Source organism: Aegilops tauschii, chromosome 1 (assembly GCF_002575655.3).
Source record: "Aegilops tauschii subsp. strangulata cultivar AL8/78 chromosome 1, Aet v6.0, whole genome shotgun sequence".
NCBI lineage: Eukaryota > Viridiplantae > Streptophyta > Magnoliopsida > Poales > Poaceae > Aegilops > Aegilops tauschii.
The window spans coordinates 1,801,054-1,945,232 of NC_053035.3; the positions used below are offsets into that span (position 1 = coordinate 1,801,054).

The 144,179-nt window shown below is 46.0% G+C and overlaps 4 protein-coding genes, 2 long non-coding RNA genes and 1 pseudogene across 6 annotated transcripts; 5 read left to right on the top strand and 2 right to left on the bottom strand.

The window, feature by feature from the left end:
* Positions 1 to 57,909: 57,909 nt before the first annotated feature.
* Positions 57,910 to 72,303, bottom strand: LOC109754231 (uncharacterized). Its single transcript, XM_073501831.1, has 12 exons — positions 71,347 to 72,303; positions 70,179 to 71,048; positions 69,565 to 69,978; positions 69,087 to 69,514; positions 66,604 to 66,710; positions 66,236 to 66,506; positions 65,829 to 66,042; positions 65,617 to 65,740; positions 65,129 to 65,311; positions 63,710 to 64,162; positions 62,609 to 63,615; positions 57,910 to 60,275 (listed from the first exon to the last, which is right to left on the bottom strand). The coding sequence occupies exons 1-12, from the start codon at positions 72,057 to 72,059 to the stop codon at positions 58,121 to 58,123; spliced, it is 6,939 nt and encodes a 2,312-aa protein (XP_073357932.1). The 5' UTR covers positions 72,060 to 72,303; the 3' UTR covers positions 57,910 to 58,120.
* A 6,492-nt stretch (positions 72,304 to 78,795) lies between these two features.
* Positions 78,796 to 85,812, top strand: LOC123493741 (uncharacterized). Its single transcript, XR_006662532.2, has 3 exons — positions 78,796 to 79,293; positions 82,778 to 84,618; positions 84,715 to 85,812. It is a non-coding gene; the product is annotated as an uncharacterized lncRNA (long non-coding RNA).
* LOC141025868 (uncharacterized) lies at positions 79,292 to 84,293 on the top strand. Its single transcript, XM_073501804.1, has one exon. It carries the CDS (start codon positions 80,193 to 80,195, stop codon positions 81,045 to 81,047), a length of 855 nt encoding a protein of 284 aa, XP_073357905.1. The 5' UTR covers positions 79,292 to 80,192; the 3' UTR covers positions 81,048 to 84,293.
* A 2,890-nt stretch (positions 85,813 to 88,702) lies between the features above and the next one.
* Positions 88,703 to 93,123, top strand: LOC109754238 (putative disease resistance protein RGA3). Its single transcript, XM_020313149.4, has 3 exons — positions 88,703 to 89,153; positions 89,245 to 90,171; positions 90,304 to 93,123. The coding sequence occupies exons 2-3, from the start codon at positions 89,263 to 89,265 to the stop codon at positions 92,734 to 92,736; spliced, it is 3,342 nt and encodes a 1,113-aa protein (XP_020168738.1). The 5' UTR covers positions 88,703 to 89,153; positions 89,245 to 89,262; the 3' UTR covers positions 92,737 to 93,123.
* Positions 93,124 to 95,405: 2,282 nt separating this feature from the next.
* LOC141039235 (uncharacterized) lies at positions 95,406 to 96,452 on the top strand. The gene is made up of 3 exons (XR_012200159.1): positions 95,406 to 95,648; positions 95,722 to 95,994; positions 96,070 to 96,452. It is a non-coding gene; the product is annotated as an uncharacterized lncRNA (long non-coding RNA).
* A 2,406-nt stretch (positions 96,453 to 98,858) lies between these two features.
* On the bottom strand, positions 98,859 to 106,593 carry LOC109754242 (disease resistance protein Pik-2-like; annotated as a pseudogene).
* A 10,134-nt stretch (positions 106,594 to 116,727) lies between these two features.
* LOC109754220 (uncharacterized) lies at positions 116,728 to 120,000 on the top strand. Its single transcript, XM_045228191.2, has 3 exons — positions 116,728 to 118,124; positions 118,365 to 119,356; positions 119,655 to 120,000. The coding sequence occupies exons 1-2, from the start codon at positions 117,735 to 117,737 to the stop codon at positions 119,322 to 119,324; spliced, it is 1,350 nt and encodes a 449-aa protein (XP_045084126.1). The 5' UTR covers positions 116,728 to 117,734; the 3' UTR covers positions 119,325 to 119,356; positions 119,655 to 120,000.
* The last annotated feature ends 24,179 nt before the right edge of the window (positions 120,001 to 144,179 follow it).

Below are 144,179 nucleotides of genomic sequence, written 5' to 3' on the forward strand. Positions count from 1 at the left end.
TGTACCAAACGCCACAACGTAACTGGGTGACTATAAAGGTGCACTACAGGTATCCCCGAAAGTATCTGTTGGGTTGACACGGATCAAGACTGGGATTTGTCACTCCGTATGACGGAGAGGTATCTCTTGGGCCCACTCGGTAATGCATCATCATAATGAGCTCAATGTGACCAAGTGCTTGGTCACGGGATCATGCATTATGGTACGAGTAAAGTGACTTGTCGGTAACGAGATTGAACGACATATTGGGATACCGACGATCGAATCTCGGGCAAGTAACGTACCGATTGACAAAGGGAATTGTATACGGGATTGATTGAATCCTCGACATCGTGGTTCATCCGATGAGATCATCGAGGAGCATGTGGGAGCCAACATGGATATCCAGATCCCGCTGTTGGTTATTGACCGGAGAGTCGTGTCGGTCATGTCTGCATGTCTCCCGAACCCGTAAGGTCTACACACTTAAGGTTCGCTGACGCTAGGGTTGTGTAGATACTGGTATGCAGTAACCCGAAAGTTGTTCGGAGGCCCGGATGAGATCCCAGACGTCACGAGGAGTTCCGAAATAGTCCGGAGGTAAAGAATTGTATATGGGAAGTCATCATATGGTCACCGGAATAATTCGGGGGTACTGGTATTGTACCGGGACCACCGAAGGGGTTCCGGGGGTCCACCGGGAGGGTCCACCTGCCCCGGAGGAACCTGTGAGTTGTATGTGGATAGGGACCAGCCCCTTAGTGGGCTGGGCGCCTTCCCCTAGCCCCCCCCCCCCCCGCAGAGGGCGGTACTACCGCAAGTGAGCGCGGTACTGCCGCTGCTACCAGCGGTACTACCGCCCCACTCACGGTACTGCCGCCTAAGGAACCTAAGCGGTACTACCTCTTAGTAGGCGGTACTACCGTTGGCGAGGGTGGAAACCCTAAGGGTAGTGGCGCCCCCCAGATGACTTGGGGGGCAAGCCCCCCTTGGCCGCCGCCCCCCCTGGGAGATCCATCTCCAGGGCCGGCGCCCCCCCTTGGGGATCCTATATAAAGGGGGGAGGGAGGGCAGCAGCACCTAAGCCCTGGCGCCTCCCTCTCCTCTCCCAACATCCCTCCTCCTCCGCTAGAGCTTGGCAAAGCCCTGCCGGAGTACAGCTGCTCCACCACCACCATGTCGTCGTGCTGCTGGAGCTATCTTCATCAACCTCTCCTTCCCCTTACTGGATCAAGAAGGAGGAGATGTCTCTCCAACCGTACGTGTGTTGAACGTGGAGGTGCCGTCCGTTCGGCACTTGGTCATTGGTGATTTGGATGACGACGAGTACGACTCCATCAACCCGTTCTCTTGAACGCTTCCGTGCGCGATCTACATCAAGGGTAGGTAGATGCTCTCTTATCCCTCTCGTTGCTAGAATACTCCTAGATAGATCTTGGTGATGCGTAGAAAATTTTAAAATTCTGCTACGTTCCCCAACAGAGTTATCATTGATGACCAGAGTAATATCCTAAGGAGGAAGAAGTTATTGATGGAGAGGAAGTGGATGATGTTGTAGTGAACAAGTCTGTTAAGGTGCAAACTCTGTCTTTCTTGGAGGGTTGGGGTTCTTTTATGCTATGTGTTTCCTTGTGCTCACATATTTCTCTGGTGATCTAATGCTTTTATCTGTGTTGTTTATATGAGGCACTGAAGGGATCTAGGACGAAGAGGCCTGGTGTTAAGAAGACAGTCAGCAAGAAGAAGAAGAGCTCAGAAACATCTGCTGCAATGCCTCCTGGAAGGGTGATGGCCCCAGCTCCAGGACAAAAAAAGAGGATCCTGGAACCTGATGAACCTGCCCCTGATAGAGTCACAAGGCAGAAAGCAAAGATGGCGACTGCAACATACCATCAGGAAAGTCTGCTGCGCATCGACTCCGAGATCTCGGTGCAAATGGGTGATGAGTTGCCGACGATGGATGAAGGAACCACTCTCAGCATGGATGGAAGTGGCACTGTCTGCCTAGATGAAGGAGGAACTATCTGCATTGATGAAGTAGGCACTGTCCACACAGACCTCAGCCCTGTTGCACCTTCTATTGACAGGAATGATGTCATCAATGAAGAAGAACAGCAACTTGTGCTTCAATCAGGCAAGTTGACGTTTGCAATGCTATCTTTTACTAGTGCATTTTCGAAATGGAATGATCATGTATGCTTTTGTCGATTCCTGCATTTGTCGATTTCTATTCTAATTTATGAGTTCAATTTCATTTTCAGATGCAATGTCTACCAAGACTAGACTTAGAAAGGGCAAAGGGCTAGAGAGAATCACCAAGTCGCTTGGTAGCAAGGTGCCTATCCAAATTGCCGAAGGGATGAAGCGTCCAGAGAAGCCTCTGCAGGCAGCAAAGCTTGCTTCTGAGTGTGGACTCATTGCAAGAAGCCATCTTCCGGTTCTTCCTCACTTCAAGTTATACAAAAAAATGCTAGTCTATTGGAGAACTACATTGGGAAAGTTGCTATAAGCTACTTGTTTCATAGTTAATGTGCTATCTATTTTCTGTTACACCTATGCATGATCACTAATATTGTTCCTACCTTGTTTGCTGTCTTGGTAGGCAAATTTTGAGATGAACATGGACTCGGAGACCATCAAGACCGCGTGCAAAGATATTCTGTAGAAAAATTCAAAGAACAGACGCCATCAGATCAAGAAGAAGTATTTTGATACCGTAGACGCAAACAAAGTCAGCATTAAGTCTCCGGTGCCAGATCTGACAGATGGTGAATGGCAAGCTCTGGTGGAGATGTGGTCTACCACAAGACACAAGGTTTGTCTCTGCTTTGTTTGATGCTTTATGTTCTGCACATGATATGCTAGTGCTAGATCATGCTGACAGTATGCTTTTTTGTAGGAAACCTGTGTGTCAAACAAGATGAATCGAGAAAAAGTCGTGTACAATCAGAGAACTAGTTCCAGGCACTACACAACACACATTTTTGCCATTGTGAGAACTTTTCTCTACAGACCTTACCGTTTGATCCTCGTTGAATAACTTTTCTGATTCTTCCTGAATAACATTTTGATTTTTGTTGAAAAACATTTCAGAAAGAAGAGCGTAAGGGTGAGGAGCTGTCTGCGATTGACTTGTTTAAGGCCACCCACAACAACAAAAAGCATGGGTTTTCGGAGCCAGTCAAGACTGCTATAGTAAGTCACTCCATGATTTGTTCAAACTTTTGTCTAGAAACCTCAGCCCTGTTTGATTCACAGCCAGCTTTGATGCTGTTTGATGCTTTGATGTTGTTTGATTTGGAGCCAGTCAAGAACACACGCTATGTTCCATGCTTTGATGTTGTTTGATAGTTCAACAAAGATGTCAGAACTTGCTGTAGCTATTTGTTGCATTTTTTATGATATGATGAATTTTGATCTGAATGTTAGTTTGATGATCGGCTCACTCGGGAAGCCATCTTATATAGAACCACCATTCTAGGCTTAATGAAGCGATCATATTGTTCCAATTGCATGTCTCCAGGTCACTAGTCATCATCTTCTTGTATAGATTTTGTGTGCTGGTTTGGTTACTTCAAATAATCCATTTGTGTGCTGGTTTGGTTTCTCTTGCTTGGTTTGGTTTGCAAAATGTGAAATAGATCTCCCACTAATGCCTATCATTTTCCTCCATATGCTAGCTTGAGATGGAAAAAATGAAGGACGCGCCGGTACCAGAAGGTGAAGAGCCAAAGTCTGCTGTTGAAATTGTCGAAGAAGTGCTCAAGACCGAAGTCAAGCAAAGCACATTCCTCAGGAATGTTGGGCTCCAGTCATCTAGGAACAACTCCGGCAAAGCAACTGCTGAAGTGGCTGCTCATGTTCGTGACCTTGAGCAGAAGCTGGAGAGGTCCGAGCTTCAAGCTGAAGTGATGCAAGAAGAATCGGCGGCAATCAAGATGAAGGCAGAAGAATCTGAAGCTGCACACGACAAGGAACTTGAGCTGCTGCGCAAGAAGTCTCAAGAGCAGGAAGAGAAGTTAGCCCACTTGATAGCTCTCTTTGGAGCTAAGGCAGTTTGAACCTGGGAGCATTTTGCATTGGACCTGGAAGCTAAGGTAGCTAAGGTAGTTTGAACCTGGGATGAGTAGTTTGGACTTGGTTTGGTTTGCAAAATGTGAACTGCTGCTGTTGGACCTGGGTTGAACTTGTGAACTACTGTTGTTGAACTTGTGAACTGTTGCTGTTGCATTTTGTTGCATTTTGCACTTGTGAACCTCGGAGCTGTTATGTGAACCTGGACCACTTATGGATCAATTGTGGATCACTTTGTATGCATTTGTGGATCACTTGTGAACTGCTGTTGGTTGCATTTTGTTTATTTTCTGTGAAGTTATGTGGATCACTTGTGCACCTGGGCCTTGCACTTGTGCACCTGGGCTGGCTCTAAAAAGGCCAAGGCCCAAACAAGAATTTGACTAAAAAGGCTTGGGCCTAAAAAAAGAGTTGACTGTAAAAAAAAAGTTGGTAAAAGGCCGCATCCAAGAAAATAAAAAGGCCAAGGCCCAAATTAGAACTAGACTAAAAAGGCTGTGGCCCAAAACAATAGTGGACTTTAAAAAAAATCATCAGAAAAAGGCTCCATTCCCAGAAAATAAAAGGCCAAATTATTGGGCCAGGCCCATGCAGATAAGCAAAATAAAGAGAAAAAAAATTAAATGGGCTGAATTACTGGGCTTGGCCCATGTAGACGGCTGAAATGGACCGGGTTGATTCTATTTTACGACCTTTTCATTTGGTCGTAATTCTGCCACGTCAGCTTGCCACGGTGGATCTGACGTGGTGTGGTCGGATTGCTAGTGACCAAAATAATTAGTCATTAAATCTACGACCTTTTGTTTGGTCATAAACGTCTACGACCATTCCAGAAGAAACGTCGCTAATGTCAGTTTACGACGGCCAGCTTTTGACCTTCTGTTTTTGGTCACAAAAAGGTCACAAATGGAAAACAATGACCATTCAGTGACCAATAGTGGTGGTCACAAGTTGACATATTTCTTGTAGTGAGGTAAATTCTCTCTATAGATATGATAAAGCTGAAATCCCGTCTACTAAATTTGCTAGCCAATGCTTAGATGAGTTTGATAATTTTATTGTTAAACAAGAAAACTTCAATGCTTATTTTGCTAGACAATTGAAACATAAAACTTATATGATTGGACACTTGAGTGATTATATGTCTATGGTTAAAGGTGAACTTAAACTTATTAGTAAACATGCTTCTATGGTTACCACTCAAGTAGAACAAGTGCTTAAAGCTCAAAATGATTTGCTCAATGAATTAAATCATAAGAAAAATGATAATGTTGTTAGAGTTATGACTAGAGGAGGTAAAATGACTCAGGAACCTTTGTATCCAGAGGGCCACCCTAAGAGAATTGAGCAAGATTCTCAGACAACTAATGTTGATGTACCTAGTCCTTCTAAGAAGAAGAAAAAGAAAAATGATAGGACTTTGCATGCTTCTAGTGAACGTGTTGATGACACACCTGAGAATCCCAATGATATTTCTATTTCTGATGCTGAAACACAATCTGGTGATGAACATGAACCTAGTGCTAATATTAATGATGATGTTCATGTTGATGCTCAACCTAGCAATAATGATGATGTAGAAATTGAACCTGCTGTTGATCTTGATAACCCACAATAAAAGAATCAACGTTATGATAAGAGAGACTTTGTTGCTAGGAAGCATGGTAAAGAAAGAGAACCATGGGTTCAGAAACCCATGCCTTTTCCTCCTAAACCATCCAAGAAAAAGGGTGATGAGGATTTTGAGCGCTTTTCTGAAATGATTTGACCTATCTTTTTGCGCATGCGTTTACTGATATGCTTAAAATGAATCCTTATGCTAAGTACATGAAAGATATTGTTACAAATAAAAGAAAGATACCGGAAGCTGAAATTTCCACCTTGCTTGCTAATTACACTTTTAAAGGTGGAATACCTAAGAAAGTAGGAGATCCAGGAGTACCAACTATACCATGCTCCATTAAAAGAAACTATGTTAAAACTGCTTTATGTGATCTTGGAGCCGGTGTTAGTGTTATGGCTCTCTCTTTATATCGTAGACTTGATTTGAATAAATTGACACCTACTGAAATATCTTTGCAAATGGCTGAGAAATCAACTGCTATACCTGTTGGTATTTGTGAGGATGTGCCTGTTGTAGTTGCAAACGTTACTATTTTAACGGACTTTGTTATTCTTGATATTCCCGAGGACGATAGTATGTCTATTATTCTTGGTAGACCCTTTTTGAATACTGCAGGGGCTGTTATTGATTGCAACAAAGGCAATGTCACTTTTCATGTTAATGGTAATGAGCATACGGTACACTTTCCGAGGAAACAACCTCAAGTCCAAAGTATCAATTCTATTGGAAAAATTTCAACAATTACTATTGGAGGTTTTGAATTTCCTTTTCCTACTGTCAAGAAGAAATATGATATTCTTATTATTGGGGATGTGCATATCCCTGTTGAGGTAACCTAGTGTTATTCGAAATTTCTCCGGTTTCGTGTTATTCGGAATGAGTTTGTTAACAAGACATGATCAACCTTGTTAGTGGATTCCTTTTGATGAGCATGAGATGGATGAAGCTAGAAAGCACAACCCTCTGTACCCTCTTTTTTACTTTCTGTTATTTAGAATAAATAAAGCAAAAATATTATTTTCTGTATGTTTTCTGAATTATCCTTGCAATAAAAAATACCCCAAAAATAAAAGTTCTCCAAATGCCCTGAAATTGAAATATGATTTTTTTTCTAGAATATTTAAGAACACACCAGGGGGAGCCAACTGAGGGAGTCCTGGACTAAGGGGTCCTCGGACGTCCGACCTGTTAGCCATGGGCCGAACTGATGGGTTGTGAAGATACGAAGACCAAAGACTGCACCCTTGTCCGGACAGGACTTTCTATGGCGTGGAGGGCAAGCTTGGCGATCAACTATGTAGATTCCTTTTTATGTAACCAACTCCATGTAACCCTAGATCTCTGCGGTGTCTATATAAACTGGAGGGTATAGTCCGGAGAGGCGGATACTCATTATCATAGTCATACAAGCTAGGCCTCTAGGGTTTAGCCATTACGATCTCGTGGTAGATCAACTCTTGTAAAACTTGTATTCATCAAGATCAATCAAGAAGGAGTAGGGTATTACCTCCATAGAGAGGGCCCGAACCTGGGTAAACATCGTGTCCCCCGCCTCCTGTTACCATCAACCTTAAACGCACAGTTCGGGACCCCCTACCCGAGATCCGCCGGTTTTGACACCGACATTGGTGCTTTCATTGAGAGTTCCATTGTGCCGTCCTCAAGAGGTTGATGGCTCCTTCAATCGTCCATAACGAAACAGTCTGGGGAGAGACTTTTCTCCCCGGACAGATCTTTGTATTCGGCGGCTTCGCACTGCGGGCCAACTCGCTTGGCCATCTGGAGCAGATCGAAAGCTACGCCCTTGGCCATCAGGTCAGATTTGGAAACTTGAACTACGTCGTGGACATCCGTGGAGACTTGACCTTCGACGGATTTGAGACCGCGGCAACCAGTCCCGATGAACATGGCTTAAACCCGTCATCGGACCACATCCAGGGTATAGCTCCCGTGGCCACTCTGGCCTTAGATCTGGAGCAAATTGCACCATCCGAGGACGGGAAGTTAAACCCCACCACGGAGGCTGCTGATTTCGCGGCGTTGGAGCCGCACACAAGTTTAACCTCATGTGATATCTACATCACCGGAACTCCGGACTCGTCTCCGGCTATAGGTTCTGAACCATGCGGGTCTGCGGATACCAAACTTGATCGGTTATCGATCCTCGAGTTCAGCGCCGCAGACATCTTCCGGCACTCGCCCAAGGGTGATGTGCTAAACTCATTACAAAACCTATCGTTGGCGGGTGACTCCCAGGAGAACTATGTCCGGTTCGAACTAGCGGCCGATGATGGGGAATTTTCTTCCCACCCGCCACCCACTTCATAGCCACTGTCGAGGATTCAACCGACATGCTTGACTACGGTTTCAAAGACTGTAATACGGGCACCGGACTGAATAACACTCCGGACGATGCCAAAAACAATGAAGACCCCGTCAAAGTAACCTCCGAATAGGAGGCACGGGAAGATGGGCAAGATAGCCCCGACGAACAGACCATACACGAAGACTCGGAGGACAGCAATTACCTTCCACTCTCCGAGGAGGAGGAGAGCCTCAACAACGAGGATTTCTTCGTGCCCGAGGAACCTCTTGAGCAGGAGCGCTTCAAACGCCAGCTAATAGCCAATGCAAGGAGCCTGAAAAAGAAATAGATGCAGCTTCAAGCAAATCAAGATCTGCTCAATGATAGATGGGCCGAAGTCCTGGCAGCCGAAGAATACAGCCATAGTGGCCATGCCAAAAGCTACCCGAAGGACTGATGGTTACCGCAGTATGACAACAAGACGCTGGAGCCCATACCATCATCACACAATGCGGCAGGTCGACCACAACTCCGTCCGGATAAAGCAGCAACTCCATCCGAACACCGGACTGCCCCACCTCGCTGTAAAAGCAAGAATAAAACAGTTCAGGGTGGTACATATGACCTCCAACAGGACTTGGACGGTAGAGCAGGACACGCAAGATCAATTAACGGATCGCGAGGCCATGCCTCGACCCGCGACAACGGCTACCTATTCGGGCGTAACAGACCTAGCCAAGCCCGGGCTGATAACCGCAAACGGACTCCATCGGGGGTACATCACAGTGTGGCCCAACATAGAGGCGCCGCACACCCTCTCTGCTTCACTAACGAACTAATGAAGCATGAATTTCCAGACGGGTTCAAACCCATGAATATCGAGTCATCCAATGGAACAACGGATCCCGCAGTGTGGATCGAGGATTTCCTCCTCCATATCCACATGGCCCGCGGAGATGACCTTCATGCCATCAAATACCTACCACTAAAGCTCAAAGGACCAGCTCGGCACTGGTTAAACAGTCTGCCGGAAAATTCTATTGGCAGCTGGGAAGATTTGGAAGATGCCTTTGGCGACAACTTCCAAGGGACATATGTCCGGCCACCGGATGCCGATGACTTAAGTCACATTGTCCAGCAGCCCGGAGAATCAGTTAGGAACCTCTGGACTAGGTTCTTAGTAAAAGAACCAAATCGTCGACTGTCCGGACGCGGAAGCCCTTGCGGCCTTCAAACATAGCGTCCGGGATGAATGGCTCGCACGCCACCTCTGTCAAGAAGGACCTAAATCCATGACAGCCCTTACCGCCCTAATGACCCGCTTTTGTGCGGGTGAAGACAGCGGGCTCGCTCGTAGAAGCAATAACGCCAGCGACCCGGGCACTTCCGAAATCCGAGACGGCAATGGCAAGCCACGACGAAGCAAACACAACAGTCGCAATAACAATGAAAAACCACGCGACATGGCGGTTAACGCCGGATTCAGCAATCCCAAACCCGGTCAACGGAGAAAGCTATTTAAGGCGAACCAAGACGGACCATCCACCATAGACAGGATATTGGATGGACCTTGCCAGATTCATGGCCACCCCGATAAACCAGCTAATCATACCAATAGAAGCTGTTGGGTCTTCAAGCAGGCCGGCAAGCTGAACGCCGAACACAAGGGGAGGAGGCCGCCTGACGATAGGGACGACGGAGAGGCTCACCTAACAAATACCAGGAGTCAGAAGCAATTTCTCCCCGAGGTTCGGCCACACCCGGAGCGGAAATAGCAGTTCGGCTTCCGCAGCCCACCGCATAGGCCCGCAATATTCATACCGCGCATACATCACTATGCACTCAAGATAGCATGGGCGTTGGCGGAAGCACAAAACGGACAAGCTTGCAAGCATTCCAGTAACATTTTTTATCTATTTTCTTTTTATTTCTTTCTTCATTATCTCTTAATAACATGTGACGAAAAGGACAGACATATTAAAACTGACTCCATAGGAGTTCGGATCCGTACACTCACCCAGGGGCTGCTTCCGTCAAGGATTCCCCTTCCCGAGGACAGGCGGCACAGATGTGCGACAGGAGGTCCAAAATAACTTTTTTTTGTAGACCACACTCTTTATTTCGAGCCTGTAATATGCCTTTTTCCTCTGCCTTTGACCCTGAGCATGTCAAATAGCCGGGGTTGTGGTCTTTATACATACAAATTAATCATTGGCATATCACTCAGCTCCCAGTAAACATTATCCGAACTAATCATTCGTATCCTTTCACCAATGAATACGGCCCCTACGGCTATTTCACAGATACACCTCGGCATAGCCTGCCAGGGGCTCGGTAGGGGAACAAATGAGTTGCCAGCAAAGTCCGAACAGCTTTACAGCGAACTTCGGCGTTGCGAGTTTGGCCTTATATGCATCAGCTCTGAATCATGTCTTGGGTCAATGGTTGGGTTGCCCGGCTCCTGTGCTTGCTACCTTACGTTCCGCTCTATCGACTAAGGTAGTAAAGGGAGAACTACTGCGATTGTGCTTCTGGCTCATCTGGTGAAGCACCTCAGTAGAGAAAGCCAAAAACCGACTGTCATGATGTTGCGCGAGCTAGTCAACCACTCGATGACTTATCGGAATCTATTGCGATTCCTCCGTATAACACGAAGGATCTCTTCTTCAGGTCGTATATGTAACGCACCATATTGGAATAAGCCATATACATACCAGGAGCTATATCGTAGCCCCACCTATAAAACTCCTATGGCTAAGTGAAAGTGTTAACGCCCTATAGTCCGATTGCCTAGTTCGCCGCATTATCACCTCCTTTACGGACCAAGACGTTGGATAAAGAGTGATTAAATGCTTTTCCGAACACCCCCGTACTTCCTACGAGGGGGCTGAAGCTGACGACTGGAAAGCTTCCAGATTATATCTAAACAGCCGCACAGGAGGAGCACAAGCTTGTAAGCAAAACAAAAAACTAGATAAATTATAAAATTGTCTTTTACAATTATCATACACCTCACTTGAACATTATGTATTTCGAGCATTGGCCCTCTATTAAGCGGGCGGCTTCTAGGACGTCTTCAAAATAATGCTCCGGCTCATAACTGTCCTTGCCCTTGGGTGGACTCTTCGCCTCTACATCGATGGCCTTCATCTTCCCCCAGAATGTCTTGACTCGGGCAAAGGCCATCCGTGCACCTTCAATGCACGCCGACCGCTTCACAGCGTCGATACGTGGCACGGCATCAACAAGACGCTGCACCAAGCCAAAGTAGCTCTTCGGAATAGGCTCAGTTGGCCACAACCAAATTACGATGTTCTTCATGGCGTCGCCGGATATCCTATGAAGCTCGGCCCATTGGGACATCTATTCATTCAGCAATAGAGGGCGCTTTGATGTGCCAAATTATGACCAGAAAAGCTTCTCCGTTGCACACCCCTCTTGCGCTTGGTAAAACTGCGCCGCATCGGAAGAACTCTTCGGCAAGTCTAGAAACTCGTCCGGAGAACTCCACACTTGGTTCAGCTCAGCATAGTCCGGATCGCTGAACTTAGTCTGAAGCAAAAAAAGCTTACCGGCCGCTATCTCCTTAGCCTGCCGGATCTCCTCATGGGCTGCCCTGGATTCAGACCGCGCTTCACTTGCCTCTCGTAAGGCCTTGTCAAGCCCAGCCGTCTTGGCTTCACTTTCCTTCTCAAGAAATTCACAGCGGCTGGCAGCATTTTTTAATTCAAGCGCCATTGCGGATATCTTCTCCTCATCTTGGCACCGAGCATCTTGTTCGGCTCTTAGCTCAGCCGATGCCTTTTCAGCAGCAGCATTACTACACCGGGCCTGCTCCTTGGCCCGGGCTAGCTCCACCCGAAGAACTTCAGCGGCAACAACACCATATGCATTCATACATATTTCATATACAATTTTTTCAGCGTCGGGCTTACATTATAAGCGTGTTGGTGTAAGGAATGCTCGAAATATATACCTTGCGAGTCGTCAAGACGCATGTTGATCAATGCAATACCATCCCCTGCAATATCCAGCTTTCGCTGCAGTTCAGCTACCTCCATAGTCTGGGTAGCTGCTAGGGGGGAAGTAGCATGTATTCAAATTACATCAGGATTAGTCCCTGAGCATATCTTTTTGATCCTCCGATCGCCTCCTTCGGGAGTGCAATACGAGTCTCAGGGGAAACTACCTATACAACAGGTGCATTCTGCCAATAAATTATAATTAGAAAAATTACATCACAAACCTCAAAACCTCTTAGCAGGCTCTTGAAAGCCTCGTTCAATCCGCTCTTCGCAGACAAAATCTTCTCGATCACTGTAACCATCAAGGCATGGTGTTCCTCTGAGATGGACGCTTGTCGTAGCATGTCCGTCAGCATTTCCGGCGCTCCCGGGTCTGCGGAAGTCGCCGCAGAAGTACGGCCTTCCTTTGAAGGAATCCGCTTAATCGCCTCTAGAGTCATCTCCGGCCGTAAACTGGATAGTTCAGGGCCGTCATTCTTTACCCCCGACCCCTGGGCGATAGAGGCACCACCTTCGGGTAACGTCTTCTTCGTTCCCCGCACTGCTTGTCGGTCGGGAGAAGCCCTTTGGGACGACACCTCAAAATCGTCCGCCCTGTTGGGCGAGAGGCCGGAGAAGGCGTGCCGCTCTCCATCATCTCCGGAAGAAGATCTCCCGAGGAAGAGGATGGTTGAGGAACACTGGGTGTCGAACTGCGAGGATGTACATATATTGGATGTTACTTCGGTAACAGGAAAGGAGTGGGGTCTGTTTAAAATGCCCTGCTTCACTTACGGTTCGGCCGGAGGCTTGTCCTTATTATAGAGCTGTACGGCGACATCGCTTGCCCGGCCTAAGCCGCCCGACGATGGAATTGTGCCTCTCTTGGGAGACTTCCCCTCCCGATCTTCAGCGGTGGACCTCTTCTTGCCATGGGAAGATGGGATGTTCGCTTCTTCCACACCTTTGCCCTTGGGCAAAGGAGTTTCGGTTTTCCTGAACACGGTGTCTGGTCTATTTCTGGGATGGAGGTCACCTCTAGTCTCCCTGTTCTCGCCCTCCTCTGCAGACACCTGATATGATGTCGGGGCAAGCATCCTCGTCAGCAGGGCGTTTGCTGAGTCTTCAGGAAGGGGGGCCGGACACCAGATTAGTTCCACCTTCTTTATCCAGTCCTGTAAAGGGATGGTTTGTTCAGTACCTTATTAAGGGATGCTTGAATAAAAGATGTAAGGTTGATAATGATAGTCCCACATACTTGTGGCACTGCCGCCTTGGTCACATCGGTGTCAAACGTATGAAGAAGCTCCATACAGATGGACTTTTGGAGTCTCTTGATTTCGAATCATTTGACACGTGCGAACCATGCCTCATGGGCAAAATGACCAAGACTCCATTCTCCGGGACAATGGAGCGAGCAACCAACTTATTGGAAATCATACATACTGATGTGTGTGGTCCAATGAGCGTTGAGGCTCGCGGTGGCTATCGTTATGTTCTCACTCTCACTGATGACTTAAGTAGATATGGGTATGTCTATTTGATGAAACACAAGTCTGAGACCTTTGAAAAGTTCAAGGAATTTCAGAGTGAGGTAGAGAATCAACGTGACCGAAAGATAAAATTCTTGCGATCAGATCGTGGAGGAGAATATTTAAGTCACGAATTTGGTACGCACTTAAGGAAATGTGGAATCGTTTCACAACTCACGCCGCCTGGAACACCTCAGCGAAACGGAGTGTCCGAATGTCGTAATCGCACTCTATTGGATATGGTGCGATCTATGATGTCACTCACTGATTTACCGCTATCATTTTGGGGATACGCTCTAGAAATAGCTACAAGATGACACCGTATGAATTATGGTTTGGGAAGAAACCTAAGCTGTCGTTTCTAAAAGTTTGGGGATGCGATGCTTATGTCAAGAAACTTCAACCTGAAAAGCTCGAACCCAAGTCAGAAAAATGCGTCTTCATAGGATACCCTAAGGAAACCGTTGGGTATACCTTCTACCTCAGATCCGAAGGCAAGATCTTTGTTGCCAAGAACGGGTCCTTTCTGGAGAAAGAGTTTCTCTCGAGAGAAGTAAGTGGGAGGAAAGTAGAACTTGATGAAGTACTGCCTCTTGAACCGGAAAGTAGCACAGCTCAGGAAATTGTTCCTGTGGTGCCTGCACCGACTAGAGAGGAAGTTAATGATGATGATCAAGGTACTTCGGATCAAGTTGCTACTGAACTTCGTCGGTCCACAAGGACACGTTCCGCACCAGATTGGTACGGTAATCCTGTCTTGGAAATCATGTTGTTAGACAACGGTGAACCTTCGAACTATGAAGAAGCAATGGCGGGCCCAGATTCCAACAAATGGCTTGAAGCCATGCAATCCGAGATAGAATCCATGTATGAAAACAAAGTATGGACTTTGACATACTTGCCCGATGATCGGCGAGCGATAGAGAATAAATGGATCTTTAAGAAGAAGACGGACGCGGATGGTAATGTTACCATCTATAAGGCTCGACTTGTCGCTAAGGGTTATCGACAAGTTCAAGGGGTTGACTACGATGAGACCTTCTCACCCGTAGCGAAGCTAAAGTCCGTCCGAATCATGTTAGCAATTGCCGCATACTATGATTATGAGATATGGCAAATGGACGTCAAAACGGCATTCCTTAACGGCTTTCTTAAGGAAGAATTGTATATGATGCAGCCGGAAGGTTTTGTCCATCCTAAGAATGCTAACAAAGTATGCAAGCTCCAGCGCTCCATCTATGGGCTGGTGCAAGCATCTCGGAGTTGGAACATTCGCTTTGATGAGATGATCAAAGCGTTTGGGTTCACACAGACTTATGGAGAAGCCTGTGTTTACAAGAAAGTGAGTGGGAGCTCTGTAGCATTTCTCATATTATATGTGGATGACATACTTTTGATGGGAAATGATATAGAACTTTTGGACAGTATTAAGGCCTACTTGAATAAGTGTTTTTCAATGAAGGACCTTAGAGAAGCTGCTTATATATTAGGCATCAAGATCTATAGAGATAGATCGAGACGCCTCATAGGTCTTTCGCAAAGCACATACCTTGATAAGATATTGAAGAAGTTCAAAATGGATCAGTCCAAGAAGGGGTTCTTGCCTGTATTGCAAGGTGTGAGATTGAGCACAGCTCAATGCCCGACCACGGCAAAAGATAAAGAAGAGATGAGTGTCATCCCCTATGCCTCAGCCATAGGGTCTATTATGTATGCCATGCTGTGTACCAGACCTGATGTAAACCTTGCCGTAAGTTTGGTAGGTAGGTACCAAAGTAATCCTGGCAAGGAACACTGGACAACACTCAAGAACATCCTGAAATACCTGAAAAGGACCAAGGATATGTTTCTCGTTTATGGAGGTGACGAAGAGCTCGTCGTAAAGGGTTACGTCGACGCTAGCTTCGACACAGATCTGGATGACTCTAAGTCACAAACCGGATACGTGTATATTTTGAATGGTGGGGCAGTTAGCTGGTGCAGTTGCAAACAAAGCGTCGTGGCGGGATCTACATGTGAAGCGGAGTACATGGCAGCCTCGGAGGCAGCGCGTGAAGCAATCTGGATGAAGGAGTTCATCACCGACCTAGGAGTCATACCCAATGCGTCGGGGCCGATCACTCTCTTCTGTGACAACACTGGAGCTATTGCCCTTGCCAAGGAGCCCAGGTTTCACAAGAAGACCAGGCACATCAAGCATCGCTTCAACTCCATTCGTGAAAATGTTCAAGATGGAGACATAGATATTTGTAAAGTACATACGGATCTGAATGTCGCAGATCCGTTGACTAAACCTCTTCCGCGAGCAAAACATGATCAACACCAGAACTCTATGGGTGTTCAATTCATCACAATGTAACTAGATTATTGACTCTAGTGCAAGTGGGAGACTGTTGGAAATATGCCCTAGAGGCAATAATAAAATGGTTATTATTATATTTCCTTGTTCATGATAATTGTCTATTGTTCATGCTATAATTGTGTTATCCGGAAATCGTAATACATGTGTGAATATATAGACCACAACATGTCCCTAGTGAGCCTCTAGTTGACTAGCTCGTTGATCAACAGATAGTCATGATTTCCTGACTATGGACATTGGATGTCATTGATAATGGGATCACATCATTAGGAGAATGATGTGATGGACGAGACCCAATCCTAAGCATAGTGCAAGATCGTGTAGTTCGTTTGCTAGAGCTTTTCCAATGTCAAGTATCATTTCCTTAGACCATGAGATCGTGTAACTCCCAGATGCCGTAGGAGTGCTTTGGGTGTACCAAACGCCACAACGTAACTGGGTGACTATAAAGGTGCACTACAGGTATCCCCGAAAGTATCTGTTGGGTTGACACGGATCAAGACTGGGATTTGTCACTCCGTATGACGGAGAGGTATCTCTTGGGCCCACTCGGTAATGCATCATCATAATGAGCTCAATGTGACCAAGTGCTTGGTCACGGGATCATGCATTACGGTACGAGTAAAGTGACTTGTCGGTAACGAGATTGAACGACATATTGGGATACCGACGATCGAATCTCGGGCAAGTAACGTACCGATTGACAAAGGGAATTGTATACGGGATTGATTGAATCCTCGACATCGTGGTTCATCCGATGATTTCATCGAGGAGCATGTGGGAGCCAACATGGATATCCAGATCCCGCAATTGGTTATTGACCGGAGAGTCGTGTCGGTCATGTCTGCATGTCTCCCGAACCCGTAAGGTCTACACACTTAAGGTTCGCTGACGCTAGGGTTGTGTAGATACTGGTATGCAGTAACCCGAAATTTGTTCGGAGGCCCGGATGAGATCCCAGATGTCACGAGGAGTTCCGAAATAGTCCGGAGGTAAAGAATTGTATATGGGAAGTCATCATATGGTCACCGGAATAATTCGGGGGTACCGGTATTGTACCGGGACCACCGAAGGGGTTCCGGGGGTCCACCGGGAGGGTCCACCTGCCCCGGAGGACCCTGTGAGTTGTATGTGGATAGGGACCAGCCCCTTAGTGGGCTGGGCGCCTTCCCCTAGCCCCCCCCCCCCCCCCCGCAGAGGGCGGTACTACCGCTGCTACCAACGGTACTACCGCCCCACTCACGGTACTGCCGCCTAATGAACCTAAGCGGTACTACCTCTTAGTAGGCGGTACTACCGTTGGCGAGGGTGGAAACCCTAAGGGTAGTGGCGCCCCCCAGATGACTTGGGGGGCAAGCCCCCCTTGGCCGCCGCCCCCCTGGGAGATCCATCTCCAGGGCCGGCGCCCCCCCTTGGGGATCCTATATAAAGGGGGGAGGGAGGGCAGCAGCACCTAAGCCCTGGCGCCTCCCTCTCCTCTCCCAACATCTCTCCTCCTCCGCTAGAGCTTGGCAAAGCCCTGCCGGAGTACAGCTGCTCCACCACCACCACGCCGTCGTGCTGCTGGAGCTATCTTCATCAACCTCTCCTTCCCCTTGCTGGATCAAGAAGGAGGAGACGTCTCTCCAACCGTACGTGTGTTGAACGTGGAGGTGCCGTCCATTCGGCACTTGGTCATTGGTGATTTGGATGACGACGAGTACGACTCCATCAACCCGTTCTCTTGAACGCTTCCGTGCGCGATCTACATCAAGGGTAGGTAGATGCTCTCTTATCCCTCTCGTTGCTAGAATACTCCTAGATAGATCTTGGTGATGCGTAGAAAATTTTAAAATTCTGCTACGTTCCCCAACAGAGTTATCATTGATGACCAGAGTAATATCCTAAGGAGGAAGAAGTTATTGATGGAGAGGAAGTGGATGATGTTGTAGTGAACAAGTCTGTTAAGGTGCAAACTCTGTCTTTCTTGGAGGGTTGGGGTTCTTTTATGCTATGTGTTTCCTTGTGCTCACATATTTCTCTGGTGATCTAATGCTTTTATCTGTGTTGTTTATATGAGGCACTGAAGGGATCTAGGACGAAGAGGCCTGGTGTTAAGAAGACAGTCAGCAAGAAGAAGAAGAGCTCAGAAACATCTGCTGCAATGCCTCCTGGAAGGGTGATGGCCCCAGCTCCAGGACAAAAAAAGAGGATCCTGGAACCTGATGAACCTGCCCCTGATAGAGTCACAAGGCAGAAAGCAAAGATGGCGACTGCAACATACCATCAGGAAAGTCTGCTGCGCATCGACTCCGAGACCTCGGTGCAAATGGGTGATGAGTTGCCGACCATGGATGAAGGAACCACTCTCAGCATGGATGGAAGTGGCACTGTCTGCCTAGATGAAGGAGGAACTATCTGCATTGATGAAGTAGGCACTGTCCACACAGACCTCAGCCCTGTTGCACCTTCTATTGACAGGAATGATGTCATCAATGAAGAAGAACAGCAACTTGTGCTTCAATCAGGCAAGTTGACGTTTGCAATGCTATCTTTTACTAGTGCATTTTCGAAATGGAATGATCATGTATGCTTTTGTCGATTCCTGCATTTGTCGATTTCTATTCTTATTTATGAGTTCAATTTCATTTTCAGATGCAATGTCTACCAAGACTAGACTTAGAAAGGGCAAAGGGCTAGAGAGAATCACCAAGTCGCTTGGTAGCAAGGTGCCTATCCAAATTGCCGAAGGGATGAAGCGTCCAGAGAAGCCTCTGCAGGCAGCAAAGCTTGCTTCTGAGTGTGGACTCATTGCAAGAAGCCATCTTCCGGTTCTTCCTCACTTCAAGTTATACAAAAAAATGCTAGTCTATTGGAGAACTACATTGGGAAAGTTGCTATAAGCTACTTGTTTCATAGTTAATGTGCTATCTATTTTCTGTTACACCTATGCATGATCACTAATATTGTTCCTACCTTGTTTGCTGTCTTGGTAGGCAAATTTTGAGATGAACATGGACTCGGAGACCATCAAGACCGCGTGCAAAGATATTCTGCAGAAAAATTCAAAGAACAGACGCCATCAGATCAAGAAGAAGTATTTTGATACCGTAGACGCAAACAAAGTCAGCATTAAGTCTCCGGTGCCAGATCTGACAGATGGTGAATGGCAAGCTCTGGTGGAGATGTGGTCTACCACAAGACACAAGGTTTGTCTCTGCTTTGTTTGATGCTTTATGTTCTGCACATGATATGCTAGTGCTAGATCATGCTGACAGTATGCTTTTTTGTAGGAAACCTGTGTGTCAAACAAGATGAATCGAGAAAAAGTCGTGTACAATCAGAGAACTAGTTCCAGGCACTACACAACACACATTTTTGCCATTGTGAGAACTTTTCTCTACAGACCTTACCGTTTGATCCTCGTTGAATAACATTTCTGATTCTTCCTGAATAACATTTTGATTTTTGTTGAAAAACATTTCAGAAAGAAGAGCGTAAGGGTGAGGAGCTGTCTGCGATTGACTTGTTTAAGGCCACCCACAACAACAAAAAGCATGGGTTTTCGGAGCCAGTCAAGACTGCTATAGTAAGTCACTCCATGATTTGTTCAAACTTTTGTCTAGAAACCTCAGCCCTGTTTGATTCACAGCCAGCTTTGATGCTGTTTGATGCTTTGATGTTGTTTGATTTGGAGCCAGTCAAGAACACACGCTATGTTCCATGCTTTGATGTTGTTTGATAGTTCAACAAAGATGTCAGAACTTGCTGTAGCTATTTGTTGCATTTTTTATGATATGATGAATTTTGATCTGAATGTTAGTTTGATGATCGGCTCACTCGGGAAGCCATCTTATATAGAACCACCATTCTAGGCTTAATGAAGCGATCATATTGTTCCAATTGCATGTCTCCAGGTCACTAGTCATCATCTTCTTGTATAGATTTTGTGTGCTGGTTTGGTTACTTCAAATAATCCATTTGTGTGCTGGTTTGGTTTCTCTTGCTTGGTTTGGTTTGCAAAATGTGAAATAGATCTCCCACTAATGCCTATCATTTTCCTCCATATGCTAGCTTGAGATGGAAAAAATGAAGGACGCGCCGGTACCAGAAGGTGAAGAGCCAAAGTCTGCTGTTGAAATTGTCGAAGAAGTGCTCAAGACCGAAGTCAAGCAAAGCACATTCCTCAGGAATGTTGGGCTCCAGTCATCTAGGAACAACTCCGGCAAAGCAACTGCTGAAGTGGCTGCTCATGTTCGTGACCTTGAGCAGAAGCTGGAGAGGTCCGAGCTTCAAGCTGAAGTGATGCAAGAAGAATTGGCGGCAATCAAGATGAAGGCAGAAGAATCTGAAGCTGCACACGACAAGGAACTTGAGCTGCTGCGCAAGAAGTCTCAAGAGCAGGAAGAGAAGTTAGCCCACTTGATAGCTCTCTTTGGAGCTAAGGCAGTTTGAACCTGGGAGCATTTTGCATTGGACCTGGAAGCTAAGGTAGCTAAGGTAGTTTGAACCTGGGATGAGTAGTTTGGACTTGGTTTGGTTTGCAAAATGTGAACTGCTGCTGTTGGACCTGGGTTGAACTTGTGAACTACTGTTGTTGAACTTGTGAACTGTTGCTGTTGCATTTTGTTGCATTTTGCACTTGTGAACCTCGGAGCTGTTATGTGAACCTGGACCACTTATGGATCAATTGTGGATCACTTTGTATGCATTTGTGGATCACTTGTGAACTGCTGTTGGTTGCATTTTGTTTATTTTCTGTGAAGTTATGTGGATCACTTGTGCACCTGGGCCTTGCACTTGTGCACCTGGGCTGGCTCTAAAAAGGCCAAGGCCCAAACAAGAATTTGACTAAAAAGGCTTGGGCCTAAAAAAAGAGTTGACTGTAAAAAAAAAGTTGGTAAAAGGCCGCATCCAAGAAAATAAAAAGGCCAAGGCCCAAATTAGAACTAGACTAAAAAGGCTGTGGCCCAAAACAATAGTGGACTTTAAAAAAAATCATCAGAAAAAGGCTCCATTCCCAGAAAATAAAAGGCCAAATTATTGGGCCAGGCCCATGCAGATAAGCAAAATAAAGAGAAAAAATATTAAATGGGCTGAATTAATGGGCTTGGCCCATGTAGACGGCTGAAATGGACCGGGTTGATTCTATTTTACGACCTTTTCATTTGGTCGTAATTCTGCCACGTCAGCTTGCCACGGTGGATCTGACGTGGTGTGGTCGGATTGCTAGTGACCAAAATAATTAGTCATTAAATCTACGACCTTTTGTTTGGTCATAAACGTCTACGACCATTCCAGAAGAAACGTCGCTAGTGTCAGTTTACGACGGCCAGCTTTTGACCTTCTGTTTTTGGTCACAAAAAGGTCACAAATGGAAAACAATGACCATTCAGTGACCAATAGTGGTGGTCACAAGTTGATATATTTCTTGTAGTGAGGTAAATTCTCTCTATAGATATGATAAAGCTGAAATCCCGTCTACTAAATTTGCTAGCCAATGCTTAGATGAGTTTGATAATTTTATTGTTAAACAAGAAAACTTCAATGCTTATTTTGCTAGACAATTGAAACATAAAACTTATATGATTGGACACTTGAGTGATTATATGTCTATGGTTAAAGGTGAACTTAAACTTATTAGTAAACATGCTTCTATGGTTACCACTCAAGTAGAACAAGTGCTTAAAGCTCAAAATGATTTGCTCAATGAATTAAATCATAAGAAAAATGATAATGTTGTTAGAGTTATGACTAGAGGAGGTAAAATGACTCAGGAACCTTTGTATCCAGAGGGCCACCCTAAGAGAATTGAGCAAGATTCTCAGACAACTAATGTTGATGTACCTAGTCCTTCTAAGAAGAAGAAAAAGAAAAATGATAGGACTTTGCATGCTTCTAGTGAACGTGTTGATGACACACCTGAGAATCCCAATGATATTTCTATTTCTGATGCTGAAACACAATCTGGTGATGAACATGAACCTAGTGCTAATATTAATGATGATGTTCATGTTGATGCTCAACCTAGCAATAATGATGATGTAGAAATTGAACCTGCTGTTGATCTTGATAACCCACAATAAAAGAATCAACGTTATGATAAGAGAGACTTTGTTGCTAGGAAGCATGGTAAAGAAAGAGAACCATGGGTTCAGAAACCCATGCCTTTTCCTCCTAAACCATCCAAGAAAAAGGATGATGAGGATTTTGAGCGCTTTTCTGAAATGATTTGACCTATCTTTTTGCGCATGCGTTTACTGATATGCTTAAAATGAATCCTTATGCTAAGTACATGAAAGATATTGTTACAAATAAAAGAAAGATACCGGAAGCTGAAATTTCCACCTTGCTTGCTAATTACACTTTTAAAGGTGGAATACCTAAGAAAGTAGGAGATCCAGGAGTACCAGCTATACCATGCTCCATTAAAAGAAACTATGTTAAAACTGCTTTATGTGATCTTGGAGCCGGTGTTAGTGTTATGGCTCTCTCTTTATATCGTAGACTTGATTTGAATAAATTGACACCTACTGAAATATCTTTGCAAATGGCTGAGAAATCAACTGCTATACATGTTGGTATTTGTGAGGATGTGCCTGTTGTAGTTGCAAACGTTACTATTTTAACGGACTTTGTTATTCTTGATATTCCCGAGGACGATAGTATGTCTATTATTCTTGGTAGACCCTTTTTGAATACTGCAGGGGCTGTTATTGATTGCAACAAAGGCAATGTCACTTTTCATGTTAATGGTAATGAGCATACGGTACACTTTCCGAGGAAACAACCTCAAGTCCAAAGTATCAATTCTATTGGAAAAATTTCAACAATTACTATTGGAGGTTTTGAATTTCCTTTTCCTACTGTCAAGAAGAAATATGATATTCTTATTATTGGGGATGTGCATATCCCTGTTGAGGTAACCTAGTGTTATTCGAAATTTCTCCGGTTTCGTGTTATTCGGAATGAGTTTGTTAACAAGACATGATCAACCTTGTTAGTGGATTCCTTTTGATGAGCATGAGATGGATGAAGCTAGAAAGCACAACCCTCTGTACCCTCTTTTTTACTTTCTGTTATTTAGAATAAATAAAGCAAAAATATTATTTTCTGTATGTTTTCTGAATTATCCTTGCAATAAAAAATACCCCAAAAATAAAAGTTCTCCAAATGCCCTGAAATTGAAATATGATTTTTTTTCTAGAATATTTAAGAACACACCAGGGGGAGCCAACTGAGGGAGTCCTGGACTAAGGGGTCCTCGGACGTCCGACCTGTTAGCCATGGGCCGAACTGATGGGTTGTGAAGATACGAAGACCAAAGACTGCACCCTTGTCCGGACAGGACTTTCTATGGCGTGGAGGGCAAGCTTGGCGATCAACTATGTAGATTCCTTTTTATGTAACCAACTCCATGTAACCCTAGATCTCTGCGGTGTCTATATAAACTGGAGGGTATAGTCCGGAGAGGCGGATACTCATTATCATAGTCATACAAGCTAGGCCTCTAGGGTTTAGCCATTACGATCTCGTGGTAGATCAACTCTTGTAAAACTTGTATTCATCAAGATCAATCAAGAAGGAGTAGGGTATTACCTCCATAGAGAGGGCCCGAACCTGGGTAAACATCGTGTCCCCCGCCTCCTGTTACCATCAACCTTAAACGCACAGTTCGGGACCCCCTACCCGAGATCCGCCGGTTTTGACACCGACATTGGTGCTTTCATTGAGAGTTCCATTGTGCCGTCCTCAAGAGGTTGATGGCTCCTTCAATCGTCCATAACGAAACAGTCTGGGGAGAGACTTTTCTCCCCGGACAGATCTTTGTATTCGGCGGCTTCGCACTGCGGGCCAACTCGCTTGGCCATCTGGAGCAGATCGAAAGCTATGCCCTTGGCCATCAGGTCAGATTTGGAAACTTGAACTACGTCGTGGACATCCGTGGAGACTTGACCTTCGACGGATTTGAGACCGCGGCAACCAGTCCCGATGAACATGGCTTAAACCCGTCATCGGACCACATCCAGGGTATAGCTCCCGTGGCCACTCTGGCCTTAGATCTGGAGCAAATTGCACCATCCGAGGACGGGAAGTTAAACCCCACCACGGAGGCTGCTGATTTCGCGGCGTTGGAGCCGCACACAAGTTTAACCTCATGTGATATCTACATCACCGGAACTCCGGACTCGTCTCCGGCTATAGGTTCTGAACCATGCGGGTCTGCGGATACCAAACTTGATCGGTTATCGATCCTCGAGTTCAGCGCCGCAGACATCTTCCGGCACTCGCCCAAGGGTGATGTGCTAAACTCATTACAAAACCTATCGTTGGCGGGTGACTCCCAGGAGAACTATGTCCGGTTCGAACTAGCGGCCGATGATGGGGAATTTTCTTCCCACCCGCCACCCACTTCATAGCCACTGTCGAGGATTCAACCGACATGCTTGACTACGGTTTCAAAGACTGTAATACGGGCACCGGACTGAATAACACTCCGGACGATGCCAAAAACAATGAAGACCCCGTCAAAGTAACCTCCGAACAGGAGGCACGGGAAGATGGGCAAGATAGCCCCGACGAACAGACCATACACGAAGACTCGGAGGACAGCAATTACCTTCCACTCTCCGAGGAGGAGGAGAGCCTCAACAACGAGGATTTCTTCGTGCCCGAGGAACCTCTTGAGCAGGAGCGCTTCAAACGCCAGCTAATAGCCAATGCAAGGAGCCTGAAAAAGAAATAGATGCAGCTTCAAGCAAATCAAGATCTGCTCAATGATAGATGGGCCGAAGTCCTGGCAGCCGAAGAATACGGCCATAGTGGCCATGCCAAAAGCTACCCGAAGGACTGATGGTTACCGCAGTATGACAACAAGACGCTGGAGCCCATACCATCATCACACAATGCGGCAGGTCGACCACAACTCCGTCCGGATAAAGCAGCAACTCCATCCGAACACCGGACTGCCCCACCTCGCTGTAAAAGCAAGAATAAAACAGTTCAGGGTGGTACATATGACCTCCAACAGGACTTGGACGGTAGAGCAGGACACGCAAGATCAATTAACGGATCGCGAGGCCATGCCTCGACCCGCGACAACGGCTACCTATTCGGGCGTAACAGACCTAGCCAAGCCCGGGCTGATAACCGCAAACGGACTCCATCGGGGGTACATCACAGTGTGGCCCAACATAGAGGCGCCGCACACCCTCTCTGCTTCACTAACGAACTAATGAAGCATGAATTTCCAGACGGGTTCAAACCCATGAATATCGAGTCATCCAATGGAACAACGGATCCCGCAGTGTGGATCGAGGATTTCCTCCTCCATATCCACATGGCCCGCGGAGATGACCTTCATGCCATCAAATACCTACCACTAAAGCTCAAAGGACCAGCTCGGCACTGGTTAAACAGTCTGCCGGAAAATTCTATTGGCAGCTGGGAAGATTTGGAAGATGCCTTTGGCGACAACTTCCAAGGGACATATGTCCGGCCACCGGATGCCGATGACTTAAGTCACATTGTCCAGCAGCCCGGAGAATCAGTTAGGAACCTCTGGACTAGGTTCTTAGTAAAAGAACCAAATCGTCGACTGTCCGGACGCGGAAGCCCTTGCGGCCTTCAAACATAGCGTCCGGGATGAATGGCTCGCACGCCACCTCTGTCAAGAAGGACCTAAATCCATGACAGCCCTTACCGCCCTAATGACCCGCTTTTGTGCGGGGGAAGACAGCGAGCTCGCTCGTAGAAGCAATAACGCCAGCGACCCGGGCACTTCCGAAATCCGAGACGGCAATGGCAAGCCACGACGAAGCAAACACAACAGTCGCAATAACAATGAAAAACCACGCGACATGGCGGTTAACGCCGGATTCAGCAATCCCAAACCCGGTCAACGGAGAAAGCTATTTAAGGCGAACCAAGACGGACCATCCACCATAGACAGGATATTGGATGGACCTTGCCAGATTCATGGCCACCCCGATAAACCAGCTAATCATACCAATAGAAGCTGTTGGGTCTTCAAGCAGGCCGGCAAGCTGAACGCCGAACACAAGGGGAGGAGGCCGCCTGACGATAGGGACGACGGAGAGGCTCACCTAACAAATACCAGGAGTCAGAAGCAATTTCTCCCCGAGGTTCGGCCACACCCGGAGCGGAAATAGCAGTTCGGCTTCCGCAGCCCACCGCATATGCCCGCAATATTCATACCGCGCATACATCACTATGCACTCAAGATAGCATGGGCGTTGGCGGAAGCACAAAACGGACAAGCTTGCAAGCATTCCAGTAACATTTTTTATCTATTTTCTTTTTATTTCTTTCTTCATTATCTCTTAATAACATGTGACGAAAAGGACAGACATATTAAAACTGACTCCATAGGAGTTCGGATCCGTACACTCACCCAGGGGCTGCTTCCGTCAAGGATTCCCCTTCCCGAGGACAGGCGGCACAGATGTGCGACAGGAGGTCCAAAATAACTTTTTTTTGTAGACCACACTCTTTATTTCGAGCCTGTAATATGCCTTTTTCCTCTGCCTTTGACCCTGAGCATGTCAAATAGCCGGGGTTGTGGTCTTTATACATACAAATTAATCATTGGCATATCACTCAGCTCCGAGTAAACATTATCCGAACTAATCATTCGTATCCTTTCACCAATGAATACGGCCCCTACGGCTATTTCACAGATACACCTCGGCATAGCCTGCCAGGGGCTCGGTAGGGGAACAAATGAGTTGCCAGCAAAGTCCGAACAGCTTTACAGCGAACTTCGGCGTTGCGAGTTTGGCCTTATATGCATCAGCTCTGAATCATGTCTTGGGTCAATGGTTGGGTTGCCCGGCTCCTGTGCTTGCTACCTTACGTTCCGCTCTATCGACTAAGGTAGTAAAGGGAGAACTACTGCGATTGTGCTTCTGGCTCATCTGGTGAAGCACCTCAGTAGAGAAAGCCAAAAACCGACTGTCATGATGTTGCGCGAGCTAGTCAACCACTCGATGACTTATCGGAATCTATTGCGATTCCTCCGTATAACACGAAGGATCTCTTCTTCAGGTCGTATATGTAACGCACCATATTGGAATAAGCCATATACATACCAGGAGCTATATCGTAGCCCCACCTACAAAACTCCTATGGCTAAGTGAAAGTGTTAACGCCCTATAGTCCGATTGCCTAGTTCGCCGCATTATCACCTCCTTTACAGACCAAGACGTTGGATAAAGAGTGATTAAATGCTTTTCCGAACACCCCCGTACTTCCTACGAGGGGGCTGAAGCTGACGACTGGAAAGCTTCCAGATTATATCTAAACAGCCGCACAGGAGGAGCACAAGCTTGTAAGCAAAACAAAAAACTAGATAAATTATAAAATTGTCTTTTACAATTATCATACACCTCACTTGAACATTATGTATTTCGAGCATTGGCCCTCTATTAAGCGGGCGGCTTCTAGGACGTCTTCAAAATAATGCTCCGGCTCATAACTGTCCTTGCCCTTGGGTGGACTCTTCGCCTCTACATCGATGGCCTTCATCTTCCCCCAGAATGTCTTGACTCGGGCAAAGGCCATCTGTGCACCTTCAATGCACGCCGACCGCTTCACAGCGTCGATACGTGGCACGGCATCAACAAGACGCTGCACCAAGCCAAAGTAGCTCTTCGGAATAGGCTCAGTTGGCCACAACCAAATTACGATGTTCTTCATGGCGTCGCCGGATATCCTATGAAGCTCGGCCCATTGGGACATCTATTCATTCAGCAATAGAGGGCGCTTTGATGTGCCAAATTATGACCAGAAAAGCTTCTCCGTTGCACACCCCTCTTGCGCTTGGTAAAACTGCGCCGCATCGGAAGAACTCTTCGGCAAGTCTAGAAACTCGTCCGGAGAACTCCACACTTGGTTCAGCTCAGCATAGTCCGGATCGCTGAACTTAGTCTGAAGCAAAAAAAGCTTACCGGCCGCTATCTCCTTAGCCTGCCGGATCTCCTCATGGGCTGCCCTGGATTCAGACCGCGCTTCACTTGCCTCTCGTAAGGCCTTGTCAAGCCCAGCCGTCTTGGCTTCACTTTCCTTCTCAAGAAATTCACAGCGGCTGGCAGCATTTTTTAATTCAAGCGCCATTGCGGATATCTTCTCCTCATCTTGGCACCGAGCATCTTGTTCGGCTCTTAGCTCAGCCGATGCCTTTTCAGCAGCAGCATTACTACACCGGGCCTGCTCCTTGGCCCGGGCTAGCTCCACCCGAAGAACTTCAGCGGCAACAACACCATCTGCATTCATACATATTTCATATACAATTTTTTCAGCGTCGGGCTTACATTATAAGCGTGTTGGTGTAAGGAATGCTCGAAATATATACCTTGCGAGTCGTCAAGACGCCTGTTGATCAATGCAATACCATCCCCTGCAATATCCAGCTTTCGCTGCAGTTCAGCTACCTCCATAGTCTGGGTAGCTGCCAGGGGGGAAGTAGCCTGTATTCAAATTACATCAGGATTAGTCCCTGAGCATATCTTTTTGATCCTCCGATCGCCTCCTTCGGGAGTGCAATACGAGTCTCAGGGGAAACTACCTATACAACAGGTGCATTCTGCCAATAAATTATAATTAGAAAAATTACATCACAAACCTCAAAACCTCTTAGCAGGCTCTTGAAAGCCTCGTTCAATCCGCTCTTCGCAGACAAAATCTTCTCGATCACTGTAACCATCAAGGCATGGTGTTCCTCTGAGATGGACGCTTGTCGTAGCATGTCCGTCAGCATTTCCGGCGCTCCCGGGTCTGCGGAAGTCGCCGCAGAAGTACGGCCTTCCTTTGAAGGAATCCGCTTAATCGCCTCTAGAGTCATCTCCGGCCGTAAACTGGATAGTTCAGGGCCGTCATTCTTTACCCCCGACCCCTGGGCGATAGAGGCACCACCTTCGGGTAACGTCTTCTTCGTTCCCCGCACTGCTTGTCGGTCGGGAGAAGCCCTTTGGGACGACACCTCAAAATCGTCCGCCCTGTTGGGCGAGAGGCCGGAGAAGGCGTGCCGCTCTCCATCATCTCCGGAAGAAGATCTCCCGAGGAAGAGGATGGTTGAGGAACACTGGGTGTCGAACTGCGAGGATGTACATATATTGGATGTTACTTCGGTAACAGGAAAGGAGTGGGGTCTGTTTAAAATGCCCTGCTTCACTTACGGTTCGGCCGGAGGCTTGTCCTTATTATAGAGCTGTACGGCGACATCGCTTGCCCGGCCTAAGCCGCCCGACGATGGAATTGTGCCTCTCTTGGGAGACTTCCCCTCCCGATCTTCAGCGGTGGACCTCTTCTTGCCATGGGAAGATGGGATGTTCGCTTCTTCCACACCTTTGCCCTTGGGCAAAGGAGTTTCGGTTTTCCTGAACACGGTGTCTGGTCTATTTCTGGGATGGAGGTCACCTCTAGTCTCCCTGTTCTCGCCCTCCTCTGCAGACACCTGATATGATGTCGGGGCAAGCATCCTCGTCAGCAGGGCGTTTGCTGAGTCTTCAGGAAGGGGGGCCGGACACCAGATTAGTTCCACCTTCTTTATCCAGTCCTGTAAAGGGATGGTTTGTTCAGTACCTTATTAAGGGATGCTTGAATAAAAGATGTAAGGTTGATAATGATAGTCCCACATACTTGTGGCACTGCCGCCTTGGTCACATCGGTGTCAAACGTATGAAGAAGCTCCATACAGATGGACTTTTGGAGTCTCTTGATTTCGAATCATTTGACACGTGCGAACCATGCCTCATGGGCAAAATGACCAAGACTCCATTCTCCGGGACAATGGAGCGAGCAACCAACTTATTGGAAATCATACATACTGATGTGTGTGGTCCAATGAGCGTTGAGGCTCGCGGTGGCTATCGTTATGTTCTCACTCTCACTGATGACTTAAGTAGATATGGGTATGTCTATTTGATGAAACACAAGTCTGAGACCTTTGAAAAGTTCAAGGAATTTCAGAGTGAGGTAGAGAATCAACGTGACCGAAAGATAAAATTCTTGCGATCAGATCGTGGAGGAGAATATTTAAGTCACGAATTTGGTACGCACTTAAGGAAATGTGGAATCGTTTCACAACTCACGCCGCCTGGAACACCTCAGCGAAACGGAGTGTCCGAATGTCGTAATCGCACTCTATTGGATATGGTGCGATCTATGATGTCACTCACTGATTTACCGCTATCATTTTGGGGATACGCTCTAGAAATAGCTACAAGATGACACCGTATGAATTATGGTTTGGGAAGAAACCTAAGCTGTCGTTTCTAAAAGTTTGGGGATGCGATGCTTATGTCAAGAAACTTCAACCTGAAAAGCTCGAACCCAAGTCAGAAAAATGCGTCTTCATAGGATACCCTAAGGAAACCGTTGGGTATACCTTCTACCTCAGATCCGAAGGCAAGATCTTTGTTGCCAAGAACGGGTCCTTTCTGGAGAAAGAGTTTCTCTCGAGAGAAGTAAGTGGGAGGAAAGTAGAACTTGATGAAGTACTGCCTCTTGAACCGGAAAGTAGCACAGCTCAGGAAATTGTTCCTGTGGTGCCTGCACCGACTAGAGAGGAAGTTAATGATGATGATCAAGGTACTTCGGATCAAGTTGCTACTGAACTTCGTCGGTCCACAAGGACACGTTCCGCACCAGATTGGTACGGTAATCCTGTCTTGGAAATCATGTTGTTAGACAACGGTGAACCTTCGAACTATGAAGAAGCAATGGCGGGCCCAGATTCCAACAAATGGCTTGAAGCCATGCAATCCGAGATAGAATCCATGTATGAAAACAAAGTATGGACTTTGACATACTTGCCCGATGATCGGCGAGCGATAGAGAATAAATGGATCTTTAAGAAGAAGACGGACGCGGATGGTAATGTTACCATCTATAAGGCTCGACTTGTCGCTAAGGGTTATCGACAAGTTCAAGGGGTTGACTACGATGAGACCTTCTCACCCGTAGCGAAGCTAAAGTCCGTCCGAATCATGTTAGCAATTGCCGCATACTATGATTATGAGATATGGCAAATGGACGTCAAAACGGCATTCCTTAACGGCTTTCTTAAGGAAGAATTGTATATGATGCAGCCGGAAGGTTTTGTCCATCCTAAGAATGCTAACAAAGTATGCAAGCTCCAGCGCTCCATCTATGGGCTGGTGCAAGCATCTCGGAGTTGGAACATTCGCTTTGATGAGATGATCAAAGCGTTTGGGTTCACACAGACTTATGGAGAAGCCTGTGTTTACAAGAAAGTGAGTGGGAGCTCTGTAGCATTTCTCATATTATATGTGGATGACATACTTTTGATGGGAAATGATATAGAACTTTTGGACAGTATTAAGGCCTACTTGAATAAGTGTTTTTCAATGAAGGACCTTAGAGAAGCTGCTTATATATTAGGCATCAAGATCTATAGAGATAGATCGAGACGCCTCATAGGTCTTTCGCAAAGCACATACCTTGATAAGATATTGAAGAAGTTCAAAATGGATCAGTCCAAGAAGGGGTTCTTGCCTGTATTGCAAGGTGTGAGATTGAGCACAGCTCAATGCCCGACCACGGCAAAAGATAAAGAAGAGATGAGTGTCATCCCCTATGCCTCAGCCATAGGGTCTATTATGTATGCCATGCTGTGTACCAGACCTGATGTAAACCTTGCCGTAAGTTTGGTAGGTAGGTACCAAAGTAATCCTGGCAAGGAACACTGGACAACACTCAAGAACATCCTGAAATACCTGAAAAGGACCAAGGATATGTTTCTCGTTTATGGAGGTGACGAAGAGCTCGTCGTAAAGGGTTACGTCGACGCTAGCTTCGACACAGATCTGGATGACTCTAAGTCACAAACCGGATACGTGTATATTTTGAATGGTGGGGCAGTTAGCTGGTGCAGTTGCAAACAAAGCGTCGTGGCGGGATCTACATGTGAAGCGGAGTACATGGCAGCCTCGGAGGCAGCGCGTGAAGCAATCTGGATGAAGGAGTTCATCACCGACCTAGGAGTCATACCCAATGCGTCGGGGCCGATCACTCTCTTCTGTGACAACACTGGAGCTATTGCCCTTGCCAAGGAGCCCAGGTTTCACAAGAAGACCAGGCACATCAAGCATCGCTTCAACTCCATTCGTGAAAATGTTCAAGATGGAGACATAGATATTTGTAAAGTACATACGGATCTGAATGTCGCAGATCCGTTGACTAAACCTCTTCCGCGAGCAAAACATGATCAACACCAGAACTCTATGGGTGTTCGATTGATCACAATGTAACTAGATTATTGACTCTAGTGCAAGTGGGAGACTGTTGGAAATATGCCCTAGAGGCAATAATAAAATGGTTATTATTATATTTCCTTGTTCATGATAATTGTCTATTGTTCATGCTATAATTGTGTTATCCGGAAATCGTAATACATGTGTGAATATATAGACCACAACATGTCCCTAGTGAGCCTCTAGTTGACTAGCTCGTTGATCAACAGATAGTCATGATTTCCTGACTATGGACATTGGATGTCATTGATAACGGGATCACATCATTAGGAGAATGATGTGATGGACGAGACCCAATCCTAAGCATAGTGCAAGATCGTGTAGTTCGTTTGCTAGAGCTTTTCCAATGTCAAGTATCATTTCCTTACACCATGAGATCGTGTAACTCCCAGATGCCGTAGGAGTGCTTTGGGTGTACCAAACGCCACAACGTAACTGGGTGACTATAAAGGTGCACTACAGGTATCCCCGAAAGTATCTGTTGGGTTGACACGGATCAAGACTGGGATTTGTCACTCCGTATGATGGAGAGGTATCTCTTGGGCCCACTCGGTAATGCATCATCATAATGAGCTCAATGTGACCAAGTGCTTGGTCACGGGATCATGCATTACGGTACGAGTAAAGTGACTTGTCGGTAACGAGATTGAACGACATATTGGGATACCGACGATCGAATCTCGGGCAAGTAACGTACCGATTGACAAAGGGAATTGTATACGGGATTGATTGAATCCTCGACATCGTGGTTCATCCGATGATTTCATCGAGGAGCATGTGGGAGCCAACATGGATATCCAGATCCCGCAATTGGTTATTGACCGGAGAGTCGTGTCGGTCATGTCTGCATGTCTCCCGAACCCGTAAGGTCTACACACTTAAGGTTCGCTGACGCTAGGGTTGTGTAGATACTGGTATGCAGTAACCCGAAAGTTGTTCGGAGGCCCGGATGAGATCCCAGACGTCACGAGGAGTTCCGAAATAGTCCGGAGGTAAAGAATTGTATATGGGAAGTCATCATATGGTCACCGGAATAATTCGGGGGTACCGGTATTGTACCGGGACCACCGAAGGGGTTCCGGGGGTCCACCGGGAGGGTCCACCTGCCCCGGAGGACCCTGTGAGTTGTATGTGGATAGGGACCAGCCCCTTAGTGGGCTGGGCGCCTTCCCCTAGCCCCCCCCCCCCCCCCGCAGAGGGCGGTACTACCGCAAGTGAGCGCGGTACTACCGCTGCTACCAGCGGTACTACCGCCCCACTCACGGTACTGCCGCCTAAGGAACCTAAGCGGTACTACCTCTTAGTAGGCGGTACTACCGTTGGCGAGGGTGGAAACCCTAAGGGTAGTGGCGCCCCCCAGATGACTTGGGGGGCAAGCCCCCCTTGGCCGCCGCCCCCCCTGGGAGATCCATCTCCAGGGCCGGCGCCCCCCCTTGGGGATCCTATATAAAGGGGGGAGGGAGGGCAGCAGCACCTAAGCCCTGGCGCCTCCCTCTCCTCTCCCAACATCTCTCCTCCTCCGCTAGAGCTTGGCAAAGCCCTGCCGGAGTACAGCTGCTCCACCACCACCACGCCGTCGTGCTGCTGGAGCTATCTTCATCAACCTCTCCTTCCCCTTGCTGGATCAAGAAGGAGGAGACGTCTCTCCAACCGTACGTGTGTTGAACGTGGAGGTGCCGTCCGTTCGGCACTTGGTCATTGGTGATTTGGATGACGACGAGTACGACTCCATCAACCCGTTCTCTTGAACGCTTCCGTGCGCGATCTACATCAAGGGTAGGTAGATGCTCTCTTATCCCTCTCGTTGCTAGAATACTCCTAGATAGATCTTGGTGATGCGTAGAAAATTTTAAAATTCTGCTACGTTCCCCAACAGAGTTATCATTGATGACCAGAGTAATATCCTAAGGAGGAAGAAGTTATTGATGGAGAGGAAGTGGATGATGTTGTAGTGAACAAGTCTGTTAAGGTGCAAACTCTGTCTTTCTTGGAGGGTTGGGGTTCTTTTATGCTATGTGTTTCCTTGTGCTCCCATATTTCTCTGGTGATCTAATGCTTTTATCTGTGTTGTTTATATGAGGCACTGAAGGGATCTAGGACGAAGAGGCCTGGTGTTAAGAAGACAGTCAGCAAGAAGAAGAAGAGCTCAGAAACATCTGCTGCAATGCCTCCTGGAAGGGTGATGGCCCCAGCTCCAGGACAAAAAAAGAGGATCCTGGAACCTGATGAACCTGCCCCTGATAGAGTCACAAGGCAGAAAGCAAAGATGGCGACTGCAACATACCATCAGGAAAGTCTGTTGCGCATCGACTCCGAGACCTCGGTGCAAATGGGTGATGAGTTGCCGACCATGGATGAAGGAACCACTCTCAGCATGGATGGAAGTGGCACTGTCTGCCTAGATGAAGGAGGAACTATCTGCATTGATGAAGTAGGCACTGTCCACACAGACCTCAGCCCTGTTGCACCTTCTATTGACAGGAATGATGTCATCAATGAAGAAGAACAGCAACTTGTGCTTCAATCAGGCAAGTTGACGTTTGCAATGCTATCTTTTACTAGTGCATTTTCGAAATGGAATGATCATGTATGCTTTTGTCGATTCCTGCATTTGTCGATTTCTATTCTAATTTATGAGTTCAATTTCATTTTCAGATGCAATGTCTACCAAGACTAGACTTAGAAAGGGCAAAGGGCTAGAGAGAATCACCAAGTCGCTTGGTAGCAAGGTGCCTATCCAAATTGCCGAAGGGATGAAGCGTCCAGAGAAGCCTCTGCAGGCAGCAAAGCTTGCTTCTGAGTGTGGACTCATTGCAAGAAGCCATCTTCCGGTTCTTCCTCACTTCAAGTTATACAAAAAAATGCTAGTCTATTGGAGAACTACATTGGGAAAGTTGCTATAAGCTACTTGTTTCATAGTTAATGTGCTATCTATTTTCTGTTACACCTATGCATGATCACTAATATTGTTCCTACCTTGTTTGCTGTCTTGGTAGGCAAATTTTGAGATGAACATGGACTCGGAGACCATCAAGACCGCGTGCAAAGATATTCTGCAGAAAAATTCAAAGAACAGACGCCATCAGATCAAGAAGAAGTATTTTGATACCGTAGACGCAAACAAAGTCAGCATTAAGTCTCCGGTGCCAGATCTGACAGATGGTGAATGGCAAGCTCTGGTGGAGATGTGGTCTACCACAAGACACAAGGTTTGTCTCTGCTTTGTTTGATGCTTTATGTTCTGCACATGATATGCTAGTGCTAGATCATGCTGACAATATGCTTTTTTGTAGGAAACCTGTGTGTCAAACAAGATGAATCGAGAAAAAGTCGTGTACAATCAGAGAACTAGTTCCAGGCACTACACAACACACATTTTTGCCATTGTGAGAACTTTTCTCTACAGACCTTACCGTTTGATCCTCGTTGAATAACATTTCTGATTCTTCCTGAATAACATTTTGATTTTTGTTGAAAAACATTTCAGAAAGAAGAGCGTAAGGGTGAGGAGCTGTCTGCGATTGACTTGTTTAAGGCCACCCACAACAACAAAAAGCACGGGTTTTCGGAGCCAGTCAAGACTGCTATAGTAAGTCACTCCATGATTTGTTCAAACTTTTGTCTAGAAACCTCAGCCCTGTTTGATTCACAGCCAGCTTTGATGTTGTTTGATGCTTTGATGTTGTTTGATTTGGAGCCAGTCAAGAACACACGCTATGTTCCATGCTTTGATGTTGTTTGATAGTTCAACAAAGATGTCAGAACTTGCTGTAGCTATTTGTTGCATTTTTTATGATATGATGAATTTTGATCTGAATGTTAGTTTGATGATCGGCTCACTCGGGAAGCCATCTTATATAGAACCACCATTCTAGGCTTAATGAAGCGATCATATTGTTCCAATTGCATGTCTCCAGGTCACTAGTCATCATCTTCTTGTATAGATTTTGTGTGCTGGTTTGGTTACTTCAAATAATCCATTTGTGTGCTGGTTTGGTTTCTCTTGCTTGGTTTGGTTTGCAAAATGTGAAATAGATCTCCCACTAATGCCTATCATTTTCCTCCATATGCTAGCTTGAGATGGAAAAAATGAAGGACGCGCCGGTACCAGAAGGTGAAGAGCCAAAGTCTGCTGTTGAAATTGTCGAAGAAGTGCTCAAGACCGAAGTCAAGCAAAGCACATTCCTCAGGAATGTTGGGCTCCAGTCATCTAGGAACAACTCCGGCAAAGCAACTGCTGAAGTGGCTGCTCATGTTCGTGACCTTGAGCAGAAGCTGGAGAGGTCCGAGCTTCAAGCTGAAGTGATGCAAGAAGAATTGGCGGCAATCAAGATGAAGGCAGAAGAATCTGAAGCTGCACACGACAAGGAACTTGAGCTGCTGCGCAAGAAGTCTCAAGAGCAGGAAGAGAAGTTAGCCCACTTGATAGCTCTCTTTGGAGCTAAGGCAGTTTGAACCTGGGAGCATTTTGCATTGGACCTGGAAGCTAAGGTAGCTAAGGTAGTTTGAACCTGGGATGAGTAGTTTGGACTTGGTTTGGTTTGCAAAATGTGAACTGCTGCTGTTGGACCTGGGTTGAACTTGTGAACTACTGTTGTTGAACTTGTGAACTGTTGCTGTTGCATTTTGTTGCATTTTGCACTTGTGAACCTCGGAGCTGTTATGTGAACCTGGACCACTTATGGATCAATTGTGGATCACTTTGTATGCATTTGTGGATCACTTGTGAACTGCTGTTGGTTGCATTTTGTTTATTTTCTGTGAAGTTATGTGGATCACTTGTGCACCTGGGCCTTGCACTTGTGCACCTGGGCTGGCTCTAAAAAGGCCAAGGCCCAAACAAGAATTTGACTAAAAAGGCTTGGGCCTAAAAAAAGAGTTGACTGTAAAAAAAAAGTTGGTAAAAGGCCGCATCCAAGAAAATAAAAAGGCCAAGGCCCAAATTAGAACTAGACTAAAAAGGCTGTGGCCCAAAACAATAGTGGACTTTAAAAAAAATCATCAGAAAAAGGCTCCATTCCCAGAAAATAAAAGGCCAAATTATTGGGCCAGGCCCATGCAGATAAGCAAAATAAAGAGAAAAAAAATTAAATGGGCTGAATTACTGGGCTTGGCCCATGTAGACGGCTGAAATGGACCGGGTTGATTCTATTTTACGACCTTTTCATTTGGTCGTAATTCTGCCACGTCAGCTTGCCACGGTGGATCTGACGTGGTGTGGTCGGATTGCTAGTGACCAAAATAATTAGTCATTAAATCTACGACCTTTTGTTTGGTCATAAACGTCTACGACCATTCCAGAAGAAACGTCGCTAATGTCAGTTTACGACGGCCAGCTTTTGACCTTCTGTTTTTGGTCACAAAAAGGTCACAAATGGAAAACAATGACCATTCAGTGACCAATAGTGGTAGTCACAAGTTGACATATTTCTTGTAGTGAGGTAAGTTCTCTCTATAGATATGATAAAGCTGAAATCCCGTCTACTAAATTTGCTAGCCAATGCTTAGATGAGTTTGATAATTTTATTGTTAAACAAGAAAACTTCAATGCTTATTTTGGTAGACAATTGAAACATAAAACTTATATGATTGGACACTTGAGTGATTATATGTCTATGGTTAAAGGTGAACTTAAACTTATTAGTAAACATGCTTCTATGGTTACCACTCAAGTAGAACAAGTGCTTAAAGCTCAAAATGATTTGCTCAATGAATTAAATCATAAGAAAAATGATAATGTTGTTAGAGTTATGACTAGAGGAGGTAAAATGACTCAGGAACCTTTGTATCCAGAGGGCCACCCTAAGAGAATTGAGCAAGATTCTCAGACAACTAATGTTGATGTACCTAGTCCTTCTAAGAAGAAGAAAAAGAAAAATGATAGGACTTTGCATGCTTCTAGTGAACGTGTTGATGACACACCTGAGAATCCCAATGATATTTCTATTTCTGATGCTGAAACACAATCTGGTGATGAACATGAACCTAGTGCTAATATTAATGATGATGTTCATGTTGATGCTCAACCTAGCAATAATGATGATGTAGAAATTGAACCTGCTGTTGATCTTGATAACCCACAATAAAAGAATCAACGTTATGATAAGAGAGACTTTGTTGCTAGGAAGCATGGTAAAGAAAGAGAACCATGGGTTCAGAAACCCATGCCTTTTCCTCCTAAACCATCCAAGAAAAAGGATGATGAGGATTTTGAGCGCTTTTCTGAAATGATTTGACCTATCTTTTTGCGCATGCGTTTACTGATATGCTTAAAATGAATCCTTATGCTAAGTACATGAAAGATATTGTTACAAATAAAAGAAAGATACCGGAAGCTGAAATTTCCACCTTGCTTGCTAATTACACTTTTAAAGGTGGAATACCTAAGAAAGTAGGAGATCCAGGAGTACCAACTATACCATGCTCCATTAAAAGAAACTATGTTAAAACTGCTTTATGTGATCTTGGAGCCGGTGTTAGTGTTATGGCTCTCTCTTTATATCGTAGACTTGATTTGAATAAATTGACACCTACTGAAATATCTTTGCAAATGGCTGAGAAATCAACTGCTATACCTGTTGGTATTTGTGAGGATGTGCCTGTTGTAGTTGCAAACGTTACTATTTTAACGGACTTTGTTATTCTTGATATTCCCGAGGACGATAGTATGTCTATTATTCTTGGTAGACCCTTTTTGAATACTGCAGGGGCTGTTATTGATTGCAACAAAGGCAATGTCACTTTTCATGTTAATGGTAATGAGCATACGGTACACTTTCCGAGGAAACAACCTCAAGTCCAAAGTATCAATTCTATTGGAAAAATTTCAACAATTACTATTGGAGGTTTTGAATTTCCTTTTCCTACTGTCAAGAAGAAATATGATATTCTTATTATTGGGGATGTGCATATCCCTGTTGAGGTAACCTAGTGTTATTCGAAATTTCTCCGGTTTCGTGTTATTCGGAATGAGTTTGTTAACAAGACATGATCAACCTTGTTAGTGGATTCCTTTTGATGAGCATGAGATGGATGAAGCTAGAAAGCACAACCCTCTGTACCCTCTTTTTTACTTTCTGTTATTTAGAATAAATAAAGCAAAAATATTATTTTCTGTATGTTTTCTGAATTATCCTTGCAATAAAAAATACCCCAAAAATAAAAGTTCTCCAAATGCCCTGAAATTGAAATATGATTTTTTTTCTAGAATATTTAAGAACACACCAGGGGGAGCCAACTGAGGGAGTCCTGGACTAAGGGGTCCTCGGACGTCCGACCTGTTAGCCATGGGCCGAACTGATGGGTTGTGAAGATACGAAGACCAAAGACTGCACCCTTGTCCGGACAGGACTTTCTATGGCGTGGAGGGCAAGCTTGGCGATCAACTATGTAGATTCCTTTTTATGTAACCAACTCCATGTAACCCTAGATCTCTGCGGTGTCTATATAAACTGGAGGGTATAGTCCGGAGAGGCGGATACTCATTATCATAGTCATACAAGCTAGGCCTCTAGGGTTTAGCCATTACGATCTCGTGGTAGATCAACTCTTGTAAAACTTGTATTCATCAAGATCAATCAAGAAGGAGTAGGGTATTACCTCCATAGAGAGGGCCCGAACCTGGGTAAACATCGTGTCCCCCGCCTCCTGTTACCATCAACCTTAAACGCACAGTTCGGGACCCCCTACCCGAGATCCGCCGGTTTTGACACCGACATTGGTGCTTTCATTGAGAGTTCCATTGTGCCGTCCTCAAGAGGTTGATGGCTCCTTCAATCGTCCATAACGAAACAGTCTGGGGAGAGACTTTTCTCCCCGGACAGATCTTTGTATTCGGCGGCTTCGCACTGCGGGCCAACTCGCTTGGCCATCTGGAGCAGATCGAAAGCTACGCCCTTGGCCATCAGGTCAGATTTGGAAACTTGAACTACGTCGTGGACATCCGTGGAGACTTGACCTTCGACGGATTTGAGACCGCGGCAACCAGTCCCGATGAACATGGCTTAAACCCGTCATCGGACCACATCCAGGGTATAGCTCCCGTGGCCACTCTGGCCTTAGATCTGGAGCAAATTGCACCATCCGAGGACGGGAAGTTAAACCCCACCACGGAGGCTGCTGATTTCGCGGCGTTGGAGCCGCACACAAGTTTAACCTCATGTGATATCTACATCACCGGAACTCCGGACTCGTCTCCGGCTATAGGTTCTGAACCATGCGGGTCTGCGGATACCAAACTTGATCGGTTATCGATCCTCGAGTTCAGCGCCGCAGACATCTTCCGGCACTCGCCCAAGGGTGATGTGCTAAACTCATTACAAAACCTATCGTTGGCGGGTGACTCCCAGGAGAACTATGTCCGGTTCGAACTAGCGGCCGATGATGGGGAATTTTCTTCCCACCCGCCACCCACTTCATAGCCACTGTCGAGGATTCAACCGACATGCTTGACTACGGTTTCAAAGACTGTAATACGGGCACCGGACTGAATAACACTCCGGACGATGCCAAAAACAATGAAGACCCCGTCAAAGTAACCTCCGAACAGGAGGCACGGGAAGATGGGCAAGATAGCCCCGACGAACAGACCATACACGAAGACTCGGAGGACAGCAATTACCTTCCACTCTCCGAGGAGGAGGAGAGCCTCAACAACGAGGATTTCTTCGTGCCCGAGGAACCTCTTGAGCAGGAGCGCTTCAAACGCCAGCTAATAGCCAATGCAAGGAGCCTGAAAAAGAAATAGATGCAGCTTCAAGCAAATCAAGATCTGCTCAATGATAGATGGGCCGAAGTCCTGGCAGCCGAAGAATACGGCCATAGTGGCCATGCCAAAAGCTACCCGAAGGACTGATGGTTACCGCAGTATGACAACAAGACGCTGGAGCCCATACCATCATCACACAGTGCGGCAGGTCGACCACAACTCCGTCCGGATAAAGCAGCAACTCCATCCGAACACCGGACTGCCCCACCTCGCTGTAAAAGCAAGAATAAAATAGTTCAGGGTGGTACATATGACCTCCAACAGGACTTGGACGGTAGAGCAGGACACGCAAGATCAATTAACGGATCGCGAGGCCATGCCTCGACCCGCGACAACGGCTACCTATTCGGGCGTAACAGACCTAGCCAAGCCCGGGCTGATAACCGCAAACGGACTCCATCGGGGGTACATCACAGTGTGGCCCAACATAGAGGCGCCGCACACCCTCTCTGCTTCACTAACGAACTAATGAAGCATGAATTTCCAGACGGGTTCAAACCCATGAATATCGAGTCATCCAATGGAACAACGGATCCCGCAGTGTGGATCGAGGATTTCCTCCTCCATATCCACATGGCCCGCGGAGATGACCTTCATGCCATCAAATACCTACCACTAAAGCTCAAAGGACCAGCTCGGCACTGGTTAAACAGTCTGCCGGAAAATTCTATTGGCAGCTGGGAAGATTTGGAAGATGCCTTTGGCGACAACTTCCAAGGGACATATGTCCGGCCACCGGATGCCGATGACTTAAGTCACATTGTCCAGCAGCCCGGAGAATCAGTTAGGAACCTCTGGACTAGGTTCTTAGTAAAAGAACCAAATCGTCGACTGTCCGGACGCGGAAGCCCTTGCGGCCTTCAAACATAGCGTCCGGGATGAATGGCTCGCACGCCACCTCTGTCAAGAAGGACCTAAATCCATGACAGCCCTTACTGCCCTAATGACCCACTTTTGTGCGGGTGAAGACAGCGGGCTCGCTCGTAGAAGCAATAACGCCAGCGACCCGGGCACTTCCGAAATCCGAGACGGCAATGGCAAGCCACGACGAAGCAAACACAACAGTCGCAATAACAATGAAAAACCACGCGACATGGCGGTTAACGCCGGATTCAGCAATCCCAAACCCGGTCAACGGAGAAAGCTATTTAAGGCGAACCAAGACGGACCATCCACCATAGACAGGATATTGGATGGACCTTGCCAGATTCATGGCCACCCCGATAAACCAGCTAATCATACCAATAGAAGCTGTTGGGTCTTCAAGCAGGCCGGCAAGCTGAACGCCGAACACAAGGGGAGGAGGCCGCCTGACGATAGGGACGACGGAGAGGCTCACCTAACAAATACCAGGAGTCAGAAGCAATTTCTCCCCGAGGTTCGGCCACACCCGGAGCGGAAATAGCAGTTCGGCTTCCGCAGCCCACCGCATATGCCCGCAATATTCATACCGCGCATACATCACTATGCACTCAAGATAGCATGGGCGTTGGCGGAAGCACAAAACGGACAAGCTTGCAAGCATTCCAGTAACATTTTTTATCTATTTTCTTTTTATTTCTTTCTTCATTATCTCTTAATAACATGTGACGAAAAGGACAGACATATTAAAACTGACTCCATAGGAGTTCGGATCCGTACACTCACCCAGGGGCTGCTTCCGTCAAGGATTCCCCTTCCCGAGGACAGGCGGCACAGATGTGCGACAGGAGGTCCAAAATAACTTTTTTTTGTAGACCACACTCTTTATTTCGAGCCTGTAATATGCCTTTTTCCTCTGCCTTTGACCCTGAGCATGTCAAATAGCCGGGGTTGTGGTCTTTATACATACAAATTAATCATTGGCATATCACTCAGCTCCCAGTAAACATTATCCGAACTAATCATTCGTATCCTTTCACCAATGAATACGGCCCCTACGGCTATTTCACAGATACACCTCGGCATAGCCTGCCAGGGGCTCGGTAGGGGAACAAATGAGTTGCCAGCAAAGTCCGAACAGCTTTACAGCGAACTTCGGCGTTGCGAGTTTGGCCTTATATGCATCAGCTCTGAATCATGTCTTGGGTCAATGGTTGGGTTGCCCGGCTCCTGTGCTTGCTACCTTACGTTCCGCTCTATCGACTAAGGTAGTAAAGGGAGAACTACTGCGATTGTGCTTCTGGCTCATCTGGTGAAGCACCTCAGTAGAGAAAGCCAAAAACCGACTGTCATGATGTTGCGCGAGCTAGTCAACCACTCGATGACTTATCGGAATCTATTGCGATTCCTCCGTATAACACGAAGGATCTCTTCTTCAGGTCGTATATGTAACGCACCATATTGGAATAAGCCATATACATACCAGGAGCTATATCGTAGCCCCACCTATAAAACTCCTATGGCTAAGTGAAAGTGTTAACGCCCTATAGTCCGATTGCCTAGTTCGCCGCATTATCACCTCCTTTACGGACCAAGACGTTGGATAAAGAGTGATTAAATGCTTTTCCAAACACCCCCGTACTTCCTACGAGGGGGCTGAAGCTGACGACTGGAAAGCTTCCAGATTATATCTAAACAGCCGCACAGGAGGAGCACAAGCTTGTAAGCAAAACAAAAAACTAGATAAATTATAAAATTGTCTTTTACAATTATCATACACCTCACTTGAACATTATGTATTTCGAGCATTGGCCCTCTATTAAGCGGGCGGCTTCTAGGACGTCTTCAAAATAATGCTCCGGCTCATAACTGTCCTTGCCCTTGGGTGGACTCTTCGCCTCTACATCGATGGCCTTCATCTTCCCCCAGAATGTCTTGACTCGGGCAAAGGCCATCTGTGCACCTTCAATGCACGCCGACCGCTTCACAGCGTCGATACGTGGCACGGCATCAACAAGACGCTGCACCAAGCCAAAGTAGCTCTTCGGAATAGGCTCAGTTGGCCACAACCAAATTACGATGTTCTTCATGGCGTCGCCGGATATCCTATGAAGCTCGGCCCATTGGGACATCTATTCATTCAGCAATAGAGGGCGCTTTGATGTGCCAAATTATGACCAGAAAAGCTTCTCCGTTGCACACCCCTCTTGCGCTTGGTAAAACTGCGCCGCATCGGAAGAACTCTTCGGCAAGTCTAGAAACTCGTCCGGAGAACTCCACACTTGGTTCAGCTCAGCATAGTCCGGATCGCTGAACTTAGTCTGAAGAAAAAAAAGCTTACCGGCCGCTATCTCCTTAGCCTGCCGGATCTCCTCATGGGCTGCCCTGGATTCAGACCGCGCTTCACTTGCCTCTCGTAAGGCCTTGTCAAGCCCAGCCGTCTTGGCTTCACTTTCCTTCTCAAGAAATTCACAGCGGCTGGCAGCATTTTTTAATTCAAGCGCCATTGCGGATATCTTCTCCTCATCTTGGCACCGAGCATCTTGTTCGTCTCTTAGCTCAGCCGATGCCTTTTCAGCAGCAGCATTACTACACCGGGCCTGCTCCTTGGCCCGGGCTAGCTCCACCCGAAGAACTTCAGCGGCAACAACACCATCTGCATTCATACATATTTCATATACAATTTTTTCAGCGTCGGGCTTACATTATAAGCGTGTTGGTGTAAGGAATGCTCGAAATATATACCTTGCGAGTCGTCAAGACGCCTGTTGATCAATGCAATACCATCCCCTGCAATATCCAGCTTTCGCTGCAGTTCAGCTACCTCCATAGTCTGGGTAGCTGCCAGGGGGGAAGTAGCCTGTATTCAAATTACATCAGGATTAGTCCCTGAGCATATCTTTTTGATCCTCCGATCGCCTCCTTCGGGAGTGCAATACGAGTCTCAGGGGAAACTACCTATACAACAGGTGCATTCTGCCAATAAATTATAATTAGAAAAATTACATCACAAACCTCAAAACCTCTTAGCAGGCTCTTGAAAGCCTCGTTCAATCCGCTCTTCGCAGAAAAAATCTTCTCGATCACTGTAACCATCAAGGCATGGTGTTCCTCTGAGATGGACGCTTGTCGTAGCATGTCCGTCAGCATTTCCGGCGCTCCCGGGTCTGCGGAAGTCGCCGCAGAAGTACGGCCTTCCTTTGAAGGAATCCGCTTAATCGCCTCTAGAGTCATCTCCGGCCGTAAACTGGATAGTTCAGGGCCGTCATTCTTTACCCCCGACCCCTGGGCGATAGAGGCACCACCTTCGGGTAACGTCTTCTTCGTTCCCCGCACTGCTTGTCGGTCGGGAGAAGCCCTTTGGGACGACACCTCAAAATCGTCCGCCCTGTTGGGCGAGAGGCCGGAGAAGGCGTGCCGCTCTCCATCATCTCCGGAAGAAGATCTCCCGAGGAAGAGGATGGTTGAGGAACACTGGGTGTCGAACTGCGAGGATGTACATATATTGGATGTTACTTCGGTAACAGGAAAGGAGTGGGGTCTGTTTAAAATGCCCTGCTTCACTTACGGTTCGGCCGGAGGCTTGTCCTTATTATAGAGCTGTACGGCGACATCGCTTGCCCGGCCTAAGCCGCCCGACGATGGAATTGTGCCTCTCTTGGGAGACTTCCCCTCCCGATCTTCAGCGGTGGACCTCTTCTTGCCATGGGAAGATGGGATGTTCGCTTCTTCCACACCTTTGCCCTTGGGCAAAGGAGTTTCGGTTTTCCTGAACACGGTGTCTGGTCTATTTCTGGGATGGAGGTCACCTCTAGTCTCCCTGTTCTCGCCCTCCTCTGCAGACACCTGATATGATGTCGGGGCAAGCATCCTCGTCAGCAGGGCGTTTGCTGAGTCTTCAGGAAGGGGGGCCGGACACCAGATTAGTTCCACCTTCTTTATCCAGTCCTGTAAAGGGATGGTTTGTTCAGTACCTTATTAAAGGATGCTTGAATAAAAGGTGTTCGGAAATTGAATACCTACCGAGGCGTCCGGATGATTACAGTCAAGAACGATATCTTCGGTGGTGTCCGGCCATTCCTTTCGTTTCCTGAAATATAATTCCCACATTCCTTCGTGCGTAGTGCCGAAGAAGTGTTGAAGAGTCCGCCGCCCTTCTGGATTAAACTCCCACATACGGAGAGGTCGCCGCTGGCATGGCAGGGTCCGGCGGACTAGCATTACTTGAACAAAGTTGACAAGATCGAGGCCCTTCTCGGCAAGGCTTCGGATACGACTCTGCAGAGTCCGTACTTCATCGACTGATCCCAAGTCCAGTCCCTTATTGATCCATGAAGCAAGACGAATTGGAGGGCCGGGTCGGAACGCAGGCGCAGCCGCCCACCTGGAGCCACGCGGCTCGGTGATATAGAACCACCCCTGCCGCCATGAGTTGGAAGATTTGGCAAAAGATCCTTTGAGCCAAACCGCGCTAGCAAGCTTACTTATTGTGGCACTGCCGCACTCTGCCTGTTCCCCCTCTGTCACTTGCAGCCTCACGTCGAAAGTCTTGAGCCACAAACCAAAGTGCAGAGGAGTTCGGAGGAAGGCTTCGCACGTGACGATAAACGTCGAGATGAGAAGAATAGAGTACGGGGCCAGGTCGTGAAAATCTAGCCCATAATAGAACATGAGCCCTCGGACGAAGGGGTTAAGCGCGAACCCTAGCGTGATCGCCGCAGGCCCAGCACGCGCGCGGAAACGGGGAAGAGACTGACGGACGGGTGGAGACAGGGAGGGGGAGCGAGGCCGCAGTGGCGATGGTGAGGGATTTAATAACAAGCCGCGACGACGACGACGACTCGGGAGGAGATGTGCGCGGGGAGAGGAGTGGGCTTGGATTATTTCCGCGTTTTCGCTTTGGCATGGTTCCATGATTTTTTTATGAGTTATCTTTTTTTATACGGGAACGTTAAAAAAGTGGCGTTAGATTTTTTTTAAGCACGGCAAATAAAACATGTCTAATGGCAAATTATGTTATCTTGGGGATGCAAATATCCTTGCGATAAGGAGACAGAAAATGGACAAGGTACAGAGACAAAAGAAAATTGTCATCCTCACGATAATATAATTTGTCATAACAAAAGTTTGATTTGCTATGTTAAAAATACTGACATTTGATTTATAGCCAAATTTTTTTATAAGGGTGGATTTTATTAACTCAAAGTAAAGCATCAAGTGGACACAAACATAATGAGCTCACACCCGATGTCCGATAGTTAGGATGCACACAACCAACCATCTCTAGTGTTATGCCTAAACGAGAAAAAACAAAACAAAATCGATCAAACAACTATCGACAAAACTATGTAAACGATCATATCCGCACCAACCATCTCTTGACGCCAAAATAACGAGGTTCTTCAACGGAAACAGCTTCAGGAAGGGAACGACGCTCAAATGATGCCGTCGCCGGATCCAACCACCAAATGCTAAAATCTAGATTTTTACGTTGAAGAATGAGTTCAATCATGTCCGAACAATGCCTTCAACAAGGTAACAATAAAAAGCATCGCCATTACCAGGTATAACCAACTCAGTCAGACCTAGGGTTTTCACCCAGAAGCTCGAGATTGGGTTTGTACTCGAGAAGCACCACTATATCAAAGTCAATCATGTGTGGTCGCCACCATTTTTTCGTGATCCCAAAAACTACACTAGTCGGGCTAGAAATTTCACCACTGCCACTGGACAATCATACTCGTTGCGTCAGGTTGTCGTCGATAGATTGCATCTCATCGCCGAAGCAAACCGGTTGGAGTGAGAGCTGCCAGAACCCACGAAAGAGGCTTCCGACTGCGTCCCGAAATGTCGCCACTACGTGCCATTAGCAATTGCCACCGGATCTGGGGAGAAATCCTCAGAAAAAACATTCGGTGCCCCCCCCCCCCCCCCCGCAATCTGCTGCAAGGGCGCCGTTGGAGGCCAGAGTACCACACAGACCAGCACCGACAACGAATCACACAACTCTTGCTATCGCCTCAATGACACTGTTGATCAAGCCCCCGACGCTAGAGCCACCACCCATCACCACAGCCTAGATCGTAAGATCTGTTGCATCAATCGACGTAGTTCCACCACTGCCATGGACAAGCCAGATATGACCGATAGAGGCACCGTACAATGGGCAACCCATAGTAGGACAAATCGGACAATCGGTGGCGGATCCTACCCAAAGCGGATCGTGTTTCTCGCATGTCGTCTGTTGCAAGAGACGCCATCACAGAAGCCACCGGCGACCAAGCCATGCCGTAGAAGGAAGGACCGCTCGGCTAGGAGAAAGCTCCGTTTATGGAGAAGCGGAGTGCCCCGCCACCATTGTCCTAGGAATCCGTGCATGCTTTACTAACACTTAGCCTCTATTCCTCGGGCACACAAAAGCATGTCTTTATATAGTACTCCCTCCGTTCCAAAATTCTTGTCTTAGATTTGTCTAAATACGAATGTATCAAGTCAAGTTTTAGTATTAGATACATCCGTATCAAGACCAATCTAAGACAAGAATTTTGGGACGGAGGGAGTATTAAAGAAGACTAAAGATGAGTTGGTAACTTTGGGTAAGATGGTTGCACCCAGCCACCAATGTATGGGGCTTGGGACGTGGCTGGAGAAGTAGAGGCGGTGATGGTTCTGAACCGCAGACGAGAGTGACCGTGGGCACTGCGAGCCAGGCCGACGAAGGGTGGCGAGGTACGCCGACGGGGTAGGCATGAGTAAGTCGGGCAGGGAGTTTAGAGGTCCGCGTAGTCCCCAGCCAAGGGAGCCGACGGGTGTTCCAAAAGGACTTCGAACAACGCATGGTTTTGGGTTTGATGCATTTTTTCCGCGAGATTGTGCATGATTTTGGTTCCTAATTAGTTGTTTCATTCCTACTTAAGGTTTTGTGATGAAATGATGTGCGTGATTTATTTCCAAATTAGTGTGGTTTGATTCCTAATTAAGGTGTTGTGACGAGATGATGTCATACACCGTGTGGAGGATATGGTGTGTTGATGTATATGTATGATTGGCTATGATTTGTTTGATTCACTACACTCGTGCTTTAATTAGTAGAGATGTAGTGGAGATTCTTTGTGTCGCATTTCCCAGAATTAGACTGGCGCTAATGTTTTCTATCCTTTGTATCGTGTGATTGAAGAGAACCTTGTCCAATATCGTCTGAGATGTTTTGGCATATTTATCATAGGCTTTCAGAAGCTCCAGTGCATAGCAGACGGCTAGGCATGAGTTAGTTACAAGGTCTTATGGGTTTGAGCTCTAGCCTACACTAACTTGTTTGGGACAAAAGACTTTGTTGTTGTTGTTGTTGTTGTTGTTGTTGTTATTGTTGCCGTTGTGGAAGGAGTTGAACATTGTGATTTGAATTGTTGAGTTGTTCTCAACACCGGAATGTTATGTGTCGTCGGTCAGAGGCAATTTAATGTGAGATTAAATGTATCCCAACTTTTGCCCTTTTTTTATAAGAAGTAGGTATTATAATAGTAGAGAAGAGATCCTTTGCAACGTCTGTTTTGTGTGGGAGAAGATAAATGTTTGTTATTTTGTTTCCTTTGTAACCCGGGGTGTTATTAAGGGACAAGTTGGGCGGTGTGTGGGATTTGAATTGTTGAGTTGTGCGCTTCATTGGAATGATCTGCATTGTTGGTCGGAGGCAATTTATTGCGTGAAATTAAATGTATCCCAACATGTTGCTATTTTATAAATAGTAGAGATTACAAGTAGTATAGATAGAGATAGGATTTATTATTATTTATATATTGAATATTTCATTGTAGTGCACTCTATTTGTCTTTGGCACTTTTATAGAGGAAAATGTGCAGCACTGGTATAGTTTAAGCTTTAATATAATCGATGGGTGGCATTATGTTCTCCTCACGTTTGTGTCCGACAACGTCTAATGACCGTTTCCAATTTCTGTAGTTCTGAAAGATGATTACTCTTTCTGTTGTACAAATTCTTTGTTATCATCTTTTTCTTAACAACATGAGCCAAAAAGACATAAGATTATAAAATTTTAATGCTAATATTTTCACAGTGGTGGGACTCGTACAATTTTCCTCTTCTATGTTCAAACTCTTAAGAAAATTGCTTCATAACTAGAATGAATGAGAAAAGATCTTCCCGCGGTTGATGTGCTTTGCACGTGCATAACTACTAGTTTTCTTGAATTGTTTTATCTTGCATGCTTTTTTGTCCTGTGGCAACACAGGTGCATTTGGCTAGTATTAATAAAAAAGGGTCTCATACGGGGCTGGCGTTTTGGCTCCCGGGTGCATTTGCACCCGGGTGAACAGTAATGCGAAAAAAAATATTAAATGTTTTTGAAAAATTCTGAAGTTTTTTGTAGATGATTGTATTAGTGTCGCAAACATGCATAACAATTTTCATGCAAAACGGAGCTGCGGTGTTTTGTCGGCGAAAAAAACAAATTTGGGATGACATTTTGGGGTAACTTTTGGTGTTCGATTTGTTTTTTTTGTACAAGCCAAAATGTTTAATCTTTTTGCCTCAAAATTTGCAGGTAGCATTTGGATGTGACTAAGTACACAAACATTTTTTGTCTTGATTTTTTTTCATTTGAAGATTTTTTTTTGGCCCCGGGAGCCGAATTGACTTTCCGGGTCTCATACAAACATTTTACGGGGCCAAATAATCAAAGTGAGGAGTAAAGACGACTAAATTTTTGGAAAAGAACTTCAAAGTGAATACTCCTTTTCATAAAGGGCATATATTACTTACTGGAAATAAAGTGTCAAGGCGAAACAGGCACAATGGATACACACTTGGTCTCTACATGACTCGGATGCATACAACCAGCATCAATATACACAGATACAAAAAATCATGTTGGCAAAAAGAAAAGTGATACAAGAACAATATTATGTGTAGATAGAGGAGGGGAAAACCTCTGAAGCGATCACAACACTGATGAAAACATCTACCGACACCGCCGAAATCCGACATCATGGCATTCCGACTATCCCACAGAGTTTTGATGCTTCTATTTGTGATCAGCAAAACATTCATCGTTGTCGCTTGATCTGAAGGTCCAAAACCCTCGTGTGTTGGGACAACCGGCTAGTAGAAAGGACAACAACAACATCCACGCACCAATCAGACGATCCAGCCTCGTTTGGTTGGTGGGTGCTGAAACCAACCAGCCCACCTCCGTTCAGACTGGTACCGCTGGTTCTGGAGACGACGGATATAAAAGACCTAAACTGCTTGACGGACTAGCTAGCTACAGACAACCACATATTGTCAAATGGGGCCTGCTTGCTCAATTTAACATGCACTTAAGGTCTTAAACTTTGCCAAAATATGCACTTAGGCCGGCTAAGATAACAGAAGTAAGAGATGTGTGTGGTACCAAACAAATGAGCCAACCACTATGTTCGACCAGCTAACCAGTTTACTTGTCTTTTTGCTTTAAATATTTTCAATCACAAGCATACAAAGACAACGACATGAAGACAATAATCTACGTACGAAAGCAAAGCTACCGCGTAATAATTGTACTAGAAAAGTATGAGGGCACATCACGAAGAGAGATGAAAGCACAACCATTGTTTCTTAATCTTTTTTCAGTCTAACATTTGATTGACGCCATGTGATATTCTTCAGCTTGTTTCTCCGTGGACTAATTAAGCCTAACATAAACCAACCTAGGCTAGACTGACTGATACTTTGACAGCGTGCTTCTCTCAAAAAGTGAAGTACATGTGTGTTTTCAAGTAAAGCATGGTTGTGCTTCTCTTAAAAGTGAAACACTGTCGTGCTTTCGTGTGAAACATAGTTATGCTTACAAAAAAGGTGAAGCACACTTTAGTATAGTTTTGAAGAGTAAAATATTAAAGCATGATTTAGTACAGTTTGGAATGCAAATTTGATCCTAAAATGGTTCAATGAAACATATCAACACGTGATCTAGTTTTGAAGATCTGGACACGAGAAACGCAAGGTGAAAACGGTTCATGATTTGGACGGATGGTTTGAGCGATAAATCATTTTGAAAAAACTAATCTAGGGAAAAGGCACAAACATACAACCTATCATCCTCCACGTGCGGGTGTGAAAACCGACTAATCTTCTAGTTCCGACATGTGGCATGGATGTCGTGCTTCACTTATCACCAATTTAGGAATGACCTTTGCAAGGGGTAGTCATTAGTTTGTGATTTTGATATATCTCTGGTTTTTCATCTTTTGTCATCTGTTCGTTTTGGGTGGAGTAGTGGCGGTAATGTATTTGGTTTTCTTCTAGATTTGTTCTGTTTCCTTTTTCTATTCTTAATCTTATTCTTTTATTTTTCAATTTATTACATTTTTACAGTTTTTTCCCTTCATCTTACTTATTGTTTTTCATATTTCCTTGTTTTTATCTGGATTTTATGTTTGTATTTATTATTATTTTGACCGTATACATGGACAACTTTGAAATACCTGATAAACTTAACTTAAATACATGGGAAAGATATTATGAAAGTTTTTTAAAAAGATAGAGTTTTATAAACACATTATGAACATTTTTAACACATGATTTAAATATATGATGGCTATTTAAAAATTTCCGGTCAACTTTTTAAAGACGTGATGAACATTTGTAATAGACCATAAACATTTTTATAAGTGTGTGGGAAAACTTTTGTAACAATGATTTTTTTGTAATTCACAATAACCATTTTCATAGACCATAAACATTGTAATACTTGATGTTTTTTTGTAATTCACAATATCCATTTTCTAAGACATGCTAAACCAATTTCATGAAACAATGAATATTTTTTTAAACATGTCCAAAGAATTGTATTAAGTACATGATTTTTGTTAACAAATACATGAAAATATTAAACTTGTGCACATTTGTAAAATTACATGAGCAATTTTTAAAATAGTTGAACATCTTTTCTAATTGTATGAACATTTTAAAATATGAGTGAATGGTTTTTATTATTTATTTTCAAATACGTTAACATGATATAAATATGTGTTATCATTTTTCAAAACAGTTCTACGTAGCTAAAATGCACATTCTTAAATTATATGAACACTTTTTTTTACAGGAAAATGCTTTAAAATAAGCGAATATGTCTTTGAATTACATGAATATTTTATAAAATATACTTGTGAACACTTATTTTAATTTCACTATTCTTACAAGAAACTATTATGCACCAACAAACAAATGAAAAGATAAACTAGAAACCGAAATCACGGCTACAAGGGCAACCCATGCACACGGTGCATGGGTAATACGATGAGATGATGTTCCCTCAAAAAAAAGTACGATGAGATGATGTACGATGAGCCATGGCATTGAATAGTGCACTCGTGATCGCACTCCGGATGACAGCCACACGTTGCAGAGGGATACACGTGCCACCTTTTTTTTCTTTTTCTACCTTTGGGAATGCTTATGTTGTTGACTCATCAAACTTATTATTTTTCGTTTGGTCACTTGGACTTGTTTTTCGAGAGAAATTTCTAATATATTCATCAATCATCGTAGTACAAAGAACACAAGAGGTAATAAAAAATTACAACTAGATCCATGAACCACCTAGCGACGACTACAAGCACTGAAGCGAACCAAAGACACTCCGCCGTCATCGCCCCTACCTTACGGGAGTCGGGCAAACCTTATTGTAGTAGACAGTCGGGAAGTGGTCGTGCTAAGGTCCCAAAGGACTAGCGCACCAGAGCAACAACCATCGCCGATGAAGAGAGTTGTAGATCGGAAAGATCAAACTTGTAACCACATGAATGAAGACGAACACAAACTGGATCCAAGTAGATCCACCGAAGACCAGAACCCACCGAATCCCGCGAGACCCGACGAAGACACACCTCCACACGTCCTCCTCCGACGCTATTCGCACCATCAGGACGGGGATTGAACATGGGAGACATTATTCCAATTGAGGGACATCGTCACTGCCACACAACCCCAACCAAGACGTTGAACCTAACAAAAACAATAACGGGGTCCCTCCCACCAGCGGGGGCCCGAGATCCCCCGCATCCTCACGGCCCAAATGCCATCGAAAGTTGGGTGGATCGACGGCGGCACCAGCAGAAGGAGGAAGGAGACTTTTCTTGAGGAGGATGAACGCAACCCTGGCCGTACATTGTACGATGTGGAGGCCTCATCAAGATTCGGGATCCCTGAGGAGGAGCCCCCCCCCCCCCTCCTGAGGTCTCAAAGAACTAACTTTTGCAACCTCAGGGGCTATGGATGGTGTCATACACCGGTGCTGGCTCAACAGCAGGAAGCCGACAGTCGGTTTACCAGGGGGCCACCTGGACCAGAAGAAAGAGGAAGCCGAAAGGACCTTCCAAGGCGCCGAGCACCCAAGATCACATCTATCTCTTTGTAAAGCCATAGCCTCTACTGGTATATAAGGGAGGCTAGTGGGCTCTTATTCTCATCTATTCTCGGATAGAAAAACTCTTGCTAACCATCTCGACCACACTATTTTAACCCCTCACACGAGGTATCCCTTCAGCATGAATAACAAACATAAGCAGAATCTAGGATATTACTCTTCGGAGGGACATGTAGTATCTACACCCGAGCTCAAATGCTTTCTTATGAATAGTAAAATCGAAATAATAGTAAATAAATTCAAAAATTCTGATTTTTTTTTGTGGCAAACCTTGACAAACGTTTTGTATGGTTGCAAATTTTTAGCACAAAATGACATTTGTGGAAGTCGTGAAAAAAAAACAAAATTGATGTTCCAAAAATGCTAGTTTTGAGAACATTTTGGAGTGCCGATTTTGTTTTTTTTATTTTTGCCACGCCTTCCATGAATGTCGTTTCATGCTGAAATTTAGCAAGCGTACAAAACATTTGTTAAAGTTTACCCAAAAAATATTCAGAATTTTTTTAATTATTTTTACCTTTTTGACTGTTCGCGAGGGAGCATTCGAGCTCGGGAGCGAAATAGGACTTTCGTCTTCGGAAGCCAAAACTTGGGTAAATCCGCCGTGCGACCTCCGATCTCTGACTTCCAGCTATGTAAAGACCCCTACAGAGGATCTGACGGTTATCTATACCGTCACACCGTCAGTAGCCCTCGAGATTGTCTACCGAGTTCCATCCTGAGTCGCCATGATGGAATCTTGTTGGGCTCCCTCTCGATCTGTGTGCCTTGCAGTACCGCCCGTCGGTTCCTCCCGTGACTTTTTGAATTATTGGGCCTCCGTGGCTCGTGATTCTGGCCAAGCCAGACGCCGATAAGTGCTCCGGTGCTCGGGCCTCTCAACCTCCTTGGGCGGGTCATGGTACAACATGGTGTACTTTGTACTAGCATAAACCATGCATGTATGACAAACTTAGTTGTGTGCAACATTGTGTACTACTTTACATACATTGCTCTATCCTAGGTAGGATGATTATTTTTTTGATAATTTCCTAGGCAGGATGATTAAGTTAACCAAAAGAGCAGGGCACTCTCGTAGACAGTTGGGTCGAGCTAGAAAGGAAAATTATGACCACCTAATCCCTGACAAAACGGAGTAGAATCGAATCGATGTGATCCATTACACACCTTGTCGGAGAGCATGGCAGTGCACTCTCATAGCCTAGTCAACACGGTTGGGTCTCACGGATAGGTATCAGGACTCAAGATAGAAAATCAGCATGCAATGAATAAAAAACATGTACTCTTTTCATTCTCATTCAAAAAAGCTTGTTCCTCAAATGGATGTATCTAGCATCAAGTTAGTGTTAGATACATCCATTTGAGACACAAGCTTGGGACAAGCTTTTTCGGACGGAGGGGTACTAGATAATGCAAAGTAATTTTCTAACCATGTTCTGATGGATTAGGTGTTGGTTTACCAAGTAAAGGATTGCTTACTGAAAGATTGTTTGACTAGGTCTCCACAAAGGTGAAAGGACCCTTGTGTACACACACACACACACACACACACATGGGAGATTAATTAGCAGGAGTATACAGTGCCTATCCCAATGTTTTTCTCGCCCACTTCTTCACCATAATGGCCACCACGACGCAATTTGTTTCTCACTAAAATACGCGCCATCCCTTTAACTGAATGAATCCCAGCCAACCAAATTGCAGAGTATATCAAATGCTAGCAGCCACAATTCCTTGACGTTGAATACTGAACACTGAATGGTACTATTCAGCTAATAGCAGGGCCATCAGTTCCAACTCCATTGTTTGGCAACTAAAATGTCATGGGTGATTTCAGACAGCGAGTCCATGGGAGATTTCAAACTCCATTGCTTGGTAACTAAAATATAAGGACCCAGTTGTTAGTAAAATCAGTTATTCAGTTTCAGGGCATGGCATGGATGAACAGACGGTGCATATTACCAATAAAGTAGTTACTGAACCTCTGAATGTATTTAGAGTAAAAGAGCTGTGGGCTACCAATCTATCATCTGACCAACACCAATGTAAGCTGCCCATTTCCGTAGCCAATGATGGTTCCGAAAAGTTACCCTGGAGAAAATGCTTCAGAAAAGCTCTGTTTTCTTTGTGAAAACTAGTTGGAAGTATACTGATGATAACTTGTTGGCTGAACTGATGCTACTATTAAGTTTTCAGTGTGAAGGAATTCAGTGTTGAAGTGTATCTTCAGCTGGGCAGTTGACCTTCTTCCATTTCCATGAGAGCCCAACCAGGTTCAAAAAATTACAAGGGCCCAACCAGGTTCGAGCTGCTGACCTATATTGATCTGCAGTCAATTGCTCTACCACTGAGCTATGGACCCAATCGTTTAAAAATATTACTTACCTTTGAAAAGTACAAAAAATAAACTCCCAAAAGGTAATACAGGGACGTATCCAGTGCAAGCTCTAATTCGGTGCAAATTTATGTGGAGTCACGGTCAATAAAAATTCCTAACGATAGTAGCATCATTGTATTGCATCCATTTGATGCTTTATTTTTGAGTCAATAAAATTCACCATTTATCCAAAAAAGGGTAAAGGCTGAGGAGACTTGGGTCGATGAATTCAGTTCAGTGGCCTGATGAAAGATGTGTTACTACATTATTCTACCACCGGAAGGGTTTAAGGTGTGTTCCTTGCTGTTACAACTGTTGTTGTTATCAACATGTTAACAACATAACACACTGACATGTTTTTCGTTCCAGGAAATGAGGAACATGTCGCGACGTTGAAGGAGCGACAATTCAGTGACTATAGGTAGCTTGCTTGGCAGAAGTGATGGCCCTACTGTTTATTAATTAATTTGATATGTGTGTAGTAGTAATTAGTACTAGTAATTATTCAGTGTGAAGGAATTTGATATGTCTGTCTGTTGATGGGTTTGAGCAAGTTGGTCAGTAGTCAGTTTGCCTGCTAAGGTCAAGGTGTGAATCTGATGGGGATTTGAACGTGAGCAGAGCAGAGAAGATGGTTACTCCCTGATGCTGCCAACAAACTTTTTTTTCAGTTGGTTCAGGCTAAGGTCAGTCACCGATCCCTCCTAAATACTGCTGGCTTGAAAATCGTACAAGGTGCACAAGGTACAGACTGGGAAATGGACACTCAACTGAACCAGCCTTGGCCCAGCATTTGAAGTGGCCTCAACAGTCGAAGGCGATGCAGGCGGCGATGAGGGGCTCAAGCGGCAGCCGGGTGGAGAATGTGCAGGCTTCTTTTTCACGCGGAAGGTCGTGGACACAATGGAGGAGCACAACTCCACAGTAGTGGCTGCCGCCCCATCAAAGAATCGAGGGTTAATTGCGGAAGCCGAGTGGCTCGAGGTACTACCTCCGTCCCAAAATGTAAGACGCTTTTTTATGCATGATGCAGAGGGATTGGCTGTTGCTGACTGGTAGCATGTATTCTTCGAACTCTCACTAGAGATTAATCAGTAACGGAACTGCAGTGTTAGTTTTCAGTTTGAGAGCGTGAACAGACAGGCAGCGCATTTTAGTAATGTAGTTACTGAACTGAATCTAGTGGACTACTAAAGCATGGCAGCTTTTGGAGCGGACATGCAGAAAACCAGAGAAGGAGACGTACCATGTCCGCATCCCGGATAGCCGTGTTGGTTCCTAATGTCTCAGGGACGCCAACAGCATTGTCTAGCTTGCATGATTGAGTAACAAAAATGTGTACTGCATATAGATAGATGATAGGCACAACTTGAGAATCATATAGGTAGGTGCAATGGATCACGCAAGGTAAATATCAGTATATGATTCTCAAATAAGTCAGAGGTGGCCTGAATTCTAAGTAGAAACTAGAACCCAGAAATATATAATGAAGCAGAGATTAACCACAGCTACATGCTTGCCTCCGATACATTATGGGTCAGTCAGATTCATTATCACCATCCTCTTCGTCAGAAGTTGAACTGTCCGTACTTGTCAATTCATTATCACCATCTTCTTCATCAAATTCATCACCGACATAACAATAATCAACGAAGGAAATGGAGATGTCGGCGGTATGATGATGGGGCTTAAAGGCTCCCTCCAACAGGCGCCTCACAGGTTCTTTGTGTTCACAATTGTCATTACACTTAGCTGAACAGACATCATCATCAAAGTCCTGGGAGCCTTCTACCGGACACGATGGGTGCCAGTGCACGCGTAACCAGATTTCCTTAAGGGTGCCAGCTTGCAAGTGATCGATGCCAACCGGTAAGAATTCACAAGTCATGTCCCAACGTAACTGCATGTCAAGCTTCTCTAGCTTGGGCATAGCCCCCTCTTCGAAGGTCAGTGACACCTTTTCACAATGGAAAATCAGGTGCTTGAGTGCTTGGAATGCCCCGCGGCCAGGGATGACTACACTTTCTTCCTTTTCTTCTTTAACAAATGTAACCAACTTGAAGTAGGCAAGTGAAGGCAACCTTGCAACAATACTGAAACCATCAGCCACCTCCTTCACAGAAATTAGAAACTTGTAGAGGTGATGGAGCTGACCAATCCACTCAGGACACTTTTCAAACTCGCAGCACAACAAATTGAGCTCCCGAATATGAGAAACCTGAGGGAACGGTGAGCTGCTGCTCCAGCATCCGACATCCAGCATGGAAACTTCAGATGATATTCCGAAAGTAAGGATCCTGAGGTTGGAGGCGAGCATGCAGATGGAAGAGTGCAAGGCATCCACACGCATAATTTCCTCTTCCTCTTCCATCGTTTGCCTAAACTTGGCCGAACAGATCGCAAGTTTTCTCAAGTTGGTCAGCTTGCCGAGGCCCTTGATATTCTCTACCGAGCTTCTATAAATACAAACACCTTCTAGGGTGCACAGGGATGTCAACCTGTCGATCCTGTCAGGCAACGCTATACCACCTTCAGCATTTGCCCTCGAGCTGAGATGCGATAACCAGGGCAAACTGGCAATATCTGATGGATACTTTTCCAGGGAAGCATAATCTAGATCCATTGTCTCCAATTGCTGTAGCCCTCCAATTTTATTAGGTAGCTTCAGCGAATATCCAAATGGTCTAAGAGGTGCAACCTTTAAATACCTGAGGAGAAACAACCTATTGATACCAGTGAGATCTACTAGGTCCATGGAAGATAACTCAAGTTCAAGGTGTAGAACTCGGACATACTGGAACTCCTGAAAACGAGGCACAAGCGAGGTTCGGCGAAGTAAAACTGACCGAACATGTGATAGTGAACCTTTGTTGATACTTCCTGAAATCCCTGTATCCTCTTTATCATTGTAGTGGAATGCGACTCGACGGATCTGCCCAGTCTCATCTTTCGAACCATCAATTACGTGAATGAAATTCTCCTTGCTTGACTTCGATCTCATTAGATCAAGAATTATATCATGTACCCTGCAAGACAACACTTCATTGTTGTAGTCGTCTATCTTCCCAGGTTCGAGCATACACATATTGATGAGCTCTTTGAAGTACTTTTCTGCAAGATCCACTGCATCCAGCCGACCGTTTGTAATCACGAAACCTTCAGCCACCCATTGCCTCAACAAATCAAATTTATCTATCTCGCGATCCTCTGGATACATACAAACATAAAGCAGACATGTCTTAAGATGATCAGGAAGATGTATGTAGCTAAGATCCAATATTTGCTTCATCTTTTCAACATCATCTCCGTCAGTCATAGCACCCATAGTTTTTCTCACATAATCCCAGGTTGACGCTGGCTCACCAGCTAGAAGGCTTGCTATACTGATGATAGCAAGTGGCATACCACCACATTTTTTCAGAATATCAACTGAAATCTCTTCTTCTCTAGGTGTATCAGGCGAAGCTTCTTCGGAACCAAATATTCTTCTTAAAAATAATCTTCTTGAGTCTTCAGGACTGAGTGATTTCATCCTATAAACAAATTTGCTTTTAGCACTGCAAGTGGCAAGAGCAACGGGATGAATCCTTGTTGTTGTTATCACTCTACTGCCTAGGCTGTTTTCTGGAAAAGCAGATTGAATAGGATCCCATGCTTCAGAATCCCAAATATCATCAATTACTATGAAGTATCTGCAAGAAAAAGAAAATGCCATATAGATAAGAAACGAGGTAGTAGTGGGACCAATTAGTAAAGTTAACAGAGGCTCACTTACATTTTCATATATCTAAGTAAATCATTATCCGCTACATGTGGATGTATTTCGACAACCACTATGAAATTTGTGTAAACCTACAAAAGTATCCATTGGCTGGATGACTATTTCATAGCAATGCAGCCATGTGTGAGAGCGAGAGCTCCACCCCAACCTCCCCTCACCGGCGGCTGGCCACTCTGGCCACCGCCTCGACCCTGACTGGCTACACCTCAGCCCTCGCTGCCCTGACTGCTTTTTCTCCGCACACATGCAAAGAGAGAACTGCTATTTGCCATTTGCACATAAGGTATTTTTAATCATTTGTTTTCAAATTTATGGTGATGTTCAAATACTGCGGGCCTGTTCTGATCTCCTCCAGCTTCTAACTCTTCAAATTTCTGGGCAGAAGCTGTATTCCAGAAGCTGAGCCCTTCTCCCGTGTAAAAACTTGAAGCTCGTAAATCCCAGCTCCAGGAAAACGAGAAAGAGAAGTTCCTCATATTTACAACGAAAATGCCCCCACTAAAGAAAACGGTTCAAGGAACAGCCCGACTCGATACGGTTCAAGGACGGCATCAACCCTAGGTGAGCTTCCTTTCCTTCTTCTCCAAGGTCCTCCCATGGCAGCCATGGTGAAGCTACTGTGGATGCAAATGAGTTTATTTTTTCATGGTGAAGTGGTATGTGTACTGCTGTGTACATGTGATTTGTGCATACATTTGTTAGTTTAATATCTGATTGTGGCTAGGCATGAAATTGTGAATGAGTATTATTTTTTCATAAGTGTGCACTGGCTTGAAGTGTGGTATGTGTACTGCTCTGTCAATGTGGTATGTGCATACATTATTCATTTTATATGATTGTGGCTAGACAAGAAATTTTATGTTTCCAACTTTCCACTCCATGTGTTGCTGTCCATGTGTAAAGTGACATGCATTTTTCTTAGAGAAGTGTCGAGCATGACTGCTGAATGGAGCGTTTAGAACACTCGGAGAACGATATCACGTCCCCGACTTCCAGAGAGGTGCACCCCCAACTACTCCTGTAGAAAAGTTCAACCGGATCCACTCCTCCAAGCGCAATACCATAGAGAGAGATTTTGGTGTTTGGAAGATGAAATGGCAAATCTTGCTTAAGATGAAACTACTCGATCAATACACAAAAGATGATTGTTGCGGCTACTATGACACTACACAACTACGCTCGCCTCCATGACAAAGAGGATCTCAACTTTCTTCGGTGTGAGAGGGATCCGAATTATGTTCCAACTATTCCAGATAGATACAAGAAATACGTTATTCCTCCAAATGCATCAGATGCTTCAACGTCTGTTTAGGCATGAACCAGCTACCGCCAATGCTCTTAGTTGGTTAAGTAATCATGTTCATGTCTTTAGATGGGTGCCATTTTGATTTGCAGAACTTATATGCAAATGAAGCTTTTTGTTCTACGAAAAAGGACAAAACTTGTTGTTATTCTAAATTATATAACCTGTCTAAACTGGGATAACTTGTCGTAACTTGTACTCACTGATTTGTACTTTGCCTACTGCCATAACCCAGTACGTGTTTTGTAGGTTAATGGATAGACTCCATTTGTTTTGGACTCACCCAGAATCGGGCTATAACAGAGTATGTGGTTGTAGGAAAATAGATAAACTCGACATGTTTTGTACTCACCAAGAATCGGACTGCATGCCTCTCTGTACATCTCTCTGTACACTAAAAATACGCAGAAACTAGTCCCTGTGAAAAAAAACACAGCAGTTTTCAGCCCAGATGTTCTCTGCCTACTGCAACCCAGCCCCTTTTATCTCTAAAAAACCAGCCAGGCCCGAACTCTAGCCGAACAGGCCAGCAGCCTCCCCAGTGGGTCAAATCGCTGGGAGAAGCTACGACGTGCAGAACGCTTCGCAAATCGCTACGTGGAGTAGAAGCTAGCTTCAGAAGCTCATTTTGAGGAGTTTTGGAAGTTCAGAGAGGATCAGAACAGGCCCTGCCTATGTTGTTGGCTTACATTGTAAAATATAACAATAGTCATTAAATACAACTAAGATAAACTTAAGTTTAACATCGGTTAGGATTAGTGGATGCTACAACCATATATGCATGCAAATTAGGACAAAGTAAAAAAAAACATGCCGAGTCATCAAGAAAAAATTGAACTTGAATTCCTGAATTAATGTAGTTTGCCTGTCTACTCTCATCAACATTTGCTGATGTGTCTGTGTGTTGAGGGGGGGGGGGGGGGGGGGGGGGGGATGTGTACCTCCTATCCTCAAGCAATTTTTGGAGTTCCTCGATGAGCTGCAACACATCCAAGTCATTGAATTTTTTTCCAAGTGCAAAGAGAATATTCATCAAAACTTTCTTCACATCAGGATTCTGGCCTACTGAAACAAAAGCTCTACAATGGTATTGTGCCTTAAGCTTGTCATATACTGCCCTGGCAAGTGTGGTCTTGCCCAGTCCTCCCAATCCAACTATGGAGACTATTTTGAGCTCTTGCTTTGATACACCGCCATCCTCCCCAAACAACCTTATTAGCTCATCTGTTGGTGCTTCGATGCCAACGAGCTGTTTTTTATTTATGTATTTAGCCATCCGAGGGTCAATGGGAGCTTTGGCAGTTGGATCAGCTATGACATCGTTGACACTGAAGTTGTACTTCTTTTGCCTGTCAGCCACGGCCTGAACATGATTCTTGATGTCTCTGATCACATCACCAATCGGACGATGAGTAATCATGTCATTCTCCAAGAACTTTAGCCCCTCACGCGGGAACTCCCTGAAGCCACTGCTACTGGAGTCAAGCTCGACGTGCAACAAGAAGCTGTCGACCATATCCTCAATGTTATATGACAGCTCCCTGACTTCATCAACCCAAATCTTGAGCCCGTCAAGCTTTTCCAGCTTAGGGAGGTCTTTGTGAATCTTTGCCAGGTCTTCTGAAAAAGACTCAATATCTCTCTTCATGCTCCTCTCCAGATTGTAGTCCTCCTTGACGAGCTTGCCCAGCTTGTCGAGTAGGCTGCCCATAGCCCCCCTTGCAACATCCACGGCTCGGCTCCCTTTCCCTAGGTATGTTGTGTTGGTTGGATAATGGCATGAAAAACTCCGTGGTTGGTAGAATTTATACCGCTCTGTTTGCTCGGTATAATGTTCTCGCGTGCTTGAATTGATGTCCTTGTGCCTGACTAAGCTTGTCTCTGCATTTTCGTTGCTAACAAGTTTGCCCTTTCCAGAAGCAGAATCAACAATCCTGCTTTTTCTCACCTGTGAGCATGGAAATTAATTCGTGAAGAAACAGTCCAGGAGAAAAAAAACATAAGACACATACAAACACATTAAGACGGGTCAAATTGATCACCTCGAGGACTTCCTCTGGCGTGTTGGTGTCTTCTCTACTCTTGCAGTTTTCTTGGGGCTTTGTAGGCGCATATACAACCATCAAATTCACCTCATCAACAACTTTACCGGCTTCTTCATGGAACATGCTTTCTGTGAAAACCATATCTCTAAGACCGTCACTCAGTTTCATGCTCTGCATGATGAACTCGTCGGCATGGTCGTACTCATGAGCATCTCGTGCTTGTACTGTTATCTTCACACCATATTTGGATTGTGGTTGCACGATGCCTATGTCTGGTTGTGCGCTGTATTGTTGTCTGCTTGGCAATTGGATGTTGAAGGCAATGCAACTACGTGTATCATTGGTTAGCTCAACCGTGAAGCATGATATCTCCTCCTTAAGCTCGGAAGAAAGCTGTAGTTCGAGTGGCTTAATCCCTAGCATGTCATCTTCATCAAAATACGGGCTTACCTGCAGGGGAAGAGCTATATGTGTTTAAATGATGTATACTCCCTCCATTTCATGAGCTATACATACGGAGGCAAAAAAAATTACATGTATTTTGAACTAAACTCCTGTGTTTATACTATTCAAATAAAAACTTCTATGTTTATGGAGACAAAAGATGATGAATTCATGTCAATGAAGTGTTATGTGAGGATAAGATATGGTAGCAGGTATATGTTGGTGGAACAATATTACAGAAGCAACCCAATCAAACATCACATGCTGTTCCTACCCTTGCAAATCAATCAGAGAACCAGGAGCGGCGACATGTTTGGGGCATCAGAGATGAGTACAACTGATGGGGAGGACCATAAAACTGGCTCTATAAGACGATGACACCACTTTGCTAGTTGATCTCGCTGATAGTAACGAAAAACGTATAAATGTCTTCACTCTACATACTTTGGAGTGAAGTGGTCAAAAACACCGTCCACATGAATACTTGGGAGTAAAGTGGTGGTTGAGGAATGGTTGGAAGAAGAGAGCACGTGTCTTCACTCTAGTGATGCATTACTCAGATTTTGATTCCCTAAAGAGGCCCACTAGTCAGCATGTTAAATCTCTTGTAGTCTTGTTATTCCACTATTCTTTTATAGAAACTTGGTCAAAACTAGCAATGCTTATTTTTTCAGATAGAGAGTAAAACACAGCTCTGGGCAGCATTGGCTTTGGCTATGATTTCCCTTGCAGCCTAGAACTGCATCTCGGCCAAAGACACCCTGAGCCTTCTAAATTCGTTTTTTCTACTGCTAGCCCAACAAATTAACAAGCCGACCAGTAATTTAGGCTAACTAGGATAATTGTCAAACACAAATTTTGGGATTAAGCTAACCTAGCAGGGTTGAGATTACCTATCTCTCTGATCATTAGCATTGAATAATTAATCCAATGATAGTTTGATTACAAGGTATCTTAAATTAGCTAGCCTACCTGGCCAGTGTGCACATCCGTGCTTTCAGGTCCAATCAGGCTGCTGATTATTTCCGATATAGAAGGTCTAAGTCCCGGTTCTTGCTGCCTGCAACGTGCTGCTATGTCAATGCATCTAGTTACTTGTTGGTATTGTAGTAACGTCGGTGGCTTACTCCACCTGTGTCTCCACCTTCGAAGTACCTACATTTAACAAAATGTTAATTATCGGTGTCAATATCATGGTGTGTATGAGTGTATCCACCTGACAATTTTTTAGTTCAAAGCCAGATGTTAGCCTCGCAGCGTGTGTATCAAAGGAAGTGCATCACTTCACCTCAACACACACAAAAAAAAACATCCACCCATGCGTGATATATATCCAGAAACATGTTTCTTAAACTAGATATGCCATTCAGTACGATAGTATGCATATTAAAATGAAAAAAATTAAAAGATGCATGCAAAACATTGTCGCAGTTCTACAAAGTGAGAGAAAACATCCTTACATTTATTTTGTCAGGGGCACCCATACACCCCGTTACTAATTCAATAATTATGGCACCCAAACTATATATGTCAGACTTGACCAAAGTTTTGCCAGCATTCTCGTACTCCGGCGCGAGATATCCTCTGCAAGAAAATATGACAGAAAGTAAACATAGGGCTGTATGATAGAAAAATGTCAATTAACTAGTGGCTCTTGTGATGCATATCTTACCGTGTTCCAAAACGTTGACCAATTGTATGTGAGCTTTCATTTGGCCTTGACAAACCAAAATCTGTGATTTTTGGGACCATATGATCATCCAGTAATATGTTTGCTGGTTTGAGGTCCATATGAATAATATTTTTTTCCTTGAGATGACACAGACCGTTGCAAATTCCGATGATTATGCCATAGCGTGTTTCCCATTCGAGTCCCCTTAATTCATCTGCAGAAGAGTAAACACATAAAAAAAGCGAGGGGTTATATTAAACCACATGCCCAGCAATGATAAAACATTTCCAATTCGTGTCTGTACCTAACTGGTGGTGATGACTTGAAAACTCAGCACTAAGTGGTCAGGGCATTAATGCAAAGAAATAAAGAAGAGAAGAGCTGCATCAAATGCAATAAGATCGTACCGGTAATATGCTTATCAAGGCTTCCATTGCTGATGTACTCAAAACAGAGCAATCTTTCTCTCACATTGGCCAATTTAATTTCCTCTGACCCAGCCTCTTGTATCCGTGTCTGATATGAATTAGAACAGAAGCCAAGAAAGCGGACTACATTTTGATGATTATTAGCCTTCCATAGGCTATTAAACTCACGGCGAAAAAGCTTGTCATCAACTGTGTCTACATTTATATGTATCCTCTTCACAGCAACAACAAGCCCGTTCCGGAGTACGCCCTGTTGGTGAGTGTGTAAGTGATGCTCAGCCTTACAATACTAAAAGTTTTGCTTTATAATTGAATATCCGTGATGTTCTGTAAACGGTAGACTGTACCTTGTAAACGTCCCCAAATCCACCCTGACCGATTTTTCTCTCTTCACAGAAATCATTGGTGATGTGCTGTAGGAGTGCTAATGGCAGATCCTTGGGTTCCTCGTCTCCTTCAAGTATACGCTCCAGCACAGTTTCGCCCCGCATTCAGAACTAGGGCATGGTAAAAATTAGATTGCTTGGATCTAGACGGGCTTGCAGAAATTGGTAGTGAGGAAATGCGTACCTGATGGAGATTTAGCTCTGTACTGTTGGTAGTGGTCTAGACTCTAGAAATCACGAAGTGGAACTGCACCAAACGATTGATTTCAGCACATTAAAGGAGATGCAAGGATTATCATAGTATATACTATGATGAAGGAGAAGGAATTTTCATTCAAGTAGTAGAATCAGATCAAATCGATGCTGACCAAACATGGCATTTGGAGCAGAGCAGAGGCCAAACCAAATCTCTGTCCTGCACACTTGGAGCTGCAACCGTTGTGAGACGCTCTAGATCCAAGATCTAATCTTGGACTAGAGAAAGAAGGAAATGAGGGGAACAGGGAGAAGGGGGAAATGGCATACCTTGCAATAGCTCTAGGTGGGTAGCACACCGCACCACCATCCCGGTCGCAGAAGCGGAGGGAAGGAGGCAGGCTGAGCCGGCTCTGCGAGGCCGCCGTGTTGAGCCGCGAGGTTGGCCAGGACGACAGGAAGAAGAAGAAGAAGAAGAAGAAGAAGAAGTGGCAACGTCAGCAGCGCAGCTAGCTCAACCTGCCCTGCTCGGCGACGGCGACAGCGACGACGGCGGCGGCGGCCGGATGGGGAGCTACGGCAAGTGGGGAGAGTGAAAGGGAGAGGAGCAGGTGGAAAAAAAAATTCTATCCGCGTGAATATTTTTTTGCGTTCGGTCAAATTCAACGGCCGCCGTTTATCGCCTTCCTCCATCCTACTTTTTTTTTTGGCTGGCGCATTCTTATTCTTCTTGTAAATGTAAATAAAAACTAAAATTAAAATTAAAAATCAGAAAATAAAGCTTTCAAAGGGCATCTCTAGCCGAACTCTTAAATTAGGGAAAACAGTTAATGCACCCAACTTCGGTGCACCCATGAAGTGAACAGTAAATTCAAAAAAATAAAAATAAAATCTGAAACTTGGTGGATATGACTATGAGCAAATGTTTTAGGAGCTTGCAAATTTTTGTCACCAAAAAACGTCAAATGATCTCCGTACGAAACAAAATACAAATGATGCTCTGCACCTAAGTTGTCGTTCACATGTTTTTTGGTGACAACAACACCATAGGTCCACGGCGACGGCGTTGACCACCGGCAGCAACAACGTCAGATGTAGGAGTGGCCGGAATTTTCCACGGCAACGGCGGCCGAAGCGGACGAAGTCGAGCCGCGGGTGGTCGGCGAAGGTGGGTGGCGCGGGTGTTGGGGTGATTCCACCATGTGGGTGGGGAGCGTCACCGGCGGCGGCGGCGATGCAGCTCCAGGCGGGCGGCGGTGCAGGTCGACTTTGTGCCAGGCGGCGTAGGTGGGAAGCTGCGGCGCAGGGCTAGGCGGGCGGTGGCGCTGGTGTTGGTTGCGTGTTGGGCCCGAAGGTGGCTGCAAGGCGTGGACGACGGGGGAGAGGAAGGAAGGAGATGGGCTAAATTGTGACGGGTTTACAATTTTGAGGTTTTTTTTGCAAAAAAAAAAGCCAATACACTGCGCGCTGGACATGTTTTCCCGGACGAGGGAGTAATTACTAGTCACCACTCACCAACACACGTCTGTATCTAGCACTAGCACTAGCAGCACAGTAATCTGATATCAAGATTCAGAGCCGAGGCAACTCCAGCCTTGAATTGCGCAGAGCTGTCCCAGTGTATTTCTTCTCAGGGTCGTCCCAACCCAACATGCATGTCCCTGAAGCTCTCGCCGTTGTTGAAGGCGATGTAAAGGTTAGAGATCTCTAAAGGTTATAACCTTTTCATTATTGATCTGGTGCGGCGTATTATGTATGCTAAGACTGATGCAACATGTGCTACCTCATGATACCTGCCGGCATGTGTTATGCTGCTCGGTTTTTGTTCAGAGCGGCGACTTCAAATGTTGGGCGCACTGTGCCAAAATAAGTGCGCTTGAGGAGGATGGCCATGATCGTACTCGAGTACACCCCTACTTCTCCTTGGAAATAAGCAGCAGCATCTCCGCCTTGCGCCTCGTCTCCAGCTCCTGGGTGGTGGATTATGCGGTAACTGCTTGAAGATTTTTTTGGGGGGGCGGGGGGGGCATTCAGAATTCAGTCACATGTCTAGAACAGCTCCAAGAAGAGAGAGAATAGCTCTCACCCCCACTTGAAGTAGAAGCCAAGCAGCAAACGGAGCTTGACCGGCACGAGATCGTTGTCGTCAGTTGAGATAAACAGCTGAGAGAAAAAAAAAACATGAGTATTGTTTGGATAAATAGAATTAAGGAAAAATCTACAGAAGAAACCTGAGAGAAAGGACTCACGAATGATATCAACGATGGGACGGTTAGGATGGATGTCCGCTGCATGCCTCAGCACAACATCCGCTTCCTCCTTGCACTTATCTGAAGAGCTGCCTTTCTCAAGCCTAAGGCCAATATCGACTCGCTGGAGGGAAGTGAGGTGCTCCATGCCGACATACTGGTCACCGCCGGCAATATCCAATGCTCGGGCTTCGAACCGCAGGATTTCAAGCCTTGGCATAGCTCCTCGTGGAAACATAGATGGCCCCATGAGAAAATGCCATAAGTTGCACTCTCTCAAACATGGGAATGCACTAGCGCCAACAACGAACGATTCGACACGAGTGTGCTGAATTTTGCTGCTGCACAGCATGAGACAACGAAGACTAGGAAGCTTCCCAAGGAACTGACAAGGATCTGAATGTCGACATCTCGCCGCACTCTGTCCACTGCAATTTTCAAGGAGGAGAGGAGGGGAAACGATGATGAATTGACCCACCTAGGCAATGTGGTGGTGCATCGGTCAAAATCAAGGACACAAAGTTGTGGGGTCGGCACAAAGCCATCCCAGCAGTCATCAAACATTGCACCACGCTGGCCGTTAATTCTTAGAGTTTGCATTTTCTGCATATTGCCCAAGGACACCACCAAAGAATTACACAGGCTCTCATCATTCCCATCCCAGTAAAGGTCGAGCACTCTCAGCTCGACCAGTTGCCCTAGATCTTTCACATCCACCAATTTTCCAGCCAGCTCCTCTAATGACGTCAGGTTCCCGATGCCAACGGGTAACACCGCATAGCCTGCATCTAGGAATATCAAACGTCTTAGACAGACAACACTTGACGGAATATCACTGCTACACTTGATCCATTTTTTGCTAAATTCAGTGTCTCCAAAAACTGTAGCTTTCCTATTTCCACAGGGAGCTCACGAACATAAGTGTTTCTTAGCCCCAAATACCTTAGGTGTAATAAGTTCTCAATATACCCGAGATCAATATGGTGGTGATTTCTCCGAAGATTACAACCTTCTAAATCCAATACACGTAAAACTTGAAAGCATGAAATAGTCTGGATTAGATAAATATCTGTTTTAAAGAGAACAACGGACCTCACTTGTGGCATACTTCTGGCATCGACCTGATGGGTGGTGGGCTCTGACATGCTATTTTGAAAAGATAATATGCGACTCTTGCTGTGTGAAATAGGTTTGCTCTGTTGAGTACCATCTAATATTGTAGCAAAGTTTTGTTCACTCGACAGGGAACATAACAGATCAAGCACCATATCATGCACGCGACAAGCTTCCGCCTTGCCTGTAGCATCAACATGTATTGGTTGAATCAAGTTTCTATTTGCGAGTTCATTGAAGTAACTCTCTCCGAGCTCAAATAGTCCACTTTCTTTTTTTCCACCTTGCACAAACCCTTCGGCTATCCACATCCATATTAACCGGTCTCTCCTTATCTCAAAATCCTCTAGAAATATACAAAGATATAATAAACAAGTCTTTAAATGGGAAGGTAAATCATAATAACTAAAGGACAATATTCTCTGCATGTCCTTTGCACTATCACCTTCTGCAAGTCCACGGCCAATAGAGCCAAGTATGTTGTCCCAATGATACTTTGGCTTTATGTGCTGATCTTGACCATTACTAGCTAAAATACTAGCAATAGTGATGATGGCTAGTGGTACTCCACCACATTTCTTTAAGATTTTCCTAGATACCTCCTCCAATTCATGAGGACACTTGCTTCCTTGAGGAAATATTCTTTGGTAGAACAGTCTTTCGGATTCATCGTCGGGAAGTGGTTTCATCTGATATACTATATCATCACCAGAAGAGCAACATACTTTAGAGATACTGGCTATGCGGGTGGTTGTCATTACTCGACTACCGAGGCAGTTGTCAGGGAAAGCACACTTAATAAGTTCCCATGCTTTTTCATCCCATATGTCATCGATTACAATGAGGTACCTGTATTTTGTAGTGCGTTAGTTTGCAAATCAACCAACATAACTAGCTCTATATATGGTTTGCCAAGTCAGCACCAAATTAATTAAGAGATGGTATTGCCAGCTCAAGAAATTTATAAAAAAGATAAACATATATAGTGCATATTTTGAAGATGCATATAAAACAAAAATGTAAGGCCTAATATCAGCGCCATTTAACAAAACCAAAATAAAACTTAATTGGGACACGGTATCTACTAGCCAGCATTACATGCTCTCCTGAAAAGAATAATGATAATCATTTGCTGCTACATACATACCTCTTGTCCTGAAGAAACATTGTCGGTTCATCAATGAGTTGTTCATTGTCCCTAGCAGCTTCGTTGATGGTTGCATACTTGGTCTTGTCAAGTTTATATAAGACCTTCTTGAATATCTTGGCCATGTCAGGATTCCGAGACACAGAAACAAAAGCTACACTATCAAACTGCACTTTGATCTTGTCATACACTGCTTTGACCAGAGTTGTTTTGCCCAGTCCACCAAATCCAACAATAGACATGGTCCTTAATTGGCCCTTGGACCTCTCATCACAATCACACAGCTTTTCGATCAGCTCATCTCTGATGTGATCTATCCCAATGAGCTCTGTGACATCTTTGTACACCGCCTTCAGGCGAGGGTCAATGGCATCACCATTACTGTTGGCATTCGCGTCACTCATATACTTTTGGCGCAGCTCGCCCAACTCCTTGGAGAGCCGCTGAGCTTCATCAATGTCATTGGAAATCTGATGAAGAGCCTTACCCTTGGTAAACAATTTGGTAGCCCTTTTGAGGAACTTCTTGACTCTGTTCTTCATGTTGTTGGAGCCACGGTCATGGCCGACGTCCTCCACGCGCACGAGGAAAGCGTCGACGGCGTCCTCCATATGGTAGGAGAGGTCCCTCACTTTGCCCGCCCAGATGAGGACCTGCTCGTCGAACTGCTCCGGCGGCTTGGCGCCGATCTTGCGTAGAACGGCGTGCATCATCTCCAACTCCGTGATGAGAGATTTGATGCCGTTCCTCACGCGTTTCTCCAGCTTGTACTCGTCAACGAGTAGCCGCTGAGCTTCTTGATCAAGGGGATCATGGCGGCCTTCATGGCTTGGACGAGGAGGAGGGGTGTGTTTTCTTGCTGTGGCGGAGGAGTTGGTGGTGCTATTGCTAATGAAAGAGCTGGAGAAACGGAGGACACGATGGGTTGATTGATAGAGCTGGAGAAACAGAGGAGACGACAGGTTGATTGATAAGAGTTGGTGGTGCTACTGCTATAGATGGATGGTGCAACGGTCCATGTGATGTGGGCGAGTGACCCCTCCACCTTAAATTGCATAATTTATGCCTTGCTGCAGTGACATCACCATGTCTTGCTGCAGTGTTCTATCGCTTTCCCATTGCAGTGATGATCCTGGCATCCGATGCTTCGTTAGAGGTGACAACGAGGTAAGATTTGGAGATCTCTGGTCACGTAAAGCTGTCTTTTTACACATCGCCATGGTTTTCTAACTAACGTACAGTGTTATGCAGTGATTTTTTTCACGATTTAGTTGCGTAATTCAGGCATGTCCAAGGCCAACCCTCAAACATATTGCAACAGCCACATGGTCTAGACGTGTTTTGTCATTCAATGAGGTCCTGCATCGGTCTGCGGGCAGGTCCAGACGAGCTTTTTCCAACAAATCGGAGACAAAGTGGGGGGGTTTTGCGGCCATCAGGACTGCTGCCACGCCTGCAGCTGACAAACATAACCCACCCAAAAAAACCCCATCCGTCCCCACGCGCATTCCTTTCCGATGCCACCCATACGCATTGATGCCGGCCTAGGGCAGACACAGTCTCTTACTGCCGGCATTGAAACGGCGCACCAGCTGAGTGAGTGTCGCCCGCTGCACGCCCGACTGAACACATCTCCTCGCCGCATTCAAACGCTAGCCTACCTCCATTAAACACTCCGGTCAAATGTTCGTTCGTGAGCCAGCCGGCATTAAACACTATGCCAGTTGGCTCCTCGCGTTTGCCCGCTATTTAAACGAGGCCAGACGCCGGGCAAGAACCGCGCCACACCTTCCGCTCCCCTTCTCCTCTTTGCACCATATTCTCCACATTTTCCATGGCATCCGGCGAGCAGGAGGAGTTCTCTGGCATAAAAGCCTGCTGGGTGGACCGCCAAGTCCGCCGGATACGAGCGAGGCAACTTGCTGCTCCACCTCCCTCGCCACTCCAGACCGTCAGTACCATGGGTGAGGTTGTAGGCTGGCACACGGATGAGCACTGTATTAATGTGAGGCATCATATGGTATTTTTGCAATAACATTATTTTGTGTGTGGATGAGGCCAATTTTTATAAAATTTATAAAAATAAGAAAATAAGAAAAAAATCATGAGAAATTTGCTTTACACTTACTACACATAAGAATCTAATTTGTAAAATATAACAACAATTAAAAGACAAAATTTTGAATTATTTGCCATAGCGACAACATATATCTATATGAGGTACTAGTTATACTATGAAGAATGTGAGGACAATAAAAATGTTGCCCGCGCATTGCGCGTGTCTCTCTGCTAGCTATTAAAAAAGATAAAAATAGCGACGATGATCCATGCCTCAGCACACCAATCAATTTTTGACAACACTAGAACTGTGAGATTGTTGTTCGAAACCAACGCCTTCATGATGGGAATGACACGCTATGTCAGTGTGGTTGATCTGCCCAGCTTCTGCCTCGACGGCCTGTACCATGTCTCAGAACTGATGGCTCTCCCAATACACCTAGAACACAAGTTCAGTGTAGAGTAGTATCGAAATTGCAGAGGATGTATTCCAGCAGTGAATCGTTGTGTTCTTTAGATAAACCCTCCTTGGGTGGCTTCTTTATTTATACTATATATGGTTTTGTTTGATCAAACTATGAGCCTCAACATAGTAGATATTAGAAGATATTAAAAGACGCCTCACAGAGCGCACAAAAATGTCTTCAATTGACTAACAAGGCAAGGCGTAATGATAAACGCTAAGATAAATCTTGAAGTCCAAGTCGCTTTTATCAAAAAAGGCTTTCACCCCGCTTTATATATAAAGCAACGATCAACAGCACTCGATACAAACACACGCCCCCACAACACTAATGGTATTTGGGTCACCTTTTGTACCCCTGGGCGGCCCCAATAGAACCCTATACACTTATTAACATCTAGCTAGTAAGCAAAAACAGAATTTGTATTACAAGACAGTGTGACTCACCAGAAGTTGTAAGGAAGTAGTATATCTCGATTGGTACTGATGCGCTTCAAGAACTCTAGCATGTTTTTCTCTACTTCTGTTCGATACCATTCATATGTCCATGTCTCTTCATTAATGGTATTTGGGTCAATGAACCCAATGCCATAGCGTCCATCTTTTTTCATTTCATACATCTTCATCCTGCATAATACCACATAAAAGAATATAGTGAGGATAATTACAGGTAATGATCAACGAGCACTACAGCTAGCTTGAGACTTAAATTACAGAAAGAAATCACTTACAGACAATAGCAACTGACGATAGATTTGTCGAGTGCGTCTTGATTGAATAATTGAAACAGTTCTGTATACTCAACAGACAGAGTTGTCTCATGAAAGTAATGCTCTTCCTTGACTTTCACCATGAGGGACTCTCGATTGGTACTCTTGGCAATTTTCATGTACCATTCATGCAATTCATACATTCTCGTTGAGAGCTTCTTGACCTCCTCAGGCTTGATCAAAGGTTTGCCGCGGACATATTTCCGTTTTATGTCCTCCTCTCTAAGCGTATCCATGGGCTCGATCTCTAGGAGTTGATAAACAGTGATACCGAGCTCTGCAGCCTGCCTTCTATGCTCGTCGGTTATTACCAGCTGATCGGTACAATGAGCGGGGGGGGGGGGGGGTCGTTTGCACCCCCTGTTCTCCCAGCTGGGGAACGGTTTTCCCGCTGTTTTTGGCAGCTGCTTGGCTCAAGCTCGAGCTCGACTCCTTTTGTTGTGCTCGATGTGCCTTCATGATTTGACGCTCATAGTCTGAGTCAATAGGCTTGAGAGCTGGTGCTTTAGCCATACGAATAAAGTGGTCAACGGCTTGCTCAGACACTTTCTCCTTTGGCGGCGGCGGTGGCTTCGGTCCAAAATGGGCGTCCAATGGGCCTTCACTTCGGCTTCGTTTTCCTCCTCGGTCATGTCGTAAGGCCTCATCGGAAGAGGCGCGAGGCTTGGACCATATTGAAATTGCTTTCTTCCTGTACCTCCTATACCTCGACTTGTACCGCTACGCACCATAGCTGCGGCGGCTCTCTTCCGTTGTTGCTGAGGTGGCGGAGACGGCTGACGTGGCTGACTTGGAGGAGGAGGAGTGGGCTGACGCGGTGCCGGACTTGGAGCAGGAGGAGTGGCCTGACGCGTTGGCGGACTTGAAGGAGCAGGACTCTGCTGAGGCGGTGGCTGATGACTTGGAAAAGCGGGAGTCTACTGACGCGGTGGTGGACTTCGAGGAGGAGTCGGCTGACGCGGTGTCGGTGGCCTTGAAAAGATGATGCAATCCTTTCTTCATAGGATGATATGATGTATGGCCTTTCCTAGTGTGTGCTCCTCGTCACCTCCAGGAATGTCAAGCTCTAGCCCCGAATATTGGTCCACCACTTCATCAACCACGACACGAGCATAGCCAGCTGGAATCGGGTTGCAATGGAAGGTTGCTTCGGGGGGATTTGTATAAGCAACGACGTCCACCACCTTCATGGATATGTTCTTCATTTTGAAGTGTAGCTCACAATTAGTGTTCTCCATGATGCCATCCACAGGGTATCTATCAAGCAGTGCCTCGCCCGGGGCGGAACCCACGCTGCTTCTCGGCATGGATGGGACGGTGCTATCCAATGCTAGATCATCCGCTAGCCGCTGCCGCTGCTGAGACCCCCTTTCTTGGCTAAGTGAGTCGATCTGTTGCTGCTGCCGCTGGAATTGGAGTTCCAACTCCGCGTGCGCTGATTCTAGGCCTTTAAGGCGTTCTGCTTCCTGCTTCCTCTGCTCCTCCTCCAGCTTCCTCTTCTTCTCCTCCTCCATCTTATTTCTCGCACGGCTTCTGTAGTCGGCGTTCCAGTCCGCAAACCCCTCATACCACGGAACAACGCCTTTGCCTCGTGTTCTTCCCGGGTGTTCAGGATTTCCCAGGGCGCGCGTAAGCTCGTCGTTCTCTCTGTTGGGCGTGAAGACCCCCGTTCGAGCCTCTTCTATTGCAACAAGTAAAGCGAGGTCGGCTCCTTTAAGACTTGCCTTCTCCAGAACCTCCCCCGTCTTCGGATCCAACCTCCCCCCATGCGCATAAAACCAAGTTCTGCACCTGTCCGGCCAGCTCAATGTAACTGGAGTGACCCCTGCATCCAGCATCTGTTGCTCAGATTTATCCCACTTAGGCCGGGCCAACGCATAGCCACCTGGCCCCAGCCTATGGAAATGCTCTTTTTTCGCGGCATTGATCTTGTTTACTCTCGACCCTTCCTTAGCTAATTCCGATTCCTTGAATTTCACGAAAGCGGGCCAGTGATCTCTTTGCTTCTCCAGTGTTCCTGTGAATTCTGGAGTCTTCTTTCCTCCTTCGACGTACTTGGCCCATATACTCTTCTTGTGGTTCTTGAATGCAACCGCCATCTTCCTAAGAGTAGCGTCCTTCACTTTCTGCACATCTGCATCTGTGAAATTATCTGGTAGGGTAAAATGTGACATGAGAGTTTCCCAAAGCAGATCTTTTGCTCTTTGGTCAACCCAAGTAAGATCTGGACGTTCCTTTGCTGGCTTCTTCCATTCTTGCATGGAGATTGGGATTTGGTCCTTCACAAGAACTCCGCACTGACGAACGAACTTGTCCGCATTCTTCTTAGGCTCGCTTGGTTTGCCATTAGGTTTGATGGCATCGATGTTGTACTTTACGCCATCCTTCAACTTTTTGGCTGGGCCTCTCACTGTCCTGCTGCCTGTAGAAGATTTGCTCGATCCGGAGGGCTGAAAGAAGAAAGATCGATTCGTTAATATATATACAAATCATTTAAAACATGTGATGATCACCAGATGCCTGCTTATATAAATATACCTCGTCGCTCTTTGTTATTTCAATATCAACATTTTCTCGTCATCATAATCATAGTTCCGGACTTCATCAATTCAGTCGTCTTGATCGAATATCATATCACCCTCCCCGGTATTGTTCAGATATTGGGAGTCGTCATCTCCTTCATCCTGATCATCTGGCCCGCGAGGGGACCGTATGATATCGAACAGGGCCTCTTGTCCTTCTCTGCCGGTATTGTCCGCCATAGCTTTTATTTAACTAATCCAGAAGAAATATAAAACAATTTAGCACACATCTCAAATAATAGTAGATAATTTATATGCATCTCGAATAATAGTAGATAATATATATGCATCTCGGAAGATAAAACTGATGAATCATAGTAGATAATATGCATCATCGAATAAAATCTCGAATACATCGTCTCGAATATGATCAAATAATATATATAATCTCGAATACATCGTCTCGAATATTATCGAATACATCACTAGCAAGCTAACATATATCGAATACTATCGAATGATCTAGTTCACTCGCGGTTCCTGAGGCGCGGGCGGTGGACACCCAAAGAGAAGGAACCATCATAGGATCATAGCTCGGGTGAGATCCCGAAGAACCTGCCAGGTATTGGAGAACCTGGCGTCCATAGCAGCCATGTAGCGACGGACGTGCTCGTCCTCCTCCCTGACACGGCGACGTACCACCTCCGGCGGGGCCGACTCCCTCCGCACCATTATCATAATTGTTTTGCATATTTCATTCCTATATGTTTATGCCATGATCATGTTGAGTGCATTGTCATATTTTGCTTCTTGCATCATGTTCATTATTAATTATATTTTACCATCCTTGTTGTTGCCATGATCATCTTGCTTTGTTATATGTTTCGTTGTGCCTCTTGCCATTTCATTGTATTGCATCATGGTTATCGAGTGGTTGCATTTCTATGTTCATGTGATGTTGTGTGCATTCCATCTCCCCTCTTTCACAAGTTTGTTTTCCTGGTCCCAATTCACCTCAACACCCAAACCAAGCCATGGTTCAATGCAAATCCCATTCAAACTACCCCTTTCTTCTTTATCCCAATTAATTTTTTCATGTGACACTTTCCTGTCCAGAAAAATGTTCATTATTTTTCTATAAATCCTACACAATGTCAGTAACCACTCAGTTGAATTTTCATCCATTTTGGACTTGTTTTGGTTGGATTCAAAAATGGCTCAAGTTTGAATTTAATTCAAACTTGAATTATTTTTCTTTCCTTAAAAAAATGCCCAAACCAGTTTATTAAAATACTGCATAATTTCAGGAGTTTAAATATATTCTAGCTTCTTTCAAATTCATCCCCAATATCCCTGGGCTTTTCCCTTTTGATGGTTGTCTATTTATGGGCAGAATTAAAAGAAAAGTAAAGGACTCACCTTATCCGAAGCCACCTGGGCCTTTTCCCTCCAACCAGCCCACCTCGCTTACCTCTTTCAGCCCAGCTAGCCCAGCTAGCGCACCAATGTCGATCCCTCCTGTTCTTCTTCTAGCTCCTGTACGGCAGCACATCTAGCAGGTCCACGTCGACGCTTGTGTTGATTTGACAGCCGGAGCTGCTCCCTTCACCCTATAAATAATGCCCCAACCCTAGGGTTCCCTGCTTGCTCCGTTTTCCCCCTCCTCCTTCTCCTGCCGCCGCTAGGTAAGGCACCCAAGCAACATGCCGACGCCATGTTCGAGAGGAGCTCGAGCTCTTCTCCAGCGTGATCGAGCCCACAGCCACCCTCTTCTTCCTCGGCAGCGACACGAGCATCTTCATCGTCTTCCTCACCCTTGCCGCAACCACAAGGACTCCGAGGCTTCCTCCTCGACGTCCTCTTCATCGCCACGTTCGCTCGTCGTTGCCATGGCCGAGCTGAGCTTGAGCTCGAGCTTCCGCCCGTCTCCGTCCGGCTTATTCCGCTAGGAGCACCAGCGCGTCGACCGCCGTCTTCCTCGCCTGCGCACGCGTCCACACGGTCTCCGGAGCTCCTTCCACGACGTCCTCATCGTCCTCTTCTTCGGGCCAAACCATCGCCGCCGGCCAGCTAGTCCCCACGCCGGCTCCTCTGCTTCCCCGACGAGTCCGCCGACTTCAGCAGCACCCCCATGGTGAGCCGCTGCTCCTTCCCATCTCCTTCCCCGTCGTACTCCATCGTCGTCGTTGCCGTTTTCCGTGCGCACCCGCGGGACCTCATCACCGGCGAGGTTCCCGTTCATGTTTCGATGCATCCGTAGCACCTTTAGGATCGCCTTGTAGCTCAACATCTTTTGGTGCCCTCCTCTGCGAGTTTTGGACGCCGGAGTTCCTCCGACGAGCTTGCCCGCTGTTCTGCGCGCCCGCCTTGTTCTTCTCTGCTTCTTGCGTGCACTCGCGATCGCTTGCTTCGGTGTTCAGCCTCTGCTTGACTCACCTTTGCATGCAACCACACACGCACTCACGCTCGTGCGCATGTTGGGCGAATAAGCCGCGGCGACGCACCGGACGCGATCAGCGCGTTATGGGCGCGAGCTGGCCGGGTCGGGCGCGTCGGCACCGCGTGCGTGCGTGCGTTGTGTGCGTGTGTGAGTAGGCTAGGGTGCGGGCACGTGGTGAGCGCGATGCACCATAGGACTAGGGCGAGCTGGACTGGGTCACCAGGCCGTTCTGTTGAGGGCTCGACGCGCACCGGGCACGTGCATGCACGGGGTGGACGTGGCCAGAGCGGGCCAGAACATGGGCTTGGGGGGGTGGACGCGTGCGGGTCGTGCCCGACGCAGTCCGGGGTACAAAACCCGTGTGGTGATCGCTGTAATGTGTGCGGGCTGAGCTGTTGCTCAGGGAACAACGTTCGTGCGCTGGAAAATTCTTGCCGTGTCCCTGTCCTCTCCTTCTTCCTCCTTCTCCTTTGTTCGTTCGAGCCACGACAACAGAGAGTGAGCTGAGTGAGAGAGAGAGGAGAGCTAGGGCTAGGGCTAGACGGCAACAATAATTGGCATCAGAGCCACGTGAAGATCAGGGCGCGCCGACGATGTTGATCGTCCCGTACGTCGGTGGTTCGTTGTCGCAGCCGGCGCCTGTACTCACGGGGGAGAATTACACCACCTGGGCGATCAAGGTGGAGGACGATCTGGACGCTGCAGGGATGTGGGAGGCGGTGGTGCCGCCGGTGGACGCTGCGGCGGCGGTGATCGCCAAAAAGGATAAGCCGGCGAGGGCTTATCTGCTGCGGGCGCTCGCCGACGATCTGCTGATGCAGGTGGCTGCGAAGAAGACGGCGGCGGAGATATGGAGCAGCCTCAAGGTCCGGTTCGTTGGGGCCGATCGCGTGAGGGCAGCGCGGCTGGCGTCGTTGCGCAGCGAGTTCGAACTTCTGCGGATGGACGGCGGGGAGTCGCTGGACGCCTTCGCAGGCAAGATCAATGGCATGGCGGCGCGCTACGCCGGGCTGGGATCGACCCTCGACGACGCGGCGATGGTGAAGAAGCTGCTGGACTGCGTCCCGAATCGCCTGTACGCGGCGGTCGCCGGGATGGAGCAGTTCTGCGACCTGTCAGCGTTGCTGTTTGAGGACGCGCTGGGGCACCTGAAGGCGTTTGACGAGCGGCTGCGGCGACGCGGTCAGGCAGGCGGCGAGCAGGCGGACGGCGCGCTCATGTACACGGCGGCGCAATGGCGGGCGCGGGAACGACGTCAAGGAGGTGCACGGGACGACGACGACGTGCGCAGCGAGGCATCGGGCCTCGGCGGAAACCGGCGCGGTCGCTGTTACAAATGCGGCGACCGTGGACACTTCAAGCGGGAATGCCCGCAATTGAAGAAGGCGCCGGCGGCGGAGCGTGCGTTGGTGGTGGATGGTGTCGTCGAGGACGATGGGCTGCTCTGAGCCGCGGCTTAGGGCGCGAGTGTTGGGCGAATAAGCCACGGCGACGCACCGGACACGACCAGCGCATGTATGGGCGCGAGCTGGCCGGGTCGGGCACGTCGGGACCACGGGCGTGCGTGTGTTGTGTGCGTGTGTGAGTAGGCTAGGGTGCGGGCGCGTGGTGAGCGCGATGCACCATAAGACTAGGGCGAGCTGGACCGGGTCACCAGGCCGTTCTGGTGAGCGCTTGACGCGCACCGGGCGCGTGCATGCGTGGGGTGGACGCGGCGAGAGCGGGCCAGAACGTGGGCTTGGGGGTGGACGCGTGCGGGTCGTGTCCGATGCAGTCCGGGGTACAAAACCCGCGTGGTGATCGCTATAATGTGTGCGGGCTGAGTTGTTGCTCAGGGAAACAGCGTTCGTGCGCTCGAAAATTCTCGCCGTGTCCCTGTCCTCTCCTTCTTCCTCCTTCTCCTTCGTTGGTTCGTGCCACGGCAACAGAGAGTGAGCTGAGTGAGAGAGAGAGGAGAGCTAGGGCTAGGCTTAGACAGCAACAAAAGCGCACACCCCCAGGTCCTCGCCCGCGCTTCCTGCCTTGCCGCGCCATGCCATGGCCCCGAGCCGAGCAACGCTCAAGCTCAAGCGCCTCTGTACCCCCTCGTGGCTGAGCCTCGTAGCAGCCTATCCCGCACACCCACCGCCGCCTCCTGGACCCCGCTGTTTCACCGTTGCCCGCCGGTGCAGGTCGGTGTCTTCTCTGTTGCAGAGGAGAAGAAACCCCGTCGGCCGTGGGGCTAGTTCAAAAGAAGCTGTGCCCCATCCTGTCACAACAGTAGCAGCAGCGCAGTGGATCGGGCCACAGAGTTCTACCCGTCCCCTTGGGAACGTATTTAGAACCCCAATTTTTGCCTCGGTTGCCTCTATGACAGTGGACCCCATTTGTCATCCTCTCTGCGCACATACCCTCTCCACACCCACACTCCTGCCACCTCAGCACCACGGGCCCCACTCGTCATTGTAAGTGGCTGGCCCAGCTCGTGTTCCCTGTCGTTTTATTGTCTCTTGCATATTCACAGTAATGCCATTGTTTTGGATTGTTAATAAGTAAATATCCATGCTTCCAAATAAAATATGTCATATATGCATCTTGCTCATATTTTCATGTACTTTGACAATATGCCACTTTCATACATGATAAAAATGTTTTAAAACTGATGTTTGTATTATTTTGCATAAATGTCATGCTAAAATGGTTTATTTCTTAAGTAAATAATTGTAGCTCGGAATTAAATAAAATTTATATGTAAATGGGGTAGAAAAATGCATAGATTAACATGGTGCATTTATGTTGCTATTTAATAATATTAAAATTGTGTTTAGGGCAGAACAGTAGCAAATTCGAAATATGCATATGAGGATTTTCCGGAATTGTTGTTTGTTGATCCGGCCTCATTTAAACTTGCCTAAATAGGTTGTTTTCATATGCTTCACCTCTTGCCGTGTTAATCAACATTTAATATTGATGTGTAGCATAAACGAGAACGAACTAAATATTTGAATGTGGTGTTTCGTCAATATCCAACTCGTTGCATATTGAGCTTCACTTAACTTGTAGTATTGTTTGAGCACTTTGCCATGATATGACTCATTAAACCGGACATGCATCATGCTTGTTTGTGCATCATGCCATGTTTATGCTTGTTTGTTTACCGTGTTGTTTGCTTCTTTCCGGTTGTGCTTCTTCTCGATAGTTCCTATTTCGTTGCGATTGTGAGGATTCGTTCGACTACGCTTGGTTCGTCTACGCCCGTTCGTCTTCGTCATGGACTCGTTCTTCTTCCGAGCGGGATCTCAGGCAAGACGACCGCCACCTTGGATCTCACTACTATCTTTGCTATGCTAGTTGTCTTGATGCTATCGCTATGTTGCGCTACCTACCACTTGTTTATCAAGCCTCCCAAATTGCCATGAAACAACATGTAACCTTTTTCACCATCCCAGCAAACCATTGTTTGGCTATGTTACCGCTTTGCTCAGCTCCTCTTATAACGTTGCTAGTTGCAGGTTGTTCCATATTGAAACATGGATTTCTTGGGATATCATAATATCTCGTGTTTTGTTCGACTTTTTACCTGGTGTTTTGTTCCACTCTTGTCACCCTAGTTTCCGTCATATCGGTGTTATGTTCCTTGATTTTGCGTCCCTAACATGGTGGGGGTTATGAAGCCCCCTTGACAGTTCGCTTTAAATAAAACTCTATCAGCAAGGCCCAACATTGGTTTTACCATTTGCCTAATAACAACTAAAACTTGCATAGGGACTTTCCGGACCCCGAGGACTTAATTTACAACCCCATGCCAGTGCTTCTCATGAGTGTTGGTCCAAACTAGAGCACTATGCGGGTCCGCCCCAGGGCAACCTGTGTTATTTTTGGCACCTGTATGCATCACTCATCCGTCGTGGCCTGAGACGAGATACGCGCGGCTACTATTACGGTGTCGGCACGTCGGGAGGTCTTGCTAGTTTTGTTTTACCATTGTCGAAATGTCTTGTGCACCAGGATCCCGAGTCTGATCGGATGTCCCGCGATGGAGAATTGTCTCCGCGGATCGTGAGCTTGTCATGGGCTAAGTTGGGACAACCCCATATCCGGTTGTAGAGAACTTGACACCAGATTCGAATTAAAATAGACCAACCGCGTGCGTAATCGTGGCGGTCACTTTTCGACGAGGTTCGGGAAGAGAACACGATGTGGTTATGTTTGACTCGTAAGTAGTTTAGGATCACTTATTGATCATTACTAGTTTGTGACCGTTTGCATAGCTTCTCACATTATTCTTATACTCGTAAGATAGCCACCATACAATGCTTAGTCGCTTGCTGCAACCTCACCACTTATCCTTTCCTTACCCATTAAGCTTTGCTAGTCTTGATACCCATGGTAATGGGATTGCTGAGTCCTCGTGGCTCACATATTACTACAACAACAGTTGCAGGTGCAGGTTATGCGATGATCATGACGTGAGAACGATGTTTACTTGTTTTGAAGTTCTTCTTCTGCTTCTTCTTTGATCAGGGGATAGGTTCCGGGTCGGCAGCCTGGGTTAGGAGGGTGGATATTGCTTGAGTTTCTGTTTGTGTTGCATCTGTAGTCGGATGTTGTTCTCATGTATGCTGCATTGTTGTATTCATGTGACATTGTATGCCTTTGTATGTATGCCGAACTATTATGTAATGGTACGATGTAATGATATCCATCTTGCAAAAGTATCTTTAATGTGCGCTTTTATTTTTGATGGGACCTTCAAGTTTTTTTAGAATAGGGCCGCATATTGGGCGTTACAGAGGGAGAGAGTGAACTGCTAGAGAGAAATGGCTCAGATCTTTACCGCACCGGACCGACAGCCGCGTCCCGACTGAATACGTGGTAATATAGTCCGGCTGCTAGCACACAGGCTGTTTATCAAGCACTCGACTAGTTAGTTGCATCACACAGTCCACCGGCGTCAGCACGCTCCACCGGCGTCGACGCAGAATTGGAGGACTGTCGATGGCCACCGACCTGGTGCCAACTGGCCAACCTGCACATCAGGTGCCCTACTACAGCTTCGACCATGACATTCCTTCCCTGCCTTGCAGTTGAGAGCACATGTAACCTTGTAATCCCCTTTCCTGCCTTGTTTTTCAGTACTCGGGTGTGTAAGTCGAACTCGGACTGGGGAAGTCAAACTCGGCTTGCTATTCTATCTATTTCCACGGTGAACGAGCCTCTTTGTATGTCTAGAAGTGTAACTGAATTCCAACTAGTTGGAGGTAAACTTATTGTGACTTAGAAATGCACTACACGTCCGTGAATGTTACTGGTAAATCAGTTACTGAAACGAATGCGCAACACACACACACACCCAAACTATAGAGCCTAGGGATGATGGATCCAACGAACAAAGTGCTCCCATGCTTATGCCCACGGCCAATGTGAGCTGATGACCAATCTCCGGTTCATCCACTACCTATGCACCGCAGGCAGGCACAACACTACGATTGGAGTCAGTCTGAAGAAAACCAGAGCAGCGCAAGCACTATTGTTACAGCCAATAGTCATCAAGGAACTACGTAAATGTGCTTTATCTTGATTAAATAGTCGTGATATCTGTCCAGTTTTCCCTTTTATGGTTTTTGGTTTTTTGTTTGCAAAATGGAGAATGTTGCATTCATCAGGCAGCTCCTCCTTGGTTTCTGATTTCTTGAGGTGTTCCTGCTCGGCTTGCTCCTGTTACTAGTTGATTGTCTTCTTCCAACCGTTGCCTCAGCATGATTCATAGATACTATCCTTATGGTATTGCGTCTTTTGTTCTGTAAAATAAAACCTTGTATTGTTATTTTAGAACATAAACTGCCAGAATCTTGTTGGGGCTTCAGAATTGGTTTCTCGAGTTTGTTTTGATTGTATTTATCAAGTTCCATAGTCCCATTCATTTCAGTCTATTAAGCAAAATCAAGCGACATGTATATATCCCACAACAAGTTATCGAAAGGCACTCGTGCTTCAGATTGTCAAAACTGATGACAGTCTAATGCTACAGCCTAGAGTGAATGTTATATTCAACTCCACATCCGACCATTAAATGTACATAAATTATTTTTCCATTTTTAAAAAATAATTACGTTATTTCGAATTAGTCAGCGAAAATTAACTGAAAATGAAAAGGATAGCAATTTGGAGAAAAGAAGAAATATAAAACACAAGGAATGAAGAAAATGGGAAGAAAAAAATAAAAGAAGAAAATGCAAACCAAAAAAGCTATCCAAAAGCAGAAGAAACCAAAATTTAATACATGAATATATTTAACCTACTAAATTTTATATATATTTGTATAATGAATATATTTACATTTAACCTATTAAATTTTATTAATTTATGTACATTTTTTAATACATGAATATAACTTATATACATGAAAATAAATAAATACAGATGAACATTTGATTTCTTATATATGAACATTTTTTAAATCTTTAAATTTTATTTAAAATGGAAAAAGTATTAATACATGATTTTTTTGGTATACATGAACTTTCTAAATACATGTTTGACATTATATATTTTATATATCCGGTTCAACCAGTATTCGATTTTGTTCTTGTCTATTCCAGTTTTCTTTGGTCTCATGCAATTGTTTTCGGTTTCTTCTGCTTTTTGGGCTGTCTTTCGGTTTATTCTGCTTGTTGGGCTCTTTTTTCGGTTTTTGATTTTCTTCCTTTATTTTCTCTTCCCTTTTTTTCTTTCTCTTTCATATTTCTTTTCTTCCCCAAATTGTTATCCTTTTCATTTTCATTAATTTTTGTTACTTACTGTAAATCATGTAAACTTTTTAAAAATATCAATTTTTATGTATGTGTGTGTCTGTGTATATATATATATATATATATATATATATATATATATATATATATATATATATATATATATATATATATATATAATATGATAACTTAATACATGAATCTAACTTATTGCATGAAAATAAATAAATATATATGAACATTTGATTTCTTATATATGAATATTTTATCAAAATCCAAACTTTTAGAAAAAATTTAAAACACTTAAGAGATGAATTTATTTTTGGTATATCAACAAGTCAAGAAGAAAAGAAGGTACAATCCCCAAAATGGACTAGATCAACCAAATGAACTAGCCGCGGCCCAACAAAAAAATGCCCGTAAATTCAATAAAAAAATCATGGTCACATTCCAATATGAATTGGCTCAAGGAACAAAATAATTCAGTTCCGAAAGCACCATGCTCTAATAAAAAATGATCTAAACAAATGCGATAAATTTTTGGGGTGGCCCATTTAGAAAACACATGCGGATTGGACATATGTAAATTACGATGATTTCTGTTTTTTCATAGATAAATCCAGACAGGATCGTATATGCATCCACGTCATCCCATGTTCTACATGGACAATACCACATCAGCTCAGCAATGTCATATCTGACGTGGTTCGAGCGGACAAGCTATGACCAAAATTTGGTAATAGCATCTATTATGTGAGGCTTAGGAACTCGGACAACCCATTAGATCCATCATTTATTTGAAATAATTATTCTTGCTACCGTAAGGTAGAATTTACGTAGTTTATTAATTGAAATGATATAACAATCAATGGATACATATGTAGTAAATATGGTACTAGATAGAGGAATCAAATGAAGCAGGAAGAGGTGGTCTCCATGTTGCTCCACCTGACGTTTAAAGAGATTCCAACATAGTCGTTTACTTGCATGGGCCAGAATGATCAGTGTCTATTTCCCACACAACATTGATCACTAGGGCCACAAAGGGGATCTCACACATGATTAAACAGGCTTGACATGACTCACACACCTTCTATGGTCATTTGGAGGAACCTTTCATTTGAACGCTTGTGACATGACTAGCACACCCACTGTATTTTAGTTAAACATGCTTGATTTTGTATTATTTGAGACTTAGGATCTCAGCCAACCATATAGATCCACCATTTAACTATTAGGATCTTAGGCATGCGGTCCAGGAGAAGGGGACAGTGGAGAGACAGGGTTGCTTAAGCTATGTTATGTTCTTAGAAAAGGTTGTGTATGAGAAGTTTAACCATTGTATACCGATCCGTGTGTTGTTCTTTCTTCAACATATAAAAGGGGCTTAATTTTTTTCACGACAAACCGGGCCAGGAACATAGAAAAAATGGGCTCTCATTCGTATGATGGTGAGCAGCCTCACCGAGAGGAGCGACGACGCTAGCGGCGCAAAGTTCTGCCAAACTGATTTATTTTGGGGGGTCCTCGGCCCAGCCCTGCTGATTTATTTTTAATGAGTACCCCTTGGTTCAGAACACCATCAACAACTAGGTAAGAGGAGAGATCGTGACAACCTTATACTCTTTTTAAGCGCCCACGGAGAACTGAGTGCTGGCTCAGCGGCTTGAAATTCGTCATGTTTATATAAGTCCACCTTATTTGCACGAATTTCATCCGATCGTTGATTTTTTTTTTGAAATATATATAGCTACGATTGAAATGTGGAAGGAAATTTACAGGTTGCACGGTGGAGATGCCCTAGGAAAGCTCTGAAAAAGGCAAAGAAAAAGCCTCCGTCCAGGTCATACCTGACCAAATGGGCCGGCCTAGACGTGCCAGCCCTATAGCCTGCGTGCCTGGCCCGTCACGGGCCGTGCCCGGCACGTGGCCCGGCTAGGGCCGTGCCTGGGCTGGCTAGCCAGGCACGCGTGCCGGCCCGGCACGGCACGTCTAACACACAGCGAGGAGCGACTAGTACTGGAACGAGCGGCACGAGCGCACGAGATCGGGATTCACTCGAATAAAAAAAGCGCACGAGATCGGGAGAAGCGGTAGGAGCGCACGTGGACGAGGAGCGCACGTATACGTGCCTCGATCTGTTTACTCGGGTCGCTGTGCGAGCGTGCCAAACGGGCCGCCGTGCCGGCCCGTGTAGTGAGGGGGCCGTGCTTGGGCCTGGGAGGGCAGCACGCGTGCCGGCCCGGCACGGCCCGTGTACTTAACGTGCCTGGCCGGGCCGTGCCGTGCCTGGCCCGTTTAACCCAGGCCGGGCCGTGCCGTGCCGGGCCGGCCCATTTGGCCAGGTATAGTCCAGGTCCAGCCGCCACCCTGTTTCGAACCCTCCACGCGCATTCCTCTTTCTCCCCACGCCAAGAACCTCAGCCCCCCAGCTCTAAACCCGCCGGCGACCCCCCTTGCCGCCATCCACCGCGCCCGTACGGCGGACGCCTTCTTCCTCCTCAACCATGTAGGTAAAGGCTTATCCTCCCGAACCCCAGCCAGACCTCCACCGGAGACCCTCCAGGCCGGCGGCCGGCGAACGGCGAAATTATTGGCTACTGGTACTCGGGAGCGCCTTTTCGGCAACATCGGCGGCGACGAGCATTTCCACCGACCGTAGGTGAGGCTGCCTTGCCGTCCCCGGTAAGAAAAAGATCCCCTTTTCGCACCGAAATCAGTCCCAGATCCCGTCAACAGTAAACCCCAGCCGCCGCCGCCTCCTGCACCGGCACCGGCACCGGCGACGTCGGCGTCGGCGTCGGCTTCTTCCTAGTCAACAAGGTAACCAACCGAACATCGCTTCTCTTTACAAACCGCTGCTCCCACCGGTAGAAAATTCCCCAATTTCACACTGTTCACTCTTCGTCCGCAGCAAAAGCATTCCGTTTCCATGGCCGCTGATTTGGAATGGAAAGCTGCCGAGATCGTTGCCGTGCTTGGCTGGCTGCTCTCCCCCGTCATCACCTTGCTCCTGCCCAAGGTCCTTGCCTGCCTCGGCTTCGACGCCTCGCAGAAGCTCCGGGAGCTGGAGATCCACATCATCCCGGAGCTGAAGAAGACGGTGAGGGCCGTGGATCAGGAGAGGATGATGCAGAGAGGGAATAGAGTGAAAACCGATTTGGACGCCCTGGACAAGATGGCTGCCATGCTGAGGCATGCTCTTGAGGATGCCGAAGACATCTTCGACGATTCCCATGAGAAGATTGTCGTCAGGTGCTGGCACCGGCTCCGCCGCGCTTTCGCCGTCTGCATTGCTCTCTGCAAAAGCAGCTGCGTGTGGATTGCAGGCGTCGTCCGGACAAAATCAGCTCGGCTGCTGCAGTGGGCACGGGAAAGCTCCTTGTCTTTGTTCCTCCTACCCAGGTCAGAGGAGCCCATTCCGGCGAATAACAGTGCTGCAATCACAAACAAGCCCATTCCAGTGATTATTGATATTCCAGCCTCTGATGTTGAGCCTGATCCGGTGACTAGCAATGCTGAGGCCTCTGGCAATGAGATCGTTCCGGTGACTGCTGGTGCTGCGGCCTCCAACGAGCCTAATCAGGTGCCTAGCAGTTCTGAGGCCTCGAACAACGAGCCTGATCCAGTGGCAACCAGTGTCGAGGCCTCCGATGACAAGCCCGATCCGGTGACTACAACCTCAGATTCCTCAGGGCGGTGGCTCTCTTGCTTGTGCACCTCGTTTGACTTCTTCAAGAACTGTTGTGCATCACTATACAGCTGGTTAGCTCATGTGTTTGAGGCTGCCTGCTTTTACAGAGACTGGTCATACCAAGTGGTTGGCATAAAAAAATGTCAGGTACACCCAATTTCATCACCAACTCCATCGGCTCTTCATTTCATATGCACTCTATGTACATGTAAAAGCTCAAGGACGACTGTCCAATATTTATGTGACTGACATACTCGTCTAATATTTTGCTACTTCCAGGAGAATGCCTCCTTATTTGATATGTTAGATGTATTCTTTACTGCTATGTCAAGATTGAAATTGAAGAAAAGGATACAGCAGGTGGAAAACACCGTCAGTGAAGTGAACAAGTCACCACTCTTGGGTGTGGCAGGCAACAGCACACCAAAAGATATTGCCAACAAAAACAGGAGAGAACTTGGAGCTGCTAGCAAGCGGGAGGTATTTGGTCGAGAGGCGTTGCGTGATGATATCATGGGAAGGCTGCGTGAGATACCACAGGGTGATGCACCAAGCTATAGTCCATGTTACTCTGTGATTGGCATCTATGGCGTTGCAGGGTCTGGGAAGACTACCTTTGCAGGATATATTCGAGATTACATAAAGGAGGAATGCAAGGAGGAGAAACTTTTTGACACCATCATGTGTATTCATGTGTCGGAGACTTTCAGTGTGGAGGATATATTTCAAGAAATGCTGAAGGATATTAGCAAAGATAGTCTCCCCAGTATTTCAGATCATAGGGGACTAAACAAAAAGTTGAAGGAAGCATTGCGTGGCAAACGTTTCTTGTTGATATTGGATGATCTCTGGGTGAAAAACAAGAATGACCAACAACTGGAGGAACTAATCTCTCCACTCAATGTTGGGCTGAAAGGAAGCAAAATCCTGGTGACGGCTCGAACAAAAGAAGCAGCTGGAGCTCTGTGTGCCGATAAACTTATTGAAATGCCTGATTTGGATGAGGATCAGTACTTGGCGATGTTTATGCATTATGCGCTAAGTGGTACAAGAGTTGCCCTTAAAGAATTTGAACAAGTTGGGAGAGATATTGCCAAGAAACTACACGGGTCACCTATTGCAGCAGTAACAGTTGCAGGACGGCTTGGGGCAAACCCAAATATCAGTTTTTGGAAAAATGTTGCAAAGCTTGACATGTTGAATGACACCATGGATGCTCTTTGGTGGAGCTATAAGCAGCTTAATCCAGACATAAGGCGATGCTTTGAATTCTGCAATATTTTCCCCAGAAGATTCAAACTGGAAAAAGACCAATTAGTCCACCTGTGGATAGCACAAGGGTTTGTAAAGACTAGCTGTGCAATAGAGGAGATGGAAGATGTAGCCGAGGGCTACATTCAAGAATTAGTGTCATGCTCATTTCTGCAACCAAAAGGAACTGATTCATTTGTAATTCATGATCTGCTGCATGATTTAATTGACAAAATCGTCGGAAGTGGTTGCTTTAGAATCAACAACGAAAGGAGCCAGAGAGGAGGCTGGAAAGGAGATGTCCCTCGAGATGTCCGACATCTTTTTGTTCAGAATTATGATGTAGAATTGATTACCGAGAAGATCGTTCGATTGGAATATTTACGCACTCTCATCATTGATGTTGTTGAAGAGGAGACACCAGTTGAGGAAAAAGTCATTGAAAGTATATGCAAGAGGCTGCCGAAATTGCGGGTACTAGCCATTGCTTTTAGCAAGAAACATTGTGCAATAAAAAAAACCAAGAAGTTCTCGGTCCCAAAGTCTATTGCTCAGTTAAAGCACCTGCATTATCTTGCTTTCAGGACAAACTTGTCATGCTCTGTAATTTTACCAAGCGCACTAACTAAACTTCACCATATCCAGCGGCTAGATTTTGCTGGTGGAGAAATTTCGGAATTCCCCTCTGCTGGCCTTATGAACTTGCAGCACATGATTTGCGGAGTAATGAAAATCCCTAACTTGGGCAGGCTGATCTCATTGCAAACGCTACGAAGCTTCACAATATGGAATAAAGAGGGTTATGAGATAAGGCAGCTGAGGGACCTAAACAAGCTTCGTGGAAGCCTGTGGATCCATGGCCTTGAAAATGTCAAAAGCAAGGAGGAAGCTCTTCAAGCCAATCTAGCTGCCAAGGAACGGCTCACAGATCTGACGTTCAACTGGCGTGATGATACAAGGTGCAGCCCAGAAGTTGAAGCAGATGTACTTGAGGGCCTGTGCCCTCCCGTGGGGCTTCAAAGACTTGAAATATATGGATACAGAGGTTCAAGGTATCCAGATTGGATGGTGGGTAAGCAGAGCGGTGGCCCAGAGGGCCTGCGAAATCTTTATTTGATAGCATGCAGCCAACTGGGAACTGGTCCTGCATTTGAGGCTTTCCCTCATCTTCGTGTGCTCCGGATTAGGGCCTGCAGCTGGGACTCCTTAACAGGCAACATGGAGCGCCTCACGTTGCTCAAGAAACTGTATATCATTGCTTGCAAGAATATCCGGTCGCTTCCAACACTGCCCCAGTCTATTGAGGAATTTTATCTTTATCACTGCAACGATGAGTTGATGAAGTCGTGTAGAACAGTGGGACATCCAAACTGGCAAAAGATTGAGCACATCCCCAGGAAATTTTATCTATATTTTTGCAACGGTGAGCTTATTTTTGTTAATCCATTTGCCGCTGTCTGACGTTTCAGAGAGCCAGTGAAGGGCGCCTGATGGTCTTGAATCAATCAGGAGAGGCTTTAGGCATCACAAGACGGCAAAGGACATTTGAATAGGTTGGTTGGAATGCCTAGCAAAACTGCAGGCTCGGCTGTCCCTGTCCCGGATGGTTATGATGGGTGTTAAAACTCTTGGCAGTTTGGTTGGTGTGATTGGTGATGATGCCAAGGATGTCATCTGTTTTAAAGTAATAATGTTGGCAGTACCACTGCCTGGATTTGATGACTGCTACTTATTTATTCATTCAGTGCGCTATGTAATGTATGTAAAAGAGTTGGTGATAATTCAGTGCTGTCTCACTTATGAGCTTGTTACTATGTGATATCTGTCATCAAAGACAATCTTTTTATATGGTTTCTGACTCCACGTTTGCAGATGAAGGACGCTGCATTTATTTATGCTACGTCTTTCCATTGCGACTTCCCATCTGGAATTCAGCCTGGTTCAAATCCATTGTTTGGCAGGTAATTAAACAGGGATGAAAAATTCGCATTTTGTTTGCATCATGGATACAAGGTGTACTAGGCTACTAGCATAGTACCCGTGCGTTGCCATAGGACGAATAATATATAAAAAAATGATCGATGGTCAAATGGCAATTGGTTAAAGGGTCGTCAAATATGTTATATTTATAGGGTGAAGATAGTTTCTCGGGTTACCAGAGCATGCCCGTATTCCATCGCACCGACAAAGGTAAGACAACACAAAATGGCCTCGTCTCTCCCCAGCTCTGCCCTGCTGTACGCATGATGGGCTCTGCTACAATTCTGCTTAATCCTAGACTCAATCTGTAGCTCCACTTCCATCGCACAATCGGTCCGCTGTTAAAATCTGAAACAGAGACAACTCAATCAACGCCTAGCATTGGGTGGTATATAACCTATTTGTCTGCTTGTTCATACATAGAATAATATGATCAGTGCAACTACAACTATGGCATGAAGAATCAAGGAGAAAAATATTGAAACATGTCCATTTTAATTAGTGTCACTCAAAACAGCTTTCACCTCACTTTACATATAAAGAAACACATCAAAGTACACGACCAAGCTATATAATATTATTGAACGCTCTCTAGCAAAGCACATCAAAAGATACAACATAAACCTAGAACAAGCATGACACCTCGCCGAGGCCCGACCGAAGACTCCTGAGCTCCACCACAACGACCCCGAGAGGGCTACGAGGTGAAGCGTCGCAGCTGCCGAGTCCAAACAAATGGACAGGAGTTCTCAACCGCCGCTGCCTGGCACAAGGATGAGACCCACGACGACGTCTTCAAGAAGCAAGCGGTGGGATGCAAATAATAGATAAACATTTTCTCTCTGTTGTGTGTACATGATTTTCTTATTCTACAATAAAGAAAAATAGAACTTGCAATGTACGACATCAATCACTTCAAAAGTAAGGCATCGCACTTTACCATATTGCTAGCCTGCTCCTCGTTGTAAACAAAGTACGCTGCGAGGGTTCTTCGGAACCACGCACGAAGATATTTGGACGGTGCTATTCAAGGCCAACCAGACGTAACCAAACACGACCGACGACCGCGGGCACGATATAGATCATCCCGCCAGTTCGGTAAGTTTTTATTATTCCAAGGTTTACCCTTCATTTGCTTATCCGAGAAAGAAAACACATGAGCCCCCTTACTTATATTTTCAGGGGTGGACGAAGACGGCGAAGCGGATCAAGTGTCCGGCTCCGCTGCCTGAGGATCCAGCCGTACCTCTGCTAACGAGGATGCTGGCTCCGGCACCTTACAAGGCGCCGCTGAAGAAGGCCAAGAAGAAGGCCACGGGGACCCAAAGTGGCCCCCACCGTAAGGGCACTTCGGACGTGACGTCCGAAGATGCCGAAGACCCCTCCTCCACCCATGAGGACGACGAGGAGGAGGAGAAGGAGGAGAACGATTCTCCCCCGAAGGGGGAAGGAAGAAGAGGGCGGCCTCCGTAAGTTTGGAGGCGGAGGCGCCCAAGAAGGGGAAGACCGTCCTTGCGGACAGCTCCGCGTGGGACCTTGAAAGCGGTCCAGAGCGGCGCCCCCGAAAAAGGCCCTTGGCCGGATCGTAAGTATTAAAAGATCCGATGTACAAATCCCGCCTATCTCCTTCATGAATTAAATCCATTGAATTATATGTTTGCAGTCCGGCCGTTGAGCGGTCCGTGTCTTTGGGGAGCTCCTTGGACCCGAAGGTACTGGAGAGTGACTCCCTCCCCGCGGCTTCTTCTCCCCAGGCCCCAGGCCAGTGAGAGACACAAGAAGCCACCAGCGGGGCGCCAGAGGGCGAGACCTCTGTGGCCGAACACACGGGGGAGAGAATCCCCACGGAAGCTGATGCTGGGGGCCAATTCGGTCCCCAGCCGAATACTGTCCCGGAGAGCTATGCGGCTCCGAAGTCCGGCAGGCAGTCGCCTTCGAAAGAGGGAGGCATGCCTGTTCCACCGGTGACCTCTGTCCAACCAGAGGCACCGGATACTCTACAGGAAGCAGTGCGAAACGCTTCCATCGTAGATGAACATCGCACCCTTATGGGTGTGGTGGTTGAGAGGGTTCAGTCCGTTAAAAACGGGCTGACCGACACCTGCACCAGCCTTCTAACAGGCTTCGAGGTGAGTGTTCATAATTATGTCGAAAAAAGAATGTCACAGTATAGACAGTAGCCCCTGGTGCTCTGTTCGGTGTTCGGAAAGAAAAGCCGGACAGAGGATCAAATCTCGTTTATCAGGAATCTAACCACATTTGTCTATGTGAATCACACGCGTCGCTGTTAGCAGCAACCTCTCATGCTGCCGAAGTCTCTGGACTAAAGCAGAGTCTGGAGCGGCCCGAGGAAGAACTCAGCCGTATGAGGAAGGAGCTAGAGGGCCAGCAAGGTATGTCCGGATTCTTATATATATCCAGAGTGTTAAGAATATGTAACTGATCGTGGCTCCATTGTATTTGTAGGGGCAGGGACTAAGGTCGAGGCCCTGAAGAAGGAGTTGGCCGAAGCCCAAGAAAAGGCGGCCGAGGAGCAAGCTGCCCGTGAGAAGCACGAGGCCCGGGTTTTGGAGGTCTAAAAGGAGCTCCAAGATGCTGCTGATAAGTGTGAGGCATTGAAAGGCAAGAATGCGGACCAAGAGGCCGAGCTCGCCAAGGTGCGTCAAAGCGGACAAGATGCACGGCGCGAAGCCCAGGGAGCCCTCCAGGCGATCCAAGAGGCGAAGAAGATCGCGACGGGTAAGGCTTTTAATATGCAAAGCAAGCATGTGAAGAAGAAGTACATTTTACTGACCCGCGTTTGGAGTTCTCCAGGAGTATTTGCGGATCTGCCGCGCAGCGTTTCTGATGCCGCGGAGTTCTTCCGAGCCGAAGAGGGGGGCTCAACGGAGAAGGTGTTCTGGTCGCAGTATCTGGCGCCAGAGCATCCGGTGCCCCTGACCGATCAGCTGAAACAGCCGGTCGAACTGCATGGGGCGGCCGAACGAGCCATGAAGGATTTAAGAATCCGACTGTGGCCTGCCGAAGCAATCCCGAGTGTCGCTTGAGTTGCTAAGTACTCCCTCCGTTTCTTTTTACTCCGCATATAAGATTTGGTCAAAGTCAAACTACACAAAGTTTGACCAAATTTATATAAAAATTATGAACATCTACAATACTAAAACTATATAATATGAAAATACGTTTCATGGTGCATCTGATAATATTGATTTTATATTGTGAACGTTTATATTTTTTAATATAAAGTTAGTCAAACTCTACAAAGATTGACTTTGACAAAACCTTATATGCGGACTAAAAAGAAACGGTGGGAGTAATAAAACAAGGGCATGTGTTGTCTGGGACATCTGTTGTCCGGCCAGAAAATTCTGGTGTGCTTTACTAGTGGAGAACCGGCCTTTAGTCCCGATTCATCATCCAGAACAAATAAATCGGGACTAAAGTCCCCCATTCTTTAGTCCCGGTTTGCCACGACCCGGGACTAAATCCCTTTCACGTGGCCGGCAGCGCGCGCCGGGGGTTAGGGTCCTTTAGTCCCGGTTTGTGCCACAAACCGGGACTCAAGCTGGGGAACTTTAGTCCCGGTTGCTGCCCTCAACCGGGACTTCATGTTTAGGGGTTTAGGGGTGATTTATGGTTTATTTTTCCTTTTCATTTTCTGTTTTTGATTTATTTATTTTCATTTTCTTAGGTTAGGTGAGTGAAGCTGGTTTTCCATTTTGTTTTTCACGTTATTTTCTTCTGCTTTCTCTTTTCGATTTTTCTTTTTTCTTCTCCACTTTTTGTTTAATTTTCCTTTTCCATTCTTTCTTTTTTCGTCTCCGGTTTTTCTTTCTTTTCGGTTTTCCCTTCAAATGCTTGTTCCACATTTTTTTAAATACTTGTCAACATTTTTTCAAATACTTGTTCAACAATTTTTGACTACTTGTTCAATATTTTTATATATATGATCAACATTTTTCTAAATTTTTGTACCACATTTTTTCAAATACGTGTTCAACATTTTTCAAATGCTTGTTCAATATTTTTTAAATAATTTTTCAACACTTTTCAAATACTTGTTCAACATTTATATATACAGTATCAAAATTTTTTAAAATACTTGTCAACATTTTTCAAATACTTGTTAAACATTTTTATATATACGATCAACGTTTTTTCAAATACTTTTCATATACGTGTTCAACATTTTTCAAATACTCGTTCAATATTTTTCAAATACTCGTTCAACAATTTCCAAATGTTTTTGGAAGAGTGTTTTTCGTAGTATATATTTATAATATTTTAAAGTATAAACAAAACTACAAAAAATAAAACAAAGACGTAAAACAAATACTGAAAATGTGCCCTCCCCCGAACCTGGGCCGGCCCATGTGTTGCTTCCTCTCGAGGCGAGCGCTCCCCCAGGACTCGCTGAACGCGAGGAATAGAAGCGCCCCTTGTTCAATGCTTGCTCGCTCTTCGCCCCTCATCTGTTTGCTCGATATTTTTTCATTATTTATTTCCTGCTGGGATGGTCTTTGTCTTAGGATAAAAATAACTTAGTTTTTTATTAAAAAAAGTACATTAATTGGAAACATTAAGCGAAATTGAAGAAAACAGTGTTCATGAATTCAAAGAAAAGTTCACAAAATAAAAAAAGGATTTGGAAAAAGGTTCACAAATTTGAAAAAGTCATGGATTTAACGAATGTTCATGGATTTCAAAAAGTTCACGGATTCAAAAATAGTCCATGAATCTGGAAAAAGTTCATGGACTTGAAAAAGTTAAAGGATTCCTAGCATATTGGAAGTGTGTGAACGAAGATGTCCCTATTATCACGGAGAAAGTCGTAGAGCGCTCTAGCTCCCAAATAACTAATTGAATTCCCACCTATGAACTCCTGACATTTTACTTCCAACTAGTTTTTGGTCCGTCGTGGTAACAAACAAAACAGAGCTTTTATGAAGCATTTTTAGGGGAACTTTTCTGAAGGATTGGCTATACAAATGGGCAACTTACATATGTGTCGGTCAGCTGATAGATCGGTATCCCACAGGTCTTCCACTCTAGATACATTCAGCAGTTCAGTAACTATAATTTATTGATAGATAAATTTAATCATAGTATGAAACATAAGTAGGCGGGATGCACGGCGAGGAGGAAGTTCCAGGAGGCAGCGTCCCGGCGGGGCATTTGGTCGAACAAGCGGCGAGGCCGAGATGGGAGGAGGCTTAGTTGGGGAGGAGCCGGATCGAGGGCGTGGGGGAAGCTGCACGGACTTTGGTAAGTGGCGTCGGATGAGTCGGTGACGGCGACGGTGAGGTAGTGGCGGCTGCGACCGCGGCCCGGCATTTCTCTTCTTCTCTTGCGTTTCTTGGGTGGCAGGGCGAACCAGTAACAGGATCCATTGCACGTACTGCATCCCCCTCAGTACGCACGGTTGAGGACGGAGTAGGGACGAGGAGGGTGCCACGGCTTCGTTGCCGGCGTCGGCTGCCGGAGACGTGGACGGGAGAGCGAACCTCTACGTGGCAGCACCGTGCTTCCGGTTTGAGGTTTTTATATGATCTTGTTCGAGGATCGAACTAAGTTGCTGAAACATAGGCCGAAATCCATCAACGTAAGAAACTCTTCTGCACAAACATGTACCATGTAGGCATGAGTTCAGTCAAGGATTCCCAAAAGTAAACTGAAGAGAAGTTACACTGCTATCACAAATCGGCACATGTTGCCTCCTAATACGCCGTTTCCTTGCTTATGTAATGCAAGACAGGATTAAATCTCATATAGCTGGCGCTACAACCCGTCGGAAAGGAATCAATATGATGATGGAAGAAATAACTGAATAATAAACAGAGTATTTGAGAAATCTCGACTCGTGGTGCCAAACAGGCTTCACCCTATGCCGGCCGAGGAATAGAGATTCCATGGACGACTTTACTAGATCCCCTGTCGTGTATGCTGGCCGCCTGCATCGTTTCCTGGGCACCACCTCAGCTCTGATTATTCCTCTATGGACAACTCTCTTCCTAGTGCACCCACCAAACAACGGATTAGATAGCTCCCTTAGAAACAAATTAAGTTGTATATTCAATGTCTAGTTTATCTCTACCTTTTTCGAAATTTGTCAGAAATATAAAAGCTGTCATGAATTATCATTTCAAATTCTATAGCAATTCATTCCAGCAGCCACGCTATGAGTACATTAACTTAATCTACAAAACCCTAGTTTTACAACATTTTATAGGGGAATTTGCGATATTTTTCTATGACAGTTTACAATCCAAGTATTTACGGCATCTTAATCACAAATTTACTATATATCTACCACTCTTATCAAGCTACGAAATAATTGACACAATTATTCACTTAAACTGAACGCAAGCCCTTCAGAGGATTTGGTGCCATACCAGATCGCATAAAGAAATGTTGCGTCATTTTGTAAGGAAAGGCGAGGCCCACCATCTGTGGAAAAAAGAGGACATATCAGCAGAAAACATTTGTAGTGTTTTCTAGTGTGTCTATATTTTCATATTTTACTGAATTCCGTTATCCAGAATTCTCATTTTCCCTCGCTCCATACTAATTAATAAATTGGAAAAAATATCCAAAAACATTAGAGATAGGAAAGTACAACAGTGCAACTTATACATAAATTATTATAATACCAGTTAGAATACACCCTTAACTATTGGACATTTACATGGTGGTTTTGCTGTGACATGGCTTTGTAGTTGACCAGTCAATCCATGTGGCATTATAGTAACCATAAAATATTTTAAGGGAAGGCCATCATGGCTAGATTTATTGAACTTAAATACTAGGACTAAGAACTGCATCGTCCATATTTGGAAATCACTACAGAGGATTACACTAACCCAATCACAGCAAGGTGGAGCCCTCCTGTCGGTGTCTCACTGGCGCTTTGAACACCCGCGAGCGTGCACACGGCGGCGGCGCTCGGGACTGCGCAGGAGTGCGCGAGGGAGCTGCACGAGCAGGCGGGAGATGGTTCTAGAGTGGCCCGTGTCCGAGGAAGCAAGAACGAAGAGCTAGGCCTGAAGGTGCTGCACAGGCAAGGGGTTACAGGGGATCTACAGTCATAGGGAAGCTCGGGAGAGGGTGGGGGATACCAGGCGCTCACCTAGACCACATCAGCATGGCATGGATTGCAGGGGAAACTCAGAGGCATGGACATGGTTGACCAATGCATCTGCTAGAGCGAGGCATCACCACCGCCAAGGTACAGCAGCGGAAGCTTCGTTACGGCTCCACAAAGCCTAGGAGGTTGATGGAGGAGGCCGGGATGCGCCAGAGCAGGAGATCGCATGGCGGCGGTGACTAGCTGGAAGCGGAGACAAAGGACACTGTGGGGGTGACATAGAGCCACCTGGGTTGATTCCTTCCACCCTAGAGCACCTACAGACGAACCGAGGCTACTGGACAATGTTTTGTGGCCTATAGCGGATGTCGGCCGCACAAACGACGGGCAACGCGACGCCGCATGTCCCTATCGCTCGTCTTCGCGTTGCTTCCCTTCCTCCAGCACCGCCGTTCGTCAGTCGTCGGTGGCGGCTGCAGTGGTGGAGAGGGATTGGACCGCGCACGTACACAGTGCAAAACACGCAGCCACTCACGCGCAACTCCGAGCACGCCCTCAGCACGCACGGTTTCAAGAAGCACAGACACCGCACCTCGCTGCTCACGCGCTGGCTTTGCGGCCGCATTTTTAATTCACTATCCTATGAAGCTGCACGGACTGAACTAGTACTTGAAGCGCAAAATACCCAAATGGATTAAGATTTACTCCCTCTCTAAACTATTTTATTGCAAAATAAAAAGGCAATGAGTAAAACTAAATTAAATGAAAGTTTCACATTTTAAGTTCACTAGCCTATGAAGCTGCGTGGATTGAACTAGTAATTGAAGCGCCATGTACCCAAATGGAGTAAGAATCAGCATACACGTTGCTAACGTATTGAACTACTAAGCGTTGCTTGCAAGGGTGAATCAGCGTGGAGTTACCTTCACCGTCAGTGTGGGATTGTTGGGTTTAATATCAAGCATTTTTTGAACTGCATCAATCAGCTCACCATCACCATCACAACCATGAACCAGCACATAGACATGCTCAAGTGAAGAGAGGTTCTCCAGCCCAAACTGAAAATCACCAAATTGGTCTTTTATTCCCTCAACATAAAATTCTAACTCCAGGATTTGGAGGTTTTGCAAGGTTCCTTGTGCAAACATGAAATCAATGAAGCTGCTACTCTTGAAACTGAACCTTGTCAGAGACCGGAAGGGACAACCCTTGTCAATGACTATCCTTTCCTCTCTTACTTTTCCCCAATACACTGTACGTATAGAGAGGTCACTCAGAGACGGCATGCTCCCAAGTATCTGGAGGTCTTCCTCTGTCAGTTTAGCTAATCCAATTGCAAGGGAAGAGAGGGAGGGCAAGGTGCACATTGATTTTAGAAGCAATGTAGAGACCGCCCTAGTACCCATGTCAACAAAAACCAGTTGTCTTAGCTGAACAAAGGTTGATGGCAATTTTTTCATTTTGGTGGACCTTATGTCTAGCACTTGCAGAAGCTGCAGATTGCCGATCTCTTTCGGGATCTCAGTGATAGATGTCCCTTTTAGACTCAGATACCTCAGGTGAAATAACTTGCAAATATCCTTCAAATGATGATTAACCACTTCAGTACAACCACTTAAATCCAATGCACGCAGGACAAGAAAACCTGTAAGTGCCGACAGCAAACTGAGGTCTTTACTGAACACAGTAAGTGATCGCACATGGGACAAGCTGCTCATGGTTGGCATTGGATGGACATCCTCTTCATTACTGGTTTGGAGAGACAGTCGACGGATCTTACTTGGCAGTGACCTGGTCTGCTGACCACCCAATGTTGCGAGAAAGTTCTCCTCATTTGACAAGGAAGTGATAAGGTCAAGCACCATGTCGTGTACACGGACAGAGCTCGCCTTATTAGCAATATTGATATCAATTGGTTGGACCAAGCTTTTGTTAATGAGCTCAGCAATGTAATCCTCTCCTACTTCATACAAGCTCTTCCCCTGCTCTTCACGAAGAAATCCTTCGCCTATCCATTTCCATATCAACTCTTTGGTTTTAATATAATAATCCTCTGGATACAAACTGAGATACAGTAAACAAGTCTTCAGATTTGGAGGTAAGACATAGTAACTGACATATAGTATCCTCCTCATGTCCATCAGGTCAGGATTATTTCCTAGCCCAGAACCTATAGATTGGTACACCTTGGACCAATACGTATATGCATTTTCATGTTCCTTTTTACCAGCCAACATACTAGCCAGTGTAATGATAGCCAATGGTACTCCACCACATTTCTGCAAAATTTTCTCACTTACTTCAGCCAACTGAATATGAGGGCACTTGTCCTCAGTTCCAAATATTCTTTGGTAGAATAACTTTCTTGAGTCACTAGTAGAAAGAGGTTTAAGCTCATAAACACCACCAACTTCTTTGGCAACATCTAGAATGCGAGTTGTTGCGATTACTCTACTACCACATTCATTCTCAATCAGAGCACATCTAATATTATTCCACACAGATTTATCCCATATGTCATCAATGAGAATGAAGTACCTGTGAGGGAATACCAAAAGGCCATATATTAGTAAAGCTAGGGTGTGTGCTTTGAGCACTCTTCGGCTACGTAAGTGAAATATTACAGTAATGAATAATCAGGACATGACTCATCGAGTATGGTTGTGACATCCCATAAATAACATGATCCTAATTTGCAGGATTAAGGGATTAAACATGGTTCTTGAGTAGGAATCTGGGAATCGAAACCTAATTTAAAATCTAATCTTTCTTTAACGACCAGACTTGGTAGTTCTGTTCATCTCCTGGAAGTGAACAATTTGGATTATATTTTTGTCCAAATTAGAGACCCAATATGCTTGACCAATAAAGACAGTTGAGATAATTTGAAACTTAAAAAAGATAACAGAAAAGGGGCTAGAGGAGCCATCGAGCACCATGCCGGCACCTCCCCTGGACGTCTGGATGCAACCTCATTACATCCGTGCACTAGTTTAGATATATACGTGTGATAGTATTATGATATTCAATTGCCAATCGTGGATGTTCCTAATACAAGGGAGGTGTAGTCTAATTTTATATTAGAATAGCATTGGAGGTGTGTGGTTAGCAGTGTCAATACATCCTTAGTGTTACGAGCTGGCGTTAATGATGTTACCAATATTCAAACTACGTCTAATTATTGTAGAGAAAATCCTGTAACCAAAAGAAGACCCATAAGATAGTAACATTACGAGGAATAAAGAAAGATACGAACATATAAGCAAGTACATGATATGGCATTTAATTAATTATTTTACTACAGAATTTCAATATTAGAAATTTTAGCTTCAGAGTTAATTAATTATTTTACTTCACAGTTTTAAACACAAAATGAGCATATTTCTTTATATAACCTCAAAGCTTATTTGACCTTTTTTCTTTCTATAATAATTTAAGAACTAAATAGAGTCTACTTTTCATGATCTATTCACTCTTGTTAGATATATATATTCTAGGTAATGGTATAACAAATGTTGTTTTTGTACGGGAGTATTCTCTTAACACTCTCATCAAACCTAAATAACATGAAAAAGATGAAAATAAATGTAATGATAGATCAAACTGTAGGAAAACTTGCCTACATGAACTCTGGAGCTAATAACATGAACTCCTAGATAAAATATCAATGGCAGGGGCACCAATGTACATACCTCTTGTCTCGAAGGAAATCTCTTATCTCACTTATGAGTTGTGTGTCGCTCCACGCTGACTCGTCCATGATGTTCTTGTAGTTGACCTTGTCAAGTTGATGGAGCAAACTCTTGAAAAGCTTCTTCATGTCAGGATTAAGAGACACAGAAACAAAAGCTCCACAATCAAAGTCCCCACGAAGCTTCTCATATACCACGTTAGCAAGAGTTGTTTTCCCTAAGCCTCCAAAGCCAACAATAGAGATCATCTTGGGCTGTTTCTTGAAAACCTCGTCTCCCTCCATTAGCATCTTGACTATGTCAAGGCTCTTCTCTTCGGTGCCAATAAGCTCTGCCGCCTTTTTGAACAAGGCTAACTGGCGAAGTGTATCAGTACTTGTGCTAGTGGACTTGGGCACAACGCTATCAACCTTGTACCTATCACGCCTCTCACTGACCTCCTTGATGCGCCTCTTGATGTCTGTGATATCCATGCCAATATTGTGTCGGACCTTGCCCTTTGTCAGTATGTTGATGCTTCTATGAATGAAACCCATGAAGCTGTGTGGCCTCTTTTGCTGCTGACATTCAAGGCATGCCAAGAATTGTCAACGTTGTCTGCAATCTCATAGGACAGATCCCTGACATCCCTCGCCCACAGCTTGACCTGTTTGTCAGGTGGCTGGTCCAGCGGTGCCTCTGAAACCTTGATGAGGGCAGTCTCCATGCTCTCCAGCTCTGCTTTGAGGAACTTGATCTCACCCCTGGTGTTCTTCTGCAGGTTGTACTCCTCCTTGAGAAGGTTGCCGAGGATGGGCAGGAGGGTGCTCATAGCCCCAGTCACGACCTCCATGTAACTTGCCTTGCCGGATCCAAAGAGCTCTATGATGTTTTGGTTGATGATCAACCTGGTGATGCAATGTGATTGCTACCTCTGGCTCCTGCAGCTTCTTCCTCCAATTCCTTTTTGTCTGTTAAAAAAAAAGAAAATTGTGAATTCCAAAATGGGAAGGTTGCAATCCAGATTTTGAAGATTTCAACCCCCAAACCACAGTTTTCAACATGGAGAAGTGTAACTTTCAGCCACAATATTTTTGCACAACTTTGAATCAACTAGATCGAACAAATCTGAACCTAGTTCATCACATATTTTGACTAAACTCAAGTGTCAAATCAACATAATGCCAGCTTTTGACCACTGTGGATATTTATATCAGTGTGCATGAGGAAAAGAAAAGAAAAGGCGCAAAGAAAGAGTCTAAATGAAGCTAGGAATACAGGAGTGGAAGTCAGTGTTAGCTTTCTTGTTTGCCCTATGATTGATCATGGCACGATCCTCACTGGATCAGATCCTAGAAGGAAGAAAAGCAACTTTGAACATGGATTTTGTCACATGGAAAAAAGGTTTGAAAACAAAAAGACCCAGATCTAAGACGCCTCCAGTGCATCATTTCTGTGGCCAATGGAGGCCGCCGCTCCGGGAGCGTGGCGGAGAGAGCAGCCTACGTTATGCCATCTCTAATCTGGTTTGAACTTAATCCCAGCTGACCAAGGCTCTCACTAAATGGGATTAGTGTATGCAAATATGGACTCAAAGAGGTATATATTGCAAAACAACAGCAGTCCTTTTTACTTATTACTAGCTACTCGACGTGCTTGACAGAAATATAGCTTGTTTTCTCTCATATGTTCAGTAGGTCCTCAAATCACTTCCCGCAAGAAAAGGCCATCCATCTACATACAAGTTGTCAAATCTCAAGCCTCCTTCTGGTTGCAGTTTCCATTAGTAGAAGAAACACAAAGTTGACCTACCTCAGGTCATTGCAAAGGCAACTAGAGCAATTAAACTCCGGAGAAGATCCCGTGGAACAAAAACCTGGAGATGCCCGTTTCAACAAAAAAATCGAATTACCTGTAAGTCAAGTGCGAAGCTTGAGATGATTCCTTCCACACTAGGACGATGGATCACTTCTCAAGCTTTCATAGGGAGAAGACAAGTTATGAGACTTGCATTTCCATTGAGGCGAGATGAGATCTAGAGGAGGTCCGGTCATAGGGAGGAGACAGAAGATGGGAGAGACTTATAGTCAAATAAGCGACTCCCAAGGGAATAGTTTATGAATCAGTTGGCATTTTTCTAAGGGAGCCGGCTCCTCTGCCATACTACACCCTGCCATTGGCCCACTGAAGCAAGGGGCCGGACCCACGTGTCTATGAGCCGACGGCATGTCAGAGGAGTCGCGTCCTTTTCTAAGAGCTAGCACAGCACCACTACTGCTCCTAGTACTAGCTAGTACTATTGCTGCTACTAGTAGCTTTCCTTTTCCTTTTCTTGTTCTCTACTATATTTTCTCATGTTTCTTTTTTTTTACTTTGTTAAAAAAGTTAACAAGATATGTTGTAGACCAAAATGTAGTACACCACCATTAAGTTCAACCACTTAAATGCATGTGAGTTGCCAAAGAACAACGAAAAAAAACATACACTCACTGACATCGGAGGTGTTTTACGATGTAGAAGCCGACGACCACTCGGACAACAACCTAGCGTTGCTCCACACAGTGACCTCATCATGTTGTTCAGTACCGAGTTGCAAGGGGAGTTAACAAAATATATGGATCGGTAATGTGATGGAGCCGGAGGCAACCCCAGTGAAGATGGTGATCGACGTGGTCCTCAAAACATTATAGATATTTTGCGGGACGCAAATATATGGTTATTTGGTAACATTTCATTCCCATTTCATTAGATGTTGAAGACATTTATTCTAATCATGCAGAAATTGTTCACTCAACGATGGATGAGCTTGCTGTGTGGGGTTAAGAAAATCACGCATGGAATCACTCAATGATGTCGACACAAGGACAACTGATCACCAGTTAATTAATTACGTATCACATGCTGCGGCAGGTCTATTGTTTTCACAGTTACCAAGTACCACCCACTTGGCGCCCTTTATCGGAAAGGACCACGCACTCTAAGCATAGTTTAGGAGCCAAATGAGATATGTTAATCCTGCTTACTACGCTAATAAACTAGAGAGAGAAGCTTGTGGCATTCAAGGAGATGTCGACATCCATAGGCACATGGCTAAGCCTCGTTTTACGATCCGGATCCAGGATTAGCACAGTACAAATACATACTTAGTTTATCCCTGTATGTACATGTATAAGAGCATGTATAGTCTGACATAATCATCGATGAGAGAAATTAGGAAGATATAGCATCCAACGATGAAAGATGAAGACAACTGACGGAAAAGAATACTTTAATACTCTTATATGTTGTATATACGTTTGGATGGAAAAGACCTTACATCACACATGATTTATTGACCAATCTGGTGCATCTGTGTGGTGAGTTACATTGGTGACTATTTTTTAACTTTTTTTGCAGTAGCAGAGACAACAATGATAGGTTTGGGCATGGGCATGGGCAGCGAACACTAGTGACAAGTGACATGGCATTCGCGCATCATCGTCGTGCTTGGCATTTCATCGAACAACTCAGGTGCAAAGGCCGGAGCAGAAGGTCTCAGTGGCAGGATAGTGAGGGAAGATCATGGTCCAAGTTGTAGTGAGGTACCTGATTTGCAGGTCTTGGCGGCCCACGGAAGGGTCCCTCGGCAAAGACAGCGACGGCACCGGTGGAGGGTGCGGACCCGATGCCGACTTTGAAGTGAAATTTTAGGAGGGCCATGTGTTTGTTGTACTTAGCTCGGCTTGCAGAATTTATTAATGGAGATCATTGCAAAATCCCTTCACCACGATTTGGTCTGCAGTATCAACATATTTTTTTTGACAAGTCCTTGATATGAGCTCACCAGTGAACATCTCTTTCTCTCAATTTAATCAAACACCCAAAAGAAAAATAAACGCCCTAAGTATTTGGGCGGTCTAGGGAACATGGACTTGGAGAGATTCGGCCGCGCCTTGTGTCTCCGGTGGCCATGGCTACAATGGACTAATCCAAAGAGGCATGGGCGGGATCTGAGTTACCATGCGACCAAGCAGACCCGAACCTCTTTCAAGCGTGCACCTCAGTTGCGCTGGGCAATGGGCTAAAGGCCCTCTTCTGGCACGACAACTGGACCGGAAGCGGCCGACTCAAGCTTCTAGCTCTAGAGCTTCATAAGATCACCTTCAGAAAGAACAGATCGTTCCACAGTGAAATCACGAACGAGAACTGGATCAGGGCGGTGGCCAAACTTCAGACCATGCAACAACTGGGAGAATTTGTAGCCCTTCTGCCTACCCAACAGAACTGCATTCACTGGAACTTAACCACCTTTGGGGCATACTCTGCTGCTTCGGCCTACGGCGCGCAATTCTTCGGCTCCTAGACATGTTCCGACATGGCCAAGGTCTGGTCCGCAACTGAGCCCAATTGCAAATTTTTCGTCTGGCTCGCTCCGCACAGAAGAATCCTCACCGTGGGTATGCAAGCTGTGAGGGGATGGCCTCATGACCCCAGGTGCCTGCTATGCCTCCAACAGCTGTAATCAACAACTCACCTCTACAAGGATTGTCCCTTCACGGTCGATGTCTGGAACCAGGTGAACACCTGGACAAACGAGAGAGTACTAATCTTGGGCTTCCTCCCGGAGCCAGGAAACGTGTCCGACTGGTGGGACATAACGCTGACATCACAGTGCAAGCAGGTGCGCAGGAGGCCCAGCGGGTGAATCATCTACACATTATGGTCGGTCTAGAAGGAGCGAAATAGGCGCGTTTTCACTGGACAACGACTGACGCACCGCGATGTTGCGGCACTAGCCCTAGACGCAATTAATTAGCATGACCTGGCATTTGCAGGAAGCTTGCCAAACACGGGTATTGGCTAAACTACTTTTTAGATCAGTCTTTTTAGCGGTTCCTGCGACGTTCCTAAAAACGCTCGCCCGCTGTAAATTGCATTTTTTTTCTCTATCCCTTCTATAAGAAAAAGGAAGTGCTCTGCCGGTTCCTAAAAAAAAGAATATTCGAATACCAATGATCAGGCTCGCTGGAGCTCGTATGAGTATTCACTTAAGCCTGCTAGTTAACAACCCTACATAAAGATGTGTGCAAGTGTGTACCAGCTAAATTAATATTGATATACTAAACCTAATTCTTTATGCAAGACGAGTGAGTTTTTTAATGGAAATTTTCATTACTCCGAGTCCCTGCATCAACGATGTGTATAGCCCAAAACACTTACATGGAAGTTCTACAATCACGAAAAACCTAGCCAAATCAGCAAAGTTTGTGTAGAGGAATAGGATGCAACTCTCAATGTATTGATGGGTGCATATGCACAAGTATATATAGTACATAGGGCAAGTCATATCCTCAACTATACACAAGGAGGAGACTTGGAGTACAAGAATACATGTGCTAAATACATATCTCAACACCCCCCCGCAGTCGAAGCGACACCGTTGCTGACGCAGAGACTGGACCGGAATTCCTCGAAAGACGTCGTGGGCAAGCCTTTGGTCATGATGTCGGCAAATTGTTGGAGGTGGGAACGTGCAGAACACGGACATGGCCAAGAGCCACCTGATCCCGAACAAAATGGATATCAAGCTCAATGTGCTTGGTGCGACGATGATGAACCGGGTTGGCGGAGAGGTAGACGGCGGAGACGTTGTCGCAGTAGACGACCGTGGCCTTCTCAACAGGACACGAGAGCTCGTGAAGAAGCTGACGAAGCCAGGAGCACTCAGCAACAACGTTAGCCACAGCGCGGTACTCAGCCTCGGCGCTAGACCGCGAGACGGTGGGCTGCCGCTTGGACAACCACGACACCAGGGATGGTCCAAGGAAGATGCAGTAACCCGAAGTAGAACGACGGGTGTCCGGGCAACCAGCCCAGTCGGCGTCGGAGTAGGCGACCAGATCAGTGGCAGTGGAGGCGCGCAGAGTAAGACCAAGATCCATAGCACCGCGGATGTAGCGGAGAATCCGCTTAACGGCAGTCCAGTGAACATCTCGAGGAGCATGCATATGCAGGCAGACCTGCTGAACCGCGTACTGAAGCTCCGGTCGAGTGAGAGTGAGGTACTGGAGAGCACCAACAATGGACCGGTAGAAGCCAACATCTGGAGCGGGAGTACCATCAGTAGCAGAGAGCTTGGCCTTCGTGTCGACAGGAGTGGCGGCCGGTTTGCAGTTAAGCATACCAGCACGATCGAGGAGCTCATGAGCGTACTTCCGTTGATGAAGGAAGAAACCATCAGGACGACGCACCACTTCAACACCGAGGAAGTAGTGCAACGGACCCAAGTCCTTGATGGCAAACTCAGCACGGAGACGATCAGTAAGCCGGCGAAGGAGCTCAGAAGTGCATGCTGTCAGGATGATGTCGTCAACATAGAGTAGCAAATATGCCGTGTCGGTGCCCTGGTGATAAACAAACAGCGAAGCATCGGAGCGTGTAGAGCGGAAGCCGAGTTGATGAAGAAACGCTGCGATGCGCTGGTACCAGGCTCGAGGAGCCTGCTTGAGCCCATATAATGAGCGTGAAAGCAGACACACATGATCAGGACATGCCGGATCAACAAACCCCATGGGCTGTTGACAGAAAACCTGCTCCTCAAGATGACCATGGAGGAACGCGTTGGAGACGTCCATCTGATGAACCGGCCAGGCACGAGAGACCGCCAACTGTAAGACAGTGCGGATCGTCCCGGGCTTAACAACCGGAGCGAAGGTGTCAGTGAAGTCCACACCGGCGCGTTGCCGAAAGCCGCGAACAACCCAACGCGCCTTGTAGCGATCAAGAGTGCCGTCGGGACGAAGCTTGTGTTTGAAGACCCACTTCCCGGTGATCACATTAGCGTGCCGGGGACGGGGAACAAGCTGCCAGGTCCGGTTCCGCTGCAAAGCGTCAAACTCCTCCTGCATGGCGGCCATCCACAGAGGGTCGCGGAGAGCGGCCCGGACCGAGGACGGCAACGGGGAAGGAGCGGACGTCGAGGCGGTGCAGACGTAATCATCCGCATAGCGGGAGCTCGGGCGAAAGACACCGGTGCGCGAGCGTGTGACGGGGCCGGCCGTCGGGGCAGCCGCGGGTGGCGGCGAGGCCGTGGCAACCACGGTGTCCACGGGAGAGGCCGTGGCCTCCACGGTGTCGTCGGGAGAAGCGGGCCGGGCGGAGGACGAGGCCACGGCGTTGGGAGAGCCAGGCAACACCGGGGCCGCGATCGCGCCAGCGGGCGACCGAGGCGGGGTCGACGCGGCGCCAAGAGAGGACGCGCCAGGGGAGGCCGCGCCAGTAGGGGCCGGCCCAGCCGTTGGCCCAGCATGCGGCCCAGCATGCATGGCAGAGGAGCGGGGCGACGTAGGCGACGTCGACGTGACTCCAGGCGACGAAGGCGCCGAACCGGAGGAGGGAGCCGCGGATGGCCCCGATCCGGAGGAGGGCGCCGCGGGCGGGGTGGCCGGAGCACCCAAGGCCAGCAGCGGGCGGCGGCGCGGAGGAGAACCCGCCGCGGGAGAGGAAGGCGGCACCACCTGTTCCTGTGCAAAGGGAAACACAAGCTCATCAAAGTACACGTGCCGGGAGGTGATGACACGGTGAGACACGGGGTCACAGCAGCGATAACCCTTAGTGTTGGCCGGGTAACCAAGGAAGACACATGGAACGGAACGAGGAGCGAGTTTATGAGGTGTGGTGGCGGTGGTGTTGGGGTAGCAACGGCAACCGAAAATTCGGAGACCATCGTAGGAGGGAGGAGCGCCATATAGGAGATGGTGAGGCGCATAGTTCCAGCGCGGACGACATGGCCGGAGGTTAAGGAGGAGGGTGGCGGTGGCGAGGGCATCTGGCCAAAACCGAGAGGGCATGTAGGCATGGAAGAGAAGGGTACGCACACACTCATTGAGGGTGCGTAGGATGCGCTCGGCACGGCCATTCTGCTGGGAGGTGTATTGACACGTGAGACGAAACACGGTGCCGTGGGAGGAAAGAAGGTGGCGGATGGTGAGATTGTCGAATTCTTTCCCGTTGTCGGTCTGAAGTGCGAGTATGGGTCGCCCAAACTGTGTGGAGACATAAGCATAGAATGCAATGAGGGTGGCGGCAACATCGGATTTCCTACGAAGAGGAAATGTCCACACAAAGTGAGAGTAATCATCCAGTACAACGAGATAATAAAGATAACCAGAATTACTAGGTACCGGAGAGGTCCATACATCGCTGTGAATCAACTCAAACGAAAAAAGATGCAACTGTGGAAGAGGAACTAAAATGAAGGCGAACATGTTTGCCTAACCGGCAGGCTTCACAGGAGTGAGCGGCCGTTTTATTACAGAAAAAAGAAAATCCTCTCATAAAGATGCATGAGAAGTATAAAACATCCTAAACGTACATCCAGGACCTTTCAATGATTGAATGGCCACTACCACCGCTACAACGAGTCGCCGCCGACGAAACTCCTGCGCGGGCTCCTTGTGTTGGGCGTCGTCCCTCCGGCCTAGCTGTGCTGCATGTGAGGGACGTTGGAGGCGCGCCGGTGCAGGTGGAGTCACTGGATCTGGCCAGGAATGGCTAGATCTAGACCCGCGGTGAACGTTGCGTCCTCAGCTCCGCCTTCTATGGGTGACGGCGGCGGGACTACCATGGTCTGGTGCTTCCAACTTGATTGGTGGTGGTGCGATGTTGTGGTTTCATCTTGATCGACGTTAAGGTCCACGACTTGGTGTTGGTGATCAAGATCTTATCGTCCGGATGATGGTGCCTGCAAATTTTTGCAGCGACTTCCTAAGGCTCCACGATGGCGGTGGTCATCGAAAGGTCCCTGGGAGGTCATCTCTCCTGATCCGGTAGTTGACTTCGGTGGTGAGATATAAACTATGGGCAATGGCTTTAATGCAGTGGGATAATTGTGTAGTGACGACGGTCGCATCGCGCTGGGATCATGCAAAAGTGATGGTGAAAACACATGAGTGATTTCGATGGTGGTGCTTCTCTAGCAACCGGTCTCGAGCTCCGGGGCGTAAGTCTAGGTCCAAACCTAGTGGTTATACCTAGCAATGGCGATATTTACTTACGTTGTAGTTTGTTGAAGACATTGCTTGGATATACTCGAACAAATTCTTTAGGGTGAAAACCTAAATTTTGGCCTTGTGGTTGGATCCTGTGACGGCGGCGCTTGAGTGTTGCTCCCTTCCTGAAGGCGTTGTTGTTATATAATCTCATCGTCCGTGTAGTGTTATGAGATAGTTGATGCGAATATGGTCATTGTTGTAGTTTGCTGATTGCAGAGTCGATCCCTTTGTTTTTTTTTCCTTTTTGCTAGTCTACGCGTAGATTTGGTCTTATATGAATTTGTTGTTGTTGACATGTTTTCGTGTGTATGAGTTGGTGTCGGCTATGTGCATCCTAGATATGTAGAGGCCGGGTATGTGATCTTATGTATCTTATTGATGCTCTATTTTGAGAAAATAAAATCCATCCTTTATGAAAAAAGATAACTGTCACACCCTACTTGTGTCTCATAAAATATTTTTATTTTTTTGAAAAGGAGGTAACACCCTGGCTTCTGCATCAGAACTATGCATGCAGCCACTTTCTTAAAATTCTAGCAAACCAAGGTCCAGAGTGCAGTATAGCTCGCAGAAGGAGCACATAAAGGAAAATAAATAAACAAAGCCACAACGGGCAATGAACAAGATAAGACGGCTAAACATCTATCCTATTAGTGAACGGCCATCCAAACCGGTTGTAGATAGCGCGTGCTACTATCTCCCATCGGTTGCACCCAGTAACCAAAAGCTCTCAAGAGTCTGTATGAGTGAGTAACGACCACGTACGGATCAAAGCGGAGCTTTGTAGATAACCCGCAAGAAATTCAAAGTATTATGTCCGTCAAAGATCATATCATTCTATAATTCCATATATCCCAAAAAAGTGCGCATATTCTTATCTAAATACGTCCGCAGTAATTGGTTCCACTCCAGTAAGCCATGTCCCAAATAGCATGCCGATGCTAACTCGAGGGCTTATGCTAAAGGCTATATGAATCGTACGCCAAAGAAGCTTAGCGAGACAGGCAATCGATGAAAAGGTGTTGTATTGTTTCATCATTATCAGAGAAACAACAATGTGAACTGCTTACCCAACTACGCTTAAGCAGATTATCTTTGTTAAGTATCACTTGCTTATGAACGAACCACATGAATATCTTGATTCTCAACGGAACTTTAATTTTCCAAATATGTATTGATCTCAGGATTGGGCTAGAATCAATAAGATCCAAGTACATAGATTTTACCGTGAAAACCCTGTTGCTACTTAATTTCAAGTGAAACAAGTCAGCCTGATCAGAAAGTGAACATCCCTCAACCTTCGCACAAGATGCAACCAGAAGTTCCACCGCTCCAGCACCAGGGATCTCCTGAACTGGATGTTCAGGGGGGGTGATTGTAATACTATAGCAATGTAAACTTCCTTACGTCGTACAATATTATACAGAGTGGGATATTGCAAGGCCAAAGGCGTCTTCCCTAACCATATATCTTCCTAAAAATCTGATTGTAGTACCAATTTCCAACCAAAAATTTTGCTATAAGAAAAACGGCATCCTTTGTTCGCATTAGCCCTCCAGAATCACGAGTCGTTAGGTCTGGCGGTAACTTGGGCCAGAGATTTTGATACTAGATATTTGTTACATAGGATTTGTGCCCACATACCGTCGGTCTCAACCGATAACCTAAATATAAAATGTTCTAAACATTTTCAGATATATATATATATATATATATATATATATATATATATATATATATATATATATAATAGTTATTTGGATCACTGACGCGCCTATAAGGGCTGGACGGGGTGTTCCCGAACTCCCGAAATGCAAAAAAGCCTGGCCGGCCCACCCCCTCCCGCACGATCTTTTGCCCGATCCACCCGACCACATCCTGCCGGTGGGCAACGGCCCTGGCGCATCACCCGCCGCCGTCACTCCTCCCCCCGGCCCGACCCTCCTCCGGGCGCCGCCGGATCCCAAAACCACCGCGCGCCGCCGGATCACCGGAATCCCACGCGCTGCCGCCGCCCACGGGTCTGTCCCGGGACCAATGCCGCCACCACGTGAAGGTGCGCGGTTCGCCGGATCTCCTAACGCCGCTGCTACTCCTCACCGCCCCGCCAACCTCGTCCTCATCCCGCAGCGCTGCCAGCCATCTTCTCCCACAGCCACGGCCGTCCTCCTCCCATGGTCCCCGATCCGCCGCCGGCCTTCTCCCACAACGCCACCCAATGAACCGCCGTGCGCGTGACCGAGGCTGGCAGGTACTCCGTGCATCTGCAAGCTGCTCCAGTTGGTCGTTGCCACCACATCTACTCGCCGGCTTCCGTACGTGAGCACAACTGGGGAGCCCTTGGAACTTCTACATCCGCCAACGCATCCTCATGCTCTGCGTCCGCTCTCTCCGATTAGTTGACCTTCTCACGAGGGCCACCTCGACCTTCCCTGGACCAGCTAATTTTTAACTTCATAGTACGCATCTGTTCTCGTTTTGATCTATATCCACTTGTAGAAACTAAAAATGTACGCATGTGTTCTTGTTTTGATCTGTATCCACTTGTAGGAACTAAAAATGTACGCATGCTGTCGTGGACAAAAGGACTTAGTCGTGGAGCCATCGCAACTAGGAAGCTTAAAGGGGTTAAACGGGACAAAGGACACGAGAGTTTATACTGGTTCGGCCCCTTGCGGTGAAGGTAAATGCCTAATCCAGTTTTAGGTGGTATTGCTTATGTCTCGATTACCAGGGAGCGAATCCGCTTGACCTAGCTTTCGATCTGTTGTTTCTTGTCCTGAATCGGCGCCGGCCGTCCCTTTATATACACAGCTCGACGCCCAGCGGCTCATGGAGTGCCGGACGGCTTATAAATAGTGTCCGGCTCGGTGACTATCTATTCATGCCTTACAACACAAGTCATACATATACAGCGGTTTACCCTTACAGGCCTTAAGTCGCCTTTGGGCCTTGGGCCTTTAACTAAACCGCCATCTTCAAATATCTTCGTGAGCTTCATATGATGAATCGTCATAGATATAACCCGGCGCCTCCTAGGTGGGTCATACCTAATAGTTCTATCCCCAACATTAGGGCCCAGATTGATTTGAACTGGTTCATGTCAATCTTCAATACTTAAAAAAAACAATCTTCTCCCCTCTTCATGTGTGCGAGAGTTTATAACCCGCCATGACGTCATCTCCTGGATTGGTGATAACCCACCATGACGTCACCTGTCATTAATTCACACTTTATCCAACATACCTCAACGGATCTTTATCTTAATAACCTTCCGAAAATCGAAGCGTCTGGGTAGCTGGATAACCATGTTTTGGCCTCCTCGTTTTTTGCGCCCACTTATTAGCCTTTCCTTATAAATAGCCACGACTAGTCTTCTTCTCATTCTCCTCCTTTTCCATCATCTTCTTCCTCTCGCGACCCTCTGCCGCTCGAGCTCCGCCGCCGCCGCGGAGCACCTCGTCCTCCTCAACCTTGGCCGCTGCATCAACCTGTGTCGGATCAGAGTACACCGGCGCCCCACCGCAGTCGAATCTGCACCTGTAAGTGCTTCTCCTCCAGCGCGTCAGACCGCATTAGGGTTCCGACTGTTCGTCTTGTTCTTCGTAGTTTCTTCATAGTTCTTCCACCGTAGCACCTTTTGATCTAGAAATGGTATAGAACTTATCCGGTAGTTGTTTTGCCTTCACCTTCAATACCAGCGGACCCCCTTTCCTTGGAAAGAGATCTCATTAGAGCTTATGAACTCCCCTGTGCTGGTTTTAGGTCTTGAATTATTTTCTTTTTCTGAACTGCCGCTGATCTGAAATAATACTTGTAATCTGTGAAACCTGTTTGTACTGTACTTAACAAAAAGGCAAAAGTCTGAAAAAAACCTTCAATTCGTTCTCAAAGTCTAAAAGCGACCCTGAAGTCTGAATCCCCAAAATTGACACCCTGTTCTCTCTGATCCCAGTTTATCCCAGCCCTTTACGTGTTTGTGTGAGATGGGATTGAGTGCGTGGCATAGAGAGGGGGAAAGGCCCGCCAAAACGGACTGGTTGTGGGCCTCCTAGGGCCCTCATAAACCCCAGCACGAACCCACCTCCCTCCCCTGTTTCTCGCCTGACGCCACGCCTTGTTCCGCTGCTCCTCCCCTTCCTCCCAGCAGCAATGGCAGCCAGCAGCGGTTGATCGCTGGAACGCAAGAAGATCGAGGCGGAGAAAAATCGCTGGTAATCCCCTTCCTCCTTTTGCCAGTCTTGTCGCACTTGCATCTCCAACCGCTGATTGTTGTTATGGTTTTTGATTAGGGAAAGTGAGGGTTCTTAGGGCGTTTATTTTTTGAGTTAAATTCGGATTTCATCTTGCATTCAGTTCGGATGAGTTGTATGAGCCATTGATTCTTGTCAAAAATTGTATGGCAATGCAGGTTAGGGTTTGTGCTTTCATCATGGATCCATGTGACATACCAGGTGTTCCAGGTTTTAGGTCCTAACATATGAGGATGAACATATGTGTGCTCCAAACAGGGACAATCACCTTGTAACTGCAAAACTCATTGCAAGAAGGTATGAGCATATCTTAAGGGCCAATCCCACTTGGAAGATTGATAGCATTAAGGCCACTGTTCTGAAGGATTTCTTTGCTGATGTATCAACATCAAAGTGCAAGGCTGCGAAGAAGATAGTGTCATAGAAGTTGTTAGAAGGGATGAAAGAGGAGTACACCAAGGTCTTTGACTACCAGCTAGAGTTGCTGAGAAGCAATCCTGGTAGTACCATTCTTGTTGGTCTAGATCCTGAATACATGGATCAAAACATCTTCCAAAGATTCTATGTTTGTTTCAATGCAATGAAAAAAGGGTTTAAAGCATGCAGAAGGGTTATTGGGCTTGATGGTTGTTTCTTCAAAGGAGCTTGTCAAGGTGAACTTCTTTGTGCTATTGGTAGGGATGCTAACAACCAAATGTACCCAATTGCTTGGGCAATAGTGGAGCAAGAAACTACAAAAAATTGGGAGTGGTTTATTGGCCTTCTGATCAAAGACTTGGACATAAATGATCAAGGTGAAGGCTGGGTGTTCATTTCAGATCAACAGAAGGTAATTTGTTAATCACTCTCTTAAGCATGTTGTTAATTACTATTGTTAAATATTCATAGAATATTGTAGTCATTGTTCTTTATTCGACTCGATGGAGCATGACCTAGTACTTTGGTAGAATATTGTAGTCATCATTGTTTATTTGCCACGACGGAGCATGACCTTGTACTTTGGTAGAATATTGGTAGTACCACTTCTTACAATTAATGTGCTGACATTGTAATTTATGGTGATCTGTAGGGCTTGATCAGTAGCATGCAGGATTTTCTGCCAAAAGCACAACATAGGATGTGTGCTAGACACATTTATGCTAACTGGAGGAAGAAGTACAGGGAGCATGCTTTACAGAAGAAGTTCTGGGCTATTGCAAAGGCTGCAAATAGAGAAGATTTCATGTACAGAAAAGCAAAGTTGGCTCAAGACACACCTGAAGGAGCAAGGGGCATAATGAGAACAGAACCTAAGCACTGGGCCAGAGCTTTTTTCCCTGTGGGTTCACTATGTGACTCAGTGGACAATAACTTATGTGAGTCCTTCAACAATTCAATCATTGAGGCTAGATTCTATCCTTGCATATCCATGCTGGAAAAGGTTAGACAAAAAATGACAAAGAGAGTTCAAGAAAACAGAGAGAAATCTGATAAGTGGACTAATAATCCAATTTGCCCAAACATTTTTAAAAAGCTTAAGGTGAACATCAAATTAACTCAGTTCTGTGACGTACTCTGGAATGGGAAAGAAGGGTTTGAGGTTAAACATGTTAGTGGAAGAGGAAGGACCTACACTGTCAACTTAGATAACAGGACATGCTCCTGTGGGTACCTGCAGCTGGCAGGTCTACCTTGCTGCCATGCTAGCAGTGCTATTTATAAGAGTGGCAGAAGAATTGAAGACTTCATTGACAAGTGCTATTCAGTTGAGCAATTCAAGAAAATATATGAGCACTGCTTGGAGCCAGTTGAAGGTGAGGAAAGGTGGCCTGTTTCTCAGAATCCCAGACCACAAGCTCCTGGTTATGTGAGCATGCCAGGTAGACCCAGGAAAAATGACAGGAGGAGGGAAGAGGGAGAAGCACCAAAAGGAAAGAACATGTCAAGACATGGGATTAAAATTACTTGTAGTATGTGTGGGAATAAAGGCCACAATAAGTCAGGTTGCCAAAAAAATCCAGAAAAAGGCAAGAAAAAAATGCCTTTCTGAGAAAAACAGGGAGGAAAATGAAGGCCTCTGAGGTATATAATTGTGTATTTCTTCTATTTCATATACTAGTGGATTTCTTCTGTTTCATGTAATTTTGCATTTCTTCAGTTCCATATAATTTTTCTTCAGTTTCATACACTAGTGGATTTCTTCTGTTTCATGTTAATTTGCATTTCTTTAGTTCCATATAATTTTGCACTTCTTCTGTCTCATGTACTTGCGCATTTCTTCAGTTTCATATAATTTTGCTTTTCTTCTGTTTCATATAATTTCGCTTTTCTTCTGTTTCTATTAATTATGCATTGTTGGATATACTTGATTTCTCAACAGCAAGCACAAACAGATGCTAACATCACAGCAAGCCAGCAGAATGGAAACAAAGGAAAAGAACATGCCCAAGCAGGACCAAGTACAGAGAAGAGGAAGGCTTCTAAAATGCATAATGGGCAAGGCAAGAAAAAGGCAAAGAAGTGAACCTGCTTGACAAGTGTACGGGTCATTTTCTTTTAGTTCCAATCAAAACTAGTGATTCCACCCTTTTGGTGTTAGTACTGGTCATGTAATTTTGGTCCTGGTCAAAACTGGTTATTATGGCCTCTTTGTTTAAGTACTGGTATTATGTAGTGGTCATGTGTAGGAGATATGCCCTAGAGGCAATAATAAATGTTATTGATTATCTCCCTGTTCATAATTATGTTTATGTTCCATGCTATAACTGTTGTGGTTCCCGAGCCCGTATATCCATAAAGGCTCTGGGGAGAACCCATATGCACGTGTGGAATAATAAACGATAAAATGTATTCCTAGTCATGCCTCTAAGACTAGCTCAAGTGTTGCATGATGATTATGTTTTCCCAATCATGGGCATGTCTATGCCAAGCAACTTTGAGGGCACAATTTCAGGAAGGACATTTGTGTTGAATCGACCCGAATTGATGTTATGCTATGAGATACATTCGTCACAAGTTTATTGGTACATAACACAGAGATGGTTGACGTTTGCATGATTCCTTAGACCATGAGAGTATCGAGTTTCTTCATGCTTGCTTCATGAACTTTGGGGTTTGTTAAACGTCATCCGTAAATGGGTGGCTATTACGGCGGCTTACGGGTTCATGGAAAAGTGTGTCAGTAACTTGATAGCTCAAGATTGGGATTTGCTCCTCCAACGATGGAGAGATATCTCTGGGCCCTCTCGGTGTTACGGTATCCATCATCGTCTGGCCAGACACTTTGTGATTTGATCACGGGGATGCCGGAACACGATAACGAGAAAAGAGAACAATACCGGTAACGAGGTAACTAGCATAGTGGACAAGTTGTTGATCCACGGGAATGCCAACATGTCTCACCTCGGGTATTTGTAACATATCGCGAAGCAACAGGAATAGCACACGGCAACTGGAGGTTCACTCGAATATTTATTCGTGTGGGTATAGGGGTCAATATGGGTGTCCATGGCTCCGATGTTAATCATTGATCGGAAGGGGTTCCGGGTCATGTCTATACTTCACCGAACCTATAGGGTCACACGCTTAAGGGCCATCTATCTGTTGAATACTAGATAGGGAGTCTGAGAGAAAATCACCGAAAAAGTTTCGGACACTGAAAAGTATCGGACAGCGGAATCGTACCGCAGAGAGAGGTCACCGGATGAGTTTCGGTGAAACCGAAAAAGTTGTTTTGGGGTATGCCATTAAGTCAAAATGGTTTCGGCACATGCCTGATAATTCTTGGAGGGTGCCAGAATCATTCTGGAAACTTTTTGGAATTTTCAGAAATAAAAACCGAAAATGTTTCGGAGCTGCCGGTACCGCTTTGGCTGTTTTTCGCAGATGAAATTCACTAATCTGAAATTGTTTCAGAACGAATCCAAAATTATTTTAGTGGGTACTGGAATTATTCTAAGACCCATAGAAATATTTTCGGATTTAGTGGACGCGAAAAATTGTCTTCATGAATAGTGAAAACGCATTCTTGTTTGCTTTTCGCAGATGAAAATCACTAAACCGAAATTGTTTCGGAACGCGTTGAAAATTATTTTAGTGGGTACTGGAAATGTTCTGAGCCCACATAAATATTTTCAATTCGAACGGACGCTGAAAAATGTCGTCATGAATAGTGAAAGTGCTTTTTGCTTGGCTTCTTGGAGAAGCCACCTTGAGGGCCTTTTTGGTATTTCCCCCCTTGGCTTCTTGGAGAAGCCACCCTTGGGCTTGGCCTATAAATAGGGGTGGAGGGGGCTGCCTAAAGGATCATCCCTTCTCACATACATGCCATTGCAATGATCTGGCTTCTTCTCTCCCTCCCAGCGAAATAGTTTCGTAGAGCCGAAAGGCTGTCTGGGTTCCGGCAGGAACTAGTTCTGGATGGCGAAGCCCTGCCGGATAGTTGACACCGTATGTGTGCAACTCTGTAGAGAGGTCGTAGTTTCGATCTTAGTGCCCTGAGGGGCTGTTCGAGAGTGCCTCCCGAAGGGCTGTCCAAGTGACGGTCCGAGTTCTGTGGGTCCTCCCGGAGGGCTGTCCGAGTGACCGTTCGAGTTTCGAAGGTCCTCCCGAAGGGCTGTCCGCGACACCGTCCGGGGGACTGTTCGACCGCCTCCCGGAGGGCTGTCCGTATGGCGGATGAGGGTATTCATCCTCGCGGTTGGGAGGTTGTAAATCCTAGCTGCGGGGATCTGCACCGCCGATCGTCATCGACTCTACTTCCCGCTGCGCTACGAGTCGGTAACGAAAAAGATCAAACCATGTATGCAGTCTCCATAGTGGTCCTGGGCTGGTGCGTAGGTCGGAAATTTTTTGTTTTCTGCTGCGTTCCCCTACATCATGTACTGAAAGTTTAGTCGAGTTTGAAGTACTAATTTACAGGCCATTGAGTGTGTGTTTCAAGGATCTTTTGTTGCTGCGTGTGTACTGTATGAGCACCCAGGTCATTAAAATTGGTCATGGGAACCTTACAAACTGACAACGTGCTACTAAATTAACTAGAAGTTATTAGCGACCAATGTTGAGCGATTAACTGATCAAAATGAGATGGAGCAATAGCTGATTAACAGTACTTCCATACTAGAAGTGGTGAGAAGTAAAAAAGATCTTGGAATAGGAAATGAGACTAGAAATTAGGCGACGAATAAGAAAACAACTTACAGGCTATCGGCGCATCTCATGCTTTGTATTATCCCATTTCACTCCCGAAGATAGCTGCAGAACAAGAGAAAAATAGAGAAAAGTAGAAGGATGAGCAATGCAGTCTATATCATGACACATGTAGTACAGACTAGACAGTGTTCTGAAAGTATGTGCTGCCAAATACCAATTTTCTACTACTTACGAGCTGTCAAATTTGAAACACAAACTGAAGTTCCGGTCATATTTTTCATAAATTGAGCACAAAGGCCATACATCACAGAAAATTTAGTACAAAATGTGAAGTTCGACTCATAATTTTCATAGTTTGAGTACAGAGCCCACTCATAACAGATCAGTTCATCCAACCTTTACATCATCTAGCCACTACATTGATCCTCTACCTAGCACAAATCCTACAAAAAGACCAAGTTTAGCATCGCATCGCATCTCTCTCTGTCCTTTCACATCTAGCCCTCGCTTCATTAATTACTTCTTCCTTCTCCTCAACTTGCTGTCTCTGTCCCTGTTCTAGCCAGGCTTGTCCACCATCAGCGTTCATCCTCCTCATTGCATCCTAAGATCAATCAGTACTTGATGAAGAAATGGGGAGCACGGATCATCATGCCTGTCCACTTTCAACAAATCATACAATCATAATCTGGAAAGAAGAAGAGATATGAAATAGGAATGAGGAAAAACGGTGGAACAGAGCAACACACAGTAGCTTACAATTCCTAGCACGCAAACAGTAGTATCAAAATCTGGAAAGAAAAAGATATCCAACGGGGAGGCTTCTTTCGTGGAAGGCGGTAGCATTCCCTCACCGGCTGGTACGCCGCTACTGCCCTGCGACTGCGACGGCATCCTCCGCATGAGTACGTCGAACAGGAGGAGGAGGCCATTGTTGATTGCTCTGCTGCCGCTCGCCTACCCTCCTCCAATAGCCGGCTCAGCCGCCGCCGTTCGCCTACCCTCCTCCAATAGCCGGCTCCGCCGTCGTCGTCGTCGTCGCCGCCGCCGCCGCCGCGAACCCTAGTCTCTCTCTCCCCACCAGCAGTTCTTCTCTATTTGCAACCCCCGCCGCTACTTAATGAACATCTGAAGGGGTCCAGAGACAGTCCAACTTAGCGTCTGATTAAACCATAATCCATGCCACGTCAACAAACCCGGTGCACAAACGAGCTTCTCAAAGAAATCAGCTAGGATAAGCTGGGATTAGAAAGGACAAGGTGACGAATTCATGGATTCACAGGTGAGGGTCGTTTTCAGACTTTGAGGACGAATTCAAGGTTTTTTTAGACTTCTCCCTAACAAAAAACTGTACTTTGATAGATCCACCTAGCCATGGCGGCTCATACCACCGGCTGTAATTGCAATGCTCAATAGATAACATCAAACTGCTCATGGCGGCTAAGATAACCTGACATAATTAGTCATACACCATTAGGCCCCTTCGTAAGCCGCCATTCTGAATATGTGTTGTAATACCTTTTCCTCCGGCTTAAATTTGAACCGGCAAATTTGTTCTTTTCCTTTTAGGCTTCCTTCTTCACAATGCCGCCCAAAACAACCGCTTCCTGTAATTGGGTTCGCTCCATCTTCACGGAGAATACACTTGAAGATTTTGTGAAAACCGGCTATCTGCCCAAAAAGGATGTCATGTCGTACCGCGCCCCTGAACTGACAGAAGAAAAACCTCAGCCCAAAGAAGGGGAAGTCATTGTCTTCACTGATCACATGAACCGGGGCTTTTCGCCGCCCGGCTCTAAGTTCTTCAGAGACGTTCTGCACTTTTTCGACCTTCATCCTCAAGACATCGGACCCAATTCCGTGTCTAACATATGCAACTTTCAAGTGTTTTGTGAGGTGTACCTTGAAGAAGAGCCCAGCTTGGAACTTTTTAGAGAATACTTTTACTTGAACCGCCAGAACGAATACTCCAACGGACCTAGCTTGGAACTTGGCCGGGTCTCAATCCAACGACGGAGAGACGCCATTTTTCCTTATGTGCAACCACCGAGTCATCCCAAGGACTGGAACCAGACATGGTTCTACTACCAGGATACTTCTCCGGCTGATGAGAACCCTCTGCCCGGCTTTCGCACTCTGCGTCTCAAATCCAATCATCCGCTCCCCGACAAGTTGTCAACTGCTGAACGTACGAAACTCGCCCCTACCATTGCCAAAGTCAAGGCTCTGTTGGGGAACGGCTTAAATGGCATTGACTTGGTTTGATGCTGGGTGGCATGGCGGATCATCCCCTTGAGCCGCCGCTCCGGTTCAATGTGTACTTACACGGGCGAGAAGAAGGATCCACTGCGCCACAGCTCCGAGGACTTGACTGATGACCTTATCAATGAGATGACAAAGTCCCTTCTGAATGAGAGCCTAGCTGATTGCAGCAAGGTGGGCCTAAGCCCTTTCTGCAAGTCTAACCCGGCACCAAAAGTAAGCCGCCGAACTGGATATTTTATTTTCACCCTTAATACTTTGTTTTAACTCAACCTTGATGACTTTCACAGGCCGATGATGACTTTTGGAATAAAGAGTATGATCATGAAGCTGCAAAGAGAGCCAGGAAGGCCACGAAAGCCGCCAGGAGAGCCACCAAGAAGAGAGGAAAGAAGCCCAGCGCTTCTGATTTACTTCAACTGGATGACACCTCTAAGTCGGAGGTACCCCTTGATTCTATAGGCTCTTTTTTCAACCATCTTATTGACACTGACTATCATCAGGATGACACGGGAACGAGTCAGGGAGTGGAAGAAGAGGTAACTATTATTTCCTCCGACTCCGAGCCTTTGCCAAGACAAAAAATCCTAAGAGTAACCCGGAAAGTAAGATTTTCACACACCTTAGCTCATCTGGATCCTCACTTTATTTTGAAGCAACAGCAGCACGAGAGCCGGCGGCAGACTCGGACAAGCAAGGATGTGGAACTCTCCTCCGGCTTACCGAACATGCCGAGAAAGCGCCGAAATGAGGTCACCCCCGATTTAAACTCTTTTTATCCTTTGGCGGGTCTCACTCGCCAACCACTCAATTCTTCCGACTTAAATTATCAGGAAACATCTCATTCATCTTCTGGCGGTTCAATCCAATCCAATATGCCGGCTTTCAAGACTGCTCCCGGGTAATGGCAAATTACTTATCATCTACTCATTATAATCCTTTTACCCTTATACTGGCCTTTATGACTCATGCTGTGGAAAAGCAAAGCCCAGCAAGAGGGCAAAGAAGAACAAGCCGGCCGAAGAGCCAAAAGTCCATGAGCCGGAGCCCCAAACCACGGCGCCTAAGGCCTCCGTTCCTGAACCGTCTGATCCGGTTCATGATATTCCAACCATGACTGTTGACCCGCCTGTCAATCAAGCCAAAGATGATTCTTTAAGTCCTGAAACTTCAAGCCCTGTCAAGACAGCCAACACACAAGATAATGAAGTAGAGATCAGCAAGACCGTCTTTACTGAACCGGGGAGACCTACTGTGGTGGCCAAGCATTCTGCTAAGGAAGAACATGTTGAGCCACACAAAGTATGATTTGATATCACCAACTATGCTCAACTGGGCATTGGTGAACTACACTCTGGCTTTCTCAGCCAAGTACACAGTAGCCGTGACCTTGAGGTGGACATGGTGAAGCAAATGCACCAAAAATTTGAGGTATGATCTCTTCCACTCTTAAGTTATGCATATCCTGCCAGCCCCCATGTTTACTGCTTATTTTGAATATGCTGTAGACTTAATTACCATGAACATGAATAATAACCCATGAAACAATCCTTTCAGAATCCGGCTTAGAGTTGTGTAGTTCTCATGAACCGGCTATGGCCGGTTGTAAACCAGCAATATGCATTAGCCCCCACAATGTTCTTCGGACTTTTTCACATAAGCCGCCACCTAAATAGAGCTTTCGGTAGACATTAGCCCCCAAGTGCCAAGTGTTGTTGCTTGCAAAAGGCTTGGGACTTGATATATTGAACTAACGTTAAATTGTGACTTTAATCCTGTGTATGTACAGACCACCACTTCTGAACTTTAATCAGAGCTGTCTGACTTGAAGACCCGTCTGGAGCTGCAAGAGGCTGAAACCCAGAAGGCGAACTCAAAGTTCGAATTTAGCGTGGGTGAGGCAAAAAAATTGATAACCGGCCTTGAGGCTGAAAAAAGCGCCTGGGCTGAAGAAAAGATTACTTTGACCCAACGGGCAGAAAAGGCAGAGGCGGCTCTCAAGGAAGCCACCACTAAACTTACCGGCTTAAAATGCCAGGTGTCTCAGATGGTGTCTGCTATCTTTGGTAAGTCGCCTGATGATTGACAAATTTTGAATATCGTCCTTAACGATATTATCTGCTTTCAACCCACTCAATGATCACTTTGCAGGCCCTCGAAGCACCAATCTGAACCAAGACATGCTGGTGAAGCTGAAGGCGGTTTACACATTGGTGGAGCAGCTTTACACTGGTGCTCAGCGCGCATTGGCCACAATTGCTCCGTCCAATGAAGCCACCCCACTCTTGGTTGACGTGCTAAGGAAGCTTTCTGTGCTGCCCCAGCGGTTTAATGAAATGAAGCGATCATCTGCGAGAGTCGGAGCCGTGACTGCCTTAAGCCGGGCCAAAGCTTGGCTACCAGAGCTAGACCCGGCCGACATCTCTATCGGATATCCAAGCCTCAAGGAGGACGGCACTCCGTTTGAACAGAAGGACTTTGCTGCTTGCGTGAAAGAGATACGTCCTCTGGCCAGCCTGATTGCCAATGAGACAGACCTCACCAAGTATCATCCGGCTTATGACATGGGAAATCAGAAGATGCCAACACCGTCTTATAAAGTGGCAGGCCTGATCCTCCCAATCCGTAAGCACACCTTTTCCCCTAAAGTTGACCCGTCCAAGCTAATTGATGATGAAGATGAGTTCCAAGCTTTGAGTGGTATTGAATGGTCGTCATCAACCTTCCAGGACGTAGAACAGGACAAAGAAGCGGAGAGGGTTGATCCGGAAGCATCAGCAAGAAGATTGATCCGCTGAGCGGTTCATATTTGTGGCCTTCTGAAAACAGTTAATCATTTGGACTCTGGGAGTCATGTAATAGGGTAGCAAAAACTTTACTCTGCCGTGCCATCATGCACGTTTTGTGTTACGCTCCATACTGTTAAACCGCCATCTGAGACTTATGATTTTTGAGTGGTGTAGAAAAATTTCAATTTTATCCTGCACACAAGTAAATCAAAAGAGATCCCTTGGCGGTTTACCGCAGGGCTGGTCATAATATCTCGTATGCACCCACTGATGCTTAAACAGTTATAGATAAGGCTTGTTAAACCTTAATTGAAACGTAATAATGATATCATACCTCTGATATGTAATTGCACTGCCGGTTTATGATACCTGTGCAGTAAGGGTGAGTACCCAAAGCTTCAGAAGCGAATAGTTACAAGTGCTGGATATCATCATGTACAGGCGGCTGGTCGCCTCTTATTAAGCCGGGTAATATGAACCACGGGTAAGCTTCAAATATGTGCTGTAAGATGGAAGGCGATATGGACGGAATTACTATAAACCAAAAAGCAAGGAGAACCGGAAAAACCTTCATGAAATCGAGCCAAATGACAAAAAGCGAGGCTATGGTTCGAATACGACCAGGAAGCCGGACCAAAAGGGTTAATAGCTATGATTCAAATACGATCAGGAAGCCCCCTAATGGTTTTTGGCATTGCGCCGATCAAAGGGGTATCGACAGCTATGATTCGAATACGACCAGGAAGCCCCCCAGTGACCTTGCAATGTTGGCATTGCGCCGATCAAGAGGGTACCGATAGCTATGTTCTCTTTGGTGAATACACGTATGTTTGAACAGGAAGCCCCAAATGACCTTGAAGCTTTTAGCGACTCTGATTCGAATACGATCAGTAAGCCGGACCAAAAGGGGTTAAGCTATGATTCGAATACGATCCAGCCCCCAAATGATCTAAGTGTTTACGGCTATTGTTCGAATACGACCAGGAAGCCGGCTAAAAGGGGTTGATAGCATGATTCGAATACGACCCGCCCCCAATTAGTCTTTGAAATTATGATGACGAGTACATATGATTGTTGAAGATGAAACAACAGAGACCCTGCTTTATTATAATCATCATAATATATACATTGTCAAAAATATGTACATCATAAGAGTCGGTGGCTCAAGTGTAGTAAGGCCGAAGATGAGCAATATTCCACGGCCGGCGGGTCTCCTCCTCCGACTTACGTGAGTCCTTGTGCTCTCGAATATCGGTAAGGTAGTATGACCCATTGTTCAAGTTCTTGCTGACCACAAAGGGTCCTTCCCAAGGTGGGGACAACTTGTGCATATCAGTTTGATCCTGGATGAGCCGGAGCACCAAATCACCTTCTTGAAAGGTTCTGGACTTAACCCGGCGACTGTGGTAATGGCGCGGATCTTGTTGGTAAATCGCCGAGCGGGCTGCCGCAAGGTCGCGCTTCTCATCCAACATGTCAAGTGCATCCTGACATGCTTGTTCATTATCAGCCTCAACGTAAGCCGCCACACGGGGTGAGTCATGACGGATGTCACTAGGAAGAACCGCCTCTGCTCCGTCAACCATGAAGAAAGGCGTGTAACCTGTATACCTGTTGGGGGTAGTATTGATACTCCATATCACAGAAGGTAACTCCTCCACCCAACAACCCGGCGTCCATTGCAAAGGAACCATAAGCCAGGGTTTGATGCCTCTCAAAATTTCTTGATTGGTTCTTTCAGCTTGACCGGCATGATGTCCACAATCTCCTTCATGAATCTCACGAAGAATCACACAGCCCTCCTCAGAAGAGATGCACCGCTGAAACGCCCCAGTGACACTACGATGGTGTAACTCACCATTGGCAATTGTCATTGACTTAGACCGCCGGGTTATCTGCCTGGCCAAAGTTTCATCCTCAGGTAACTCGCCCTGGGTCATGTAAGCCAAGTATGGTATTGTCCAATCTGGGCTAGTGTGAAGAGTCGCCACCAATTGTGCCTCCGGGCAGGTACAGCCAGGTCTTCCTCTGTAGGCAACTTGACAGAAGGGTTATGCAGGATATCCAAAATGGCTTAAGGCGTCAGCCGCCTCATTTTTCCTGCGATCAATGTGTTCCACCTAATAACCCTTGAAATGTCCAGCAATGGCATCCACCTCACGGTGATAAGCCGCCATAAGCGGGTCTTTGGAATCCCATTTGGCTGAAACTTGCTGAGCTACCAAGTCTGAATCGCCAAAACATCTCACCCGGCTTAAGTTCATCTCCTTAGCCATCCGAAGACCATGGAGCAAGGCTTCGTACTCAGCTGCATTGTTAGTACAGGGAAACATCAACCTTAGGACATAACAAAACTTGTCACCTCGAGGGGAAGCCAAGACAACTCCAGCCCCGGGCCTTCCAACTGCCTGGACCCATCAAAGTGAATAGTCCAATATGTGTTATCCGGCTTCTCTTCAGGCATCTGCAGGTCTATCCAGTCGTTGATGAAATCCACCAGTGCGTAAGACTTGATAGCAGTGCGAGGCACATACCTCAAACCATGAGGCCCAAGTTCAATGGCCCACTTGGCGACTCATCCTGTGGCTTCTCTGTTTTGAATAATATCTCCTAACGGAGCAGAACTGACCATAGTGATGGGGTGACCCAGAAAATACTGCTTAAGCTTCCGGCTGGCAATGAACACCCCATAAACGAGCTTCTGCCAATGTGGATATCTCTGCTTGGACTCAATAAGCACTTCACTGATGTAGTAAACCGGCCGTTGAACCGGATATTCCTTGCCAGCCTCCTTGCGCTCCACCACAATGGCCACACTGACAGCACGGGTGTTAGCAGCCACATATAACAATAATGGCTCCTTATCAATGGGAGTAGCAAGAACTGGCGGCTCAGCTAGCTGCCTCTTCAAGTCCTCAAACGTGTCGTTAGCAGCATCACTCCAGACGAAGTTATCTGTTTTCTTCATCATCTGATATAGTGGTATAGCCTTCTCACCCACCCGGCTTATGAACCGGCTTCAGGCAGCAATACGACCCACCAGACGCTGAACATCATTGATACATGCCGGCTTAGCCAGGGAGGTGATGGCCTTGATCTTCTCCGGGTTAGCCTCAATGCCTCTGTTAGAAACGAGAAAACCCAAAAGCTTGCCTGCTGGCACACCAAAAATGCACTTGGCCGGGTTAAGCATCATCTTGTAGACCCGGAGATTATCAAAGGTTTCTTTGAAATCATCTATCAGAGTTTCCATCTCTCTGGATTCCACCACAATGTCGTCCACATAAGCATGAACATTGCGCCCAATCTGATTGTGAAGACAATTCTGCACACATCGCTGATAAGTCGCCTGGGCACTCTTGATCCCAAAAGGCATAGACACATAGCAGAAGGCTCCAAAGGGAGTAATGAAAGCTGTCTTCTCCTGGTACTTAACTGCCATCTTTATCTGATGGTAACCAGAATAAGCATCCAAAAAGCTCAAACGCTGACAACCTGCCGTAGCATCAATGATTTGATCAATACGAGGGAGAGCAAAAGGATCAGCCGGACAAGCCTTGTTTAAGTCCGTGTAATCCACACACATGCACCAAGTGCCATTCTTCTTAAGCACTAGCACCGGGTTAGCCAACCACTCTAGATGAAAAACTTCAACAATGAACCTGGCCGCTAAGAGCCGGGCCACTTCTTCACCAATGGCCTTACGCCTCTCCGCGTTGAAATGTCGAAGGAATTGCTTGACCGGCTTAAATCTCGGATCAATATTGAGAGTGTGCTCAGCGAGTTCCCTCGGTACACCCGTTATGTCAGAAGGCTTCCATGCAAAGATGTCCCGGTTCTCATGGATGAACTCGATGAGCGTGTTTTCCTATTTCGGATCCAAATTAGCACTGATACTGAACTGCTTGGATGAGTCGCCAGGAACAAAATCAACCAGCTTGGTGTCATCGGCCAACTTAAACATCATCACCGGATCATGCTCTGTAGTTGGCTTATTCAAAGACGTCATATCCACCGGGTCAACATTGTCCTTGTAAAACATCAATTCCTCTGTTGCACAGACAGACTCAGCATAAGCAGCATTGCCTTCCTCACATTCTAGGGCTATCTTTCGACTCCCATGCACTGTGATGGTTCCTTTATAACCCTACTTCTTGAGTTGCAGATAAACATAACACAGCCGTGCCATGAACTTGGCATAAGCCGGCCGTCCAAATAGAGGTGGTATGGGCTCCTGATCTTTACCACTTCAAAAGTCAACTTTTCAGCCCTGGAATCATTCTCATCTCCAAAGGCCACCTCCAGCTCAATCTTGCCCACTGGGTACGCCGACTTACCAGGGACCACTCCATGGAAAATAGTATTGGATGTCTTAAGATTTTTATCAGTTAACCCCATGCGACGGAAGGTCTCATAATAAAGGATGTTAATGTTGCTACCTCCATCCATGAGTACCTTAGTGAACTTGTATCCACCAACTTGAGGTGCCACCACCAAAGCTAAGTGACCCGGATTATCAACCCGGGGAGGGTGATCTGCTCGGCTCCACATGATGGGCTGCTCAGACCATCGCAAGTAATGAGGAACTGCCGGTTCAACGGCGTTCACATCCCGCTTGTGGAGCTTCTGGTCCCGCTTGCATAAACTTGTGGTGAAAACATGATACTGCCCACTATTCAACTGCTTCGGATTACTCTGATATCCAGATTGCTGCTGCTGCTGACCTCCCTGACGGATTGCTGATTGTAACCACCCTGATTACCTTGATTAAAGCCGCCGTGATTACCTTGGGGGCCCTGGAAGTTGGAATTAGAACCGCCGCCTCCATAACCCGGGCCATGGAAACCGCCGCCGCCCGGCCCATGATTGCCGTCAAATGAGTTGGAATATTTGAAAGCCCTCATAATTGTACAATCTTTCCAAAGGTGAGTAGCTGGCTTTGTTGGGGATCGTAGCAGAATTTTAAAATTTTCTTACGCTCACCAAGATCCATCTATGGAGTATACTAGCAACGAGGGGAAAGGAGTGCATCTACATACACTTGTAGATCGCGAGCGGAAGCGTTCCAATGAACGAGGTTGATGGAGTCGTACTCGCCGTGATCCAAATCACCGATGACCGAGTGCCGAACGGACGGCACCTCCGCGTTCAACACACGTACGGAGCAGCGACGTCTCCTCCTTCTTGATCCAGCAAGGGGGAAGGAGAGGTTGATGGAGATCCAGCAGCACGACGGCGTGGTGGTGGATGTAGCGGGATCTCGGCAGGGCTTCGCCGAGCTTCTGCGAGAGGGAGAGGTATTGCACGGGAGGAGGGAGGCGCCAAAGGCTGTTGTGTTGCTTCCCTCCCTCCCCCCCTTTATATAGGCCCCCTGGGAGGGGAGGGGGCGCCGGCCTGGAACCCATCTATGGGGGGGGGGGCGGCGGCCAAGGGGGGGGGAAACTTCCCCCCAAGTCAAGTGGGGCGCCCCCCCACCCTAGGGTTTCCAACCCAAGGCGCAGGGGGCAGGCCCATGGGGGGCACCCCAGCCCACTAAGGGCTGGTTCCCTTCCCACTTCAGCCCATGGGGCCCTCCGGGATAGGTGCCCCACCCGGTGGACCCCCGGGACCCTTCCGGTGGTCCCGGTACAATACCGGTGACCCCCGAAACTTTCCCGGTGGCCGAAACTTGACTTCCTATATATAATTCTTCACCTCCGAACCATTCTGGAACTCCTCGTGACGTCCGGGATCTCATCCGGGACTCCGAACAACTTTCGGGTTTCCGCATACTCATATCTCTACAACCCTAGCGTCACCGAACCTTAAGTGTGTAGACCCTACGGGTTCGGGAGACATGCAGACATGACCGAGACGCCTCTCCGGTCAATAACCAATAGTGGGATCTGGATACCCATGTTGGCTCCCACATGTTCCACGATGATCTCATCGGATGAACCACGATGTCGAGGATTCAATCAATCCCGTATACAATTCCCTTTGTCAATCGGTATGTTACTTGCCCGAGATTCGATCATCAGTATCCCAATACCTTGTTCAATCTCGTTACCGGCAAGTCTCTTTACTCATACCACAATGCATGATCCCGTGACTAACTCCTTAGTCACATTGAGCTCATTATGATGATGCATTACCGAGTGGGCCCAGAGATACCTCCCTGTCATACGGGGTGACAAAACCCAGTCTCGATCCGTGCCAACCCAACAGACACTTTCGGAGATACCCGTAGTGTACCTTTATAGTCACCCAGTTACGTTGTGACGTTTGGCACACCCAAAGTACTCCTACGGTATCCGGGAGTTGCACGATCTCATGGTCTAAGCAGAAGATACTTGACATTGGAAAAGCTCTAGCAAACGAACTACACGATCTTTGAGCTATGCTTAGGATTGAGTCTTGTCCGTCACATCATTCTCCTAATGATGTGATCTCGTTATCAATGACATCGAATGTCCATAGTCAGGAAACCATGACTATCTGTTGATCAACGAGCTAGTCAACTAGAGGCTTACTAGGGACACGTTGTGGTCTATGTATTCACACATGCATTACGATTTCCGGATAACACAATTATAGCATGAACAATAGACAATTATCATGAACAAAGAAATATAATAATAACCATTTATTATTGCCTCTAGGGCATATTTCCAACAGTCTCCCACTTGCACTAGAGTCAATAATCTAGTTACATTGTGATGAATCGAACACCCATTGCATCCTGGTGTTGATCATGTTTTGCTCTAGGGAGAGGTTTAGTCAACGGATCTGCTACATTCAGGTCCGTATGTACTTTACAAATATCTATGTCTCCATTTTGAACACTTTCACGAATGGAGTTGAAGCGACGCTTGATATGCCTGGTCTTCCTGTGAAACCTGGGCTCCTTCGCAAGGGCAATAGCTCCAGTGTTGTCACAGAAGAGAGTCATCGGGCCCGACGCATTGGGAATCACCCCTAGGTCGGTAATAAACTCCTTCATCCAGACTGCTTCCTGTGCTACCTCTGAGGCTGCCATGTACTCCGCTTCACATGTAGATCCCGCCACGACGCTTTGCTTGCAACTGCACCAGCTTACTGCTCCTCCATTCAAAATATACACATATCCGGTTTGTGACTTCGAGTCATCCAGATCTGTGTCGAAGCTAGCGTCGACGTAACCCTTTACGACGAGCTCTTCATCACCTCCATAAACGAGAAACATATCCTTAGTCCTCTTTAGGTACTTCAGGATATTCTTGACCGCTGTCCAGTGTTCCATGCCGGGATTACTTTGGTACCTTCCTACCAAACTTATGGCAAGGTTTACATCAGGTCTGGTACACAGCATGGCATACATAATAGACCCTATGGCCGAGGCATAGGGGATGACACTCATCTTTTCTCTATCTTCTGCCGTGGTCGGGCATTGAGCCGTGCTCAATTGCACACCTTGCAATATAGGCAAGAACCCCTTCTTGGACTGATCCATATTGAACTTCTTCAATATCTTGTCAAGGTACGTACTCTGTGAAAGACCAATGAGGCGTCTTGATCTATCTCTATAGATCTTGATGCCTAATATATAAGCAGCTTCTCCAAGGTCCTTCATTGAAAAACACTTATTCAAATAGGCCTTTATACTTTCCAAGAATTCTATATCATTTCCCATCAATAGTATGTCATCCACATATAATAAGAGAAATGCTACAGAGCTCCCACTCACTTTCTTGTAAACACAGGCTTCTCCATAAGTCTGTGTAAACCCAAACGCTTTGATCATCTCATCAAAGCGAATGTTCCAACTCCGAGATGCTTGCACCAGCCCATAGATTGAGCGCTGGAGCTTGCATACTTTGTTAGCATTCTTAGGATCGACAAAACCTTCCGGCTGCATCATATACAATTCTTCCTTAAGGAAACCGTTAAGGAATGCCGTTTTGACGTCCATCTGCCATATCTCATAATCATAGTATGCGGCAATTGCTAACATGATTCGGACGGACTTCAGCTTCGCTACGGGTGAGAAAGTCTCATCGTAGTCAACCCCTTGAACTTGTCGATAACCCTTAGCGACAAGTCGAGCCTTATAGATGGTCACATTACCATCCGCGTCTGTCTTCTTCTTAAAGATCCATTTATTTTCTATGGCTCGCCGATCATCGGGCAAGTCAGTCAAAGTCCATACTTCGTTTTCATACATGGATCCTATCTCGGGTTTCATGGCTTCTAGCCATTTGTCAGAATCCGGGCCCGCCACAAGTATGTGGGACTATTGTTATCAACTTTACATCTTTTGGTATTCACACTATGAATATGTGTAACATCACGTTCGAGATTCATCAAGAATAAACCATTGACCAGCGGGGCATGACCATAAAACATATCTCTCATATAAATAGAACAACCATTATTCTCGGATTTAAATGAGTAGCCATCTCGAATTAAACGAGATCCAGATACAATGTTCATGCTCAAAGCTGGCACTAAATAACAATTATTGAGGTTTAAAACTAATCCCGTAGGTAGATGTAGAGGTAGCGTGCCGACGGCGATCACATCGACCTTGGAACCATTCCCGACGCGCATCGTCACCTCGTCCTTTGCCAGTCTCCGTTTATTCCGTAGTTCCTGTTTTGAGTTACAAATATGAGCAACCGCACCGGTATCAAATACCCAGGAGCTACTACGAGTACTGGTAAGGTACACATCAATTACATGTATATCACATATACCTTGGGTGTTGCCGGCCTTCTTGTCCGCTAAGTATTTGGGGCAGTTCCGCTTCCAGTGACCACTTCCCTTGCAATAAAAGCACTCAGTCTCAGGCTTGGGTCCATTCCTTGGCTTCTTCCCGGTAACTGGCTTACCGGGCGCGGCAACTCCCTTGCCGTCGTTATTGAAGTTCTTCTTACCCTTGCCCTTCTTGAACTTAGTGGTTTTATTCACCATCAACACTTGATGTTCTTTTCTGATCTCCACCTCCGCTGATTTCAGCATTGAATATACCTCGGGAATGGTCTTTTCCATCCCCTGCATATTGAAGTTCATCACAAAGCTCTTGTAGCTTGGTGGAAGCGACTGAAGGATTCTGTCAATGACCGCGTCATCCGGGAGATTAACTCCCAGCTGAGACAAGCGGTTGTGCAACCCAGACATTCTGAGTATGTGCTCACTAACAGAACTATTTTCCTCCATTTTACAGCTGAAGAACTTGTCGGAGACTTCATATCTCTCGACCCGGGCATGAGCTTGGAAAACCATTTTCAGCTCTTCGAACATCTCATATGCTCCATGTTTCTCAAAACGCTTTTGGAGACCCGGTTCTAAGCTTTAAAGCATGCCGCACTGAACGAGGGAGTAATCATTAGCACGTGATTGCCAAGCGTTCATAACGTCTTGGTTCTCTGGGATTGGTGCTTCACCTAGCAGTGCTTCTAAGACATAATCTTTCTTGGCAGCTATGAGGATGATCCTCAGGTTCTGGACCCAGTCCGTATAGTTGCTTCCATCATCTTTCAGCTTGGTTTTCTCTAGGAACGCGTTGAAGTTGAGGACAACGTGGGCCATTTGATCTACAAGACATATTGTAAAGATTTTAGAATAAGTTCATGATAATTAAGTTCATATAATCAAATTATTCAATGAACTCCCACTCAGATAGACATCCCTCTAGTCATCTAAGTGAAACATGATCCGAGTTAACTAGGCCGTGTCCGATCATCACGTGAGACGGACTAGTCAAGATCGGTGAACATCTCCATGTTGATCGTATCTTCTATACGACTCATGCTCGACCTTTCGGTCCTCCGTGTTCCGTGGCCATGTATGTACATGCTAGGCTCGTCAAGTCAACCTAAGTGTATTGCATGTGTTCCGAGGCCATGTATGTACATGCTAGGCTCGTCAACACCCGTTGTATGCGAACGTTAGAATCTATCACACCCGATCATCACGTGGTGCTTTGAAACAACGATCCGTCGCAACGGTGCACAGTTAGGGAGAACACTTTCTTGAAATTATTGTAAGGGGTCATCTTACTTATTACCGTCGTTCTAAGCAAATAAGATGCAAAACATGATAAACATCACATGCAATCAAATAGTGACATGATATGGCCAATATCATTTTGCTCCTTTGATCTCCATCTTCGGGGCACCATGATCATCTTCGTCACCGGCATGACACCATGATCTCCATCATTGTGTCTTCATGAAGTTGTCACGCCAACGATTACTTCTACTTCTATGGCTAACGCGTTTAGCAATAAAGTAAAGTAATTTACATGGCGTTATTCAATGACACGCAAGTCATACAAAATAATAAAGACAACTCCTATGGCTCCTGCCGGTTGTCATACTCATCGACATGCAAGTCGTGATTCCTATTACAAGAATATGATCAATCTCATACATCACATATATCATTCAGCACATCTTCTGGCCATATCACATCACATAGCACATGCTGCAAAAACAAGTTAGACGTCCTCTAATTGTTGTTGCAAGTTTTTACGTGGCTTGTATAGGTTTCTAGCAAGAACGTTTCTTACCTACGTAAAACCACAACGTGATATGCCAATTTCTATTTACCCTTCATAAGGACCCTTTTCATTGAATCCATTCCGACTAAAGTGGGAGAGACAGACACCCGCGAGCCACCTTATGCAACTAGTGCATGTCAGTCGGTGGAACCTGTCTCACATAAGCGTACGTGTAAGGTCGGTCCGGGCCACTTCATCCCACATTACCGCTGAAACAAGATAAGACTAGTAGCGGCAAGAAGAATTGGCAACATCTATGCCCACAACTGCTTTGTGTTCTACTCGTGCATAGTAACTACGCATAGGCCTGGCTCATGATGCCACTGTTGGGGATCGTAGCAGAATTTTAAAATTTTCCTACGCTCACCAAGATCCATCTATGGAGTATACTAGCAACGAGGGGAAAGGAGTGCATCTACATACCCTTGTAGATCCCGAGCGGAAGCGTTCCAATGAACGAGGTTGATGGAGTCGTACTCGCCGTGATCCAAATCACCGATGACCGAGTGCCGAACGGACGGCACCTCCGCGTTCAACACACGTACGAAGCAGCGACGTCTCCTCCTTCTTGATCCAGCAAGGGGGAAGGAGAGGTTGATGGAGATCCAGCAGCACGACGGCGTGGTGGTGGATGTAGCGGGATCTCGGCAGGGCTTCGCCGAGCTTCTGCGAGAGGGAGAGGTATTGCAGGGGAGGAGGGAGGCGCCAAAGGCTGTTGTGTTGTTGCCCTCCCTCCCCCCTTTATATAGGCCCCCTGTTAGGGGGGGGGGCACCGGCCTGGAACCCATCTATGGGGGGGGGGGGCGGCGGCCAAGGGGGGGGGAACTTCCCCCCCCCCCCCAAGTCAAGTGGGGCGCCCCCCCACCCTAGGGTTTCCAACCATAGGCGCAGGGGGCAGGCCCATGGGGGGCGCCCCAGCCCACTAAGGGCTGGTTCCCTTCCCACATCAGCCCATGGGGCCCTCCGGGATAGGTGGCCCCACCCGGTGGACCCCCGGGACCCTTCCGGTGGTCCCGGTACAATACCGGTGACCCCCGAAACTTTCCCGGTGGCCGAAACTTGACTTCCTATATATAATTCTTCACCTACGGACCATTCTGGAACTCCTCGTGACGTCCGCGATCTCATCCGGGACTCCGAACAAATTTCGGGTTTCCGCATACTCATATCTCTACAACCCTAGCGTCACCGAACCTTAAGTGTGTAGACCCTACGGGTTCGGGAGACATGCAGACATGACCGAGACGCCTCTCCGGTCAATAACCAACAGCGGGATCTGGATACCCATGTTGGCTCCCACATGTTGCACGATGATCTCATCGGATGAACCACGATGTCGAGGATTCAATCAATCCCGTATACAATTCCCTTTGTCAATCGGTATGTTACTTGCCCGAGATTCGATCGTCGGTATCCCAATACCTTGTTCAATCTCGTTACCGGCAAGTCTCTTTACTCGTACCGCAATGCATGATCCCGTGACTAACTCCTTAGTCACATTGAGCTCATTATGATGATGCGTTACCGAGTGGGCCCAGAGATACCTCTCTGTCATACGGAGTGACAAATCCCAGTCTCGATCCGTGCCAACCCAACAGACACTTTGGGAGATACCCGTAGTGTACCTTTATAGTCACCCAGTTACGTTGTGACGTTTGGCACACCCAAAGTACTCCTACGGTATCCGGGAGTTGCACGATCTCATGGTCTAAGGAGAAGATACTTGACATTGGAAAAGCTCTAGCAAACGAACTACACGATCTTTGAGCTATGCTTAGGATTGGGTCTTGTCCATCACATCATTCTCCTAATGATGTGATCCCGTTATCAATGACATCCAATGTCCATAGTCAGGAAACCATGACTATCTGTTGATCAACGAGCTAGTCAACTAGAGGCTTACTAGGGACACGTTGTGGTCTATGTATTCACACATGCATTACGATTTCCGGATAACACAATTATAGCATGAACAATAGACAATTATCATGAACAAAGAAATATAATAATAACCATTTATTATTGCCTCTAGGGCATATTTCCAACAGGCTTCTCCCGCGAGCCATGCTTTGGACAGGGCTCATTTAGCAACTGTTCAAGAGTAGGACCTGATCCGCCGGCCCGAGGAGGCGGCCTCCCCTTACAACGTTGATTATTGCCCTATGCACTGGTGTTAGCCACAAACTCCGAGCTACCATCCGCCTTGCGTTTACCGTTGCCCCCCTGATTCGCCGGGCTAGACTGCTGACCCTTGGCGTTGCCGTTCTTTTTTCCCTTCCCTGTCTTCTCATCATCAGACTCGGGGTCCTTGGTACTATCAGAGTTGGCATACTTAATGAGAGCAGCCATCAGGTGGCCCATATCATTACAATCGCGCTTGAGCCACCCCAGCTTCTGTTTAAGAGGCAAAAAACGGCAATTTTTCTCCAAAATTAAGACCGCAGAACCGGCATTCATGTTATCAGATGAATGTATGATAGCTTTGACCCGGCGCACCCAATGGGTCGTTGATTCACCCTGATGTCTACTACACAACCTTCTTCTTGTAGACGTTGTTGGGCCTCCAAGTGCAGAGGTTTGTAGGACAGTAGAAAATTTCCCTCAAGTGGATGACCTAAGGTTTATCAATCCATGGGAGGCGTAGGATGAAGATGGTCTCTCTCAAACAACCCTGCAACCAAATAACAAAGAGTCTCTTGTGTCCCCAACACACCCAATACAATGGTAAATTGTATAGGTGCACTAGTTCGGCGAAGAGATGGTGATACAAGTGCAATATGGATGATAGATATAGGTAACTAGAGATAAAAGTGAGCGTAAACGGTATTGCAATGCTTGGAAACAAGGCCTAAGGCTCATACTTGCACTAGTGCAAGTTCTCTCAACAACAATAACATAACTGGATCATATAACTATCCCTCAACATGCAACAAAGAGTCACTCCAAAGTCACTCATAGCGGAGAACAAACGAAGAGATTATTGTAGGGTACGAAACCACCTCAAAGTTATCCTTTCTGATCAATCTATTCAAGAGTCCGTAGTAAAATAACACGAAGCTATTCTTTCCATTCAATCTATCATAGAGTTCGTACTAGAACAACACCTTAAGACACAAATCAACCAAAACCCTAATGTCACCTAGATACTCCAATGCCACCTCAAGTATCCGTGGGTATGATTATATGATATGCATCACACAATCTCAGATTCATCTATTCAACCAACACAAAGTACTTCAAAGAGTGCCCCAAAGTTTCTACCGGAGAGTCAAGACAAAAACGTGTGCCAACCCCTATGCATAAGTTCATTGAACCCGCATGTTGATCACCAAAACATACATCAAGTAGATCACGTGAATATCCCATTGTCACCACAGATAAGCACGGCAAGCCATACATCAAGTGTTCTCAAATCCATAAAGACTCAATCTGACAAGACAACTTCAAGGGGAAAACTCAATTCATCACGAGAGAGTAGAGGGGGAGAAACATCATAAGATCCAACTATAATAGCAAAGCTCGCGATACATCAAGATCGTATCACCTCAAGAACACGAGAGAGAGAGAGATCAAACACATAGCTACTGGTACATACCCTTAGCCCCGAGGGTGAACTACTCCCTCCTCATCATGGAGAGCGCCGGGATGATGAAGATGGCCACCGGTGAGGGATCCCCCCTCCTGCAGGGTGCCGGAACAGGGTCCCGATTGGTTTTTGGTGTCTACAGAGGCTTGCGCTGGCGGAAGTCCCGATCTATTGTGCTCCCCAATGTTTTTAGGGTATATGGACATATATAGGTGAAAGAAGTTGGTCAGGGGAGCCATGAGGGGCCCACGAGGGTGGGGGCGCGCCCAGGGGGGTAGGGCACGCCCTGGACCCTCATGGCCACCTCGAAGCTTCCCTGACGTCTACTCCAAGTCTCCTGGATTTCTTCCATTCCAAAAATAACTCTGCCGAAGGTTTCATTCCGTTTTGACTCCGTTTGATATTCCTTTTCTTCGAAACACTGAAATAGGCAAGAAAACAACAATTTGGGCTGGGCCTCCGGTTAATAGGTTAGTCCCAAAAATAATATAGAAGTGTTTAGTAAAGCCCATAAACATCCAAAACAGGCAATCTAATAGCATGGAACAATCAAAAATTATAGATACGTTGGAGATGTATCAAGCATCCCCAAGCTTAATTCCTGCTCCTCCTCGAGTATGTAAATGATAAAAACAGAATTTTTGATGTGGAATGCTACCTAGCATATTTCTCAATGTAATTTTCTTTATTGTGGCATGAATGTTCAGATCCAAATAATTCAAGATAAAAGTTCATATTGACATAAGAGTAATAATACTTCAAGCATACTAACAAAGTAATCATGTCTTCTCAAAATAACATGGCGAAAGAAAGCTATCCCTACAAAATCATATAGTCCGGCTATGCTCTATCTTCATCACACAAAATGTTTAAATCATGCACAACCCCGGTTTTAGCCAAGCAATTGTTTCATACTTTAGTATTCTCAAACTTTTTCAACTTTCACGCAATACATGAGCGTGAGCCATGGACATAGCACTATATGTGGAATAGAATGGTGGTTGTGGAGAAGACAAAAAGGAGAAGATAATCTCACATCAACTAGGCGTATCAACGGGCTATGGAATTGCTCCTTAATATATCGATGTGAGTGAGTAGGGATTGCCATGCGGATGCACTAGAGCTATAAGTGTATGAAAGCTCAACAAAAGAAACTAAGTGGGTGTGCATCCAACTTCCTTGCTCACGACGACCTAGGGCATTTTGAGGAAGCCCATCATTGCAATATACAAGCCAAGTTCTATAATGTAAAATTCCCACTAGTATATGAAAGTGACAACATAGGAGACTCTCTATCATGAAGATCATGGTGCTACTTGAAGCACAAGTGTGGCAAAAGGATAGTAACATTGTCCCTTCTCTCTTTTTCTCTCATTTTTTCGGGCCTTTCTCTTTTTTTTATGGCCTTCCCCTTTTTTTATGGCCTTTCTCTTTTTTTCGTCCGGAGTCGCATCCCGACTTATGGGGGAATCATAGTATCCATCATCCTTTCCTCACTGGGACAATGCTCTAATAATGAAGATCATCACACTTTATTTACTTACAACTCAAAAATTACAACTCGATGCTTAGAACAAAATATGACTCTATATGAGTGCCTCCGGCGGTGTATCGGGATATGCAATGAATCAAGAGTGACATGTATGAAAGAATTATGAATGGTGGCCTTGCCACAAATACGATGTCAACTACATGATCATGCAAAAGCAATATGACAATGATGATGTGTGTCATAATAAACGGAACGCTGGAAAGTTGCACGGCAATATATCTCGGAATGGCTATGGAAATGCCATAATAGGTAGGTATGGTGGCTGTTTTGAGGAAGGTATATGGTGGGTGTATGGTACCGGCGAAAGTTGCGCGGCACAAGAGAGGCTAGCAATGGTGGAAGGGTGAGAGTGCGTATAATCCATGGACTCAACCTTAGTCATGAAGAACTCATATACTTATTGCAAAAATCTACAAGTTATCAAAACAAAGTACTACACGCATGCTCCTAGGGGAAGGGTTGGTAGGAGTTAACCATCGCGCGATCCCGACCTCCACACATAAGGAAGACAATCAATAAATAAATCATGCTCCAACTTCATCACATAACGGTTCACCATACGTGCATGCTACGGGAATCACAAACTTCTAACACAAGTATTCCTCAAATTCACAACTACCCAACTAGCATGACTCTAATATTACCATCCTGATATCTCAAAACAATCATCAAGCATTAAAATTGATCATAGCATTCAATGCACTCTATATGAATTTTTTTATAACCAAAGCAAATTACCATGCTGTTCTAAAAGACTATCAAAATAATATAAGTGAAGCATGAGAGATCATCTATTTCTACAAAATAAAACCACCGCCGTGCTCTGAAAAGATATAAGTGAAGTACTAGAGCAAGATTGTCTAGCTCAAAAGATATAAGTGAAGCACATAGAGTATTCTAATAAATTCCGAATCATGTGTGTCTCTCCCAAAAGGTGTGTACAGAAAGGATGATTGTGGTAAACTAAAAAGCAAAGACTCATACAATACGCTCCAAGCAAAACACATATCATGTGGTGAATAAAAATATAGGTCCAAGTAAAG

What these genes read in the sequence shown, in the direction of transcription:
- LOC141025868 (XM_073501804.1), top strand. Translation starts at nt 80,193, where the DNA reads ATGTTGATCGTCCCGTACGTCGGTGGTTCGTTGTCGCAGCCGGCGCCT.
- LOC109754231 (XM_073501831.1), bottom strand. Translation starts at nt 72,059, where the DNA reads ATGATGCACGCCGTTCTACGCAAGATCGGCGCCAAGCCGCCGGAGCAG. An exon ending in ATGTTTCTTCAGGACAAGAG is followed by an intron (nt 71,049 to 71,346) that starts GTATGTATGTAG and finishes TACAAAATACAG; the next exon opens with GTACCTCATTGTAATCGATG. An exon ending in AGAAGTATGCCACAAGTGAG is followed by an intron (nt 69,979 to 70,178) that starts GTCCGTTGTTCT and finishes CTGTGGAAATAG; the next exon opens with GAAAGCTACAGTTTTTGGAG.
- LOC109754220 (XM_045228191.2), top strand. Translation starts at nt 117,735, where the DNA reads ATGAAAGAGGAGTACACCAAGGTCTTTGACTACCAGCTAGAGTTGCTG. An exon ending in TCATTTCAGATCAACAGAAG is followed by an intron (nt 118,125 to 118,364) that starts GTAATTTGTTAA and finishes GGTGATCTGTAG; the next exon opens with GGCTTGATCAGTAGCATGCA.
- LOC109754238 (XM_020313149.4), top strand. Translation starts at nt 89,263, where the DNA reads ATGGCCGCTGATTTGGAATGGAAAGCTGCCGAGATCGTTGCCGTGCTT. An exon ending in TTGGCATAAAAAAATGTCAG is followed by an intron (nt 90,172 to 90,303) that starts GTACACCCAATT and finishes TGCTACTTCCAG; the next exon opens with GAGAATGCCTCCTTATTTGA.